This window comes from Vulpes lagopus, chromosome 2 (genome assembly GCF_018345385.1).
Source record: "Vulpes lagopus strain Blue_001 chromosome 2, ASM1834538v1, whole genome shotgun sequence".
In the NCBI taxonomy this organism is placed as follows: Eukaryota; Metazoa; Chordata; class Mammalia; order Carnivora; family Canidae; genus Vulpes; species Vulpes lagopus.
Window position 1 is genome coordinate 102,526,133 of NC_054825.1, and position 144,179 is coordinate 102,670,311.

The window sequence follows — 144,179 nt, forward strand, 5'->3', positions numbered from 1 at the left end:
AAGGCAGCAGGTGGCTTTTAATGAGATCTTCTTGAAACAGAACTGTTTCCTCTATATCCTATCAAAATTTGCACTTTGCTGCATTAGCACTGAACAGAAAACACTGAACTGTTTTTGTCAGTTTTTAGGGAAATGAATCAATGAAGATTGTGATTATTCTAAAAAATTGAAGTTTCTGATTAAACCTGTTTTTATATTTTACAAGATGGGGAAATATTATTTTTTAGAAATGAATAATAGCTGCACTGGCCCCCAAATAAAAAGAAATTCATGCAAATATAGTCCAAGCCTTGTGTGAACAATTAATTCTGAACCACAACTAAGGAGCTCTATTTTTCAATTCTCAAACAGTTTTATTGAAAGAAACCTGAAAATCTGAAAATGCATGTACTTATTCAGTATGAAAGAGACTTCTAGCAAAAGAACTTATAATAGTTTGGCTGAGCAAAAAGCTGCTATTACCTATTACCTGGGTTTAAAACCCTGATAGATGTCAAAATTTTTGTTTTGTTTTGTTTTGTTTTTCTTGCATATAAGTCAGAAAGTTCAGTAACATTTCTCAGAAATTACATTTTCTCAATTTTTGAAAAGCTTGTTGATTTAGGAGAAAATAGAAACCAGGTCCTCTATCAGAGGAGTAAGTACTCATATTTTAAACTATCATTTTCTTAAAGTTCACCCTTAAGACCTCTCTACATATGAGTGGAAGAAACAGATGACCATTTACATAAATGGAGAAGTGCTGCTTATACTGCCAAAATATTAAGTACTTTTGCTTGGTGGATCCCAGATATTTCACTTGTTTTACCTCTTTGCTTATAGATAGAATCAAAAGGTTTATGGAATGAGATAATCTAGATCACTCTGCTGCCAAGGTAGTCCCATAAATTAAGTTTAAACTACTTAACATAAGGGATCTTACCTGTCTACTTCCTTGGCCCCCACAGCACCTAACACTGTTGCTCAATTGCTGATTTAACTTGCTCTATGAAGAAAATGCCATTAGAAAGTGACATGTTGCCCACACTAGGAACTCACATTAATTTAGGTTCTAGAATTTAAGAGAATTGGGGGCACATCAATGAGTACCCAGCTTTCCAGTCCCCAGATCAATGGAAACAGTGTAGTGCCAGATGAGTGACAGAACTGACAGGAGTCAACGAGAATGGTCTTGTGCACAAATTCCTTGATCCAAGAGTTTGTGGCTTTTTCTTGTCTTGTCACAGCATGTGTTTGACCAATTCCCATCCTATAAAAATCCTCAAGGGGAACGCTGACAGGCACCAGGCTCAGGAGTGAATGTTGGGAGCTCTGAAAGTCCTCCAGTGGGCCCTGAGTATGGAGTGAGTGTTGGAGGTGGGGATGGGACCAGCTGACTTGCCTGAGGCATCCAGGTAACTGGGACTTGATGGTAGGGGCACTAGAAATCCACTGATGCATTTAAAACAAGAGGGTGGGATGAGCACTGGGTGATATGCTGTATGTTGGCAAATTGAACTCCAATAAAAATAAATACTTCAACAAATACAGCAGGCAAAGTAAATATGGCAGAAAAATTATAAGTATTAAATCTAGATCATAGATGAAAAGAATAAAACAAGAGTGTGGTGTCGGCAAATTTGCATTTGCAAATGAGGAAATGAGACTATAAAGGAGAGGATGCAGCCATGTAGGGAGAGATGCAGAAGGCATGAATGAAGGAAGAATGGTGGAGAAGAAGAAATGTTTTAAGAATGCAAAAAGTAGCCAAAACAGTAATGGAGTGCTTAGTAGTGGGGACAGAATGGAATCAAGGAGGACTTGAACAGTTGCATGTGACAATGATATCTGATACCTTCATATGGGAACAGAATAAAAATTTTACAGCAGGAATAGAATTTCATTACACTGAAAACGGACCAAAAAAATTCTCATAAGAGGGAGTTGTTTTTTTTTTTTTTTAAGATTTGTTTATTTATTTATTTGAGACCGTGAAAGCCAGAGAAATCACGGAGGGAGAAGAGGAAGCAGACTCCCTGTTAAATGGAGAGCTCCATACAGAGCTCCATCCCAGGACCCCAGAACCCCAGGACCCCAGGATCATGACCTGAGCTGAAGGCAGATGCCTAACCAACCAAGCCACCCTGGCACCCCACAAGATGAAATTCTTAAGGTTAGGAAACCATACCGGACTTCTGTGATGTTCCCTGTGGAGATATGATGTGTGGTCAGTAAAATCCTATATTCATTCCTTTCCCATGGTATTTCTAGCTTTCCTATAACATATTTTAAATTTCTCTCTCTCTCTTTCTTTAGCATTTTAACTTACATCTTGTTTTTCCTGAAGAAGTATTTAGGATAGTAGAAATTCTATTAAATAAGCTGCCACATAAGTATGTCACATATTTAGATGCAAATTTTCTGCCTGATACTGTACATTCCAAATATTTTCATCACACCTTACTAGTTGAGCAGTGATTTCAGCATTGACAGTGCCTTATATGATGTAGGCACCAGTTTTTCCATGATTCTTAAACCTAGGTATTACAACCAATATGAGGAAGAGACTTAAGACATTGCAGCAATGAGGAAATATAAATATTTTAAAAGATGTGTTTTTTCACAAGTATTATTTTATTTTTAAAGATTTATTTATTTGAGAGAGAGAGAGTGAGAGAGAGCAAAACCAGGAAGGGCAGAGGGAGAAGAAGAGAGAGAATCTCCAGCAGAGTGTCAGCTGAGCACGAGCCTGACATAAGGCTCCATCTCATAACCCTGAGATCATGACCTGAGCCAAGACCAAGAGTTGATTGCTTAACTGACTGAGACAGGCTGTTGCCCCCATAAGTATAATTTTAATAACAGCAGTACCAATAAATGCCAGGTTTTATTTTACTATTGTTATTAAACAAAGAAAGAAAAAATATTAGCTTACTTTATGTGAATGTGATGGGAAAACATAGTTCCTAATTTTGTGAGTGACATTAACATTTTCAACAAAAGCTATAGGCCTTCTTTCAAACGTATTTCTATTATGAGTCTGCTTCATTTTTAACATATTCAGGAATCAATGTTATAAACTCACAATTTTCTCTGATTTCATAATGAAAGAAAATTAGAAGAAGGGCTCACATATTAGCTTCACCGAAAACTATGAAAACACCTCTGTGTCCATCATCAGGCATATTTGAATGCCTGTGATCATTATCTGACTTGCTTTTGACCACCCTAGAAGGAAGTAAGAGTTGTTATGTCTCCTTCGCAACTGTTCATCCTTTCACCCTCTCCCTTGTTCATTCATTTAGAAAATACTTATTGAGTATCTACTATGTGTGGACATTCCTAGCCACCTAGTATCCAATCCCCTTTGTAAGAACCCCTTGATTTCCTTTTGGGACATTACCTTCCCTCTGTTGGAAACCTTGTCTGGGTGATAAATAAAAGATTCTGTCCCACCCCAGAAGCCAAACGTTACACAGAGGATCTTCCTTTTCATCACACTGGAGTGTGCAACGTGTCGACATAGGAAATAAAAGTAGCCAGCTGGACTCTCTCTCCCGTAGAGATAAGTTTTGAGGGCAGGAGTATCCTGACCAAAAATTGGTTAGAACTGGTCCCTTCATTCCAACGTTGGAGGCAGGGAGGAAAGAGGGTACAGTCCTTGAGTATGACCTGTCTCTGAAACTTTCCATTGTTTCTTGATTCCTGATTGTTGCAAACCTGCTCTTTCTGCCTTCTATTTTGTCCTCTCTGTAAGTACCTTCTCATTCTCCTACTAACTTCTCTTTTTCCCTTCATTTAGCCAGAGATCATTGCTGATGCTTGCAGTCAAAGAATGCAAGCTAATAAAGACATAAACCTGAATATAAGGGCCTCACAGTCTAGTAAGCAGGTAATAGATCTTGAGATCAGACCACGTTTGAGTGACAGGGATATCATGTGGCTTTCAGCACTCTGTTTTTCAAGTCACCAGCATTTCATACTTGTCAAATACCAGGAGCACACACAGTCCCATTTGTACTACACAGTAGGAACCCAGCGGTGTAAATCTGAGTTGCTCTGTTACTTCAGGGGAGTGGACATATAACCCATAAAACATGAAGCATATATGGTTTTGTCCACATGGTGGTTTTGGCCACCTAGCAATGGCCAGCACTCATATTAAAAATAACTTTCAATCTCCTCTAGCTCTAAGTAATTGATGGCAGATATAATCTGCTACCACAAAGACCAAATCTAACCACTCAACAAGTTAATGGGCAGATCAATTTAATTTTCTTACCAAAAAAGCCCACTCAACATTATTTTTGGCATTTGATTACATTAGAAAAGATCTAAATCAAAGGAAACAAAGCATCCAATATAATTTAATGAGAAATAAATCTATTAAAGTATATAGTTTCATTGCTTTGAAGAGATAAGGAAGAGTGAGTTTGACTTTTTTTTTTTTCTAAATGGATATTACTGGGCCACTTTCTCAGGCAGCCTCTGCACTAGAGTTGAAAGAGATTTTTGCACAAATGCCAGTAATGGTTTTAAACAATATAAATACTTGCTTAAAGATGGATACTAATGCCCTCTTTGGAACTATTGTGGTCTATCAGGTCAATAATATTCATTTAAAAAACTTTCCAAAAGTGTTTTCATACAATAACTCCTGAAGATAATGAAAGGGCCATTATGGTCTCCTGAGTCAATAATCTATATTTTTCATACATACTCCAAAATTCACTTCCTTTTCTATGTCAGTGTCTGTTTAAACTATTTCAATTAATTATTGTTAAGAGGAAGAATTGCAGTGGGTTTGAACTTTATCTTTCACTGCTATTCATCACAGATTTCTCATCACAGTTTCCTTGTCCTCTTATGTTAGTCTAGATTGTCACCCACAGCCCAGAGCTCTGGACCATGGTAAAAATCATGTCTTAGAGAGAAACAAGAGGAAACATTTATGGAAAAAAAAACAAAAAACAAAAGGACCTTCTATACAAACAACTTAGACTTATCAGGCAAAAGCAAGTTTGCGTGCTCAGTCAGCCAGGTTGTTGCAGATATTTCAAATTGTCTGGATTCTTTTTTTTTTAACTTGGTTTGTAAAATAGTAATACTAGTGATGTTAAATCTGGCCAAACAATGCAAGTGTGACCAATGGGCGCCAAATAACCTGTTTTGAGTATAATGTCACATTCGGTTTTCTTGTGATAGTAAGCAGTGCTATAATGTTTAAAATACAGATGGTCCCCGACCTATGATGGTTCCATTTATGATCTTTGGACTTCACAATGGTGCAAAAGCGACATGCATTCAGTAGAAACCACACTTGGGATTTTGAATTTCGATCTTTTCCCTGGCTGGCGACATGTGGTTGGATCTTCTTTCATGATGCTGGGCAGCAGAGGCTCCCTGTCAGCTGGCAACCATGGGAGTAAACAACTGGGCACACTGGTAGCCCTCCTGCACTGGTACCTCTGTTGGGCTTCTCACTCTTAGTACGAGATTCACTAAGTTACATGAGATAGTCAACACTTTATTGTCAACAAAATAGGCTTTCTGTTGGATGATCGTGCTCAAGTGCAGGCTAGTGTAACTGAGCACATTGAAGGCAGGTGGGCTAAGCTGTGATTTTTGGGAGGTTAAGTGTATTAAGTGCATTTTCCACCTAGGATATTTTCCAGTTAGGGTGGGTTTATCAGGATGTAACCCCGTCGTAGGTTGAGGAGGAGCTGTATAGACATTTTAAATATAGTTTATATATTTAGTATCTGAAATCGAGACTAAAATTGCATGTACTTTTATAGAAACTCTGCCAAGGTTTTAAGGACTAAATTGTTAAATTTATTCTGGAGGGAAGCACTGACGATTTGAAATAAGGTTACATTTATTTTTTAAACATCTTGTTTGTATGTATGTATGCATGATTTAAAGTGTTGGTATTCTGTAATTTAACTGTATGATTTTATGCCTACTGCACATTGGATGCTCATGAAAATGAGGTGCCTGTTCTCCTTGCTCCTCTGCTGAACAATATTTCAATAAATATTTTCTTTCCCTTCCTCTCTATTGTGGTTTTATAAAAAAAAAAAAAAAAAAAAAAAAAAACCTTTTAGCTTAATTACTTAACCTTGGTTTATTTTGCTGGGTGGAAAGAGGCTAGCGTTTCTGCCTAGCTCTGTTATTTGAATTTGACAAGGTTCACAATTTCAATTAAGCTGGATTTTCTAATCTGTTGATCTGCCCCTGCAGGCTGCAGTGAGATCCTAGAAATAGGGCAGCGCTCTGGAGATGGGAGAGGTCATAGGACTGTGTACAGAGAAAGGGTAGATGGATCCTGGAGGGACCTGAACTTGTAACATGAGGCAAAATGATGCAGCCACAGGGGGTTCTGGGATTAGTCAAGAGGTACCTGAGCGGAAATGAAGCTGGACCATATATGGGGGTGGTGTGTACTTTGAACAGGAGGAGAGGGTGAGTCCCATCTTAGTAGGAAGATTCGTGTTCTTGGAACTGGGCACAGAAGGCAATGAGTTGTAGCTGGTTCAGGGCCTGTAGTATACAAAGATACACCATATTAGGATAATAAAGGCCATGCAACCTTCAAGCCTAGGGCAAATTCTGACTTCATAATCCCCATGCGCTCCTTGGCACCACTTCATTTATTTTACAAGCTCTGTGTTTGCATTAGCAAGACGAATCGTTGAAATTAGACATAACTCATTCTCTGAGATTTATTGAGGGCTGACCATATACCACACCCTCAAAATTTGGGGAAAATGGTGAGCAAAGACCAGCCCTACCCCCCACCTTTATGGAGCTTCATGAGAGACATATTTATGAGAATGTCTTAGACAGAAATGTAAAATTAGAACCATGGTAAGAGTAGGCAAAAGTTAGGGAGAGCTGACCTGGTGAATGAATGCTGCCCTGGAAAACAAGAATTTAAGTGAAAGATGAAGAGTTGTTAAAAATTAAAAACAGTGACAGTAATAATGCTAATGTTTCTAGTGTAGCAGGTAATATTTACTCAGCTTTTATCACGTTTGGGGCACTATTTTTTTATTTTATTTTATTTTGTTTATTCATGAGAGACACACAGAGGCAGAGACATAGGCAGAGGGAGCCTGATGTGGGACTCAATCCTGGATCCTAGGATCACGACCTGAGCCAAAGGCAGATGCTTAACCATTGAGCTACCCAGGTGCCCCTGGGCACTGTTTAAGTATAACAGTTTACTTAATCCTGTAGCAATTCTGTAAGGTAAGTATTGTAATTGATGTCATTTTACCCAAGGGGAAACTGAGGCATTTTCTCAAAGATATAAGTAACTTCCTTGCCAAGATCACACAGCTCATAAGGGTGAAAGTAGAGTTGGATCAAAACAGTTTAGCTGCAAAGTTTCTTTTCTTTTCTTTTTTAAAGATTTACTTGTGTATTTTAGAGACAGAGAGGGGTGGGGGGGATCAGGGGAAGGGGCAGAGGGAGAGGATATTCAAGGAGACTCCCGCTTGAGTGCAGAACCTGATGCTGGGCTCCATTTCACCAGCCATGACATCAGGGCCAAGAGTTGGACACTTAAAACCAATACTTGGACACTTAACTAACTGAGCCACTCAGGAGCCCCCAGAATTCCCATTCTTAACCATCACATGTGAACCTTCTAAGGAAATAGATTCTGGAATATATGGGTCCTCTGCCACTAGAAATAATTATAATCATGAATACTTACAAAGTATTTTTGATTTGTCAGACACTGTTCTAAAATTGGTTATATTAACTCATTTAATCCTCAAAACAATACTTTAAGATAGGTTCTATTATTACCCTTATTGTTCCGGCAAGGAAATTGCAAACTGCTTCCAGAGTTTTTCTCTGAATCACTTTGCTATTCAGCCTTGTACTAAACAGATAATGGATAGAAGTGCAGGACCCTTCTAACTATGCCATGGGAGGATGTCATCTGTCTGCTTGGGGACAAAGAATGCTGTTGAAAAGTACCTGGAAAGACCCACTAGAGGATAGTTTGTACTGAGAAATTTTTGTTTCAATATTATTAATATTTATAAAATCTCATCATGAATAAAAAGTATCCATAATAAAGAAGAGGCTATGGAACAAGCCATAGATTAAAAATGTAACTCTCTAGACCGCACTATTGAGTAGATGTGTAATAAGTAAACTTATATACAAATTAAATCAACTGGAATCCATGGGCTCCAATAATCTACTATCTCTGAAAGTGGGCAAAGTCTTTTGAAATAATTCTCTGAAAAACCAAATAATTTTTATATATGATATTTTGCATATCTCAAGACATTTACAAACAAATTTAGGTTACAGGTATTGTAGTGTTTTATTAATCAAAAACATTAGTTACAGGCATCATGGTTATTTGGTTTTCAAAAAATTAAATGAGTTATATGTTATCTGCAATTTTAGAATGTAAAACAAAAATGTCCTTTTAGTTAATATTTGTGTTTAAAATCTCATACTGCTGTATACATTTTCAAGATAAGTCACCAGAGACAATATATATAATATCATATTTTCTTCTAACATTAGATTCATATGCTTTTTTAAAACATTTAATATTAAAAAGAAAACACCACTGTCTGTCGTGTTAACGTTTGGATCATTATTTTTGAACTGATATTCATAGAGTACATGATTATCATAAAAGGCCATTCTAGGACACCAATGAGGTCAGCATAAGTGAAAAAAACTGGATTATTACTGAGAGATTACCAGAACTTGTACTGGTCTTCAGATACCTAAGAATAAGAAGTTCTAGTTCTAGTAACTTAAGATTTATTATTCATAACCCATTAGGCTAACTCTTTTAGCAAGAGCTGGTTGTTACCTACTGTCAGGCCAAATGGAGTCATGAAATAGAAAACTGTTTTCTGTAAATCCAAATTTTGGGTTGATATAAATCTATTTATAGGTGCTCCCATCAGGTGGGAAGAAAATTCATCTCTCTCTCTCTTTCGTAATCTGTGACAGAGCTGGGGCAGGGAGCACTCAGGAACTAAGCCACAGATCCACATATATGACTCCAGGAGAACCTATATCCTCAAGCCTCCATGAGGAGTGCGTAAGGTTGTGTTTCCTCTGACTACAAAACTAAAAGACAACCTACAGAATGGGAGAAGATATTTGCAAATGACATATCAGATAAAGGGCTAGTTTCCAAAATCTATAAAGAACTTATTAAACTCAACACCAAAGAAACAAACAATCCAATCATGAAATGGGCAAAATGAAGAGAAATCTCACAGAGGAAGACATGGACATGGCCAACAAGCACATGAGAAAATGCTCTGCATCACTTGCCATCAGGGAAATACAAATCAAAACCACAATGAGATACCACCTCACACCAGTGAGAATGGGGAAAATTAACAAGGCAGGAAACAACAGATGTTGGAGAGGATGCGGAGAAAAGGGAACCCTCTTACACTGTTGGTGGGAATGTGAACTGGTGCAGCCACTCTGGAAAACTGTGTGGAGGTTCCTCAAAGAGTTAAAAATAGACCTGCCCTACGACCCAGCAATTGCACTGTTGGGGATTTACCCCAAAGATTCAGATGCAATGAAACGTCGGGACACCTGCACCCCGATGTTTCTATCAGCAATGGCCACAATAGCCAAACTGTGGAAGGAGCCTCGGTGTCCATCGAAAGATGAATGGATAAAGAAGATGTGGTTTATGTATACAATGGAATATTACTCAGCAATTAGAAATGACAAATACCCACCATTTGCTTCAATGTGGATGGAACTGGAGGGTATTATGCTGAGTGAAATAAGTCAATCGGAGAAGGACAAACAGTGTATGTTCTCATTCATTTGGGGAATATGAATAATAGTGAAAGGGAATATAAAGGAAGGGAAAAGAAATGTTGGGAAATATCAGGAAGGGAGACAGAACATAAAGACTCCTAACTGTGGGAAACGAACTAGGGGTGGTGGAAGGGGAGGAGGGCGGGTGTTGGAGGGGAATGGGTGACGGGCACTGAGGGGGACACTTGACGGGATGAGCACTGGGTGTTTTTCTGTATGTTGGTAAATTGAACACCAATAAAAGTTAATTAAAAAAAAAAAGAGCTTTCAGATTCGAGAATGAGCTTGGGTCTAGAATAGCAAATAACATTAGCTCTCCATTTTAAACCTTTACTTATAGACCTAGAACTTTTACATTTTACAGATGAAGCAAAACCTTGTCACATAAAAGTCAAGTTGCCCATCTATATCAGTCTTAGGGATCAATTTTTCATGTCTTCATGATCAATTAGCCATCTTTTAAAATGTGTATAGATTAAACCATTCTAATTATCACTAAAAAAAAAAAAGATTCAACTCCATCTCTATAAATTCAAATGTAGATTTTCAGTGATGAAAGTTTTTACTAAGATGATTGTTAATTTCTTAGACTTCCACTTTTCAGCTTCTAAAGGGTCCAGATCCCAAATCACAAAGTTAGGAAATTATGAATTACAGATACATGTATATAAGGTCCCAAGAGACAGGTTATGAGCTCTTTAAATATGTATGTCTGGAGATGTGTCACTACACAGTTGATGGACATATTGTTAAAAGACTTTCAATAACTCTAAATGTTTGGGGGAATTTCACTCCCTCTGTTACAAGAAAGTTGTAATCCTAGCTCTGAATCCCATATTTGTTGTCACTTGCTCCTGGTCTCTCACAGATGACAAGGAGCTCTTGGTATACATTTGAGGAAAACTGCGAACATAACTGGACTTGACAGCAGGTAGTTTTCCCATAGAGAAATGAATTTGCACATAGAGTAAAACAATTCATGGTGAAAGATAATTTTTTTTAACATGTATCTTAATAGAAAGCCTCACCAATATTTCCTCTCTAGGGATGCCTGGGTGGCTCAGTAGTTGAGCATCTGCCTTTGGCTCAGGGCATGATCCCAGGATCGGGAATTGAGTCCCACATCAGGCTCCCTCCAGGGAGCCTTCTCCCTCTGCCCTTGTTTCTCCCTCCCTCTCTCTCTCTCTCTCTCTCTGTGTGTGTCCCTCATGAATAAATAGAAGTTATTAAAAATATTTCCTCTCTATATTTATATTTCAATTTGTAAATTGACTTGTTCCATCATTATTAGATTTTTTTCTAGCTTTTTAAAAAGTTACTTAAAAAAATCATATTGAAACCTCCTGCAACAAAGTTGTAAAAGACCTGTCTTCTTTTTATCTTATCGGTGAGAATTTATGAAGTTATCTTCTTCCTCTAAGTAACTGATCTCAGAAATTCACAGACCCTCACTTAAACCATGTGAAAATAAAAATCAGGCACAGTATTTCTATCAAGAGAGAAATCTTTCTTTCTACCTTTTTTTCTTTTTTACTGTATTTGATCATGGACAATGAGATATATAGATGTAGAGAGACATGTACATTTGCTTTTCCATGGATAAGATTCTCCCTAATATTTGTCCATCATTCATCTTGACTATTTTGATTTTCTTCTGCTTGATTTTCCTCCCTTATTTTCTTCTTTCCTGTCTACTCTGAAGATTTCTGCTCAAACTACCAATTCTTTCTTTCATCTTCTTTTTTTAATCAGTTCTGACCAAAGGCTGTGAATTTCTATAGGGCTGGTCTTTTTTGGAAGGGAGTATTTCTTCTTTACTGAGGATAGCCCATCTATATTTTGGTTAGGGAGGGATAATTTTCTTCAATAAAATTGCCTTCTCCATTAAGCAAAGAAAAACAGCTCCTTCCCTTCCTACTCAAATTTTAATATTGAAAAATTTTAACATAGAAGTATTGATAGACAGTTGAATCCACAGTAAGCCATACATTTGCCAAAAGAATTCCTGAGATTTATTGAGTCAGTAATTCTGTTTTACTCAATATTCTGAAAAGTAAGAACTGGAAGAAGAGCATTGAGCTTTGTTTTATAATAATGATACTGGGGTTGTTTATGAGGGTCATATTTGAATTACATATTCTTTTATGCCTATAAATCAGAGGGGAATAGTAGCTACTGTTGACTCATCAACTTTTTTAATTCTGTGAAGCAAATCTCTCTGGAAAAATGAATATTAATAATTAGACAATATCCAATTAAGGGCCATAGGCCAGAGCTAATCCCTCAACTCAAAAATCCACAAAGCACATGTAATAGTAGAAACTTAAGTTAACAAACACTATTAACATAAAATTAATGATAATTGTATAGTGTGAGGGATTTCAGGCCCCTCCAAATAAGAGCCTATTGACATAGTTTTTTTTCTTCTTTCCCTCAGGAATTCATTTCTAGCATAAAACTTTAATACTATCCTTTGAAGCAAATATATAATCTTTTACATCAGTTTAAGAAGTTGTATTTCGATCAATTCTTAGATAGAAGCACTTCTTCTCCAATTGAGAATACATTTTACTCTACATTTTCCTTCATTTGAAGAGAGGAATTTCTGTGTTTTCAACAAACTAAATGAGGAATTGCCCCATTTCTGACTGATGTAGTGGTGCCAAACAGATGTCTCATAATAATTTAATTTTATTAATATATCAACCTCTAAACGCCTGTATGTCCATATCATAGCCATTTTTCTTTTTTTAAAAGATTTATATATTATTTTATCTTATTTTTTAAGAAAGATTTTATTTATTTATTCAGGAAAGGCACATAGAGAGAGGCGCAGACATAGGCAGAGGGAGAAGCAGGCACTCTGCAGGGAGCCGGACACAGGACTTGATTCCAGGACCCCAGGATTATGCCCTGAGCCAAAGGCAGATGCTCAACCACTGAGCCACTCAGGTGCCCCTATATATTTATTTTAGAGAGAGAGAGAGCATGAGTGAGGTGAGGGGAGGGAGAGAAGAGGGAGAGAATATCTTCAGGTAGACTCCCTGCTGTGGGGCTGGATCTCATGACCTTGAAATCAAGGCCTGAGTTGAAGTCAAGAGTCCAATGCTCAACCTACTGAGCCACCCAGATGCTCCAATTGCAGCCATCTTAATTGATTAATTAATTAATTAATTAATTAATTTTTTCACAGCCATCTTTAAATGGTAATTATGAATTCCATTTTACAGAGAAGGAATTGGCTCTGATAGCTTGATACATTAAATGGGATGCATAATGTCACCTGGAGGTGTCATTGGAAGGAATTCTGGGTGACAGAATGAGTCTTGAGCTGACCCGTTTTCTCCTCTGCTCAATTCTGCCCTCTCCCATCACCCAGAAACCTGGGGAGATTGTGGCTTTGATTCTTGGCCCTTGACTCAGCCAAGTGGAAGGAAAATATAAGAGGCAGGAGTGATGGAAATAAAGTCAATTTCCTTCAATCTATGCCAATGTTCTCTTTGGGTCCATTTTAGAGATTTTTCACTCTGATGATAAAATCAGATATTTTTTATATCTCTCTACTTCATCTTGCTGAAACTATGCAGAATATTAGAAACAGATCCATAAAATATTCATGTGTATTTCTTAGGGACACAGAACTGGAAACTATCCTTCCATATTTCAGTTTTTACATATAAATAAAATTGAACAAATATTACTGGGGAGGAAGGTATTCATTCAGCTTCTCAACAATAAAAGAAAAAGGACTCCAAATATATTAAGGCCTAAACTGTACAGTACACACAAGTGGACACAGGCAAGAATAATCTATAAACTATTCCCTTTATGTATAATTCAGTACACAGATGCTTTTTATCTCACGAAATCAGAATTCAATAAGAAGAGTTAAAGCTTCATTATTAACCAAATGCACCTCTCCCCCCAATTAAATGGTGATCCTACTTTTCAGCTCCTCAATTTAGAAATTATTCTCATGGATACATTTTGAGTACACTTGTTTTTTTTTTCTTAAAAGTTTCTTGAAAACAATTTTCTGTGTTATACTTTTAGTCTGGTCCTTTCCTTTTAAAATGAGAATTTCTGTTCATTTAGTTGTCAAAAGTCCTCAGCTCTTCCCAACTAAAGACAAAGAGAGGGAAGAAATAATTGTATCTTTTATTCCTTCCATCTACATGCCCACAAAGTTTCATAAAATGTTTATTTTAACTGATTCAAAAATTTAACCTGAATAGTTTTTAAAATGCAGATTTAAAACAATGAAGAAACACCAGTCTTAGCCCATTGAATTGGCAAAGCTTAAGACAAATGATAATGTTCTGTGTTGGCTAGGGTGTGGAGGAATGGGCATAATTACACACAGCTGGCAGGATTTGAGAATTGGTACAGCATGTCTGTAGAGCAATTGAGAAACATCTGTCAAAATATATCAAAATGCACCTAGCTTTTGACCCAGAAACTCTTCTTCCAGGAATTCCCAAGAAAAGTATCAGAGATGTGTGTAAAGATACTTGTCCAGGGCTTTTTCTTATGCTATTATTTACACTAAGAAAACTTATAAAAATACCCAACAATAGTGGATTATTAAGCAAATTGTGGTACCTCCATGTTATGTAAAAATCATGTCGTACAAGAGTGTTGGATATGAGCACATGTTCACTATTCTTACATTTATTTTTTTTAAGTGAAAGGAGGAGTCCTTAGAACAGTACCTAGTGTTATGCTGTCCAACTCTATTAAGATCTATTTCTGGGGGAAAAAATACTCCAAAATGCATCAGTGGTTTTATCTATGTAGTAGATTTCAAACGGGTTCCTGTCCTTCCTTCCTTCCTTTCCTTCCTTTCTTCCTTCCTTTATTTCTTGTTAATACCTTCTTTCCTCTCTTCTTTTTATTATTTCTTCTTAATTTTTATTATGAGGAAATTTGAAATAAAAAAGATTACAATCCCCAATAGAAATATATAGTTATATAAATTATATATTTATACATATAGTATATATAGTAGAAATAGTATCTCCAATAGAAAACTATTGCATTGTTTAGAGTACCATTTTCCACGTTAATCTGATTTTAGGCTTTCATTGCATTTGAGTTATTTTACAACTCTATAAATTGTAGGTAACTCTGAGCAATGCAAAAACTGTGTTGTCTTTACACATACACATCAATAGTCTATCCAGTGGGGCTTCAGTTGTCACTCCTTCTTCTGTTGGTAAAATCAGTTTGGTGCCCATTTATAAATTCATTTCAATTCCCGTATTTCATATAAATTTGTACTGCTTTAACTTCTCCTCTGAACTGGTTGTAACATCTTTCCTGGTTCTTTCATTTAATTAATAGGTTAAATAAAATATCTGACAAGTATTCATTTTGTATCTGTATGAAAGTTATGATCTTACCTTTTCAGAAAATTACCCTTTAACATAGGTTTCCTACTCTGACAAATTAAGCAGGTATTATTATTTTTTGATTATTAAAATGAAATACCAGCAAACGTGATTTAAAAAGAGTAGACTGTGCTACAGTCCAGCATTACAATATCCACCTAACATTTTTATAAAGCATCTCACATCAAATTTTCTTAACATCTCTACAAATGAGTTTAATAAACACTCATGGAGTGCATAGAGTTTTCCGGTCAGTATGCCAAATTGGAGAGTGTATAAAGATGCATAAGATTATGGCCATAACGTTCAACATCTTGTAATAGCGACTATTTTTATACTAAATATCAAAATTAGCTACTATTTCGTTATTAAATATATCAAAATGTCAACTATTCCAATATCAATGATTTCAACATATACTTACATGAAATGGCTTTGGCCATTTTGGCTTAGTCTCTGCATGACAGAAGAGATGTGATGTTGAGAAGCACAGGAGCTGCTTGGCACAGCAGTTTTGATTTACTGAATAGGCACCAGCAGGTTCTATAGTCTTACAATTTCACAAAGTGCTATTTGCCTTCAGAATTCAGCCATTAACATATAGTCTATAATAGAGTAAAGAGTAAGATAGGGTGGTAATAAAAAAGAATAAGACACATGACTTTGGGCAGAGGAAGTAATTCAACTCTGATTATGTATAAAATATAATACACATTAGGTTAGAGAAAATATTGGCTCTGGCCATCCCAGAATTTGTTTCAATAATAAATGGTCTTTTACGTGTACTAAGTCTTTGTTTTTGTTTTTGTTTTTTTCCCTTGGCCAGAGTAACACAGAATGACAATATGGAGTGAAATGTTTTTGCTGAGTATCTGGGACAACTGCCCCTTCCCTGTTCCATTGGTTTTCATGAGAAGTTTGTCCTATTTTCTTTTTGCTTCTTACTCCCTCCTCTCTCTTCTCTCAGAAATGGGGAAGAGGGCAAGCATGGATTGACCGGGACTATCAAGCGGGTGGCTTTTCCTGTGTGGGAAGGAAGCATCAAAAGAGGATGAAGTGATCTTTTCCTTGGTCCAGATGACTGGCTGGATTCCACAGCAGCAGCTCTGGGAGCTGTGTGGCCTAGAAACTCTGCCTCATAAGAAAGTGCTGCTTCTCTTCCTCAGTCATAGATGCTTGGGTGCAGATTGCTATTATCTGACTTCCAGGCACTGTACTTTCCATCTTCTAAGGGCAAAAGCAAGAATCCAGCAAGGACATCATGGTATACACACAGTTAATAGAATGTACCATCCCTGAACTCTTATGGCATCCTAGGAAGGGAACCAACATTAGGCAAAGGTAGGGTCATAATATTTGTATATTATTAGGTTAGTTAATGTCAACGGCTTCACTCTTTCTAGAGCCCTGAAGTTAACTATCTCTGATTTACTACACAAAATCTGAAAATATATAATTGGCCCAGTGGCATTCACAACACTGTATTTGGATTTCTCAGATGCAATTCCTGATCAGGCTGGTTTGAAGTATAAACTCTACGAAGAAGCTGCCCCTCTATTTGAACCACCTTTGGTTTTAATAGTGTATTTTGTTGTAGATCTTACTCTTTTGTGACATCAGGGACTAATACATTTCTCACAATTTCCAGAAGCAAGCATTTTAACCACAGAGGTCTCCAAAATAAATATATTCCACAGCAGGCAGAAAGCCATCATCAAGATTTCCAAAAACTCCTTTGCAGTGCTTTTTTAACCCCTTGCAATCCTCTGCCATGAGATGTGAATGCGTTTGTTAGCCTTTCATTAAAACTTTTAGTCAACACCTTCTACTTCCTCTTTCTTTTTTGTCAACCAATTAGTCTTTATCTAACATTTCCTATCAAATCAAAATTATGGCATTTTTACTGCTTCCCATTTTTTCTCTGTGTTTTAAAGATTTTTTTCTATAATTTTAAAGTTAATATCCTATTTTATAACAGTAAATTTTAATTGATTTTTAAAATTTAATTTTAATAGTTTTTCTATTTAAAAAGCACTATTTCTAAAGTACAGAAAATCTGAAGGAAAATCCTGACAAGTACTGGGAAAGGGAGAACTACTATTAACATTTTTGCTCATGTTCTTATGAGCTTCCCCCCAAGCTTATAATATTTAAAACAATATTTTCCCTAATAGTGCCTTGAATAGACTTGTTACAAAAATGAAACCAAAATGGTCAAATTTGCTGCTTCTTAACCAGTCCTTCCAATCCTGTGATTATTCCACTTCTTTTCATTAATTCCACCATCCATCCATCCATCAAAAGACCCAAGAGAGAAAGAGACCACTGAAAAAATAGCAAATAACTTTTAACGTTTATGAGTAGTGAGAAAATTTTGTTATGTTTGCTTACTAGTTTTTTTTTTTTTTTTTTTTTTTGGCTCAGGTAGGGGTGTTGCTAGTTGACCATTCCTTTTTTTTTTTTTTTTTTTAGTTGACCATTCCTTTCAATGTTCCAGGAGGTGAAATCAGAACTGAATAGTACCTGGAATTCTATGTGATTTTTTGACAAAAATAATTTTTCTTATTTAATTTATTTATTTATTGGGGTTTTTTTGTTTTCTTTTGTTTTTTTTTAAGAAAGGCAGATTGCCACATGTGGCACATCATTTGGATGTTTCTGGAGTCTTAGAAGCTTGACCATTCCTATGTTCTTCTACAAATGGACCTTGAGAGCTTGTTTGGATGTTCTAGCAAGGAGCGCAGTCACTTGTTACCCTTGACTCAACAACGGGCCCTCCTCTACTGGGAAAGGTCATTCTCTTAGACCTAGTGCACAGCTTCGAGATGGATGCACATGGAGCAGTGAGGGAGGAAGGGAGACACCTGCTTAGCCAGCCAGATCAGCTGAATTAACTCTGGTAATCAATGGGGTGACCGATGTCACAGCCAGATCACCCTCACATCCTTTTTTTCTTATTTTAAAAAGAAATAAATACTATTACCAAAAAATAAAAACACAAAGAAATATATATCTATTTATTTTAAAGAGCAGTAAAACAAACACCAAACATGATATCATCTGTCACCTATTTACACAGAGACAATCAATGTCATTCCTTGTATATGTACTTATTTCATTCCAGAAGAATTTATTAAAATGCTTACTTTATGCTAGACTATCTTCTAGGCATGGTAGAAAATAAGAGAAAAGTTTTTGGTTATGAGGAGCATATATTCTGGTAGAGAAAAAGACTTTAAATTGAAAACAGACTATGAGCAAAATAATTTTGACCTTGAAATTATAGCGTTGTGAAGATAATGATCAGGATGTATAAAAAGGTATCTATCTATAAAAAAGATATCCATCTATCTACCTACCTACCTATATCTGGGAACTTCATATGGTGTCTATTTGTAACTACTTGGAAATTCTTTTTCTCCCATTGAGGGATGTAGAACTATATTTCTTTCTAAGGGGAAAGTAGGCACATTTTCAGAACTACCTTAAAATGGGTGGGTGATATCAATCCAAATCAGTTTTCATCTTACTTGTCTGTTCAGAACGACACAAGGTCATTTTCTCTTAATCTCTGATCCATGGGAAGATTTGAGGAATCTGTGTACCTCCTAAAATAGTGTGCAAACTTTTATTTTCAGTGTCTAAGAGGATGGTCTAGATATCCTTTTACTCCAACCTTCAGTGACATCTTTGCCGCAGGAACATCCTGACAATATCAGGATGCATCAATATTTATGCTCATATCACATCTGGTACATTTGGATCAGTTTAGGTTTGGAGCAGTATTTTAGAGTTTCAAGTAAATTTTGTTTCTAGTTTTCTCTTGAAAATATGCATCTCTTTTCTGTTTGGGGGTCTTCTAATCTCTGCAGATTTTCATTTCTGCTCTTGCAGAGTGGCTTTGCTTGTACAGTTGCTATGCGTATGAATAAAGAATCACATACACACATAGTCTAAGTTTTGATGAATTCAAAAAGCAGAACTAAAAATGGCTACACAATCATATGCTATAGTCTGGAATATAATAATTTTAATTGCTGATCACAAAACAAATAAAGTATGTGTATGTTGAAAGCTATGAAATGAGAAGCAGCTGTCTTAAATCCTTCCTAGAATAGTCAGAGGATGTATAAACAAACAAACAACAAACAAACAAGGATGAAAGTAGCCTTGTCTTCAGGGTAGTGCAGCAGACTCTTTTTGATTCCTTTATGTACACATTTTTCATTCTGAAAAATAAGTGAAACCATCTCCTTGTAACTTATTCTTCCCAATGGAAAATGTAATCAATTGTAACTATATTTATTTATGCAGAATTTTATACCTCATTGACATTCTCAAAATGAGATCTCTAACATCCAGAAGGAAAATTCTCCAATACATGTCAAAGAATTTAAAGTACCTTCCTACTGACATATATCATACACTGAAACCAACACTGTGTTCAAGAGAAAACGTTTGTGTTCCTTCACTGACGTGTCATGCATGCCCACTCATTCGTTTTTCTAATATTGAGTGTTGGCATCAATTCTCCTTTCCTCAAATTAAAAAGAAGAGAGTTCCAGATTTTAGATTAAAAGAAGAAAATGCATAGATTCATGGGTTTAGTGACGAGGAAGAAAAAGCCTAAAAGCTCTCAAGCAGATGGAAACCTGCCGATTAATTACATGTTCTATCCCATTATGGTAGTAACTATTTCTTGCACAGACAGATACAACTCACCTTATAATCTCCGTGCATATCGAATACGTATGTGTTGATTCAGATTTAAAACCTGCTTTAAATCCTCTGTTCAAACTCTTTGAGGGCAAGTATCTGGTCTACTTTTTTCACTGTTGAGTTTCAAGTGTTAGCACAGTGTCTGGCCTCTATGGAGCCTTTTAGAGTAATTATTTGAATGAGTAAGTAAGTGAGTTAATTAATGAAGATACTAGGAAATATTTCGGGTAAGTGTTCCAATGTCTTCTTTAATTTCTGTATTGTATATATGTGTATTTTCTTGATATCAAATTCTCAAAGCTCACTTGTGTACTCTTTTTATTCTTTTATTAGAGAGCCTCCTTTTTCCCTCCTCAGTTTTCCCAGTGGCTCTAGTCAACTAAGGCTTTTGCACAACAGCTCTATAAAAATTCATTTTTTATTTGGACATGGAATGACAAGCTGTTAGCAGCTGAACAGGCTGGGTATCATAGGATGGTGTTGGTCAGCAGTGTGCCATCTGTACATTAATCTGGAAGTTCTTAAATCATGCTACATGATTCAAGGGTGATTGAAAAAGCCAGAATAGGAAGGGACAGAGGTCTGGGAAATGTGGCTGGTTCTGGAGCTGGCCATCAGAAATCAACGGATTAGTCCAAAGGCACAAAGGCACTTAAAGAGCTCAGGCTCCTGTGGCCAGGAATGCAGACCAATGATATAACGTTGGCAGCCCAAGATGCTCAAAATTCAGAGCTACGGCCTAGGTAGGATATTATAAGATGAAGCCTGACCTCATAACAAGACATCAATCTTAGAACCTGATTTTCCACTGGATCAATATGCCACAGGTTAGGGGTAGGCCATGATTTAGAGGAGGAGATACATAGGTATCAAAGAGAAATTCCAGGTCTTCCCTACACCAGCTCAATAATGCTGAGTTTAATTCCGGATGGCATGACTAATTATGTACTTCCCACAGAGGGGCTGAGAGTCTTGATCTGCTTCCAGGTCAATTCTAGGTGGCTCAGGGACCAGCAGATCCTGACCTGTAGGTAAAGGACACCAGCTACTACAGCTGAGGTTTGAGAGAGGCAAGGACTGACAAAGTGAATCCATCAAGAAGTTAACACAACTTGGTTAACCAATCCCCCTTGGTTCTGGGGATTGTCATTTATTCATAAAGAAACTCTAAATATGTGGAAATGCACTAGTTATAAGCCCAAGGCTTCTAAAAACCTTACTTCTATTCAGTTCACTATTCAGGTAGACAGAACTTGTCAAAAAACAAACAACAAACACACCCCCCTCCAAATATGAACATAGCAGGGGGAGACTTTTATTCAAAAGGATTATTATAAGAAAAGGAAAGGAAAGTGACTTAGCAATAGGGAGAGGCAGACTCTCGTGACCAGGTGAATGCCGTGACCTAACGTCTGCAAGTGGCTCATGAGCTGGGCAAAAGGGTTTGCTTTTATAGAAATGAATAGACAAAGCTAGAAGAAAGAACTGAGTGTGGCAAGTGGCACGAGTAATAGGGTGGTGTGACAGGATCATAGAATGTTCTACCCTGAGGCGAGCCTTTCCTTGGGAGGGATATTCTGTGGAATCCAGTTACAGTTGGGTTAAAGTTCAGGCACTGGGATGAGGGAGAAATGGTGGACCCCAAATTCGGCCAAATAGTATTTTGTTTAGAATGATTAACAGTTCAGCTAGTCACTTAAGAGGTAAAGAAAGGGAATTCTGAGGATCTGTCTAGCCTCATAATAGATAAACAAGGGGTCAGGCATCTGAGAGTCTTATCTGTCAAATGGGGAAAGGTGCTTCTTTGCAGTAAGTGGTTTCCAACACAAAAAAAGAGAGTGGAGGGATTCCTTTAACCTTCGCTGATCACAGAGCTCAGGTAAGATTCCACACTGTCGAGCTCAACTCTGGGGCAGGCTTTACTTTGGTAGGGTCTCACTCTATCTCAAAAAGGGCATGGCAGCTGCTACAAATCCTGGCCTCTGCTTCAGGTGGCTCCTTTCATCTCAGGTCCATATCATCCTAGTTGCCCATTGAAAAGAAGGGAGGATACTATTGAAGTTATTGCTGGAAAGTCTTGCTTAGTAGCCCACTCACTGGGTACCCACGTGGACAAATCTCGAGGCATCGAGACCACTGCAAGTAAAGTGTCAAATGTACATGAATTTAGAAAATTCCCTCCCTGCTGCATACATTTTCCAATAGTGAAATCGACTTATCAGTTTAAATATATGGAGGGATTCAGCATTTGGTATCAGGAATACTGAATTTCTGGATAACTGGTTGAATTTTTTCACTTCTTGTCATGGTACTATAAGGGATTGATCTGGCCAAAGTGGTAAAAATTATCCTGATAGTGATCTAATGGTGGAGAAGAGAAAGGATGTGATATTTGTGTGCAAATGAAACCATCAAGAAGTGCAGTAGTATTTTTTTCTTCCTGAATACATTAAAAAATAAAGATCCATATGGTGCCAGGCCATTGGCCTGGGAGGCAAGAAAGGCTAGCTCAAATACAAATATACTGTTTCTGATTAAGAAAACACTTTTTTATTCATATAAAGTATTTATTAGGTATTGGATTTTATAAACTGTTTGGTCCTGGAGTCTTTATTTTAAAAAGGTTATTCTGAATGCATTACCAAGTATCCTGTGGAATATTTCACATAAAAGGAAGCAGAAAATGTATAAATGTAAACAGGCTAATTGTATGCAGATATAAATTATGGATGTTGGTCTTATGAAAAAGCATTGCTGATTTGCAGGGGGCTTACTCAGCAGCGCTGCGTCTTGTCTAAGGGGATATTTAGTATGGCTGTGATGTGCAGAATTTAAAACAAAACTTTAAATTCTGGAGAATAAAATATAGCCCAATTGTGCTAAGACCACACTGTTGGGAGAATGAGGTTTTTAGTTTATTTCATTGCTGTTGAAGTTGACACTCATTAGCTCTGTTATCCTCCGTATGCTCTTGTCTACAGATGCTGTGCAAAAGCAAAGGTTTAGTAAGAGCTGTTTATAGTTATGTGACACTTCCCGATAGTCACTGCAGGTGACACTACCTCCACTACTCCACGTGGTTTTCATTGCTCAACTAGGCATGTTGTGCTCACTATCAAAGGCAGGCTAGGGAGAGGCCTACAGTCTCAGGAGATAGAATTACTGACGCTTCTTTTTTTTTTTTTCCTAATTACGAAACAAATACAAATATGAAACTTATAACACATACCATGAGATGAAAGAGTCAAGTGAGTAGTGCAAATGGAAAGTACTATGATAGGATTGCTCCTTATGGTGGGTAATTTGCCATGCCACCACCAATTTTTATCTATTCATACCGATAAGCTTAACCTTGAGTTAAAAACACTACCCCATCTCATCCCAAAGAACTGAGGATATCTGGAAAATGAACAGCTTCATAAGTGTAAAATAATTGGTCTGATATTTTACCATACATTACACAAAATATTACCGAGATTTATGTGGACAGCATAAATTTTTAGCTGACATGTGATGTCAATGCTTCCTAGTAAATAATTGACAAGCACAGCCATACTTTCCAGCCCTTGTTAGCACAGAGAAGGAGTACAGAATTGAAATATGAGGAAAGGCATTTTTTTTTCTTATTCTAAATCATGAGGAGGGAACTTAGTATTTCAACAAAGCAGAAGTTTCCAGTATACATAACAATAAAATATATTTTAAAATAATTTTTGATACAACTTAAAGAAGGCAGCCCTAGATATTAACTGGAATGAAATATATTGCATGGCAGTTTTCTTATCTGATATAATAAAGCCCACAAGGTTTACAGTTGTCTCAGGACAACTGTGCTTTCCCTTGAATTGTCATGTTTTTAGCCAAGACCCGTATCGAGAGGATATTTTGTGTGGATCACACTATAGACTGGATTATCTGGAAGAAGCTTGGGTTCAGCCTTTCAGTTCTTTTTCAACTTATTTTTTCTCCATATCCCTTCTCTTTACATGTCCCATTTGAAGGGCTACTCATAGCGCATTTCTTTTCTCAGCAACCTCAAGGTTTCTTAGGTAGAATGTGACACCCAGAGCTTGCCCAGCCAATTTAATGGGCTACCTAATTTGGACAAACTAGTTTATGTCCGTGAGTTAATATATTGGCCTGCTTGAGTCGCAATACTCAGGATTCCATTGGGAACTTCAAAAAATGTGCTTGGAAGCATTGCAGATATTCGAGTGCTTACTGTAAGCCAAAATGATACAAGAATATTGTTTAACAAGCCTACAAGGTAGGCATTAACCCAATTTTAAGATAATAGAAATTAGGGTCAAAGATTAAGTACTGCCACTGCATTATGTTGCCCTTCCTTACCATTGTTCTTGGATGTTGCATTTACAAAGCACTCAGTCAAGTAGAGTCTAGCAAATGATCTGGTTAATTTAAGATGCGTGGACAGCCAAATCTCATTTCAGTCTGGGGTCCTGATAGTCAAGTTTAATAATCTAAACTGCCCAAATCATCTAGATAGTCACTAGTGAGGCCCAGCGTTTAGTGCTGTATAGACTTAGCTTTGTTATTCTAGAAGCTTGATACATCCACCCTGGATTTCTCAAAAATGTGTTATATATTAAGTTCACATATATGAAATATTGCTTTGTATGTATTTATTTAGTACTCATCAGTTCAGGTCTGAAAGAGGTTCCTGAAAGTGTTGGAGAATGGTATGACTTTTTGTTTAACATACAGATCTTATTTCCCCTCTCCAACTCCATCCCAGTAGGCCCAGTAAGAGCCTCCTTGATGTAAGCATTTGCTCTGGAATAATGAGGCTGATTAATAAGTGAAGAAATATAGGCCACAACAAAATATCTACTTGGCTAGACAAATTATCTCAGCTCAGAAAAGTGGATTCTTTTACTGTAATCTAAATTTTAAAATATATTTTTATTACTACTAAGATAGCTCTGTAAATATAACAAAAAATCTGTTAATAAAGGTTATTGTATCTAAAAATTATTACCATAATAACTAGAACTCTCAATAAAATTTCCAAGAAACTTGATGGCTTTTTCTCCCTTGATAGAAATTATACTTGTATATAAAAACTTTTTGATGTTGTAAAAATGCTATAATAGGATTCTGGAAGGTACTTTCTGTGGGGCACATAAGAGCTGAATTATTAAAGGGAACCCCAGAAAAGTGGGAGGAATTCATCTGAACTTGTAAAGGCTTAATGAGCTCAACTCTGACCTTTCATCTACCTAAAGTTTGCAAATGAGCTGAAGCTAGAGTCATTTCGGGAAGACCCTGGACCTTAGTGGGTAGCCATAAAGTAGTATGTGACTTTTAATTCAGGAAAAGATAAAGAGCTATTTGTGGCTATTAGAGATGCTAAATGCTTTTAGTAATGTAGACTTTCTCCAGGCAAGCAATAGCCATGAACTCAAGGTTACCTAAGCACCTAAGCTAGATATTGATTTAGACCAGTAAGTGGCAAAGGAAGTTTTTTCAAAGCATTAGCAACCATGTTCTTAATCCTCATGTGACTTAATTCTCAAGTTGAGTTTGGACCATGAATTTAGACTCTGCTTATCATTAAATAAATTAAAAATGGTAATTTGGGTATAAAGTCCATTCCATTTTTTTCAGGTTTACTGCCCTTTTTGGTTCTATCTAGAAATCAGAAGAATTGATTTTCCATAGTTTGATGTCAAAACCACCTGATGCTACCATCCCTAGTTCCTGAGTCAGGTCGCCTTAAAATTTCAGATCCTAAAAATGAATTGTGAGCTCTAGATAAAAACACACAGACATATACAAACCTATCTAGTGATAGATTACAATGAAGAAAATGAGCAATAACAACAGATAATAACAGATACAGCCCAATATAAATTGGGACGTCAAGGAGGTCCTCTTTCTGACCACAGCCTCATGAGGGAGGAGCAGCTAAGATGTTTCGGGACTCCTAACCCATAGAAACTGTGAGATGACACATCTGTCTTGCTTTAAGCCAATAAACTGTGGTAATTTGTTACACAGCCACACAAAACCAATACAGTATCATGATGTTCTTATAATCTGTTAACTATTTTACATAAATGTTTTCTTACGGGCTCTTTTATTTGACTTTCTCTTTAACATTTTTGTTAAAATTTGAGAACATATAAATAAATATTTAAAATATATGTAGAGTATAGAAAGTAAAACAATAATTCAAATACCTCCCAGCTGAAAAAAGTCTTTACCAATCCTCAAACATGTACCTTCCCAATCCCCCCCAAAAGAAGTAAATAATGCCTTGCTTTTTTGTCTATCACTCCTTTGCTTATATTTCTAGATTTGCCACATATATATATAGGTGTCATTCTATTTTACACACCTTTGTACTTTATATAAATGAATGTTCTGAAAATTGCTTTCCTTGTTTGATATCATGTTTTGAGCAACAATATCATGTTGATGTGTGTAGCTTTAGTCTATTATTTTTTCCATTGTAGGATATTTCGCCGTCTTGTATGGAGTCTATGATGTATTGATCCATTCTTTTGTTAATGGACATTTGGGTTGTTTGTTTCAAGGGTTTTTAAAATTATTATTATAAACATTGCAGGAATGTATGTTTTCATCTCTGCCTGCAGGTAGAATAGTTGGATCCCAAGGTATGTATGTTTTCCACTTTCCTAGAAAGTGTCACATTATTTTCTGAAGTGGCAGTATCAACTTAGTTTCATTATGGAAGTTCCCACTGTTCTACATCCTTGCCAAAACATCTCACTATTAAGTGTTTAGTTTTTGACAATCCGAGGGGTATAAAATGAAATCCCTTTGGTTTTATCTGGCATTTCCATAATTCATAATGCTGTTGAGCATCTTTTCATGTGTTTATTGGCCTTGTGGATTTCCTATCATATGAGGAACCTCTTTAAGTTATTGCCTGAATCAGTCAGGGTTCCAGAAAGAAACAGATGGCACTCACCTTGGGCAATTTGAGGAGATTTTGATAAAAGGATGATTTACACATGTGTGAACAGGATCCCATACAAATTACTGGGCTATTCCTAGTTATACTTTTAGACCTAAAGGTTGGGGGGGGATAACTCAGAGTAGGAATGTGACCCTCTGTGGAGGATGCAGTAGGCCTCAGGCAGCCCCATAGAGAAAGAGGTGCATGTGTTTGGGGCAGGGGGAATGAACTCTCCCTCCCTTCATCTCCATCTCATGCTTCCATTAGAACCTGCCCCCCATCTCTACCCTGGGAAGCAACAGGCAGCAGAAAACCTATTTCTGTGGTCATACAGGCCCAGGGCAGGGCGGGGAGAGGTAGAAAATAGATCTGGAGGGGGGGGGGGGCAAAAAAATGGAGCCTTTGGTCAATGCACCATTTCGCTATTAGACTGATTACATTTGTTGTTGTGATTTCATGGTGTTTTACACATATAGATGTTTCTCTTGCCTCTGTCTGGCCTATTTCTGTGTGAGGATCTCCTTGCTTTATAGGTGCCTATTTCATATTTGATGCGAGGTTTCTCTTTATACTGAGTAGGATTTGCCTTCTTGAAACGCCCAGTCCTAGATCTTGTTATGATACCCTTTTGAGGACAGGCCTTCAAAATTCAGAAGATGCTCTCATGTCCTCTTTATTTTGTCAATGTCTCTCTTCTATCCTCTTTCCTTTCTTTTCTTTTCTTTTTTTTTTTTTTGGCACCCATATCAAATCGATGGTACACATAAAATTTGTAGCATACAAATCACTACCATCCACCCTCATTTCACAGGAATTGCTATTAATCCAGGTCTCCTTTATTGTATTCATACACAAATTATTTTTACTTTTTTGATTTAAATTATTTTTCTACACAAATCTAAATTGTCACCATACAGTTATGCCTATTACATTTTTATCTTGATTCAAATCTTGGACATATGTTCCTATTGCAAACTGTGCAAACTTGATTTTGTCATTAAATGTATTAGTCTCTTGAGTCACACATAGTCTTTGGTTCAAATAAACAAATTCAAATTCGGCTTTGCTGCTTACAATGTGACTTTGCACAGATTTCTTATCTTTTCTGAGATTCATCTTTTCATTCACAGAAAGAAGTCCAATCTGTCCTGTAGAGCTATTGTTCATTATTTTCTAAAACGTCAAGCTTAGAGACAAAGGATGAAGATAGCATATGTGAAAACATCTTTACAATAGAAACTCTGCAGTGTAATGGAGACATTGTTTTAAACATAGAATGTGCTTTGCTTTGTATGTTATGGAGTGTGAAACTTTTGCCCTAGCTTACTTCAGCCTCCACCTGCCTAAAGTGACAGAGGGATTTGTTACAGCTGAAAGGCAGAGAGAAAAGCCAATCAAAATCAGATTATGCAGCAAGGCAGCCATTTTCCCAGGCAGGCTGTTGCCTTGAGAAAATGATTTGCTCTCCCACATTCTTTTTTTTTTCTTTTTTCCCCACATTCTTTTTTTCTCCTTCTTTAGCCTATTGGAAGACTCGGCAGATGACATTCCCTTGTAGACCTTGTCTGCCATCAGAGACCATCTGAAATTAGAAGGAAAATATGACAGAAGTAAAGTTTAAACTAATGAAAAGCCTACCTTCTTTCCAGCCCTAGGGTTTATGGGAAGAAGTAAAACCAACACAACATGTTTTTTGATTTCCATTCTTGGAGCTTTGGCTTAAAGGGGAGATGGTTTAAATAAGGTAAGCAAGGAATCTCTCCCTTGTACTCATTTGGAATGCTGGCAAGAAGTAACTTGTACATTGTCCTAGGTCATGCACCTTTGTGTGGTCAGGCAAGTGAAGGTGCTTGTATTTAGTGTTCTCACACTGTCCTTGTTTCTGGCTGTGCAAGGGAATGACATGGAAGTCATGGAGAAAGTCTGCCTGGGAGTTTGTCTATGTGGGTTACCACAACAAAGACATGCACAGTGAATGTCACTTAGGGCTCTGGAATAGACTACTCAAGCTGGGAGTGAATGGGTGGCACATGCTGACCCCAGATGCTCCAACAGTGACTGGGAAGCCCATATGGCTCTGAGCCAACAGGAATGCCACTGAGCACTCACTGATCAGGCCAAGAGTGGCCAACTCAAAAGTCATGTCAGCTTCATATTTCAACTTTAAGTCTCAGTCTTTAAGTCTCAATCTCCTCTGAGGAATCCACACTCTTCTTCTGCCATGAAGGTGCCTAAACCCTCCACACCTTCCAGTCAGAGCTGACTTAGGAAGACAAGGGTAAGGGACTATTTCAAAACACTCCCTTAAGGAGTGTTTCCTTAAAAAGGGACAGCTTATATTATTAACATAATGCACTAAGTTCAAACAGAGTTGGATCTCAAGTTAAATTTTTCCCTATTTATCAGCAGATAGAGGCTCAAAAGGAGAATAGTTACAAATAAGATAAACTATCTTTGCACAACCATGTTGTCATGGATTTTTAAAAATCTCTGTTCAGTAAATGTTAACTTTCCATATTTCCTTCTTTCTCCATAAGTGAATTTAAAAAAATGTTTAACAGCATGGCCTAAATACAGAATACTAGATTTCTATTAAGTGTAGATGACAAGCACAACCTTGATAATTTCCACTTTTATCTCTTATTTTCAATTTGGTTCTTTTTAGTTTGCTTCTTTATTTCAGCTGGAAATGTATTTCAAGCTGGCTTAAGCAAACAGAAACAAAAATGTAATTCTTTTAGTTTAGGGATTTATTTCACACATGATTGGATATAGGCAAATGGTATAAAAATACCTGGTATTTATTCATTCTATCTTTCAGCTATAGTTTGACCCCATGGACCTAGAGCCCAGAATGGATGCCTCCACATGGTAACCTCCAGCAGCTCAAGGTCAATATCCTACCAGCTTCAAAGCCAGTGCAAAAAAAGGGGGATATTTTTATGCCAACAACTCAAAAAATGTCCCAGAATTGAGTTTTTTTGGTATGTCTGATATCTACTTGCCTACCCCTAAAGCAATTGCTCTAGCCAGAGGGGTAGAATGTCCTGCTTGACCAGGTCTGAATCAGGTGTCTACTCCTAGAAGCAAGAAGTCAAGGCAGCTTTATCTGTATCACATGGATTAAAGGTAGAAGGGGATAGTTTCCAGAGGAAAAAAACTTCAAGGTTGCTGTCATCAGAAAAAGGGAACTGGATGCTGAGCAGGAAAACCTTACAAATGTCCACCACTCACTTTCATCACCAGTCTTCTGTCCATATCTCACTCTCTGTGATTCTGAAGTTTCCTGTATAAGATTCCCTTTGAAAAGTTTCCCAAAGAATCTTCCTCACAAAAGGTTACCATTGGAAGTTACCTCAAAAGGTTCCCCATTAGAAGGTTGACCTCAGTAGTTTCCCTTCAAAGATTTCCCAAAAAGATTCCTCTCAGAAGTTTCCCTGCAAATGTTTCCCCTCAAAAGATTTCCCTAGAGGATCCCCTCAGAAGTTTCCCTCAGAAGGATCACCTCAAAAGATTTCCCCATAAATCTTCCTAAAGATTTCCCCAGAAGATTCCCCTAATAAGGTCTGCCCCAGAAGGTTTCCTACAGAAGGCTCTTCATAGAAGGTTACTTGTGTAGGGTTCTCTCATAAGGTTTCCCTTGAAAAGTTTCTCTTGGAAATTTCTCCTCAGAAAGTGGACACCCTCAAAAGGTTCACCTCAGAGGTTGCATGATTGAACTGGTACTTCTTTCAGGAGTGGGCAGCTTAATTTATCCTATCAGGCCTGCAGCCTTGAGTTTCCCATATTCTTGATTGAAGAGTGGTCTTCTTCTCTCTGGAAAAGGCCTCTTTTTCTTAGACTGAACATCCCACTGTGGAAGTGGTAAAATAGAGTGGTGAGGTGCAGGGGAATACCGTTTAGGCCATCCAGTCCAGCAGAATCAATGACAGGTTGCCAACAGGTGGCAGATGCCTGTCAGATCCTCCTTACCTTATACTTTCTGGCTTCTTAATGTGGAGCTAAACTCTGTGGTATACATATTTATTTTACCTTTATTTGGATGAAGAGAATTCTTTTTTTAAAATGATTTTATTCATTTATTTATTTGGGAGGGAGAGTGGGTGAGAGAGATAGAGAAAGCACAGTCAGGGAGAAGGGCAAAGGAAATGGGAGAAGCAGACTCCCCGCTGAGCAGGGAAGCATCCCAGGACTCTGGGATCCTCACCTGAACCAAAGGAAGTAGCTTAACTGACTGAGCCACCCAGGCACCCTGGATGAAGAGAATTCTTGATGAAATAGCAAGCCAACCAATGTTGAACGAATAAAGAAATATTGGCATGAAAGAAAGCAAATTATAAGCTGAATAAATCTGCCTTCTTTTAACTATTAACCTTACCTCAGCAGTGGAAACTTCTAGAGGCAAGCAGTCAAGGCAGCTTTATCTGCACCACATGGATCAAAGGTAGGAGGGGATGATTTCCAAAAAAAATAAATAAATAAATTCAGGATGCTGTTGTCAGAAAAGGAGACTGGATGCTGTGTGGGAGGACCTCACGAATATCCATCATTCCCTTTCATCACCAGTCTTCTGTCCATATCTCAGTCTCTGTAATTCTGAAGCAGCTCTGAAAGACAATTTTTTACCTGATAAAAAGCTCAGCTCATTTTGGGGCGAGGCTTCCTGCAGCTATTAAGGGCTTGAAGGGAGGGCTGTAGAATGAGCACTGACAACATCAGAAGTGATGAGCTCTAAGGACAAGAGTGGAACCTGACCCTAGTCACCACATCTCTCCAAGACCCAGTGTTCTCTATTATCAAACACACAGATTAGACCAGAAGGTCTTGAAGGTCTTACAGCAACGAACTTCCATATTTCTGAGTATATGGCACTCTTACCTTTGAGCTTTTCAGAGAAATCACTGTGAATATGCTCTGGTGAGTTGAATGTCTCTCAATGTTCTCCTCAGAGTATCTCATCAGAATCCCACTTTTTAAGAAGTAAGAAAGAGAGAAGCAGCCCTGACACCTGTCAGCTGGTAGCTGACCTCGAGCTATTAAGCCATGGTGTCCATTATTTAAACAATTCGGAGTTCTTCTCTCAGATCTATATCTATAGATCAATATCAATATTCATATCTATCTATGGAGACAGAGAAGGAGAGGGAGAGATAGAGATAGAGGCAGAGGTACCCCACTCCACTGATGGGATTGAAGACTATTTTTTATGTTTCCACTTCTTGAATTTTAGGCCAGGGCCAGGATCCCTGATCTCAAGGGCGATCTCACTGCTGTGAAACTAACACATTTATCTCTCTTTTCCATCTTTTAACTTTGTGATTGTTTGGGTCAGTCTACCAAAAGCTTTCCTGAAGCATAACTCAAACTTGCTGACATATGTGGAGCTCACACCTTGGCTGCTCAGCTCTGTTCCAGAAGCTGTCTGGCCTGCAGCACCAGTCCAGCCCTGGGCTTCCCATTGTGATGGTGAGCACAGGAAGGGTAACTTTATGCTCCAGTTTGCTGGGGACAGCCTAGTTTATGCCTACTTTCCCAGCATCTGACTAATCACTTCCTTTCATGCTCCAGAGTGTCTTAGTTTGGATGATAAGTTGCAGGCTCACCCTAGCTAAAGGACTAGTTACAATCTGTGTGGACTGTAACCTTAGTTCAACAAAACTTGAGTTGTGACAGAGTGAGTTTTCCATCACTTCTTCCATAACCCAGTTCCCTTATCACTAGGAAATGTTGTCTGTTGCATTTTTTATTAAAAGAAAAAGCTTTGTCTCCATTTTTCTTGTGTTACGTGAATACTTGAGATACTACTTTTTCTTTCTTCTTTTTGGAATAGGTAATCTGTTAAAGAAAAGGAGGAATTTGTTATTAAATAAGGCCTTCCATAGACATAAATTTATTTTTATGAGTTTTTCATATTTTTTTCATGTAGATCCATGTTTCCTGTTCACATTTACATGTCTTTTAAATTTATTTTTATATTTTAAACAAAAATTGTACATATTTGTACAACATGATGATTTGATACATTTAAATAGTGAAATGATTACTACTAATAGTTTTAAGTTTTCAGATCTTACATTAAATTCTTTAATATATTTGGAGTTGATTTTTGTGTGTGGAGTGAAATAGGGTCCAATTTCATTCTTCTGCATATGGAAAATCAATTTTCCTAATATCATTTGTTGAAAAGAATGCTATTTCCTTGTTATGTGTGTTTGACACCTTTGTTGAAGCTCAATTGATCCTAAATGCATGGATTTATCTCTGAGCTCTTTATTCTGTTCCATTGTTCTGTAAGTCTGTTTTTTTTGCCAGTGTCCATACTGTTTTGGGTTTTTATAGCTTTGCAGTAGATTTTGGAGTCAGGAAGTTTGATGCCTCTTACTTTGTTCTTCTTTCTAAAGATTGCTGTGGCTATTTAGGGTCTTTTGTGTTTCCATATGAATTTTAGGATTGTTTGTTCTATTTCTGTGAAAAAAAGCCATTAACCTTTTGGTTGAGATTGAATCAAATGGGTAGATCACTTTGGGTAATATGGATGTTTCAACAATATTAATTCTTCCAGTCTCAGAACATGGAATATTTTTTCACTTATTTGTGTCTTTTTCAATTTCTTTCACCAAAGTTTTCCAGTTTTCAGTGTACAGATATTTGACCTTTGTTGTTAAATTTATTCTTGGTATTTTGTTTTTTTGATGCTATTCCAAATGAGATTGTTTCCTAATGATTTTTGGATAGTTCATTGTTAGCGAACAGAAGCGTAACTGATTTTTGTATCTTAATCTCTTTGTTCTTATTCTTTAAACCATGTTTCATAAAACGGATTCCATTTATCCTAGTTCAATTGCTTTCCTAGAGATCCAAGAATGTTTTGATGACCTAAAAGCAATAATCATTGTTTTAGAAAAGTTTTACATGACATAAAGTGTCATTTACATTTACCTCTGTCCTCCCCACACGTCTCCTGTGCATCTCCAAATCTTGTCTTTACCTAAGGCAGGGATTCAGTTTCTGAACTGTCTTTGGATGACAATGCATCCTATTTTAGTCTCTACTCTCTATTGTATTCTATAGCATTTGTAGTTTGTAGCACATGATTTAATGCATGTATGCTGCCAAGTTTCTCTTGCTGTTTTCTGTTCATTGTATTCTTTTTCCACCTAGATTTTCAGTTTGTTTAGGGCTGGATTAGGTCTTCTTGCTTTCGTGTGTGTCCACTTTGGGAAGCAGTGCAATGCTTGAGACAACCCATGATCAAAGAACAGGGGCACCTCCATGGTTAGTTTTTCTCAAGTCGACAACCATGGCACTACCACTGTTTTCTGTTGTGTGAAACATCTTCAGATCAGCCTCCCATGGCCATTGTCCTTCCACTTCCAATGTTATTCCTTCTGTTTTATAGTACAACATTATCTTCATTGAATATGACTTCTGCTAATATCTCATGTTGTTAAGTACTTATTTCAGCCTCTTACAATTTTTTTTAACAAATTCACTTTCACACCAGCCCTCTTTGAGCTTTATTTATTATTTTAGTTTTTATTTTTATTTATTTATTTTTTTTAAGGGAGAGAGGGAAGGGGAAGAGAGAGGGAGAGAGAGAATCTTAAGCAGGCTCCATACCCAGTGCAGAGCCCAACACTGGGCTTGATCTCATGACCCTTAGATCATTAACTGAGCCAAAATCAAGAGTCCAGCACTTAACTGACTGAACCACCTAGGTGCTGGCTTCAGCTTTTAAACTTAATCTGATTAATTAATTAATTCCATCTAGTCAGTGTGGAACATTTATTTATTTATTTTTTTTATTTTTTTTAGTGTGGAACATTTAGTGATCAATAAATAGCCCACTTCATTTACAAACATTATTATAAATTTTTTGGAGTTTTAAAAAAATTCAAATGAGTAGCATCCTATATGTTCTCATTTTGACTGTCTGATGAATTATTTGTACCACTTTGATGTGGTGATTGGCTTGTATCAGGCAAACTATTTTTAGTTACTAATGTAATTTTCTTGGTCTCTCTATGAATTGCTGGGGTGATTCACTGCTAAATAATCGTGCTACACTGGCAGCCTTTCATTTTATTTTACGGTGTACCCTCCCTCCACATTTGCTTCAGAAGGCCTGTAACATATTCAAAGGATTCATGGATCCCTGAATATTTGGCTACGTTACTTTCTGCCTTACACATTGTTACCCAACATGACAGAATGACAGAGCTTTCCTGAGATAGTAAAAGCAGAGATGCAATATTAGCATTATGAATTAATATTATTATTTACTCAGCATCATCATTTGAAGGTGCCTGAGGTTGACACACTAATCTCAAAAGGCTTAAAAGCATAATGACAGAATCTGTAGTGTTTATTAACAGACAAAGATAAATGATAATTTAGTGGTTGGAAAGCTGGTGTGGAACACAATCAATTTGGATTAGATTCACATTACCAAATTGAATACCTTTTATTTATGCATAATGTTGGATCATGAATCAGATTTTTATTTATAACACTAGACTATAAAGCAATCGAAATTCTGAGTTCACTCTAAATTCCTATTAACAGAAAAATACAACAGGTTTTCATATTTCAAAAAAAACTAAATTACTTAAGGGTAACTATTTAATTATAGTTTTAAGAAATTTGGACAGTTGATGAATATATTTTCATCTGGGGATAATGTTTTACAATGTCAGAAGGAGAACTGTCCTATATCATACTGGAACTATGATGATTCACCTTTTATATACAGATAAAGGAAGACAGAATGAACAAAAAGGAAAGCATAATCGGAATACACATGATTGTAGAAGACAGTTGGTATTAACTGGGTCTAACCTGGAAAGAGAAGGTTTTGAAATATTCAGTGATAATGATATCTGACACAGTCGAGAAAGCAATAAAACTTTCCTCAGGCCTCCCAGGAGGGAAGTTGCCAGTGGGGAGTTGGGGATTTGAGAGGGATTCATGAATGTGTTTAGTGAGTGGGTGTTACATCAGGTGTGAACTGCCAGTTCAGAAGGAAGATCAGCCCATGGAGCTGATGTGTCTGATCTCCAGTGGAAATGGATACTTCAATCAAATATAGTTTCTGCTATAACAAATATTTTAAGATTTTCCTATTGAAAGTAACACTTAAGTCATTATGACATATTTTTTCCTACTATTTCCACTTGATATATCCTATCATACTAATATCTGAGAGTATTTATTAACACTGAACTCCTATTTAAGGCAAATGTATGTGGCACATCAAACAATTACTCACCACCACTATCCCTCTTCCATTACAATTATTGAAAGCATTTGCACATAATGAATTTCAAAGCACAGCTCAAAGGAGTGTAATGACTTCTAGGAATATATTTTTAAAGGAATATCTACAGATGCCAAAAAAAAATTAAGCATATCCATTAAAGGAATTCCACTCTTACACAAATGAAGCAGTTTATATATAACATTGAAAAGACATCTTACTATTGTTTACTACAGAATTTTTTCCTTTAAAATTCTTTTCATTAAAAATAAATGTATGAACCATGAAATAAGTTGAGGCACTCTAAAACATTTAAATTCAAGTTATAATAATTTTTTTCTTTATTATTACTTGACTATTGATAATTTTCATCTTAGAACATTCATTGATTTTTATAATATGAAATTTTAAGTAAGCAAAAATAAAAATATTTCTATCTTAACCAGAACTATACTTTCTATCAAATTTATTTTATTAAAGATCTTCCTGTTTGGTTTAATAACTTGTCTCATGATCTCAAAAAATACTATTTTATGTTTTAGCAATTCCTTAGTGTCTAGGAAATTGTTCCTCTATCTACCCAATTTTTATAAACAAGGCTGTTAATGTCCAACTTCCCTATGTTATAGCAATATCTTAGGGTTTTTGGTATGCAGTAACAGCATTTGGATTGGCCTATTGGTAATTTATCTTCATCCATTATTCAACAATAGTGATTGATCGATTCTCTATTTATTAATGATTGACTCCTTCTTTCTTTCAATGTTCCTCTCCTTCACTCAAAGAATTGTTTTCTTTACCCTGAACTTTCTTATGTTAAGCAAATCCCATATGACTCTGCTACTCCCCAGATTCAAATATATTTTAGAAAATATTCAGTGTCTCTTTGTTTCCTCCTACCTTTCAAACTTCCTACATTATGATTTATTTGGAGCATTCAACCGAATCCTTCCCATCCATTTTATATCATAATCATACATCTCCATCATTAGTATCTTTTCAACTCTCTTTTACATGTGTGTTTTTTCTTTATAAGATATTATACCTACATGCCATGGGTAAAGATAGAGCATAAAATGTCTGCTAAGTGTAAAAGAAGTGAACAAAGTGATGGAAGTAGGGAGAGAGATTTGTTTTTGTTTTTGTCTTTTGGATACCTATAACCATAAATTTGGGAGTCAAATGATTATTCTCATATTATCAACTTTTATAAAAAGGCTCAGAAATTAAAAGAGATTGATAAACTCATACAACTAATAAAAGACAGCATAAGGATATGAAATAAAATCTTCTAAATATGATTCCCATTGTCTTCTCCCTAGATTGTACTACCTTCTTCTGTGGACAAATAGATTTTATGTCTCCTGATTACTGGTGTTTTGTTGCACACAGTATCTCAGTTATACTTAGCTCTGAAGGTTGTGTAACAGGCTGAAGCTAGACTGCCTTTGAGGTAAGATCAGATGCCATTTGAAAGACAAGTTGTAGGCTGGCTGGATATCAGCCACATGTTTGGACCTACTGTACATGGAATTCTGAATTCTGAGATCTTTTGAACAGCCCTTGTGTTCCAGGAGGGGATAAAGTTGGAGCACCATCCTGATGGAAGCTATTCCATTTGTCTCATTCTAATGAAAATGACATAAGTTTGGGGGGTTCATAAGATGACTAGCAGGGAATTTAGGTGGTTTTAATCTTTAAAAGAATACCAAAAATACTGTAGCTCCTCACCCTGCCTTTGCACAAATCACTCTCAGAAATTCCATAATTGCCTTTTCATATATGAATCAAAATTCCAAAATATTGACAAATGTTGCTATTGAAAATAATTAAAATCTGCATATAAGAAATGTCAAAAGACAAATGGTAAGCAGGAAACATACTGCATTTCATATCAAAAACAAAGAATAAAGTCTTTAATATACAAATAGCTCCCCTAAAATGGGCAAGAACATAAATATATAATTTACAGCAAAATGAATACAAATGATGCTTAAACATGTAGAAGGACATTTAACTTCAGTAAGAAAACAGATACCTTACATTCACTAATACCACATTACTTCCTCATTTCCAACCATGCCTTACATTCCACACATTTTTGTTCGCTTTTTAACCTTTTTAAAATTCCATTTCTTTGCTCAAGCCTCTTTGCCACATTTCTCTTTCTGGAAAGATCATTTTTTAACATTAAGGATAAACACTGTCTCTTCTCTGGAGTCTTCACAGATGCTTTCCCTAGTATAATTAGTTGTTCACTCATGTGTCTTTCCTCAGCACATTAAATATACTAGTAGTAGAGTATTAAAACATAATGTATTACTTTGTGTTGTAGTTCATTGGATATGTTTTTGTGTTTTTATCTCCTCTATCAGACTGGAAAGGAATATTGTCTTAGTCATCTTTTATTCCCTGCATTTGGGCATGCTAAATGAGACATAGTAGGAATTCAATTAATTGTTAAATAAATGAATGAATAAGCTAATGAAAATTTGAATGCAAAAAAAGAAAATAAATACAAATGAAAACTACACTGATCTCCTAGTTGGAGTGTTTCAAGAATTTCAATGTGTGAGAGAGTAGGATATGGGATAACAGGAGTCTCTTGGATTTGGCAGTTGGATGTGACTGCTCTTCAGTAGTTTCTGACCTATGATTGATGGAAAAACCCAGAGGATTAAAGGATACATAGGAAATGAAGATGCGGGCAGATTGTTGTAGTCATTTCTTTGTGGAACCTGGCTGTGAAGAGAAGGCAAGCAGTCAAGTAGTTTAGAAGAAGGTACAGAGACAAGGGAGTGTTTTTCACCTTTTACGTTTCAAGTTTAGAGAGATCTGAACATCTTGCACTACAGAGCAAGAGCTAGGGAAAGGAAGTTCAGTTTTCTACAATAGATGTAAGGTAATTTGGATCAACTTTTCTATAAGAATTAGAAAAGTTAAACCAAAATGATCTGTCTAAAGAGCTAATAGAGCAGGAATAATTATAAGGCCAAGTTCTAATAGAAGATGGAAACCCAGAAAGGTGATCATAGTTTTTCCACTTAGGATGTCCACTGATTCTGGGAGAATGAAAGGCTGAGAAACTGTAGCAGATTTTTGCTAGATTCTTACAACTAGGGTGACATAAAATAGAGTTTAGGTACCACCAAAGCCCAGGGTGTCTCGTAACTCCCTAGATATTGGGAGGGAATTAGAAGGACAGCATCTCAAGAATAAGAGATATTCGGTTAGATTGCTCTTTTAGATAGAGGCTGAAGCTCTTATTGGATGAAGTTATCCTGAATTGCTAATACTACAAGCCATCTACCAGAAATAAACCTAAAGTTTCTCTGGAGGAAGGCAGCACCATCCTAGGCCTGAAATTATTTCTATCAATTTTTAAGTGACATATCCAACATTCAGTCAAAATAAGCATACAACCAAGGACAAATCATGAACAAAATCCAAGAGAAACAGACAAGCAAAAAAGATTATGTGAAAATCAGATAATGGAGTAATCAGAAATAGACTTTTAAATAACTAGCTTCAATATTTTCAAGGAGATATCAGATAAGAAGGAGAACTAGGATTGAGAATTATGACAGATAACAAGGAATTAAAAATAGAAATTTCAAAGCTGAAAAATCCAATAATAACAGTTAAGTTCTCAATGAATGGATTGAATTGTACTTTAGGTACAACCAAACAGAAAATGGGTGAATCAGCAGATGGATATAAGAAATTATCTAGAATGAAACATGGAGAATCAAAGGGTATCAAAAGCACACAGAACAAGCAAGAAACAGAGGCTTAGTTTGGTTAAGTATCTGCCTTTGTGACTCAGGTCATGATCCCAGGGTCCCAGGATTGAGCCCCATGTCTGGCTCCCTGCTCAGTGGGGAGCCTGCTTCTCCCTCTTCCTCTGCTCCCCAGCTTGTGTATGTATGCTCTCTCTCTCAAATAAATAAATAAAATCTTAAAAAAGAGGCAAGAAACATCTAAGATACAAATAAGAAAGCTTAATATAAATTTCCTGAAGTCTCAAAGAAAAGAATGGATTAGAACCAATATTTGAGAATTTTCCAAAATTAACATGTTATCAAGCCACATAGTCGAGAGTCCTTACAGATGTCAATTGAGTATACATAAAAAATACAACATGTAGACTCATCCAAGTAAAATTAAATATGAAAAAAAATCTTAAAAAGCAGATAGAGGGGAAAAATCATGTTGTTTTGAAAGGAACAGTTATTCAATTGAAAGTTGCCTCTTAAGAGAAACAAGGAAAGCCAAAACACTGTAGAACAATATTTTCAGAAAGTACCTAAAATTCTACCACCAGTGAAAATATCCTTCAAGAATGAAAGCTAAATGTAAACAGTTTCAGATAAACAAAACAGAGATAAAAGGGTAAATATGTGTCTGAATAAAAGTCATAATTAATGTCCAGAACAACAATAATGTATAAGCTAGAAAGGAAGAAAATGAATACTTTGTCTGGAAAGATGGTAAAAATAAAAAGTAACATTAGAACTTTCTATGTAAAGAATGTTTTTATCTCTAGTTTAATTCCCTAAAAAGTAATAAAAGAATATATAATGACTAAATAAAAATGGAATATTTTTTTAAAAATCCCCCCCAATAAAAAGATAAGAAAGAGGAAACAAGTTTGAATTGACGATACAACTACAAAGCAAATAGTAAGATGGTAGATTTAAATAAATAATATCAGCAATCACATTAAATATAAGTGAAGACTAAACCAATTAAAATATAAGGATTAACAAACTAAAAAAATAAAGTCCTTAATGTTCAAAAAAGACGTATCCAATATATCGGGATACAAATACATTGAAAGTAAGAGAAAAGAATTTAAAAGGATACTCTTGCGCAGTGGTTTGGCGCCTGCCTTTGGCCCAGGGCGCGATCCTGGAGACCCGGGATCGAATCCCACATCGGGCTCCCCGTGCATGGAGCCTGCTTCTCCCTCTGCCTATGTCTCTGTCTCTCTCTCTCTCTCTGATGACTATCATAAATTAAAAAAAAAAAAAAAATTTAAAAGGATACTCTCTGCAAACACTGACCAAAATAGAACCAATGCAGTAATAATAATGGTAATAGTAACTTTATGGAAAAGATCATTAGTAGACATAAAAGAGGATATTTAAAAATAATAACAAGTTTAATTCACCAAGAAAATACAGCAATCCTATGTTCTGGATGTACATACAATACTAATATAATGAAGGCACAAAATACATAAAGCAAAAGTTAACAGAACTAAAGGAGAAGCAAATTCTCAATCACAGTGGGAGAACTTTAACATGTCTTTTTCAGTAAATGATAAAATAAGCACGTTAAAAAAGTACTATCTGACGACTATACTCTTTTCATAGGCCAGAGAGAGGTTGAATAATATGTGAGAGCAGGTGAGAGCCTTCCTATGACAGCCCGTTGCCTCAGTCATGTGGAATTATGCAGCTCTACTAAATAGCCAGCCTTTTACATTTCCACACATCTTACTTTTTGTTCTCTATTACTTCAATGTCCTACTCTTTTTCAACTGATGAACTCTTATTCACTTTTTTAAAAGCCTTGATTCACATATAATTTCCCTGTGATTTTTCTCTTCTGAGCTTTTACAGAACCTGAATTATTATATGTCACATGTTGTTTTGCAATGTAGGATTTATTTAGACCTTGTACTAAGCACTCTTCCAAGGAAGACATTGTGGCTTGCAGGTAGATATATATAGCATAGCTCTTGATATTATTTATTTATTTATTTATTTATTTATTTATTTATTTGAGAGAGAGAGAGAGAGACAGCACAATGGGGGCAAGGGCAAAGGGAGAGGGAGAGAAAAAAACAGATTCAATGCTGTGTGCAGAGCCTGATGTGGGCTCAATCCCAGAACCCAGAGATCATGACCTGAGCTAAAGTCAGACACTTAATTTACGGCCACTCAAGCACCCCAGTTCTTGATTTTTTTTAAAATTCTTTCTGTTTATTGAATTATTTGCCAGGTCACAATCCTTGTCTTCTCTCCCTTTAACAACTTCTTCTTCTTCTTCTTCCTTCTTCTTCTTCTTCTTCTTCTTCTTCTTCTTCTTCTTCTTCCTTTTTTAAGATTGATTGATTTATTTATTTATTTATTTATTTATTTATTTATTTATTTATTTATGATAGACATAGAGAGAGAGAGGTAGAGACACAAGAGGAGGGAGAAGCAGGCTCCATGCCAGGAGCCCGATGCGGGACTCGATCGTGGGACTCCAGGATCGCACTCTGGGCCAAAGACAGGCTCTAAACCGCTGAGCCACCCAGGGATCCCCCTCTCCCTTTAACTTCTATTATAAAGTAAACATCTCTCCTCCAAAATACTCAACTCATAGTCTTGCTTAAAGTATTTTAGACTATTGAAAGTATACCACAGCCAGGGTTACAGAAGCGTTAGAAATATCTAGAAACATGGAGGCACAGGGAATAGCTGGGATGGGTAGGAAATCTCTGGCTGCATTATGAATATCAAGGTTATAGTCAGAACACCAGTCAGTATGGAAAGTGAAGGATGAATAATTAGAAAATTGGTTACCTGTAGCGCTTGAAAATTTCTATGATCAAGACTTAAAATTTAGGAAAGCTTCTTGCTTTTGTCAGAAAACATTAATTCATTAAGATTAGTAGTACTTCAGAAAGTATTTTCAAGGTCTGAAAGGATGGTGTGAAATGTGGCCTGGTTTGTCAGCTTGCCTGTACACAACTTGGTCTTGCAATTTTAGTCCACAGAGAAGAAAATAGCCTTTTCTGGTTAACTCACTCAGGAATATTTTATTTATTTATTCATGAGAGACATTAAAAGAGAGGCAGAGACATAGGCAAAGGGAGAAGCAGGCTCCCCATAGGGAGCCTGATTTGGGACTCCATCCCAGGACCCTGGGATCATGACCTGAGCCAAAGGCAGACAGACAACCAATCACTGAGCCACCCAGGTGCCCTTATGTGTGGTTTTTAAAAATGTTTTTTCCCTATTATATTCTCAGGTCAGTGTGTTAACAGATTCAAAGCTGTGCTTTAAAAAGTTTACCTGAAAGAATAAAAGAGTAAATGGATATCTTACTACATGCTACTATTAAAGATCTTGACTTTAAACCATAAAAATGGAAGGATAAATGTCTTCTATATATATATAATATTATAATGGATTGTGAACTTTTGTTCTTAATTTTACTTTTGAATGTTTTTTATTTCCTCTAGTCCAAATTTTGAACATGACAAGTTTCAAAGCCAAATCTTTACTCACCTCCAAAGTGGCTGGCTTCATTTGTCTGTTACTTTGTTAAAGCTTTCTTTCAGACATACTCTAAGTCTTTCCATAGTCTCTCCTTTCTGTAGAAGTTCTCTCAAACAATTCCTCAGGAGCCTGACACTTCTAATCCAATCACAGTTATCTCCATTAAAATTTTATCTTTCTTTCTGAAGAGCTTGTCTTTCCTTCCTTATTTATTATTAAAGTCTTAAATATCCAAAGGAAAACTGATTAATAATTTCTCAGAACTAAAAATCTGAGACCCAGAAAAAAAACAGACTTCAACTTGTTTATTTTCCTAAGACTTGTGAAGTAGGATCCCAATTGCAAAATGCAACACTTTTTCACAATTTATACTGTCCAGACATCAAGGTATAATCTTTTAGTAATATAAATAGAAAATTCATTTTCCTGATTGATGTGTAAACATTAGGCTACTTTTCTTTTTGTGCTGCAGGAGATAGACCAAGCTTTTTGTCTTTTTCAGCTTTGCAAATGTAAAACATATTAATGTAGGTTACCGTAGTCTATCACAAATTCACCTCACTGTCTATTAACATAACTCAACTCTAACTCAATGACACTTCCACCTGTATTATTCATTTTTCATTATCCCATAATCAGGGCTCTCTGCTGAGACTCCCTAAAACACAACTATTAGGGCCAAACTCAGGGATATCCATCTGTTGGGACATGAATTAGACCATCAAGTTATTTCAGCTGGCTAACCCAACTGCCATTCAATCGTAGTGTGAATCTCCCGCCAGTGCCTACTGTAGCCAGAATCCATGATTAAAAATTTCCGTATTCATTTCAGATTGCCTCTAGCACCCACTTGAATTAACTTGCCAAGGTACTGTGCATTTTTATATTCTCAACCAATGAATTGGCAGCCCAGTTATCTTCCTGTATATTCACATCCAAATGAGGGTTTACAAACTTGAATTTCTCTAAAGGGAGTTCACACTGAGCTGAAGACAAAAATCTCATGTTTTATCAATCTCAGGTCAGAACATCATCTGTCAAAATCAATTGTCTTTCTTCTCACCTTTCTCCTTATTAAGGATTCTAGCAAAATATGTATGAAGTGAAACCACAGAACAAACATGGTACCTAAAATTTTTTAGGGTTTTAAAATCAGCTCAGTGTCAGGGCAGAAAGTAATGGACTATAGGTTTGAGTTACTGGGGTTTATCAGAGCACTTTAAAAAAATATCAATAAACTGGAAAAACCTAACTGTCCAAAAATCAGGGATGAGTTAAATAGATCATAATGCATCCATACACTAGAATGCTATCTGATCATTAAAACTGATGATAAAAGTCTGTTTTTATGGACTTGGAAGACAAGAAAGACAATTAAAGAATATCTTATTCTTTGTGTTTGTATAGAAAGAAACTAAGGGAAATTATTAAGGGTAATTATTTCTAGGTTTGAAAATTTCAAGTAATTTTATTTTTTACTTATTTTTATCCATTATTGTATTTCTTTTTTATTAAAAATGAACACATAAACTTCTGCTCCCAGCATGATGGAGAAGCAGGGGCCAGATTTACAGATTTATCTTAAATAGATGAAAAACAGGATGAAATGTATGCAACAGTGGTTTTCAGACCTTGGACAGTGGGCAGTGCAGGACAGTAATCCTTGAGCGAAGGAAGACAAATGAAGTGAGCCTCACAAAGTCTCCTCCTAGGGTGCATTTCTAGGCTGAGGAATAGGAAAGTGAAACCCAAACTGAGCTTGGCAGTATCCCCGAGTTGAGAATTTGAGGAGTACAAAGCTACTAGAATTATCATGGCAGACTGCCAGAAGGAAGAGAGTGGCACCGAGAGTGAGCTCCCAAGATCAGCTGGCATCTTCAGCACAGTGAAGCACTGACTGAGGAAATTACTTGAAGTCAAGAAAAGAATCATGAGAAAGGAGAAGAGCCACACCAAGATGGAAATTGTTCTTGCTCTCGGTAACCAGAGTGGAAAAATTCACAATGAACAGGTACTGGTTTTAGTACTTGGAAGGATGTGGTTCCAACTGTGGGCCAAACGAATGCTAAAGACTGCTCTTGTCTTGTCTATCAAAGCATAGAAGCAAGATTCAGAAGGATTGATCTGTTTCTAGGTACCTGTTTCTACATCCCAAGTGAAAGTCCAAAAGTATTTAAAAGAATTCGGTATCCAATAAAGTAAATTAATGTCTGTTCAGAAGTTATGAGTCAAGCAAAGAAGCAGGAAAAAAATGTTCTATAATGAGGATAAAACTCAATCACTGAGCAGACACAGAAGTGGAAAACATGATAGTATTAGTAGACAAGGACATTTTGAAAAAATTGTAAATTTATTCCATCTGTTCATAAAGATAGAGGAAAGCATGTCAAAGGGAAATATAAAGATAAATAGAGATCCAAATTGAACTTTTAGAGTTGAAAACACAATGTGTATGATGAAAAATGCATCAGATGAAATTAACAGCTACTAAAGGTTATAATATGGAATTATTAAAAATATTCATTTGGAAGAAGGCAGAAAAAAAGAACAAACAATAGAATAAATGGAAACTATAGCAGGATGATAGATTAATGTTCACACAAATTTATATTTACATTCAAGATATGCTTTTAACACCTCAGTGAAAAGGTAAAGATGATCAGATTGGATTTTAAAAAGTTTGTCTATAAAATACCCATTTTAATTATAAACAGATTAAAAGCAAATAAATAGAAATTGATATACCATACTAGCATTCACCAAAAGAAAGCTGAAGTAACTATAGGAATATCATGCAAAGTAAATGTCAGAGTAAAGAATACTACCAAATATAAAGAAGATCATTTCACGGTGATAAAGGGGTTGGTTCATTAAGATGGCAAGTTTATGCACCTAGAAATACAGCTTCCAGATACTTAAAGCAAAACTGATAGGACCGAGAGAAATAGGTGAGTCTACAATTTTAGCCAAAAGTTTTTCTCTATAGTTGATTATCCAAGTAGACAGAACAACCAAAGATATAGAACTTTAACAAAATAACAAACAACTTGACCTAATTGACATTTATAGAAATTATAGAGTTCTATTTATAGAGTTCTATAAATGTCAATTTATAGCAGAATAGACCAATAGCAGAATACGCATTACTATCAAGTACAAACAGAATGATTCCAAGATACGGTGCATTCTGAGCCATAAACATCTGTCAGTAAGTTGTAAAGCATTGAAATTATAAAAAGAATGTCTTCTGATCAAAATGGAATTAAATTAGAAATCAGTAACAAGAAGATATCTGGAAAGTCTTCAAATGTTTGGAAAACAAAATACTCCTAAATAACCCAAGAACAAAGGAAGTTAGAACATACTTTGAATTGAAAGCAAATTGAAATATTACACCAAAAATATGGGGAATACAGTTACTCAGTGTTTAAAGGAACTTCATTAAATGCTTATATTAGAAATGGAACAATTTAAATCAGTGACCTTTATATCCCATATGAACATAGACATATATTTTCTTAACAAGGTTTTAATGAATAAATTGCAACAATATATAAACAGATAATATATCATGACTAAGTAGAGGTTATCTCAGAAATGCAAGGTTGATTCAATATGTGATTTATCATATTAACAAGCTAACACGCTATAATTCACTGTAGGAAGAGTTGAAGGAAGAAAAATTGCATGATCACAATGATCACAAACGTAAAAAAAGCATTTGACAAAATCCAACATTGATTAATAATAATAATCATAATAATAATAACCTCTCAGCAAACAAGAAAGAGAGGGAAATTTAGGGATCTGATAAAAGGAATCTAGGAAAAACCTAAAGGTACATTACATTTAATGGTGAAAGACTGGATGCTTTCCCTATAAGATTGATAATTACTTCATGAGAGTTCTTACCATTTTCATTCTGTAGTGTACTCCTGGTTCAGTGCAATAAGGCAAGAAAAAGAAATAAAAAGTATTCATATTGCAAAGTAAGAAATAAATTGCATTTCCATTTATTATCCACAAACAAAAACTAAAATTAAAGAAACAATACCATCAAAAATAGAAAATACTCTGGAATAAACCGACAAGAGTTTTGTAAGACATGCACACTTGAAATCTCAAAATTTCATGGTAAAACATAAAAGACCAAAATAAATAGAAAGATATAGCATGTTCATTGGGCAGAAGACTCAATAGTCCTAGGATATCAATTTCACCCAGATTGATCTGCGGGTTTAACACAATTTCTTTCTTTTCTTTCTTTCTTTCTTTCTTTCTTTCTTTCTTTCTTTCTTTCTTTCTTTCTTTCTTCCTTCCTTCCTTTCTTTCTTTCTTTCTTTCTTTCTTTCTTTCTTTCTTTCTTTTTTATTCACGGGAGACACACAGAGAGAGGCAGAGACATAGGCAGAGGGAGAAGCAGGATCCATGCAGGAAGCCCGATGTGGGACTCCATCCCAGAACCCTGGGATCAGGCCCTGAGCCAAAGGCAGAGGCTCAACCACTGAGCCACACAAACGTCCCCATAATTTCAATCAAGATCCAAGCATGCTTTCTGCAGAAATTCACATGCTGATTCTAACATTTACATGTAAATGTAAAGTATTTAGAATAGCCAAACAGTTTTGAAAAAAAGAACAAAGAACTAGTGCTACCTGACTTCAAGATTTATTATAAAGCCACCAGTAATCATGACAATGCTGTATGGGTATTAAGATACTCATGTAAATCAGTGGAACAAAAACCAGTCAGATGTAGATCCATACATACATAGACAATTAATTATTTAAAACAAGTGCCAAGGCAATTCAATAGAAAAAGGATTCTCTCCTCAATAAATGGTGCGAGAACAATTAGCTCTCCACATACAAAATATGAACCTTGCCTCTCTCATTACACACAGAAATTAACTCAAGATAGATCATGGACCTAAAAGTTAGACCTAAAACTATAAAACTTGTGTAAGAAAAAAATAGAAGACGATTAATGACGGTTTTGGCAAAGATTTCTTAAATATGACACAAAACCCCCACAAACCTCATATATCAAGCTTTATCAAAATTAAAACGTTTTACTTAAGACAATACCAAAAAATGGGTAAAGCTTTGAAGAGATATTTCACCAAAGAAGATCGTAAGTGAAAAGATGGTTGATCTCATTCATTGTTAGGGGGATGCAAACCAAATGCCCATGAAATACTGTTACCTTAAGGCTAAAAAATGATGCAGGCATGATTCTAAGATGACCCTCACTGGCCCTTACTCTTGCATATGATGCTCTTTTGTGATCTCCTCCCCTTGCATGAGGGTGGAACCTAGGAATATGATGAAATGTAATACTTTTGGCAAAAGGACTTCTGTGGATGTAATTAAGCCCCAAGTCAGTTGACCTCATGACAGGTAGATAATCTATCTGGGTTGGCCTGATCTGAGCACATGAGCTGTTTAGATCTGGATCTAGAGGTCAGTATGGGAAAAGTTGGAGAGATCAGGAGCTGGAGAGGGATTCTATGCACCAGTGGTAGCTTTGAAGATGGAACGCAGTCACGTGTCAAGAAATGCAGGCAGCTTGTAGGAATCCAGACCAGCTCATGGCTGACAGCCAGCAAGGAAACAGGAACCTCACTCCTACATCACAGAACTGAATTCTGGCACACTCCACAAGCCTAGAAGAGGACTTGAACTCTAGATCAGAATGCAGGCCAGTGACGTCTTGAATATCATAGTACTGTGAGAATCTGAGAAGTGAATTTGGCCACACTGGGCCTGAACTTCTGACCTTCAAGACTGAGCTAATAAATGTATGTTATTCTAAGCAGCTAAGTGTGTGGAAATCTGTGACACTGCAATAGAAAATGGCTATTACACATGTCTGCAGAGATGTAGAGAAACGAATGCTCATGCACTGCTGGTAGGAATATAGAATGCATGACCACTCAGGGGGACAGCCTGGCAGCTTCTTCAAAAGTTAAATGTCCTCCTTTTTTATTTTTTATTGGTGTTCAATTTGCCAACATATAGAATGTAACACCCTGTGCTCATCCCATCAAGTGCCACCCTCAGTGCCCGTCACCCAGTCACCCCCACCCCCTGCCCACCTCCCTTTCTACCACCCTTTGTTCCTTTCCCAGAGTTAGGAGTCTCTCATGTTCTGTCTCCCTTTCTGATATTTCCCACTCATTTTTCTCCTTTCCCCTTTATTCCCTTTCACTATTTTTTATATTCCCCAAATGAATGAGACCATATAATGTTTGTCCTTCTCCGATTGACTTATTTCACTCAGCATAATGTCCTCCTATCATAAGACACAGCTAATCCATTCCTCATATATACCCAAGAGAAATGAAAACATATGTCCCACAAAGACCTGCCCACAAATGTTCACCGCAGGTTTATTCATAATAGGCAAAAGCTGGGAACAACTGAAATATTTATCAACAGGTTAATGAATGAACACAGTGCAATGTGGGAGACCTCTCAGGAATAAAATTGAATGAAATGCAACAACATGGAGGAATCTCAAATAATTTGTAAGACAAAAAAGGATAGTGTACTATCTATAGATGTACTATTCGTTTCCATTTATGTAAAACCTGAGAAAATAAAAATCTATAATAAAAATCTATAATGACGGAAGTTGTTGTCTGTAGGCAATAAGAAAAATAGAAATGGATTACACAGGAGAAGGAAGAAACTTTTGGGAGCGAAGGATAAGTTCATTATTTTGATTATGGTGATTGTTTCGTGGGCATGGATATATACCAAAGCTCATAAAGTTGCACACTTTAAATATTTATGGCTTGTTGTTTGATAATTAAACTTCAATAAAGCTCTAATGAAAAGGAAGACAGATATTAAATAAAATCAAATACAAACAAAAGGGTATAAAGTTCATGGTGTTCTACTCTATTCCTAGCACCATGTCTAACTAGTTGTGTGAGCTTAGGCAAGTGACATTGCAACTGTGGTCTCAATATACTCTTCTGTAAAAAGGGATGGTAGTGGGAGATATTTAAGATCTTTCCTATGAATCTGTAATAACAATAGCTGCCTTTTACTGTATCTTTATAAAATACTACATACTGTACTCACTTTAGGTCATCAGATGTGACTTAGAGATATCACTGACTTCTCCAAGATGGAAAAATAAGGAAGTGTAAGATCCAGGGTCAAACAGTTCTGCCTGAGTTGACAGCCTGCGTTCTCAGCCAATCTGCTCTACGTCTCAGTACAATCGTCTGACCAGGACTCACTCCTTGTGGTTTAACTTTGATATGTTTCACTACCTATCCTTTGACCTTCCAGTCTTCCTCCTATTTGCTGCCTGTTCCCATGCTTTAACATCCAGTGTAGATAACTTGTCAGGTGACTTGTGGAACTTAACAGCACAGCTCTTAATAATGCTAATGTGAGTCACCGAGCAGAACTGTATCCATTGTGCTGAGAATTTATACCAGATACAATTTCATCACTAACATAACAGCTCACAAATTACAAGGGTTCAATATAATTCTGAACCTTACTTTTTTATTTTCTGTCTTTCCCTTTTCACTCAAGAAGAAAAATAGAAGAAAAAATTCATTGTCTATAGGATAATGCATAATATCTTCTCTTATGCAATTTAACTTCACTTGAAAGAAGACATAGTATGAATCCCTAAAGAGACCTCTCACAGGAGAGATCAGTTGTAAGCTTTCTCTGTCTTTTACTTGCATATATTTCTCAAGAGGGCATATACGTATTATATATAATCACATGAAAAATACTGTGCTAATTAATTAATTCATTAATTTAGCTTGTGAAACAGAAGAAAATAGGCTCATCAGAAAATTTCCCTACCACAAATCAGCCTTGGACCCTCTTCCTGTCTTAAGTGGGCATAGCGCTGCTGAATTTGTAATCGCCTGGAGAGTGAGCTGATTAATCTGCTTGGCTTTAGAGCAATACTCGTTCTTTATTCACATCATGGCTTACACTTTTTATGTTGGGTCCAAAATAAGGATGTCAGGAAGAACCTACTGCCAAACAAGTTCCATAGAAACAGCACAGGATGTGGAAACAAACCAGGTCTGACTGTACGGTGTTCTTGCACCAACCTTCCACATTCCTTCTACCTACATTTTTTCTTGTTCTGTTTTGTAGACTCTCTTAGTTCTTCATTTCTTAGAAATGAGACACTAAAGAAATTCAGAGACAGAGGAGGGCAGATGTCATGGCTTTGGTTCCTTCCCTGGTTCCTTGTATTCCAACTTGTTCTCAGAATGTGTCCCAGGTATCTGCTGGAAAAAGACTTCTTCCCCTAGTGTTCTTGCCCAGAGCTACCTCGAATCAGGTAGAGGCAACTGATGCTGGAAAGGATTTGTAAGAAACACATTCAGGTTAATCTTACTGGTTTTTGATGTTGGGAATCATAAATCTTTTTTTTTTTAACTTAAAAAAAAAAGCTTTATCCAAGTACTTTGGAAAGACAATGGAGAACACACATTTAAAGTTAGTATAGTGGGTTTTGACTTATGTATAGGTGATAGAACCATCATCACCATCAAGATAATGAACACTCATGGTCCATGTTTGCTTTTTACACCCTGGCCCCAGCCCACCTTCTCAGTCTCCTCGCCTATGTGATAGAATTCTTACCCTCATCATCTGTGGGTTGGACTTAGCCCACAAATGTATTCTGTTTGATTATTATGCAGCTTTAAAAAATTTTAAAGCAGCTTTCAAAAATTAAAAATTGGTAGATTTCATATAAAATCCAGATTTCTGTGTTTGCTTTTTTTTTTTTTAATTTCAAACTTTGGCAAGCCCAGGGTGGCACTTGAGCTGGCAGCCACGCATTTGTCACAGCTGTGTGGCTGCCAGCCTCTCTAGACAAGGCACATGCTCTGCAGTTTGCTCCAGTCCCCACAGGGCTTGCTTTACTACTGATGTCCGGCTTTTGAATTTACCACTCCTGCCTCTGGGTTTGCCCTCTCCCCGAACATAAGCACCCATCAGTCTCCCAAATGCCATAAACTCTCCTCTCCTGTGTCCTTATTCTTGCAAAGAGCTCTGCTGTTCTCTGTCTACATAGGCAACAGGAGCACTTAAGCACTGCTTGTCTTCCTTTAAATCTCTTTAAGCAGGATGCATTGCTCCTTGCTCTGTGCTCCTGCAGGATTTTTTTCTCGCTGTTATGGAACACATCATATTGTTAGTTGTTTGCACCTCTTGCCCTCCTGGGAGACAGTGAGCTCCTCAAATCCACAACAGACAGCTCTTGTCCTCAGCGTCTAGCCCACTGCCCTACACAAGGCAGAGACCCGCCCTATGATTTTTAAATGTAAAATTAAATTGATTCTTAAAAATTCAATGCATCGATTCTATTTAGGAGACAAAAATCCCATAAACTTAAAGTTAAAAAAACTAAAGATTTATCGTGATTCCAATAAAAATGTATTTGATTTTATATTATATTTATTATTTATTACTATATTGACTTATTTTATAATATTATATATTTCATTAATATATATTAATTCAAACATAGACTTAAATATATATGTATATGTGTATATATACGTGTATATGTGTATGTATATATATATATATCACATTTTTGCTGCCTGTTGGCTGAGTTAGATATACTAGCCATTGGGTCTCACAGGTAGGGATCCTTGAAACAAAGATCATATGGCTCATGGGTGGAAGGTTATATATTTTAATGTTCACATTTTGGAAGGTGCAAGTTCCTACTAACACGTATGATTGTTCCCTTTATCTGTGAGCATATATACACACATATATACATGTACACATATATACATATGTAGATGTATACATATACATATATGTATATATGTATATGTGTGTGTGTATATAGACACATGTATACACAAAAGTTAAGTTATATAGATATAATTTTTCTCTATATATAGTTCTATATATACATAAGTGTATATAGAACTTTTCTAATTGGTAGCTTCTTATTTAGGAAGTTTTCCAAACATAGGCAACATTAAAAAACATTAACATTCTTTTTCTATCTGGTTTCCCCACACTTTGGTGACTCTGTGACTTGAATCCATGCTATTTCTGACCAGAGGACATCATATATCTGTTGGGTCACATTAAAAAAAAACGTGAAGAAAATCTTCACACTATAAATCTTTCATTAGATAAAATGTATTGAAGCTCAATGCCGTTTCTTGGTAGCAAATATGAAAAACAAACAAAAAACAAATTTTAACCCAATTCTTTTTTAAAAAGCACTTTGTGAATGTTTTTCAAAAAGCTCTATAAGCACTGTGGAAAATAAAGAAACTAATAACACCTAGTTCTTCTACTCAAGGGTCTCACAATGTAGTGGGGGCAACTGGAAAAAATATATAAATATTTTGGGTAGTAGGAACAGCTCAAATAAAAGCCGAGAGATTGGGATGTCAGCCAATGTATTCATCTGATAGTCAAATATACTACTTTTGCCTGAAACCCATGCCAGGATCAGGAGAGAATACATGAAGCTAGGGGTTGGGAAATCATATATGACATTGCTAAAAATTTAAACATCAGATCTGAGGATGTTTGGATTTGTATTGTGTGTAGGTAATGTGTGTGTGTGTGTGTGTGTGTGTGTGTGTGTGTGTGTAGGTAATAGGGAACCATTTGATATTATACAGTGAGGGTTCAGATTGGAAATGAATATTTGGACATCTGCTGTGTCAGGTTATCAGTTCAGCATTTATACATAGAATTTTAAGGTTAAGTAAGTTTTGATTTCTCTCTCTCTCTTTCTCAAATATTTACTGAAGATGCCCAGGGTAGTTTTAAATTAGAAGCAGGGTACTGAAGACCCGTGGAAGATGAGCCATCTCTATAACCTGGAAAGTGCAGTCCCCAAGGATAATTTTGTAGCATGTTTGGGATTTATGTGGCCATGTGATTCTGAGTACATTTTATTACTTGAACAAATTTCATTACATTTGTTTTGATCTGGTATAAAAAGCTGCGCCAACCTGGTAACCTCTGGACCACTGAAGATGTAGACCATTATCCTGACTACTCCAATGAATCAGGTTGTATTTAAAAACATGAGTTATGAATCCAGTAGATAGCAAGAGAAAGCAGAGCTAAGACCCACAGGGTGACTGCATTAAGAATCTTTTCCTGTCTTCTTTACTACTCTGATGGATGATAATAATTTCCTGTTTCCCTGCTGATTTTAAATGTATGCTTTCTTCTACCAGTGTGTGAATGTTTTCAGAGTGTTTCTCGCCTTGGCCTTGATAAAATTATCCTTTGGAGGAAGGTGACAGAGCTTTCTGCCTTCATCCCTCAGGGATGGACTTCAGGGACTGGCTTCTGCCCTACTCATAACACAAGGCAAAGAAACAGGTTCGAAACTCTCTTAGCAAACCTGAGTATTGCCCTGCATAAAGCAAAGAACCCAGAGCCATAGTCAGGGACCAAAAGGGTGAGCAGATGACAACATTTCCTGCTGAGGAGGCACTGGGGTGGGTCAGGAATCCAAGGACAGAGCAGCCTGATGGCCCACGTGGGTTTAGACACTCAGCAGCTTGATGTGCCATTCTGCTTCCAGCAGAGAACCATGGCAGAGCAAGGAATCTCCCTGGGTACATTTTTTTCTGAGAGCAGCCAGGCCACCCCTTAAAGTTTGTGTTGTTAACACCTGTCTAGATGGACCTGCACATGCTCATTGTGATGAGGTCAAACCAAAATGTCAGTGTTCTCTGGTTGGAAAGGGATGTATGAAGCTGGGGTTGAGAAGGAGTGGGAAGTCAAAGATAACATTGTAGAAAGTATAAAAATCAGTTCTGAGGAATAGGAATTTTTATTGCACATAGGTAATGGGGAACCATTAAATATTGTAGAATAAGTGTCTCCCACTGCCCAGGTATATATTGTTCCTAATTAAAATTATTTCCTTTTGAATCAAAGGTCATGTTTGTGACATGGTTTTGGATGGACAATTATTGAATATGGGATCTGCTTTAAGCCCTTGGCTGGGTCACATCAGTGTGTGATGATGCCAGCGTGGCAGGACTGGGAGCTATAGAAGCAGGGTAGGAATCAAGGAATTTAAAGAAGTCTTAAAGAGAGCTTTGCCCTCCTGGGAGTTGTCCATCTCCGGTCCTCATAGTTAGCAAGCAGAATGTCGTTGACAGGTGGCAATGGAGAGATTTCTGCCTGGATACACTGATAATCTCACTCTGCACGAAAGAACTTTCAAGAAAACAACTGTTAGAACTCCAAGTTGGAAAAGTTAGAATACTTATGAATATAATTATATAACTGAAGAAACCATGAGCTGAACCTGCTCACAATGATAATTTGAGGTTTAATTAATTAATGACTAAAGTACTTTGGAAACACAAAGGACTATATAAATGCTAAATATTATTAAATGTTAATAGCCATGTTCTCGAATAACACTGATATTAATTTAAATTCCTAAACCTTATTATCAGAATGAAATGCATGCTAATGAGGCTTTCCTAATAAATATTTTGTTTATGATGTATTTGGAGTAGTATTACTTATCTTGCTGGAGCAAGGATAAATTACGGCACATGGCAAAAGGGTTGCTGCCTTTTCTTCATGATAATTAAAATGGAAATGTAGAGAAATATAATGAATACATTAGGTAAGAAAATTTGTGTTGGAACTGCTGAGGTTCACTTTATTATCCAGCCAATGATTCCATTTCTTCTTCAGGTGGTGGTTCCAGTAATGTGTCGACTTTTGCTTCTTGGACTCTCCTAACCATACTCAATAAGCATATTTTAATTTAAGATAAATTGGATTAAAATCCAAATTTTCAAAGAATTGTCCAAAAAAATCTCATGTCATCTTTGAGATCACTGGAGATATCCTGGGGTGCTTTCAATTAAGCTTGAGGATTCCTTTTCCTGCTGGTTCTTGCCTGAGACGAGCAACAAGCCACTATCACTGCTACACAGACAGGAGGCGGGCTCACCTTGTTGTTCATTTCGTGCGTTGACTGAGTAATAATACCAGAGCTTGCTTCTTGGGGCATTGAATCATTTGTGTTTCAATTAGTGAGGGAAATCCTCAGGTAGAATGTATTCAAACATTTATTTATATGTGGTTTTTTTTTTTGTTTTGTTTTCCCAAACTGCATCCACTGCTTATAATTAAAACACAGTTGGCTTTGTCTGACTACCTTGAAGTTTAGAAATCTGAAATTATACATACTCTCTGATATAGAATCATAGGAAACAGAAAAATTTTCTTTTAATTCACTTCTTGCTAGTTGGGTGCTGTACCATAATTACTTTAAAACCCGTGAAAACTCTTGAGGCAGGTAATAATGTCATCCCATTTTTTAAAAACCCAATGGTGCATACTTATTTGGTTCTCTAAAAAGTTTCAACAGCCTGATTTTGAATAAATAATTACATTCTTTAGCTTTGATTTAGAACAATCCACTTAGAATTTAGAATAATATAATTTATTATTGGTTTGTAAAGACACTTTATAAATTAAGGATAGTAAGCCATCTCTGCCATTTTAGGCAAATACTTTTTTCTGCTTATTTTTAAATTGTTCAAATTTAAGTTTTTAAAAAGCATATTGTATGGCATGTTTAGCTATATTTTCCCTTGGGATCTTCTCCATTGTTTCTGAGTTAGAAAGCCTTCCCCCACCCAAAGATTAAAAATCTATTCAAAGATAATTTCAAATAAATAAATCTTCAAAAAAAAGTGGGGAGCACCTGGGTAGCTCAGCAGTTGAGTGTCTGCCTTTGGCTCAGGGCATGATCAGGGTCCTGGGGATCCCAGGGTCCTCCCTGCAGGGAGCCTGCTTCTCCCTCTGCCTATGTCTCTGCTGCCTTTCTCTTTGTGTCTCATGAATAAATGAATAAAATCTTAAAAAAAATAATTTCATTTCCTAGCACTTTAATTCCTTGAAATTGTTTAAAGAAAGATATGTTTCCTCTTTGTTTTTCACATTTGACTCATGAATCTCACTGAAATTTATTATTGTATATAGCATATGACCAGGCTTCAAATAAACCTTTGTCCTTCCAAGGAGTAACCATTATTTCTAGAATTTATATAAGGCATGATTTGAGCTTGGGAAAAAAAAGTCATCCTTATCTATGTAACAATAATTGTGTAAAGTGTCTCTGTGCTGCATTTGGCCAATACATTTTTATAGCAAAGAAAATGTTGTGCTAAAGCAAAATGATGCTCTAAGTGGTTTCCCAGGCTTGGGGTGTTTTGGCTGAAGCCCCATGAAAGGGTAGAATTATGTTCTTAAGTCATTAGCGCCTATTTGAATCCCTTGGGTGTGAACTACATAAATGGCTGCCCCTAAACACCAGTAACCTTGACTTTGTATTGTAGATGCTCCTATTGTTTTTTTCAAGGACAAGACTTAAAGTTACAGACTGATGTAGATAGCTGAGGAAAGCCTCCAGACAATATGCCAGCAATGCATCAACCAGGGATGGGGCTGCAGGATGGATGGTCTTTTATGTCAAATGCCACTTAATGCAGCCAGAATATTGGCTACAATCTAGTCATATAGGAAATGGACTCCTGTTACCTAATTGATTTTTTTTTTTTCCAAACAGTGGCAATTCTAAGGCATCTAAGTAATAGCTTTGCTGTGGAACTAAGAAAGAAATGCTGATTTCTGGAAATCCTACTTAGAGGAAATGAAAAAGAAATTAATGTGCATTGCATCTGGCAACTAGCAATGCTGATAAAGGCTAGCATGTACTGAAGCTCGCTCTGTGTGCACACTGCACATTTAATAAGTATTTTCTCATTCAACCTTCACCATAATCCCACAAAGGGATGACTGTTATCACTGAGAATAATTTGTCCTCATCTACCTAGGACACCTACCTAGGAAGTAGGGAAGTGAGGATTTGAGCTTGATTCCAGTGTCTATATACTTAATCAGTATTTATTGCCTATTGGAATTAGGTACAATGAGTATTTAATAAGATTTCAAATAAATGAATGAATTTCTATTAATACCTATTGAGGAAGTGTATGAAATACATTGTTATAAGTCTTTAAGAGCTACAAAACTATAATTACCGGAAAAGAATTTACTTATTTAACATCATAAAACCTATTTCCTTTTTTTAAAAAAGGTTTTATTTATTTATTTGAGAGAGACAGAGATAGTGAGAGAGAGTACAAGCAGGAAGCAGATGGAGAAGCAGGTTCCTGGCTGAGCAGGGAGCCAGATGTGGTGCTCGATCCCAGGACTTGAGTAGATGACCTGAGTAGAAGGTAGACCCTTAATCAACTAAGCTACCCAGTGCCCCTAAAATCTATTTCAACAACTTTAAAAAGTGAAAAAACTTTAGTAGTTAGTAAAAACTCATCTTTGGGTGATAGAGCAATTGAATAAACACACAGTAACATTTCCCAGAAAAGAACATATACTATCCTCATAGCTTAATAACATCAATTATAAAGAAAATAATTGAATTTAATCTGCCCATTAACAGATTTTTAAAATACAGATTATGGAAAGCTACATGTTGTGAAAAATTCAAACTGCCCTGATGAAATTTAGCTCCTCAAAAGAGCTGATCATTTTTATTGGGTTTTCTCTATTACATTTACATACATGTTAAAAGAAGTAAAGAATGCTTGAGAGAAAAAAAAAAAAAAAAAGAATGCTTGAGAGAAATACAACCCAAAAAGTATTAACAGAAATGGATTACCTAAAACCATTCAAATGTAAATGAGAAAATTAATCAATAAGTAGAAAACTAAAAATCTTAAAGAAATATGTATCATTCTATACATACAATATATATTTTCAGTTTTACTTTACAAAAAATAATATGTAAACAATGATTATGTTAAAAAATAATTAATGAATTCCACAGATAAGTATTGAAGAAGGGTTACCTCTAATTGCATAATCTTAAAAGCCTTTAAAAGAACAGAATATAAAAGTATGATACATCATATGATATCACTACAATCATATAAATTCAAATACTTAGAAAGCATATCAATTTCACACTATAAAAATTATTTGGAAAACTAAAACATGGAAAGGAAACAAGGAGTCATTATTCTACTGCTTATTTGTCTAAGTTTATAAACATCAGAGAAGAGTGGGTTCGTTTGAGGAAATAAAGAACATAAGTGAATCTGCAGAAATATTTAACTGCCCATTATGGTAAGTGACACTGGACAAAGAGATAAAGATACAGGCAAAATCTTAAAGATTGAAAGCATCAACATAAATAATGACAGATAATCCCAACAAGATGATGATCAGTTAGTGACACCAATCATCAGATTACCAAGAAAGTAGAGGTAGAGTAGAGGTCCCAACATTTTGACTGAGGTCTTTAGGTAGGGCAAAAGCAAAGTGCTTTTCTATATTAACATACTTTTCTTCTTTTTCTCAACACAGAGCACACTGAAGCAGTCACAAAACTTTAAAGATGGTACACAGGAAAAAAGATAACATATTTAAGATAGTTGTCATATTATCAAAACCTTGGCCAAATTCTTCTTTATATTTTTTTATATCTCCCCAAATGTATGAAATAGAAATGTGTTTTTGGTAATTATATAAAAGGAAAAGTATGTCTTCTCATATAAATTATTAGTCTTTAATCTCTTTATAAAAAAAATTGCACAGGCAAACTCTAAAATTGAAATTAAAAAAATTCTTAACCCTAGCCCAAGATATTTATATCCCTTTACAGAAAGCTTGCTGACTCTTTCTTTAGACCACAGAGGCATGACATTGTCACCATTTTTCTTAAATGTCAGCTATAGGAAGAGTAAAGAAGACAGCTCTAAGATCTCATCTGTCTCTGTTGATCTTCGTAACCATTAGAAGAATGGAAGTCTGAGGTCTATAAAGTAAGTTCATCAGTTCCAGTATAAACTGGAAAAAAAAAAGCTGGGGGGAAAAATACAAGGTATTTTTTCCAAGATGGATGGTGTCCTCACTAATCAATGTCCCATTACAACACGAATTAAACAGAATCTCATCTTTGGTTTGGAAGCACCCACTCACTTTTGGGCAGCTATGCTTAGAGATGCTGAAACACTGAAGGTGGTGTCAGAAGACCCCAGATATCTGAGGAAATGTTAGAACAAGAGACAAAAAATGCTAAAAACACTCCTGTATACAGAAATCCAGGAATTAAAAAAAAATCAAGATGTGAAATTGACAAAAGACATGGAACACTGCTGGAAGTCAGCCCAAGACATTAGAAGATTGAAAATGGTTGCTCAATAGAGAAGCCTGAACCAGGCTACCTGCCAAATGCTATGGAAGCTCCCACGCTCATCTTCACCGTGGCCCCAGGATTTCCGGGGATGCATTTTGACATTTAGGTATCTGAATGGTATGGGTACAATTAGGAGAATCTAAGAGTTTTGCACTTCTATGATGGAATATCAAAAATTTCTGTTTAAAATATCAATGTCTAAAAAGATTTGAAGTAATACATGTGAATTTAAGAGAAACTATATAATCTGTCTTCTGGGAAAGGCCCAAGAAAATTAAAGGGAACCCAGTGAGCTTGTCTTGAACTTTGTTCTTTTGAGAATCTTTACATAATCACATCTATCAGACTGTAGAGGAGTAAGTAGACGGCTTCTTACCACCTCTTCCAGACAAGGCCAGCTACGGAATTTTCAAGTCTGTGCGAAATGAAAATTGGGGTCCCTTGTTCAGAAAACTAGAAAAAAGTGCTATAAAGGATACTAATATATGCAGCTTTTTCTTTTCTTCGTGATCTTTCTCACAACTTGTCATGGTGTTTTTATTTGTTATTTAATGTTTTTCTAAGTGATGAAAAATTAGAATTTTAAATCATTACCATGTCTTTATGTTGTGTGTTGCCAGTTTTAAATGCAAACATTAGAGCATTTAACTGGTATGTGGAATCACCGAAATTACAAAAATTGTACATGCATATGTATTTGGTTCTTACCAGAGCGGCAGTAATTCTTCACAGAACTAAATCAGTTGCTTTTACTTAACTTTTTGATATGTGCACATTCGAATAACACTCTACCTTCACCTCACTGATGAGGGAGGAAGGACTGAAGGGGAGGGGAATAGGGTTTGGCCTACCTTTCCTTGTCCTATGTCATCATGCCTGATTGGCTAATAGATGGGGTAAACATGTGTAAGGAAGAATATAATACAGATCCTCGGTCATTCGTGTTTCTTAGAAACCACTATCACCTTCTTTCTTCATTGTAGTAAGCTGTTTCCAAGTGAGAAAAGTGGTTCTCATGAGAGCCAGCAACAACCCTGTGTTCTTAGTCATGGACACAGCAGGCTGACTTTGCACTCATAGTGAGACTCACTCAACTCCAACCATTGTGGGTCCACTGCAATTCTGGACTCATAGGATCCTTCAAATGCTCCACAGCAGATATGCATATTGCCCCCTGTCTCCTCTGCCTGTGGGCCTGCTGCCTTGTCCCATCAAACTTCACTTACAAACACCGGATCAAAGATAAAATTATTAAGGATTTTGGAACAGCAACAGCAGAGCATTAAATCATGTGGGGCTCTTCTAAGTGAAGGCCCTGTGCCACCATACAGGCCGCTTGTCCCATGAAGCCAGCTGTGCTTCCAGGTTTTGGAGAGAAGCCTTTGCATAGCAGCCAGTGCTCTGTCGTCTCCAGGAGCAGCTGGCAGCAGTGAGCAACTCATCAGACAGTGACGTCAGATCCATTCTAAGCCCCTCCTTGCTAGTTGCTAGGTTCTGGCTTTTTCACATCCTGCTACAGTCACGACACTACACCGCCTCCCACAGCCTCACTGTTGGCCCTCTGCTCAGTCCTAATGGCTCCTAAGTGTCACCTAACTGACCTTCCTAAATGTGATTTCGTTCTTGCTCAACTGGCTCAGTTGAGGATGAGACTGGGTATTATGAACATCTAGCTGTCAGAACCAACTAGATTTCTTTGTCCTTATGCATTTGGTTCTTCCAAAAAGGCACACAGCCCCAGGCTTGCCCCTGCCACCAACCATGCCAAGATTTTGTCATTCCTGTCTCAGATGGCCTCATCCTATGGGATCGTGGTGCTGCTTTTTGAACAGACATGTTCTCAGGCACACACGAGAATCCAGAACTCAGATGACAAGGCTTGTGAAGGTGGATACTCCCCAGCCAGGCTCATGGTCCCATTGCCCTGTAGTAAAATGGTCAGAACATGTAGCCTTGTCTTTGAGTGCCCCCTAAGCAGCCACGTCTGATCCATTTATAATATATACAATCACAGGCCTCCAAACCCATCTGAATCTCTCATGACATTCTCTCCTGGACTCCCAGAACCTAGGATTTATCCACACTGTGACTTCTCTCTTACAGGGGACCAGAATAGGTCATCCCCAAATATGACACTTTGGCAGAAGGATCATTTTGAGCTGGAGGCAAATGAGAATTGGTAGATAAAGACAACTTCCCTGACCTTCTCTTAGCTGACTAAAAGCAGAAACCTCTGAAAAATGGGGACTATCATAAATATCCTCTCCTGGGGAAGTTTTTGGGCTGCGGGGCTAAAGGGGGGTGGTGGGCATCAAGACAGACCTACATGGCAAAACTTGCTCCGTTAGTTTTTTTTTACCTATATATTTACCTTTCCATAGTTTGCCACCCTTGGAAGCATAAAACTTCTCTTTTGTCTAGTCACTTCTCTACAAATTTATTGTTCCTTGTGAAAGAGCTATACAATCTTAAGTTCTAACTGTGCCTTTGAGTTAGATACCATGAAGTTTCTCCCACATGACATGGGCCATACATGTTAGTAAACTTTTGGTTTTCTGGTATTAATCTGTTCTTCATGAGTCTAATTTTAAGGGCCCTAACTAGAGAACCTAGCAGGATGGAAGAAAAAGTAATCTCTCCTCACTACTCAATCTCCCAAATCACCTAAACTAGTATCCTTTAAAACTCCCATGTGCAAGTGTGAGCCAGTGCCAGGGCCCAAAATGAGCAAGAGCGTCTGCCCTCTGAAATATTTGTTGAATTATCCAGCGATGTCCTGATGTTCATAAATCTGTCTTCGAGTCTCTTACCTTAGTTCTTCTTTACTCATCTACTCTGTGATTCACATCTGTCCTCCTGAAGTCTTATTGAGGGGTCAGATCTGAGGACAACACTGGAAGCAGTGCCCCCCTGGTGAAATTACTTTGAAGGCTCAAGTTTTAATCTTAAAAATTCATGTAAATTTTGCATTTTATCCATAAATCATCCAATTTTGTTTTAATATAGATCTATTTTAATTAACCTTGCTAAATTACTTAACTTTCCTTTCAAACTTTTCAGGAAATGTGATCCTCAGGGAAGATAATTATTCTGTGGCTTTCCATAGTATGCCCATCTAATCTGTCCAATATAGACACACTTTGTACAATTTTTAATTTTTTCAACAAATATTCATTGAACACTGACTATATTGAGGCAATGTGCTGAGCCCTGGGGATACAAGAGTAAGCAAATGCAGACCTTGTTCCCAGACTCCCAAAGCTTATAGTATAGCATTGTCCAGGATGAAGGACCAAAGTAAGACTAGTGGTATCTCACTAGAATCACAAAACACAATATCATTTTTTAAAATTTTCAATAATCAAAGCTCATAAGAAAAGGAAAATATTCTGGCTTTCAGTATCCTTAAAACTGAGTGCTTGTTCCAATCTCTAATATTGAGGATCTCACTTCTATCATCAAAAATGTTCATGTGGGTGTGGTTGGCGGGTGGGGAGTGGGATAGGAAGACAAGAAAAAAACAGAAAGTTTATTGCTCTAGCCAGAGTTTCAATGTGGATTCATTAGTACAAATGAACTCCCTTCTTGGTCAACTGAACTGAGTTTAATCGCTATGAAATAATTCAGTGCTGACAGACAGGATGAGCCAAATGACCTTGTTCCTTGTATTCCATTTCTGGATTTTTATGAGACTTTTCCACCTCACTGGAAAGTCGTCTTAGTCTATCAATTTTACGTATTTGGTTTGGATCGCTTTCCTTAGGTAGATTAAGATCCAAGTGTGCTTTTGTGTTTTTAACTATATTAATTGCTTGATCAACTCCCATTTCAGAGAAGCTCTGCAAAATGCTTCCTGCTTGCATCTCTGCTTCTCTGAAAGCTGCTTCTCTGTGTTTTTCTCTTTCCATCTATTAACCCTGAACTTGCCATACAAATTATACAAATTTTGCACTTCTGGCACTAGTAAATCACATTGATATTTGAATTTCATTAGAAGCTTTCATGCATGATTGAGCTTGTTTATGTTCTTCCTTTCTGATCAAATGAGTTAGATCTGAAATCTGTCCCTTCCTTGGTGGTATGGCAAACAAGTTCTATCCTTGCAAAATAACATCTAACTGTTTCCAAATGAGAAAAGTGGAGGAAAAAAGTATCTAAAAAAGCAGACATTTTCATTTTAGGAGCAAATGAAATCCTTGAATTGATAAAGGTTTAGTTAGGCATTTTTAAATAATTGCTAATAACCCCATAAGAAAATAATATATACAAAAGCATTTGTATATTTCCAATTCTTGTAATGAAGATAACAAAGTTGACCCCTTAAAAATCTATCTTTGTAATGGCAAAGAAAAACAGTAAGATAATTCCAAATGGATTTGGATATTCAAGAGGTCCATGCAATCAATAAGAATTGACCTTAATCTTGCCATGAATAAAATACTGTTCCCTAATATTTATGTAGACCTTTCGAAGTAGATAACAAAGCATGATATTAAGTGAAAATGGACAAATTCTTTCCAGAGAATTATACATAATGAGATTGCTTGAATAAACAATCCATCTTTCATTTTGGTATAATATTTCTAGGTATGTTAAATATATTTTTAATAGTCTAAAATAGCACACAATCAAGAATTAATTGATTTACTACAGCATTTAAAATTTTTATCTTCCCTTACCAAAGAAGTATAAATTACTTTGGAGATCTCTCCCTACAGTAATGACTGTTCACTTGAGAAGGAAAACAAAGAACATTAAAAACATAATTGGCCTCGGATGATAATTTGAGATTTCTCTAAGCTCCAGTTAAGTAGGGCTAAGTTTTTATTTATTATTTCTCATGTCCTGCCTCTAATTTCTCAAATTTTTAATAAACGAACACACTATTACATATTAAAAACTACCCACTGTCTTTTGTTTTGTCGCATTCAGCTGTCCTAATCTACTACACTCTAGCCCACGTGGACTAGGTGTTTGTTCCCAACATCTCTATACTCTTAAGTTTATGCTCATCTGTTTCACTGTCTAAGATAGATTTCCCAGGATCTCTGCTTACCATCATTCAGCTTACCCTTCCGTTCTCAACACAAATACCAGCTTTTCTGTGAAATTGTCCTGGAAAGTGATCTCTCCCATATTTGAAACACTGTGTCTGGAATATTTTGAAATGTAGCATTAATGAAACATAGAAACATGAGCTTTGGAGTCAGATTTTACTTGTGGCTGAGCACTGGCTATCTGTGGACAATCTAACCACTCAGACTCTGTTTTTTCATCTATAAGATGGGAACGACAGTAGTCCCTCCGCTGTAGTGCAGACCAAATGAGATAACTTATGTAAGATTCTTATGTCCAGTGTCAGTCCAATAGAAAGGGCTTGAGGTTAGTAGCTCTTATGCTGTTATAACTACTCTTCACATTTGATCTATGACATTGTTTTGGTTGGAAGAGGACAAGACTACTTCCTTAACCAGATGGTTAGAGTAAGTAAATGTCCTATGTTTCTTTGCTTTTATTCCATCACAATGTCTAATACAATGTCAAGACATGTCATAGAAATTTCTTAATTGATAGTTTCTTCTATGAGTAGCATAAGTGGCTATTTACAAAGAGGAAAGATAGAGAAAGAAGAAAAGAAAAAGAAAAAAATTCAACGATTTTCCTTTCTTACCCATGTGCATGTGCATGTGCGTTTGTGTGTGTGTGTGTGTGTGTGTGAACTTCTGGAATAGTCAGCTAACTTTGTATTCCCATAGCAAAAATACGAATGCTTCTAAAGATTGGCCATTCTCACCAACAGACAAGATGTTTTTGAGGGTGCCAATACTTTCAGAGTATTATCAGCTAGAAAATAATGCAAAACAAGTTTTCCTAATAATAAATTCTTAACAATTTAATCTAGTCAACGATATTTAGTTCAGTATCAAGTTTTCAAGCTTTTTTTAGCTTTAGAAAATTATAATTTCTGAGTAACGAAAACTTGAGAAATAAAAGACATCTTGCTAGCATAATTTGTAAAGCATTCAGTGGTTAAAATAAGAAAAAATTAGCCTTTGAGTGAAACTTAAAACACGTTTGTCAAAAGCTAGCAGCCAAAACACAGGAAAGCAATTTATCCAAAATTAGATTGCTTTGAAATCCTAAGGTTAATGGAATCACGGGAGGGAAAAGGTGGTGAGATAATTTGGCATCGTTAAAACCTTCAACTTAGATGGGAGATAATGTAAGTTAACTATGTGAACATTAACTCACGTCTTAAAATGCTCCAAACAATTGGGAGCTGTTAGGAAAAATATTCCAAGAAAAGAAGAGCAGAGAGTGATTTTTGTATCTATCTTTTAGAAGGATAATGTGAAGCTCATTGAAATCCCTTTCTGGTGAAGTTGCTTTTAACTTACAAATAGCTTGACTAAAAATCCAAGTCTACCAAGAAAAAAAGAGTTAATATGTAAAGTATATACATATAAAAATATGTAGAAAAAAAAAGGAGTAATATGAGTGTAGGTTCAACTTGTAGACTAATGAGAAAAAGTAAGTTTTTTACTTGAGTCACTAAAATCTAATTGTGGGTATTTCGAGGGGCTTTTGGGGTGGTAGAGGGAAATGACACAGAAATAAAACTAGGGAGTTCGGCCATAAGACTGTCTAATAGGGGGCAGCCTGGGTGGCTCAGCAGTTTAGCACCGACTTCAGCCCAGGGCCTGATCCTGGAGACCTGGGATCGAGTCCCATGTCAGGCTCCCTGCATGGAGCCTGCTTCTCTCTCTGCCTGTGTCTCTGCCTCTCTCTCTATCTCTGTGTCTCTCATGAATAAATAAATAAAATCTAAAAAAAAAAGACTATCTAATAGGACTGGCATCATTGACTTGTATTAATTTCCTTCATCATTTTATTTATTCTTCCACTCATTTATATTCACGTTTAAATGCGTCCTAAGAAGTATGACCATTGCAAAAACAACAAGATGGAATCATGAGTTCTCCCTAACAGAAATGAGTAATAGCCATGTTTATTACAATAGGTGTCCTTGAATTGTATTTAGCATTTAATATTTTTTTAAGTCCAATAATTCTGTTGAAGTGCCTTTTTCTCCCTTTGGACCCATAAGCAACCAGGAAAGTATAAATGAAAATGTACCAGTATCCAGAGATATAGCATTTATATTTTTTGAAAAGAGTAATATTATTTGTTAGAGATCTTGTTCAGTCATTTATAAATAGTCACCTTTGTAAAGCAAGAAATAACCTTGTTTAAAGAACCACTGACATTGTTGTTCTATTGTCACCTGCTGGTAATTGAAAATGTGTTTCTGTCAGTTCTACCTGAGACGGAATGTAATTCCTTCTAAGATCTTGATCTTAAATTGGTAGCAAGAAAGCCAAAGAGGAAAAGCAAGAAGTCTTTACTTGTTCTTTGCACGAGTAATTTTGTACTGCCCTTTCTGATAATGTGAGTTATTATTCTTACTGACTCTTGGAAGGCAGCGATAGGCTTCTATTTTTTTACAGCTCTCAGCTCTGTTTTACTCAATTGATATGGAAGTGGGTTTCTGCCTGGCTTTGGAGCACACATTTGTAATGTTTATTTTAAAATAAAATCCAGATTGCTTTGTTAGAACAAGCATCTACACACAGTAAATAGCTAAATCCTTGCCACAATCTCCTCAGCTTGGTTTTTTTCTGTGAACCTGCAAACTTGTTCTAGAACACGTGTAACCTTATAGCCTGAAGTATAACAATGATTACAGAAAATTAGTTTTAGCCTCAAAATCGAGGATCCAGAATAACTCAGACTGTTACCAGCCTCGATTGGATAACTACCCAAATCTGATGTTTCAGAACGATCACACTCTGAGATGCTTATCTATATTTCAAGGAATGCAAACAGAATTTTAATTACACTTGTAACACTGCCTGAGGTAATCATATCACAGAAAATACTGAAGAGCTCTCTTCTGAAATTCTTTTTTTCTATTTGAGAGAATACACAAGACAGCAGGAAATAAGAGTAAAATTCTTCCTTAACCATCAGAGAATTTGAAGAATAAACAAGCTGATTTGGAAGAGATTATACCTTCTCATCAAGTACGAGGAATCAGTCTTGAAATTGGAATGAATTTATGAGGTCACATAAGCAAATCTTTGCACTAGAGCAATGATTCTACGTTATTCTTGGTAGAGGTCATCCTGACTCTGTTCAAACACTTCTAGAAACTGAGAGTTTCTTACTTAGCAAAGCAAATCTGGCTCAACCCATTTACAAAGTCTTCTAAGTGTTCAAGGGTTCCCAGTATTGAGGCACAAAATGAGCCTCTCCTAGAACTTCTTTTTATTGTTCTTTGTGCTGTCCTGTGGAGTTAACAGAGTAAATCTAATTAACTCCTGTTTCACATGACAGTCTTTCAAATATTTGAAGATACCTACCATGACCAGTGTTTGTGGTACTGTGGTTCAATGGTGTTCATTTTATTTCTTTTGATTTCCTCTACACTGCAGGGATCTGGGGATGGGGTTAGCTCTCTCCTCCTTTTTCTTCGTAACCGTAATAGAGATGTCTTCTAAAAAGGCTCCTCTTCCCTGGTCTTTGTATAAGCCCTTTGCTAACTTAGGTATCATGGCCACATTAGCACTTCATTATATATGATATTTTATATCTAAGTATATATGTGCGCACTTTGATGTTTGAAATTTGTCATCATTAGGCATATAAACATTTGGACTTTTTAACAAAAGACCATCTTGATGATACCAAGAATGAAATAAGTACACTTCTAGTGTAAATTAAAAACAAGAATCTTAAATGCCATAGTTTGTTGACATTAAAAAATTGTTTCTTGTGACATACAGGTGTTGGAAATATAAATCTGAAGCTGAACCATCACATGTTCAGCTACTTCAAGGTAATATGATAAATAAGATGCAGCATTTACCTGCATACTCATTTGTCTAGCTGTTAGTATAGGGAGGTCAGTAGATACACACGTAGGTGAGTGCCAGACCCGTGGGATGTCTATTTCAAAAATGCAAATAAACTTACAGGGCATGTTTGGGAAGTTTTCTTGGTAAATACACTTGCTGAGACATTCTGACATCAACATGCTATTGAAGATGGATATATGAATGATCTCAGCCTGCAGAGGCACTTCTGGAAGCTGAAACTTCTTTGTACTATGTACCCCAGAGACATAAGGATGGAGAGAGAGCCCAGTGGTGGAAAGAACTGGTAAAGAAAGAAACTTTCTAAAATGAAATTGTGATAGCTGGATGGACATTCATCAAACTAATTTGATCAATGCATTTCACTATATAAACCAGACTTCAACTGGAAAATTTAAAAAAATCAAATAAATTTTAAAGGAAACTTTCTGAGACCACATTACAATATTCAAACATGGCTATGTTTCTTTGCAAGTGAATCATTGCAATGTGGTTTTCCAAATGTTATTATCTGAAGACTGAAATCCTTAAGACTGTAGGAGCAGGGGAAGGAGGAAACTTTAATTTATTAGGGACCTTCCACACATTCAGAGGATGAAACTTGATTTTGTGGCTGCAGTGGTGCATAAATCCCATAAAGCTAGTCAGCCATTGGCTAATGTTCTAAAATCCCTAAAGCATCAGTTAGAGCCCGAGAAAGAAGTCCCATTTAACTGGGCATCTAAGATGCTTTACTGATAAAGCAGGACCAACAGCTCTGTCTGAGGCATTGCGGCATAGAGTTCCCCCGAAACTAATGGGATCACCATACTTTTATTAGCCTTTCTTACAAAGCATCCGTTTAATGAAGCTTTGGGTAGGAATTAACTTTTTCTTTTTTTTCCCTTTGATGTCCAAAGAACTTCCATCTAGTTAAGGTCACTCTACTTTAAAAGCATTTCCCTCACTACTCCTCAAATGCACCAACAAAACAGAGGTCTCAATTTCTTGCCTCAATAGAATGGTGCAATCCCAAATGGGAAAGCCTGATAAACAATGCATGAAGAGCACAGAAAATATGCAGAACCTAGGGTTTTCTGGGCCACCTGTAAATATAGTGTTGTAAAGATTAATGCTTATAGAAATGTTTAGTCAGATAAGGCAGGAAGGGCAAGGACAACAATTCTCTTCTACAAAAAATTGTCAAAATAATCCTGAATGGTACTATAATTTTCTCTTTCTTAAGTGTTATTTAAAATACAGAATCAAAAACATTATAACATTTAACATTTTTCAAAAAGGTTACCTTAATCAGAATTTTGGAGAGCAGAATGTTAATATTAATTTAGAATCATTACCAGAATATGGTTTGCAGTTAAATGTTTTCTATGGTATACACTTAGAATTTTGAGCCAAAAGTTTAGGAAATTAAGAAATACTAATTATCAATCATCAAAGTATGTATTTCATTGTGAAAAACAGAAAAGAAATCTATGATAAGATCCTTACTGCAAAGATGCTATAATCTGGTTCAGAGAATAAAAGTAACAGGCATTGCCAGCACTGAAATGCTAAGGAAATAGGTAAAAGTGCTAACTAGTTTGGAATAAAATGTAAATGCTAAGAGACACAAATTCTTAGAGGAGGTGTCAGCATGACCTACAGCTGTTGTGGACAGTATCACAGAGGACTAAGGCTTGGAAGTTGTCTGAAAGGAAGGCAAGATGGGAATTGGCAAGGATAAGGAGTAAGAACATTTATCTGGGTAGCATTCTGAGGTGGTAGTGAAGGGGTGAGGCTTACCAATGCTGGAGCACAGTGGGAGATGTAAATATTCTGAGAAGAAATGTAATAAAGGCCTTCAATGCCAAGGATCCAATTTGATGTGAGAACTCATAGACTCCTTAGGAAGATTTTTGAGTTGCATAGAAATAGGATGGCAGTTGGTGGCAGAGCAAAGCAGAACACTGGGACAAGTCGTGGATTTATAACCCCCAAATCTGGGTAGAACTTGATGCTTGCATCTCATGACTAGCATTGCACAGAATGAACTGCCTAACACTCCAGCACTGAGCAACATGAATAAAGGATGTAGAAGTTTCGGTGAACTACCAAGCACTGCGAACATACAATGTAGTGATGCTTCACTATTACTCTGGGAATAAAGGTTGGCAGACAGTTGTTAAGAGAATTCGTGTGTAGGAGACAAGGACCTGGTCACTTTTATTAATGATTCAAGATGGAACCAAAGACTTCAATGTAGGAACTGGAATGATTTAATCCTGCACATTCTAACTGCAGGCTTCCATCTATGGAGGTAAGTTTCTCTCCTGCTTTGTAAATCTCAAAATATACTTCAGGTCATAAACTTGTAACTCTGTATTAGCTGATATTTTATGTAAAAATGCCATTTGTCATAGCTTGTTCAATTTTTGCCTCCCAAAACACCATGCAAGGAACATTCAACAAAATGTTAATTGATGATAGCCATGATTATGTCTAACAAAATACTTATTCTAGCAAGCTTCTTATATTTAAAATTAGCTAAAATGCCCACAATAGCAATGCATTAATCATGTTCTAGCTTTGTGGTTTTCATTTGAGGGAGGAAAGTAAAAGAATTTCCAAATCTAGGTTGCTCATCAGGCATAGCATGGGATGAGATGAGGTACATTTTAAGGTTCTTCTACCTTACAAGCCAAGAGAATGAAGATTATTATGATAAGACCTTATAAACAGAAAGAACGTTTTATCCTAAAAGAAAATCTAGTGAAGACTACTTAAAAAAAATTCCATTAGGAAAAGGAGATAAACAAAGTCTTGTTTCAAATCCACATAAATTGCAGGGAGGCTGATAGTTGGGAGTATAATTTGATGGTCTCTGTTATATTTGCACACATACTGTTAGTAGCAACAATAAAAAACTCAGGTGTGTACATTCTCCCTTTTTTTTCCGAGAATCCTATGAGTTTAAGCTGGCACAGTCTATAACAGAAGCTTGTGATAGCAATAAGAGATAAGAACACAGTAAAGGAAGGCCATCCTGTAAAAAGTGCCTTAGAAATTTCTCATCACACAAAACTGATAAAAACTCAACATGCGGAGCACACCAAGAATGCCAAGGGCTGAAATGAGATTGCTCACCAAACAGAATGATATCTGGGAGAGCCAGTTTGTAACAAAGGATGGGGAAGGGGGAGTGAGCAGGATAATGGGGAAGGGCCTTAGTGAAAGAAAGACACACAGACTACACAAAGATCCCAGAGCTTTCAGCAGTAGTGTCTGCTCAGCAGCTGTGTGGAGGTGCAAACTGGTGGGAGGGGCCCTCTGCCGAGACCCAACTTTCCTCTTCAAGAATCTTCCAGTTGTCTGTTCTACACTTCTTGGTACTTATTCCTCTGCCAACTGTGTGGTTGAATTGTGTCCCTCAAAAATATATGGTGAAGTCCTCCCCCATGGCATCTGTGAATGTGGCCTTATCAGAAATAGATTCCTTATAAGAAGAGGACAAGTGACATGGAAATGGGCTTACTCAGAGTCACAGGGAAAGCTCCACACGGCATTGGAGGCGGAGATTGGAAGAGTGAGTCTATACATCACAGAACAGCAACAATTGCTGGAAACACCAGAAGCTAAGAGAAAGGCATGGAGTAGATTTTTTCTCTAGAATGTTTAGAGACCATGGCTTTATGTATACCTCCATTCTGGATTTCTGGCCTCAGAAAGTGAGAGAATACATTTTTATGATTTTAAGCCACCTACTTTACGGTGCTTTGTTATAGGAACCCTCAGAAACTAATATAACAACCATCTTTCATTCTTCAATGTTTTGTGTTAATGTCCTGTTTTTCTTGATAAGATGACAACCTCCATGAAGGCAGGTCCTCATATTATACTCTTCGCATCTGCTCCCCACTCCCAAGCACCTAGCTCACTGGTACAACAGAAACCAAACCCTTCATTGTAACCAATAATGCCATGCAATGTTCCAGAGTACAAAGTTAAGACTACTGAACAGGTGGCAAATGGGTGCTAAAACCTGCTGGATGCTAATTGCCAAATGGAGGAAGCCTCTGGAGTGTATTTGTCCTAAAGCAAATTGCTGTATATTTTACTTCATAATTGTTTTCTAATGATTTCTATGTTGCCTGCTTCCATAAAATATTTTGCTTGAGTGACACAACTAACAAGCAGAGAACAGGACAATTAAAATGGAAAACGTTGGAGAAAAAAGGGTAAGGAAAGATCTAGTTTCGGCAATGAATTAATTATTACAATTGAGTGCTAAATAGATCTTCGAGCTTACTGGCAGCCAAGGAAAAAAAGATTTTATGGATGGTGCTGGAGAAAAGGGAAAACATTTAACTTCACCTGGAGAGTGGAATTTTTTTTGTAGGTAAAACCTATAGGAATTTTTACATGACTTCTTCATGTGACTTTCCATGTGAACTTAACATCTATTCAAGAAATGAAGTTGTTAATTTCTCTGATCACTGTTTTGCAAAAGACATTGATATGTTTTGTAAGTGGACATTTCTTAAGTAGCTCCTGAAAGCACATCAAGGGTATTTATGGGTTTAGTCATTCATTCATTCCATAAGAATTTTTTAAGCGCCTAAAATGTGTCGAGCTGAGTGCGTGCAAGGTATTGAGATTTAGCTGCAGTCCCTGTCTTTAAAGAAGTCTCTGATTAGTAGTAGACTATTCCTAAGATAGATACTATAATAAAATGTGGTAGGTACAATAATTTAAAAAATGGATAGAGCACTGAGAAACGTGGAGCCTAGCCCAGCACATAACGCTAAGATGGAATTAGAGATAAGATGTAATGGGAGCTGAAGTTATATAGTCGGGCTGGAATTCTCTCTGGTAAGCCGGTACCGTTAGAGTAAATCTAGAGAACAAAGCAGAGGTTGAAAATTAACGGTCTATGGGCCTCATGACCAGCAGAGGTTTTGTTTTGTTTACACAATGATTTAACATTGAAAAATTACTTAAAAATGGGGTTTCTGGCTTCTCTGAAAATAGGAAAACCTTGAACATTCAGCAACAACACTGCAGATATTGGTTGTCTAGGTTTGGAAAACCACTGCCTTGTTTGACTCCCACAACAATCAAGGTCTTCCAGTCAACCTGTGGTGTTTGTGGAGCAGATTCATATAATGGGTAAATGCTCTGATGAGCTCCAAACATTGACACTTTTGTTTTTCAAAAGCAACTCATTTGTAGATCAGAGACATGCACATTGCACAGTTGTCTTTCTGTTGTAAAAATTTAAGACTATGCTTTTATTGTTACTTGAGTGGAATGTCAAGCTGTCAACCAAAATGAGGTGCAGGGATACCTACAAAATACGCATACATTAATTTTCACTCAAAAGGAGAGGTTCGATCTGTTCCAATCTGTTCCAACAACAGAACGAACAGTGCTCCAAACTCCAGAGTCATGCAGCACTTAACATGGCAAGTGGATGTGAGATCACAAAGAATAGTAATGACAAAAGCCATCATTTCTGCTGAGCATTAGTAATGTGTCAGGCATTGTGTTTCCAGCTTTAGCTACCTTTTCTCATTCCCTCTTCACAACAAACCGATGTGGTTGAAATATCTTTATACGACCAGCAAGGGGCCTGAGGTTGAGACAGAGACTGAGCAACTTGCCTGGAGTCATGGAACTGGTAAATGGCAAAGCCAGAATTCAAAGCCAGGTCTGTCTGACATCAAAACCTGAGCTGTCAAATATTGAAATATACCATCTCTAAAATCAAAGGTCTACCACAAAACTGCAATGTCCCAAAATAAACTATATGTGTGTGTATACAATATATGCACATGTAGCAGATACTATGTGTGCTCAATATTTTAACAAGTATGACAGACACATCCTGTCTGAAATTTTTTTCGGAATTACGAGTCCAATTGTGAAGTACGTGGATTTATTAGATTCCAGTTTCAAAGAGCTCAGTAATCTATAGGCCCATAAACCAATGGAGAAAGGTGAAATTACTTAGAAAACAGTATTGGGAAAACTGGTTGATCATATTGAAAATAACAAAAATACCTGCAATTAAATGCAGATTAAAATTACGATGATGCCACACTTAACACCTATTATATTGGCAAAAGTAACTTGAAAAGCTGAGTGTTGGGGTGGGTGTGGAACAAAAAGCAGTGATTCTCAAACTTATGTGCATATTGGAAACACCTGGGAAGTTTTATTTTTTATTTATTTATTTTTTAAGATTTTATTTATTTATTCATGAGAGACACACAGAGAGAGAGAGAGAGAGGCAGAGATACAGGCAGAGAGAGAGAAGCAGGCTCCATGCAAAGAGCCCGATGTGGGACTCCATCCCTGGACCCCAGGACCACTCCCTGGGCTGAAGGCAGGCACTAAACCACTGAGCCATCCAGGGATCCCCACCTGGGAAGTTTTCAATACTACTTCTTCCTCAGTTCCACTTCCAGAAATTCCAATTTAATTAATTCAAGTCATAGCCTAGGTGGCTGGGCACCACCAGGATTAAAAAAATAAATAAATAAAAAAGACACCACAAAACAAAACAACAACAACAAAAAACTGTCACAGTTTTTTCACAGGGTACTGGTGCCCATCTAGACATTCTGGAGAATCATTGATACTACTTAAATTATACTTACCCAAACCACATGATCCAGCAATCTGGCTCCTGAATCATATTCCAGAGTAGCTCTCACAAGGGCTTGAAGGACACATTCACAATGATGTTCATCCCAGTGCGGCAGTAATAGGACTGGAGGCAATCTGCTCATAAGTTGCAGGGGCGAGTGAATCCCCAAGTGGACACATTAAACAATAGGTTGGATTCAAGTGTCTAGAATGCAGGGGAGTTGTCTGAGTATGACATAGAGAGTCATCACTAAATAGATGGCATTTAAAGCCACAGGGTCGGGTGGCTCAGTGGTTTAGCACCTGCCTTCGTCCCAGGGCTTGATCCTGGAGACCCGGAATCGAGTCCCACATCAGGCTCCTCGCATGGAGCCTGCTTCTACCTCTGGCTGTATTTCTGCCTCTCTCTCTGTGTTTCTCTCATGAATAAATAAAATCTTTAAAAAAATAAAGCCACAGAGTCTTACTGAGATCCCTCAAAGCTAGAATATAGATTTACAGGCAAGAGAGGCAAAGGCCACACGGTAGATACTCCCACATTTAGGGAAATAGTATAGAAAAAGGAGCCAACAAAGAAGGATTAAATGGAGTGGCTGAAGAGGAAGAAGGGGAAATGTGGTGTCAGGAAAGCCTAGAGAAGCTGGAATTGGTCAGCCGTGTCACTTGCTGCCAAACAGTCCAGTCCAGTGTTTGGACTCTGGCAAGATGCTGGTTATCTGTTATTTTTTTTTAAGATTTTATTTATTTATTTATGAGAGAGAGAGAGAGAGAGAGAGAGAGAGAGGCAGAGACACAGGCAGAGGGAGAAGCAGGCTCCATGCAGGGAGCCCAACGTGGGACTCGATCCCAGGTCTCCAGGATCATGCCCTGGGCTGAAGGCAGCACTAAACCGTTGAGCTAAAAAAAAAAAAAAATAAAAATAAACCGTTGAGCTACAGGGGCTGCCCCAGTTATCTGTGATCTTGATAAGAGCTGTTTCCTTTCTGTGGTGAAGACAAAATGGATGCAGAGTAGACTGGGAGGCAAGGAAGAGAAGGCAGTGAGTTAGATAATCCTTTTGAGGAATTTTGCTAGGAAAGTAAAAATAAGATGATGATCTCTAACGGTCTGAAGGGAGAAGTGGAACAAGGGGGATCTTGTGCTAAAAGATAGTTATTATTAACCCATGATTAATGGTCCGGGAGAAGGACCTAGTAAAGATGACTCGATTGATGTTGCAGGAGAGGAAGGGTGAGGGGATGGAGGGCAAGGTGCTTGAGAAGCTGTGAGGGGATGGATTCCAATAGGCATGTTTGGGGGAGCTGTGTGGTTGCTGCTGCAAGTCAATTAATGGAATTGGGCATACGTATTTCTCTTTTTTCTGTGAATATGAAAAATGATCATCATCTAAAAGTGAGAGGTACAGGAAATGTTAGAGATTGGAGAAGAGAGAACTTACTAGAGAATTATTACTTTTGGCTGGATTGTTCCTGCTGAGACAAGGGTTGCAGTTTACACCCCATTTTCCTAAGAAATCTTTTTTTAGCTGCTTTAATACTCAGAAGTTCCCCTGTCATAGCCCTTACTACATTACATTGCCATCAGGTTTATTTGCCCATGTTCCCTTTTACCAATTCCCGAGTCAAAGTCTAGGTTCAGAGTTAGAACTCCAGTGCTTAGCTCAGTATTTGCCACAGTATCAGTATCAGCCAGTGCCTGGCTCAGTATTTGCCACAAATATTTGTTGAATGAATTGGTGTGTGTGTGTGCGTGTGTGTGTGTGTGTGTGTGTGTGTGTAAAGGCTTTCTGTCAACAGAACTGAAACGGACTTTAAGCAGAGTGTAAGGAATAAACGATTGTTTTCAACCAAGTGCCCTCTCAAGGATGGAAATAAATAAAAGCTAATTATTAAGTAATCAATAACACTGTCATCTTGATTAGAGATTTAAGCATAATTCCTCCTAGAACAATCCCACAAGTTGTTCTTAAATAATGGTGGCAATAATTGCATATAAACAGTGGCCTTTAAAACTCAAAGAGCTAGTAATGGGGAAATGTCTCAGAAGGATGCAATCTTCTTAGTCCAGACTTTGTAGGGATAAAATCTTAGCAAAACCAGTTCCTCTTAATATTTAAGTCAATGAAATCAGAAAAGACCCCGAATAGCCAGGGGAATTTTAAAAAAGAAAACCATAGCTGGGGGCATCACAATGCCAGATTTCAGGTTGTACTACAAAGCTGTGGTCATCAAGACAGTGTGGTGCTGGCACAAAAACAGACACATAGATCAGTGGAACAGAATAGAGAATCCAGAAGTGGACCCTGAACTTTATGGTCAACTAATATTCGACAAAGGAGGAAAGACTATCCACTGGAAGAAAGTCTCTTCAATAAATGGTTCTGGGAAAATTGAACATCCACATGCAGAAGAATGAAACTAGACCACTCTCTTGCACCATACACAAAGATAAACTCAAAATGGATGAAAGATCTAAATGTGAGACAACACAGGCAACACCCTTTTTGAACTCGGCCACAGTAACTTCTTGCAAGATACATCCATGAAGGCAAAAGAAACAAAAGCATTGGGACGTCACCAAGATAAGAAGCTTTTGCACAGCAAAGGATACAGTCAACAAACTAAAAGACAACCTACAGAATGGGAGAAGATATTTGCAAATGACATATCAGATAAAGGGCTAGTTTCCAAGATCTATAAAGAACTTCTTAAACTCAACACCAAAGAAACAAACAATCCAATCATGAAATGGGCAAAAGACATGAAGAGAAATCTCACAGAGGAAGACATGGACATGGCCAACAAGCACATGAGAAAATGCTCTGCATCACTTGCCATCAGGGAAATACAAATCTCAAACCACAATGAAATACCACCTCACACCAGTGAGAATGGGGAAAATTAACAAGGCAGGAAACCACAAATGTTGGAGAGGATGCGGAGAAAAGGGAACCCTCCTGCACTGTTGGTGGGAATGTGAACTGGTGCAGCCACTCTGGAAAACTGTGTGGAGGTTCCTCAAAGAGTTAAAAATAGACCTGCCCTACGACCCAGCAATTGCACTGCTGGGGATTTACCCAAAAGATACAGATGCAATGAAACGCCGGGACACCTGCACCCCGATGTTTATAGCAGCAATGGCCACAATAGCCAAACTGTGGAAGGAGCCTCGGTGTCCATCGAAAGATGAATGGATAAAGAAGATGTGGTTTATGTATACAATGGAATATTCCTCAGCCATTAGAAACGACAAATACCCACCATTTGCTTCGACATGGATGGAACTGGAGGGTATTATGATGAGTGAAATAAGTCAGTCGGAGAAGGACAAACATTATATGGTCTCATTCATTTGGGGAATATAAAAAATAGTGAAAGGGAATAAAGAGGAAAGGAGAAAAAATAAGTGGGAAATATCAGAAAGGAAGACAGAACATGGAAGACTCCGAACTCTGGGAAACGAATTGGGGGGATGGAGGGGGAGGAGGGCGGGTGGTGGGAGTGCCTGGGTGGCGGGCACTGAGGTGGGCACTTGACGGGATGAGCACTGGGTGTTATTCTGTACTTTGGTAAAATGAACACCAATAAAAATAAATTTATTAATAAAAAATATTTAAGTCAATGAGATGATATTTAAAGTGAAATCAGTTCAGACATGCATTACCCTGTTCTAGACTTCTCTGGGTTCCACCATACTCTTGATAGACTGTAATTGTTTTGTTTTCCAAGAAGCTGTATTCAGACTTGGAGGAATAAATTCTTATATGTTCTAGCTAATCCTTTCATAATGGGAATCAGTATGGGTAGCTGACACTTAGATGCCCTCAAAATTATTTTGCTAAAAAATGTTGGCTGTGAAACTGTGTAGCTACTATATACTTGAGATATGCATACCAAACCATCTATTTAAAAAGCTGGATCTATTATGATGATTTTCTTTGGTCTTACCTTTTTCCCTCCAGGGAGAATGTTTTTAGCTATTAAAAAATATGACCCGAGTCCATTTCTAGATTAGGAAGAAAAATATATGTGCTGTCAAAGCGAGCACTAGATTAGGAAGAAAAAATAAATAAAACATTTGTCTGTGGGGGCTTGGGATTATATGATTATAGTTTAAAAAGCCTGAATTATCTGAGTTTAAACATAAATTTCTTTTTTCTTTCCTCCCTTCCTTCTTCCCCTGCTCCCTCTCTCCATCCCTTTCTTCCCACTTTCCCTCCTTCCTTGTTCCTTTAAACATTCATCAAAAGCCTACTATGCACCAGAATGTGAGGACTAAAAATGAAATACATCAAAGGCACATTCTAGGGGGATGGAAAAATACATCAGTGAATAAGACACAGAGTAATATGTGCCAAAAAGGAGATAAAGTTATTTAAGAGAATAGCAGTTGAAGGAATTCATATTTTTTAGAATAAGGGCCAAAAGCTGGAGGTGTGTCAGACAAATCTTCAGGAAGAGGGTGACATTTGAATTGAACCGATTGACGGATGAGTAGAAAACTAGATTAAGATAATTGGTAAGTCAATTTAAAGAATCTCAAGGAAAATTTTGATGGGTGCAGTTGGTAATTTAAAATGTGCTATTTTCCAAATATGTTATTTTTTTCGAAGATGTTTCATTGTTACTGATTTCTAATACAATTCCGTTACTGTTAGAGCTTTTAAAATGTATTAAAACTTGCAAAAATATTTTTAAAAATAAAAAAAATAAAGTGAATTAAAACTTGCTTAATAGCCCAGCATTTGGTGAGAAAGTACATGCTCATTTACAAGTGAAATGTAGTATGAAGTGGTTGCATGTATTGCTCTATGTGGAATTTTATTTTTATTTTTTTTAAAGATTTTATTTGTTTATTAGAGAGAGAGAAAGAGAGACAGAGAGAGGGAGAGCAGGGGCAGAGCAAGGGGAGAGGGAGAAGCAGACTTCCTCTAAGCAGGGATCCTGACACGGGCTCTATCCCAGCACCCTGGGATCATGACCTGAGCCAAAAGCCAACACTTACCTGACTGGCACCCCCTATGTGAAATTTGAAAATGCTTAACACATAGAAGCAGAGAGTGTAGTGGTGGTTATCAGAGGGAAGAAGGGAGATACTAGCCAAAGGGCACAACGTTGCAATGATAAAGAATGAATAAGTCTAGAGGACAAATGTATAGCATGATGGCTATAAATAATATTGTACTTTGAATAACTGGAAATTTGCTAAGCAGATTTCAGGTGCTCTCATCACACATACAGACAAAGATGATAACTATGTGAGGAGATATGTTAATTAGCTTGGCAGCAGTAATCATTTTGCTATGTACATGTATATCAAACCATGCTGTATACTTTGATATATACAATTTTTATTAAAAATAAAATTAAAAAGTCTCAGAAAAAAGGTCAATTAAATCATTGTGGCTGACAGTGGCTTTTGGATTGTTTATGTTGTTCCTGATATTTTTTGCTCAGGTGTCAATTGCTTAAGGAGATGGGTTTAAAATCTTCATACATGATCATTGATATATCTATTTTTCCCTCAAATACTGTCACGTTTACTTTACTTCAACTTTACTTTTAAATTTTGTTATTAAATACATACTCTTGGAATTATTACAATTGTTATACTTTTCCTGACAAATAGACTCTTATCATTTTAAAATATCTCCCTTACTTTTGATAATACTCTTCATTTTACAGTGTACTTCATGTCATTTCAGTATGTCCATGACATATTACTCCCACTCAGAATGTACAAGTGTATGTTTTCCACCCTTTTGCTATTAGTCTATTTGTGTCTTTGGTGTGTCAGTTGTAGGCAGCCCAGAGTGGAGGACTGCTATTCCATTCTGTTAGTCTTTGCCGTTTAATTAGATTGCTTACTCAAATAACATTTAATATAGTGACTGGTATGTTTGGATTTAGAGTTATCCTTTTACTGTTGTTTTTCTTTCCTTATATACTTTTTTGTTTTCTTTTCTTCCTTTCTTTGAGATTAAATGATTTTTGGTTTTTTTTTTTTTTAGCTTTTTATAGCTTTAAAAAAAGCTATACCTTTTTGCATTTATTTTTAGAATTATGGTAGAGATTAATACAAATATTTTAACTCTTCACAGTTTTGTAGAGTCCATATCATACTACTCTATGCCAAATGCAAGAGCCTTGAAACTATATAGCCCATTTATCCCCATCATCATCCTTTTTGCTGTTTGTCATACTTATTATACAAATGTATATTCTAAGTACCATGATCAAATATTATGTTTATGTTAAATCATATATTTTAAAGGTATTTAGAGGAAAAATTGTTTCTAATATTTATTCATATGCTTATCATTTCTATTGCTCTTTGTCCTTTCTGAAAATGCAACGTTCCTTCATTTCACTTTAACTGCTTTTTATAATCATTTGTAGCTCCGATCTCCTGGTGATGAATTCTCTTAGCATTAGTGTATCTACAAATATCCATATGATTCCTTTATTATTGAAGGATATTTCTGCTGTGCATAGATTTTGGGGATTTACTTTGTCTTTTACTCCCTCCAGCATCTTGAAGAGATCATTTCATTGTGTCTGGCCTTTGTTCTAATGAGAAGACCGACTATTCCTGTTTTTTGCCTATATGTAAACTGTCTTTTATCCCGGACCATTCTCAACTTTTTCTCTTTACCTTTGGCTTTCAGCACTTTGACCATGATGTATCTAGGATGTGATGTGGCTTTGTCTGTATTTATGCATCTCATCTGCTTGGGATACACTCAGCTTCTTGAATCTGAAAATTTATGTCTTTTGTCACAGTTTACAAAATTATGGCTATTTTTAAAAAAATATTTTCCCCCATTTTTCTCTCCTCTAGTTCTAGGGCTCCAAGTCTGCCTTTTGATATTATCCTACAGGTTACTGAGGCTCTTTTCATTTTTCTCTTTTTCCTTTTTTATTATTTAGTTAGATACTTCCTATTGATCTATCTCCATGCTCACTGACTCTTTACCATCACCAATACATCATTTTCTATTATATTTTCACTTCTAGAACTTACATTCAGTCCTTCTTCAAACTTCAAATAACTTCATTGAAATAAATTTTACAAATAATAAAATCCATTCATTTTAACTATATAAGGTAACAATTTTTCATAAGCTTATAGAGTTGTGCTTACCACCATAAACTAATTTTAGAACATTTTCATCATCCCCCCAAAAACGCTGGTGCGCATTTGCAGTCACTCCATTGTACCATTCCCATCCCCAGGTAAACACTGATCTTCCTGTCTTTATTTTTGTATTCTGGACATTTTTAATAATGGAATCATATAGTGTGTGGTCTTTTGTGTCTGGCTTCTTCGGCTTATATAATGTTTTCAAGGCTCATTCATATACATATGTATCAGTACTTCATTTCCTTTGATTGCTGAATAGAACTCAATCTTCTGAATATACCACCTTTTATTTATCCATTGTCAAGCTGATGGACATTTGAGTTGTTTTGACTTTTGAGGCTAGTATGAATAGTTATACTATGGTCATTCATGTGCACTTTTGTGGGTATGTCTTTATTTCTCTTGAGTAGATACTTAGGAGTAGAATTGCTGAGCCATATGGTAAATTTATCTTTAACATTTTAAGAAATCATCAAACTGTTTTCCAAAGTAATTATATACCATTTTATATTCACAATGTACATTCACAATGTACAAAAGTTATAGTTTCTCTACATCCTCCCAAACACTTGTTGTTAACTTTTTAAAATTATTATTATTATAACCACTCTTGTGGATGTAGAATGGTATTTCATTGTGGTTTCAATTCGCATTTCCCTAATAACCACTGATACTGAGCATCTTTTCATGTGCTTATTGGCCATTCATGTATCTTTTTTGGGTAAAATAACTATTCAATCTTTTGTGCATTTTAAAATTGTTTTATTTATCTTTTTATTATTGAGGCGTGAGAGATCTTGATATCATTTGGGTACAAGTCTGTTATCAGATACGTAATTTGCAAATATTCTCCACCTGCCCCTGTAGCTTATCTTTTCTTTCTTAATAGTATCTTTTAAAGTATAAAAGTTTTCATTTTGATTATGTCTAACTTAATTTTTTTCTCTTATTGCTTGATATTTTGGTATCATAGCTAAGACATTTTGCCTAACTCTAGGTTATGAATATTTACTCCTATTTTTCTTCTAAGAGTTTGAGCTCTTACATTTAGTTATATGATGCATATTGAATTAATTTGTGAGGTAAGATTCTTTTTTTTTTTTTTTTTGCATATAGATATCCAGTTGTCTCAGCATGATTTGTTGAAAAGACTGTTTTTAAATCATTCAATTGCCTTGGCATGTTTGTTGAAAATCAATTGACCATAAAAATAGGGGTTTAATTCTGGACTCGCAATTTTGTTCCATTTATCTAGATGTCTATTCATATGCCAGTATCCTACTCTCTTGATTGTAGCAAGTTCTGAAATTGGGAATTGTTACTCCTCCAAATTTGATCTCTTTTTTGGTTCTTTTTCATAGTTTTTAAAAATAGTTTTGATTTCTCTGCTGATATTTTCCATTTGTCTATCATGAGTATATTTTCTACATGTTCTTGAACATAACTATATTAGCTCTTCTACAACTTTTATTTGTTAATTCCAGGGTCTCAGGGTTGATCTCCATGATTTCCTTTCTTTTGAATATGGGTCACATTTTTTTGTTTCCTTCTATATCAATGAATTTTGAACTGTGGTCTGGACATTGTTCATGCTACAATGTAGAGACCCTGGATTCTGTTACATTCTTCAATTTTGTCATTTAATAAATGTAGAAATAACAATAAAATGAAATCACTCTTTGCAACTCCCTGATTCAGGCACCAGTCATCAATGAATAATACATCTTTTGGAGTAGAATAGTTGCATAGAATCTATACATAGCCCCACAGATTACTTGCTAGTTATGAAGTGAGAAATGAACTTTAAATGAAATGATCAAGGATGCCTGGAAGGCCTAGTGGTTGAGCGCCTGCCTTCAGCCAAGGGTGTGATCCTGGAATCCAGGGATCGAGTCCCATATTGGGCTCCCTGCTTGGAGCCTGTTTCTCTCTCTGCCTGTGTCTCTGCCTCTCTCTCCTTGTGTCTCTCATGAATAAATAAATAAATACTTAAAAAAATAAATAAATGAAATTATCATAATGTCTAACTTGTGATCAAACTAGTGTCATTAGCAGTAAGGGACCATGCTACTTTGTATGTTTTCTAATATGATATGAAGTACATAGCTTCTCATCTGAAGTATTCTGTAAAACACATTTAATCTGAATCTAATCAAATCTTTAGCCAGCTAATAGAAAACATAATGGAGAGAAACAAGTTAACACATCAGGGAGAAACAATAGGACAAATTCAAAAAGTGGAACATTCCATAAGACAATTGGTCAGGACTCATAAGGAAATTAATTTCATCCAGTTAAAAAAATGCAGAGGCTTTTTCTAGATCAAAATAGACCAGAGAGATATCACTAAATGCAGTGTAAGAGCTTTGGATGTTGATTCCAAAAGGTCATCTTTAAAAGATAATTTTAAAGCAAAACAAGCGATGAAATTTGTATAGGGAAGAAGACTATATGATATTAGGGTTTTCTTTGTGTTTGTTAATTTTATCAAGCAAAATAATGGTCATTTGTTTGGATAAGAAGGTGCTCTTTTTTTCTCCTTCAGATGCAAATTGAAGAATTTAGAGCTCAACTGTGATAATGCCTGTAACCCAAGTGGCCCAAAAAGACAGAGGTATTGTATATCTAACCAAATAAATCACATGTGATGACATTAAACAATTAAACAATTGCTGAATCTAGGTGATGGGTATGAGTACTCATTATATTATTCTCTGAACTTTAGTATATGTTTGAAAATTTCCATAATAAAATATCAAAGAGAAAGCATACTTTCATCACTTTCCCATCCAACAGCTCTCAGACTTCTGAGTAAGAACTGATCCCGACACTTTTGTTGATCTGCCCTGCCCCATGGCTTTCTCAATTTTTTCCCCTTTGGAAAGAATGCAAAACAATTTTCATGCCGGTATCTGCCTTTATCTTACATATATTGGAATTCTTTCTTTATCCAGATATAACATTAGACCCAGTGAAAAAAAACTTGAGCCAAGGGGATAGAAGCTTCTGTTGTCTCTGGGGCCTTCCATTATGATGGATGATGAAGAACTGACTAACTATATCTCCCAGATTTAGATGTAAACATCCAAACTTCTTGTCTGCTGCATCCTTGACCTGATGGTGCACAGCACAAACAGATGCTGGCCCAGAATGTGATGGCTTGATTTCACCTCAGCAGTTTGAAGAGAACTTCTTTGAGGACATTCTGTCAGACTTTCCATCCTTCCACTGCCAAAGGAGATCCTTCGCACGCCACCTCCACCCCTTCATTCCTGAAATAAAAGCTGTTGAATAGTTCAATCAGCTTCATTAGGTGGCTAGTGTCAAGTGCTATTACACTCTCTGCTATGATTTGATGGTATTCCATCACTTTGTTATTTTTCTGCTCCTAATTGCACCCTATACTTTTGACATCTCTATTGGACTGATGTTAATGTCAAGTTGTCCTGATTCATGTGTTCTATTGAAATCTGGTACTGAGGCAGCTGAAATATGAATCGGCTGAGGAGTTTTTGAAGTTCTCTGCCTACAAGCCTTTCTTTTTGACTTCTGTAGCACCTAGAAGTAGCTTTATTTTTGAGAGAAGAATAAAGGCTTATGAGTTTGAAATTTTACATGATGTTAAAAGTGCACCAACTAATGTTCAGATAAGAAAGGGAAAAAGATTGAGAAGTAGTATAAGAATACTTAATAGTGTATAAGTTTCTGGACAAATGAAAATAGAATATTTTATAAAAGCAATACATGCTCATGGCCAGAAAACAGAAATACACACAGACACACACACATATTCTGAGAATACAGAGGCTCAAGGGAAAAAAATAAAAGTCAGCCATAAACAACTTCCCCCATTTGTTATCTTTTAGTGGTACAACTTTAGAGATTTTTTTTTTTGCATACAAATATCTACTTCCTCATTTTTGAATGAAGAAAATACAATGAGGCATTGTGAATTTATTTTATAACCTGTTTTATATACATCATATGCCACTGATTTCATGCTGTTAAATATAGATGTTTATAATTTTTATGGTTTTACTGTATTCCATAAGTTAGTAATTAATTTAATAATTTTCTACTTCTGAACATTTATATTATTTGAAAGTTTTCCTAATGGCAATGCCTAAAAACCCACTATTCCACCTAAACCAACCACTCCAACAGTCATTTCTGTGGTTCTGTTTTGTAAAATTCCAGACTGTTGCCTCCAAGATGAATTCTATGATAGACATGTATCTTTGACATGTAAGTCTGAGAAACATGAATACCAAAGGAAAGTAACCTTTTTACTCATGAGTTCTTGAGGTCCTAATATGGCCATCATTCTTGGGAATCTACAGCAGAGGGATGTGGTAATCATCCTTTCCCAACTTCATTTCCTCACAAAGCATTTCGAGGACTTAGTGTTCCATGGAAAACATTTTAAGAAACAATGTTCTAATTCCATGGAATCACGATCTTTCATTCATTTCTATTTGAATATTCTGATACTAATTGAAGATAAAACATTTTTTCCCAATAGATTTATCATTTTTATAATTGAGTATAATTATTAATTTATGAAAAAAATGAAATTCACTATAGTTAAGGAGACAAATACTGTGTATCTACTATGTGCCAGGTATTATGTAAAGTCATAGGTATAAACATACCATAGGAATCAAGTCCATGAGCTCCTTTATCATCAAACCCAATGAATACTTAACAATTTTAGTGGACATACAGTGTTTGCCGTCCAAGATCTGGCCAATCTGGCAAAATCATAATCTCCTAGTCGCAGAGACTCAGAGCCAATCTGGTATAGTCTGAAGCTGTTGTGACTGCTGAAAAAGAAGTAGCAACTCCTTCCTCTGGATTTGGACTTGGGAGGAGTTGGTTATGGGGGTGCTGGCAGCCATTTTTGTCACAACTCAGAGTCTGAGGATCAAACCAAATGGATAAGAGCTAAGCCAATAGGTAGAGGACAGGCCCCGATGGACTGAATCCAACTGTCCTTGAGCCATGTGGAATTTAGTGGCATGAGCCTATTTGGGTTGGGTATCCTGTGACATATATCCAAAAGGATCCTCACTAATACAACAGTGTATTTCTTCTCTTGTGGAAAATGATTTAAAATAGGTTAGGAAACTTTATTGGCTGAGAATGAATATAATTTGGTATAAAATGAAATCCTTTTTGATGATTTAGAAAAATGCAACCATGAACTCTAAAAGTTGTTTTTAAGTACATCTTGATTTCAGCTTGTTTTCTTAAGATTGACTTATTTTTTTTCCTAAAAGTGGAAGCACAATGAATTGTGATTACTTGAAGGTTTCATTTAGGTTTGGTTTTAGTTGATAAAGGTCTTATTCTATATAACCATCCCAGTAGATGGTCAGATAGCCCAGATAAGTTTAAGCAATACTTACTTATTTCTCTGAAATTGAGGGAATTATTGTGACATGATCCTACATGACCTATGTTTCACTGAAGCCTGAAGGAGACCATTTAAAAAATCGATGACGCCAGAGAAGTCTCTGATTCTGAGCTTCCCCTATATTCTAGATTAAACTAGAGTACCCCCTGAAATCCTATCTTAACAGCATTTTTATTGGCTACCTATTCTACTCACCCCATCCTGATGATCCTTCTGAGGACTCTCCCCTCCCCCCACACACTCCCAGGTAGACTCTGCCAAATTTCCCTCTCAGTAATTGATCTTATTTTTAATCTCGTCTATAAAGTGAGTTTTTCTAAATCTCTCTGCTCAAAGCTTAGATCCCTGAGCTGTTTCTCTCCCAGGTTTAAAGCCAGTATCTCTAGCAACAGCAAGACATTTGTCCATTAAGGCTTAGCTTGGTCTTTTGCAGACAGATTGGTCTAGAAGGTTTACAAAAGTTCACAATAATAAAAAAGTCAGCTCAGATGAAACAGATCTGCAAGTTTTAATGATATTATTCAAACGGCTGTTATAAATATATAATTATATTATATAAATCTGTAATACTAGTGGGATAGGTCAAATTATGGCATCTTTTTAAATATGACAGACAACAGCTGGAATATGCCTCCTTATGATGAAGTACTCTCTTCTAGAATGTGCCAGAAAAATGCAAAGCATCTTTGCCATTCATTTAATTTAGGGTATAAGATTTGCCTTTAAGAGATGTAGATTTATAGTAAAACAATTGAATTCCTCTCATTCCATGTCCTTTTATTTTTCCTACTTCATGGGGAAAACTTCCTGAATTTTTTACACAAGGACAAACTGTCTCTGAGTCTTTAGGTCCATGGGCCACCTTGATTCAATTTCTCAGAATGGAAAATCATGCTTTAATTTTTTTATCTCATTCACCAATTTGTAGAGAATATTATCTAGGTTTCTGGTCTGAATTTGACTGTTTTCACAGATACATGTATTCATGTGTTCAGTGGTTCTGTGAAATCTGCATGGCAAAACTGGCAATAATGTGGTCAATGGTCTCTCTGGAACAATATGGAAAGAAAAAATGGTGTCTTGATGGCTTATTCCTCTAAGATGAAATTTCCCAAAGTATACTCTATGGAATATGAGCTCTTGGTTGGATTAAGAGTCAAAGAGAACAACAATACATTTAAGATAGAGGACAACATATAACTTGCAATAAAATTATGACAGCATAGCAAATGGGATATAAGAATATAAAAGGAGACGCTCAGGAGCCACTCAGGATATTTTAACATCATCTTTTTTTTTTCCTTTAGATATTTGACAGCACACTAATTGAGCCCGGTGAGAAGTCATGGCCTTATTGTTTCATTAAAGTTATATTTGAGGAAAGAGTCAGACACGGTATAATTTCATAAGGTTGTAGAAACTGTCCTCATTAACATCAAGAGGCTAATTTTTCCAACGTTTTTCCTATTTCCATTTTATTAACATAAAAGTTGTACCTTGTATAAATAAGCAGGTTGAAAATCTTAGGAAAAAAAGGAGTATAAATATGTTTGGAGGGTAGCCCTGATGGCCCAGCGGTTTGGCACTACCTTCGGCCCAGGGCATGATCCTGGAGACCTTAGATCGGGTCCCACGTCGGCTCCCTGCGTGGAGCTTGCTTCTCCCTCTCCCTGTGTCTCTGCCTCTCTCTCTCTCTCTCTGTGTCTGTCATGAATAAATGAATAAAATCTTTAAAAAAATATGTTTGGAAATGTGATATTGTCTGTTTAAAGCAGATAGTGAAGTAATATTACATATTTATGTCATCACCAATTAACACTTTAATTTGCTTTAATTTGCTTATTTGCAATGTCTGAGGCACTATTCGCTAAATTAACAGGCTGACAAAGAGCAGAACTAATACACAATAGGTCTAGCCACTAACAATTCTGAATGAATACTGATCAATTCAATCAATACACAAGAACCTGAAATTAAATTAAATTGAATTAGTAACTGTCTCCTTGGAGTGGTTTATATAAGTAGGTAGGTTTATTTGGAATTCATGGATGTCTTGTTTTTTATGCAAATCATTAACTTATCTTCAGTGTCTGTCCGTAGGCCACTTAAGAGATGGAAGCGACCAAATGCATCATGAAGCACCCGTGGAAGGTATGCGTGGGTAAGCAATTAGAAGAAACTGCGTCCTCATTTCAAAGGGAAACCCTTCAGATACTCTTCATGCTTCATGAGCCATTGCACCCAGAATGATGTTGAGTTGGAGTTCTACTGGAATAATGTCAGGCACATGTCTGATTGGCTCTAATTCCTGAGTCTGCTCAGCCATTCAGTGTGCTTGACCATAGACAGATAATTTCTAGTGTTGGGGAAGGTGTGGACATGGCAGTAGCTCCAAAAATAAGTAAGGTGCACTGAAGCTTTTCTTGAAATTTGATTTTATACCACTTCCCTCAAAACATGAACCAGATCTTGGGCAGCCAGGATGGTTCAGTGTTTTAGCGCCACCTTCAGCCCAGGGCCTGATCTTGGAGACCTGGGATCGAGTCCCACATCAGGCTCCCTGCATGGAGCCTGCTTCTCCCTCTGCCTCTCTCTCTCTCTCTCTCTGTTTGTGTCTCTCATGAATAAATAAATAAAATCTTTTTAAAAAAGCCCCATGAACCAGATCTTTTTTGCCTTTGTGTTTAAAAACCTCCTTCTTCTGGATATGGATAAAACATATTTCCATTAGGAAGGCTTCTAGCTTCTGATTAGTTACTGAGAAAATTAGTGTTTCAGTAGAAAAAAGCATGGGTTTTGTGGTTGTAAAGAGTGAACAGATTAACTTTTCAACTTGGGCGAGTCACTTGAGTTCAGGTTTCTTGTGGCTAGTTTAAAGCTAATCATAATAGCCTTCCAGGTTTTTTACAGATCAAATTAAGTCATGCACTTGAAATTTCTTTGTAAACTGGGCAATGTTATGAATTTTTGTTGTCAGTGAAAGCACTTTACTTGCTTATCACTCATATGCATTGACATATTGCATATTTCAAGATAAAACAACTTGCTGAAAATCAACTAATGTAATACTAAAATTGTATTTAAATTTAGCCCCCAAGGTCTCTAATATCTGAAATATATAATTGAATTATATTCTCTAGAAGCAAGAGAAAGAATGAGCTTACTGATGAAAGGTGAGGTGGCTAGAATTCCCTTCTTTTCTTAATAACAAAATAGTTGCAAAATCCAAGAAGGCCAAATTAAGAGGAGTTTTCCGACTGTGAACACATTTTTGGAAAAGGCACGGAGAGCTCAGTATTTATAGTTTTTTGTTTTTTTTTAAATATTTTTTTAATTTATTATTATTTTTTTTATTTATGATAGTCACAGAGAGAGAGAGAGGCAGAGACATAGGCAGAGGGAGAAGCAGGCTCCATGCACGGGGAGCCCGATGTGGGATTCGATCCCGGGTCTCCAGGATCGCGCCCTGGGCCAAAGGCAGGCGCCAAACCGCTGCGCCACCCAGGGATCCCTCAGTATTTATAGTTTTATAAAAGCATAATTATTTAAAACTTTGCTGTAGTTAAAAAAACTGCCATATTTATAGGCTACTTCAGTGGCATTAAACCTGTTTCTTTTTTTTTTCCTCCCCCTGCAAACGAAGATATTTAGTGGTTTTTAAGAGGTTCCCCTGGTTGAAATCTTCTGTACAATACTTGCTTAATGAGCTGATTAACAACTGTTACTGAGAATTAATGAATCAAATCACAGTGGTAATCACCATATTGCAAATCACTGTGTTGTATTAGGTTATGATGGAGCCATACATTTACAGTGACGACTCTTTTGTATAATGAAGGTATCTGAACAGATTGTATCCCAGGTCTCATTGAAGAAGCTTCAATAATGTTTTGGATACAAGAAAGTCTTTTGGAATTCCCTAAACAGTAAGCAACAAAAGACTCTATTAGTAGAATATTATTCCATTAAGCACAAAAAGCATTTTTATTTTAAATCATTATTCAGAGTGCTTTTGAAACCTATTTTAGTCTTTACATACTTAAAATCCAAACACATAGAAATCTTGCCATCTGATAAGGCATCTGCTTTAACATGATTTGCAGTGGAATGGGTACTGCAAACGTAAATGGCTACTGCAAAAGGATTTTAGTTTTGATAATTTGCTGCCTTGCCAGAGAGTTCTTATTTCAGAATATTTAATAAAATCATCGTTTGCATTTAAGATAGTTTTCAAAATCTTAGTCCTGAGTTTTGAATTCCATTAGAGAATGCTTTCATAATGAATAGTTATCTCATAAAGATGTTACAAAAATAGATGCCTAGGACTCTGTTACCTAAGCAGCAACTAGTGTGTTGTCATGGGCTAATATTGAAATGAGAGGTAGAACTAATTGAGTTTGTGTCGTTGGTTTTCTAAATATTTAGTTAAAAACTAGAATTATGTGTTAGCCTTACATAAGTTACACTTTCCCCTTGCTGCATAGCTTCATGGGTCAAGCATCTTAAAAAGTCACTAAACATGACTTTCTGCTACCATGTTGCCAAAAACGACTGATTGGATTAAAGTATCTTTCCTTAATAATTACTCAATCTATGTACACAGGTTGAATAGACTATCCTTCCTTCGGGTGACCTTGACAGTGTTGAGAAGTACTGGGAAGACTTTTTTGTATGATGTATCTGAATTTGGATTTGTCTGTTTTTCTCATGATTAGGCTAGGGTTTAGGGGGAAGGAAGTTCTAAGAAGTAAAGTGGTATTTTCATCATACTTGATCAAAAGTACATTCTACAAACATGACTTATGGGGCACCTGGGTGGCTCAGTCAGTTAAGGATCCAATTCTTGGTGTTGGCACAGGTTGCGATATCAGGGTCAAGAGATAGAGCCCCGTTTGGGGCTCAGTGTGGAATCTACTTGAAACTCTCCCTCTTCCTCTGCCACTGTTGCTCTCTCTATCTCTCTTTCTCATAAATAAATAAATAAATAATAAATAAATAAATAAATAAAATCTTTTTAAAAAATTAAAAAATAAAAACATGACTTATCATTACAGAGGCCAATGTATTTGCTTACCTGGCTGATGTGCTGATTCTGGTGGACAGCAAGGGCCTGCAATGTGCAGTCTCTTCTGTTTCCCAAGCAGTCCTGAGCCTTTTCCTCTTACTCTCTCTGTTAGTCCAATCCATCTTTCCAAAGCTAGTTCAAAGTCTTCAAATTCTCAGAGATTTCTGTCAGCTGTAGGCAGGTCCATGGGGGTGTGCCCCATGCAGGCACATAGAGCTCCTGTCTTAGAAGGGCCCCATACTTGGTCAAGTGCACCACTGTCACTGTCTTGGAATAAGGGGCCAGCAGATTACATGGGTGGCCCTAACTGCCACAGACCAGCAGTGTTTCCCATCTTTGACCTCCTAGGCAATTCATTTGTTCTTATCACATGTTTCTTTGTACCCTTCCCCTTAATCCTAGGTCTCTACTATCTCTTCTAAATGAATTACAAAAATCTTTAATATCTGTGTTCTTGTTCATTGTTGCATCCTCTCAGTTTTTGGTCAGAAGATCAAACATAGTTCGTGCTTGATAAATGTCTGTTGACTATGGTAAGGTTGTGTTAATATTTAATTCAGTTAAAACACTGCCATGAGGTCATCCACAGTAAATACCCTGTAAATTACAATATAAAAAAAATAGATAATTCTGACGAAACATTAAAAAACTTGGAATTTCATACAGAGAGATTAACACAAAAAGGTAACAATTGTGCAGTCGAATCAGGGGACACACAAAAAAGTAAATTACCGCATAACTTGCATAGGAGAATTTTAAACCTGTTCATTGTGTAAATAACTGGATAAGTGGTCCCTTCCCTCAGACACTTTCCACTTGTCACTGTAGAGGAAGAATAGAGCTTGTCACGGCACCATCTCTGCCCACCTCCCCTACCCCTGCTAGAGTTTTCTCCAAGCAGTAGGGGGGAAGCAGGCAGGGGATGGGCCTCATCTACTTTATGTATAAGCATCTTAGCAGCACCTGTATCCTGATTGGGACTTCTTATAAGTACAGGATTAAGAGTCAACACATTTCAGAGGAAGACAGGGGGTCTACACGTTAGCAAGTGGTTCACTAATTCTCATAAACAGGAAAGTTGGGAAAATATCATCCTAACAAGAAGATTTAGTAAGTAAACTGTCTTGCTAGAACAAAATACACCAGCTTACTTTCTGAAAGGTCACAAGATAGGAGATGGGCTTCTCAGACCTCCAATTCTTTCTATACTTTGCTGCCACAATCCCTGGCCACAGCTTTTCTAGTTGTTCATGGGCATATAATTGGCCTGATGCCATCCATACTGCTACCCTCTTCTCATCTGCTGGCATGTTCATGGTAATTCATGTTGCTTCTCCCTTTTCTTCAGATACAGTGAAATACTGCATTCTGTCAATATCATTAGACTTTCCTCCAGAGCCTCCATTGGGCTGTAGGTCTAGGGTTTGAGAGTTTTGCCTGGGCCTTCCTATCCTCTTTCCTCTGGCTGTCATTAATAGGGTTAGAGGTGTGGAGCCCAAAATTTATCACATGTAGCTTGAAATGCAATACACTTTTATCAACATCAGTATATATATTTTTTCATTGCAGATGTTTTATTTCAGTCCTACCCCCTGGGCTTTTTATAGGCTGACCAGAGGATTTAACCAATGTTTCTTATTTTCTTTCTAAAGAAAAAAAAAAGTGTGTTGAGATCCTAGTGGATTTACAAATAACTTTGAAACAGGCTCTTTTTAAACTAGGAACTCTCTGTATTTACCAATCCAAAATTGTGCAGAGAAGAAAGAACATGAGGTGCATGCAGGGCTCAACAATCAATAAATGAGAAAGCATATGACTGGCCAACCCAGGTCTCCTCTAGGAGTCTACTCATGGGAGCACTGGGGCTGAGCATGGAGCAGGGAACAGAGTCCCTCAAGGTCATCTGGAGGCAGTCTGGGGAAGTATGGCACAGTTGTCATTAACTGGGGGGTGACAGAACTGATAGGAGGTGCTGGCACCCAGCAATCAGCCATAGGGTGACTTGGTTTCCACACAAAACTCACGCTGCTCATGCAGCAGGAAGGGTAAATCCTGAGTGGCTGGGAGTGGCAACAGTCCTGAACCAACGGGCTTTAATGCACAAATCAGTGTGAGGGGCGCCGGGTCACCAAGCATCATTTCAGAAACCATTCCTTACATAGGAAGAAATAACATCAGCCACTCACTGGCTTCTCAGTGTAGGAGATGACTTTATGCACTGTGATTTAAAAAAAAAAAAAGAAAAGAAAAAAAGATAATTTAGGATCCACTGCCCCTTTTGTAGCTATGCAAGTTATAAATTACAGTGTTAAAAATGTAACCGTTTTAGTTCCCAGTGGGTCTGGTTCTTTGTGTGTATATTTATCCAATTGTCTGATTCACTTAAGTTTGTAACTACAGGGTCTTGCTCTGGGTTTTAGAAATGAATAGCTCTAAAAAGTCAAAGCAACAATCATTTCTTTAAAACCCAGATTTGCCCTGCTTGGAGTCATATAAGGATAGCTATGTGATTATCCAAAACAGCATTGACCTAGAGACAAAAGAGCTTGGTTACTCCCCATGGCAACGAGAGTGGTGACTTTTCTCGTTGCTTTGTATGGGGCTCTTTCAGCAGAGACCTGCTCCAGGTGACATTGATCTTGGCCTTGTTCTAAAAGTGAGATGGCTGGGGTCTATTTTGGATGATAAGTAGATAAGGACTATGAATTCACTTTGAGAATAAATAAAAATAGCTCATCTGACCTTTTATTTATTTCTCTAACAATAAGAGGAAGTTAACCTACTTAATGTGAAGGAATCATCTTGCCTGCCCAGGCATTATGATGGCTTACAAACCTCAAAACCTGCTTTTTATCGGATTTTAATAATTTTTAAGCCACTAGAATGAATCACAGCTCTTATTTTTGTCTTTCTCTAGAATCTGCCTCAGCCTATGCTAAGAATCATTACTGCCAGCTTCTGAAAGAAAAGACAGGATAAGCTTTGTAACTGGGACCCAACTGGTTATTTGCAATATGGCACCCTGTACTGTCTACATTCCTAAGGACCTACTATGGCTTTCATTTGTGAATTGCAAGCAGCTAATAAAACTAAATCTAACTTTTACAGACAGCACGTAAAGAATGCCTATAAATACGGGCTGCTATAAAGCAAGAATATAAAAAAGTAATATGATTTTGATCATCCTCTGGCCACACAAAGTAGCCAGCTAGCTGGATTACTTGCCTCCTCTGGCTGCATTTGTTTATTAAGCATCTGTTATGTGACAGACACTGGCAGGGTCTTGAATTATCTAAGAAAAGAACAGACATGCTCCCTCTTGTCTTATGGGTCTTCAAGCTACCAAAGACAAGAGGGAAGCAGGGTGTTGCAATGCGACCTGTCACAGGCTTTGAACCCCTGAATTCAGGATGTTCTAAAGCACAAAGAAAGGGCACAACTATGTGCCAATCAGGGAAGGCCTCCCAAGCTGGATGTGCTGTGAGAACTAGAATCTGGACCACTCAACAGGAAGGACAACCACTCCCACCGCTACTGACTTAAAAAAAAATCCTATTAAAAAGCAAATAAGGTGAAGATTACAGTGAGACCTTTCTGTCCTATTTTTGCAAGTTCTTATGAATCTATAATTACTTCAAAATAAAAAGTTAAAAAAAGCCCAAATAACACTGAAAATGTAACACATTAGGAATCTTCTTGAAACAGCCTAGTGTCCAGGTACAACTCTGTGGGTGTGTGACCTCTGTCATCACACAGGGTCCCTGATCAGAAGGGTCTGTGGCACAAAGAACTCAGCAAAGAGGGACCAAGGTACCTAAAAGCGCACAGTTATTTCTGCCTATTTCAGATATGTATAGGACTGTTTCAACACAGAAATATTTGTAAGAGAGATGAGGAGAAACTTCATATGATTCCTAGTGATACCTGTGGCTTGTTTTTATAATATGTGTTTCAGTATTTTAAGCACATGAAATGTTGTATAAGAATCGGATTGCTAATTAGCTTAGTCACTGTATTCTAATGTCCTGGCCGTGCCACTTAACTTTTTGAGTGTTTTGTATGTTATGAGATGTTTACTGAAGACAGAAATTTCCTCTGAGAGAAGAAAAGGATTTTTATTTGAAGAAGGGTGGGAAGTGCGAAAAGAAGGGATGAGGGAGAAAGAGACAGGAAGAGACAGAGAGGTAGACAGAGTGGGAGACAAGGTGGTTTAGAGATAGCTTCTCAGTGGAGGTGACATTTAAGCAGAGACCTGAATGAGGTGAACAAGCAATTCTAAGCCCCTGACACTGGAATAGCAGAAGCCAGAGTGTCTGAAGCACAGTGGAGCGGAGGGAGGGTGGTGAGGAATGAGGTTGGTAGGGTGTCAGGAGGGACCTATTGGACTCTGGCTTTATTCTCATTTGAGAGTTAAGACATGAGGTTATAGATGTGTGCTTTTGAATTATCAGCTATAGTAAGCTGAGAATGCCCCCAAGGATGTCAGGTGCTAATCCCTGGCACCAGTAAGTATTACCTCATAATAACATCTGCAGAGACCCTTTTCTCTTAAGGATCTTGAGATGGAAGGACTACCTTGGATTTTTTAGGTCCCTAAAAGCCACCACAAATGTTCTCATAAGAGAAGCAGCAGGAGATTTCCCACGGGAGGCAGTGTGACCAGGGAGGCATGGGCTGGAGTGATGTGTCCACAAGCTAAAGAATGCCAGTGGCCCCTGAAACTGGAAGAGGCAAAGGATGTATTTCCCCCTTCCCATAGCTTCCAGAGGGAGCATAGCCCTGTCACCTCCTGGATGTCAGCTCAGTGACACTAATTTTGAACTTCTGGCTTTGGAAACTGTGAGAGAATAGGTTTCTGTTGTTTTAAGCTACTTTGTTTGTGGTAATTTGTTACAGCAGCCCTAGAATGCTAATACAGCAGCAGATGGATATTTAAGGACATGTACTGGAAGATATCACAAAAAAAAATGAGTGTAGCTAGAGAAGATGTTGGAAGGTGAGCACTGAGACTGGCAACATTTAGAAATAGGAGAGAAAGAACTGTAATGAATTGACAAATGACTTCCATATGTGTGTGACACCATGTGCGTGGAGTGGAAAAGTGGTCATACAGAACTAAATAACCTAAACAGTCGTGATCGTAAAATCCTAACTATTCTGGGAATTTGCAGAGTTCTTAAGAAATGCATAGACTTTTCCCAAATTTAGTAAGATGAATTTAATCAATTTCATGTATAACCTAGAGGGCAGGTTATTCTAGCTAACATCTGAATGTCACAAGTGGGGTGATCATTTTATTTCTTTTTGGAATGTATGCATGTAGGTACATGTATAAATGTATTTAACACAGAACATTTATATCAAGTTTGGAAAAAAGCATATGTAAAATGATTCATTATGATTTGTCTGATTGGAGCCTATAGAAAGTATTTTAAAATATTGGATTTAAGTCATAGCTTAAAATGGGAATTAGCATGGTATTATTGATCTGACAGCCTTGTGCCTGTCATCATCTGATTTATGGTCGAATAGACAGTAATCTCTGACAAATTTAATCTTCACCACGAAAATACAGGTCCCTTTGCCTGAGTCAGTGGAGACTTCCTTACACTTGGGTGAGGCATCATGTCATTTTCAATAATTTGGATGGATATTTTCTTTGTGTGAAGTAAAATTAGATGATGAAATATGCAGTCCTTATATGAAAGAATGTGGTTAGAACAAAATACCATGAATAAAAATTGAATAAGTGAAAATCTCCTTGATAAGAGCCAAATTATTTCAACTGAGGTAAAAGTGATGGAGTGTTGGGGATGCTGGGTGTGTCCAGATGAGCAAAATCCAATGTCTTGTTTAATACATTCAGTACCTTATGACGGAGGAGACCCATACAGATCCATGGTGCCAAAAAGTCTCATTGAAACAGAAATGATGGGCAATGGCTGGCTGGATCTGCAGAATAATTTTGAATTATTATTTTTTCCTTTTGCTTCCTTTCCTCCATCTCACTCCTTCCCGGTTTCTTTCTCCAAAAAGATCCTGTTAGCACAGACAAATGAGGCAAGTCAATAACATCCACCCAAACAGACAGGATATATTGAGCCAATTCAAAGCTGGGTGAACAGCAGCTGTGGTCTTGCCTGTGAAATTAGTTTAGAGGTGGCTTCTGCACAGTGAAGCATCAGAGCTCTTTCATTTATGCTTTCCTATAAGCACTGAAAAATGTGCACTTAGGTAAAAAACTATTTGCTGAGGTTTTGCCATCTAAGTGTGTGTGTTGATGTGTGCAAAGAGAGGAAGAGGAGAAGAAAAAGGACAGAAGACACTTTTCAGTCTATTCTAAAGATTTTTAAAGCAGGCAGCAACGAAACAGATTGACCTTTTATTACTTCTGAATTGAGGACAGCTTCCTCCCTTTAAAGCTTCAATTATATTGCAGGTTTTTATGATTTTGGAAGGTACCATGGTAACTTAGGCAATGAACCCAGACCAGGCTGTTTGATGTATTGAACCATGTATCATAAACCTCTGCAGTTTCACCAATCTGGAATCAAAAATTATCCAATTATAATGTTTTTAGCCTAATTTTCCAAAAGCAACTAGAATGCATGGCTTAGAGGATGATGAGAAGAAAAAATAAATAAAACAGGGTATATGTGGATTATAGATTAATTCACTTGAAATTATGACTTTTAAATTTTGAAAGAAAAACTTCAGTTTTATCAGATATGGAATCATTTATAATTCCATTGGTGGTGTTTGCATTTCAGGAAGGATTTAGCAGTCTACAATTATGCTATGTTGTTGGTTGTGAAAAATTATTTAATGACATGGAAAAGTGTTCGTAATAAAGTTGGAGTGGAAAATAAGGTTATAAAAACAGTAGATATTACATGAATCCAGTTTTATGTATATGTACTTGTACAGTATATTAATATTAATTAATTAACATAATTAATATATTAACAGCTTAATATACTGTACAAGTATATATAACATTTACATGCACATACACTAAAAAGGTCAATGATTTTCTTTTTTATGCTCTTCTCTTTGTTTTCCCAAATTTTGTAATGTGAAAATTTTATCTGGTAATCCAATGAACATGCACACACACTCCAACTCATTGTAAAAGAAAATAGCTTCAAGTTACAACTATATTAGAAAAATAGACATATGACTAATTTACCTACTATTAAAAATCTGTAAAATTGGACAACATGTACGAAACTATTATTTTTAGGCAAAGCAAGGTTATGATCTTTGACAGAATGGAAACGCAGGAGGTGTGCTCAACATTAACTTCAGCTTTCTGTCTAGGACCTCTTTGCAAACCTAGCATTGGGGGTTGAACCCAAATGGAGAACCATCATCTCTCTGGGTAGAGCAAACAGAGACTGGTCCTAGGTAGATGAGATAGCTGTTGCGGAACTGGGCAGCAAGTTCTCAGAGAGAAAGTTGTATAGAGAGGAGCTCCAGAAAACCGCATGGGACCTCTTGAATCTTTGTCCAAATATTAAGCTGACCATGTGTGAAATGATAAGATCTGGTAGACAATAGCTACTTGGAGGCTAAAAACAACAACAACAACAGCAACAACAACAACAACAAACAAGAAAAGCAAAACCAAAAACCAAACAGAAAATATAGCTTTTGGCAATACTGGGAGATAGCCAGAGTGGAGGTTGAGGTCTCAAAAAGGCTCTCCCTTTATGAGGAGGCCAATGATAGGCCTAGACACAAAATATCAAAGCTTAAAAACAAATGTCAACAGGTTAAAGCACACTAGAACAAAAGACAACATTCTTCTTAAAGAACGATAATGGAATGCAGAGATTTAAATATGTGGTACCAATAGTATTTACCATATAAGTCAAAAATTTTAGACATACATAAAGAAGCAAAGAATACTCCTATTTGAGTATACAAATAGGAAATCCCAACCAAGAAATAAAAATGACAGAAATGGAAATTTTAGCATTGCAAAATACACTGTATGAAATGAATATTGTGCTGGATGGACTCAACAACAAATTGAACACCAGCGAACAAAGACCAATACAATTTGAAAACAGGGATATTTGTCTGGGTCTAGGAAAGAGAACACAGTGATTTAAACAGGGGAAGATAAATATAAAGATTGAAGTTATGTCAGAAGACTATAAGATGTAAAATCATTCTAAAGTTGGGGCTGAGAGGGGGTAGAAAAGGAAGTAGAAATTTAGAAGGCAGTCCCCCTCCTCAAGGCTGAGGTTGAGACCTTGTTGGAAAAGGTATGATTGTAGCCTGCTAGATGGCAGAGGAGTTTTCTGGCTTTTTCAGGCCAAAGCTTGTCCAGTCAACAAGCAATCAGGAAGCAACTGTCTGGGGTTCAAATAAGCCACAGTTGGCGAGCAGGTGCTCAGAGCGAATCTGGCATTTGCAATGAAGGCTGTTGGAGAAGCACCTGTAGGGAATAAGTGAGTTGCAGCCAGTGAGCTGGCACATAGGGAGAATTGGGATGCTGGTAAAGGTGCGTGGTCTTGAGTGTGCAGTACCTGCACTGGGAGGTCCAAGGAAAATGAGCCTCTAGCATGGTGGGGTAGCAGGGCAGGCACACAGAAGGAGCCAGGCTGCTGCTGAATTTGGAAATATTAGAACATTTTGGGAGGGTTATGAAACGGTGGCCACCGGGTGGGACCAGGGTTGCAAGGTCACTGAGAGATTGCATATTCAGGGCATATAGCTAGGGCAGAGCACCACCAAATGTTCACATATCTGTACCAGTGACCAACTATGCAGCAATCTGACCACCTAGAGGAGCCCTGTCCCTCCTGAGTGTCCCTTCAGTGCTATATCTACTGAGAAGCTTAATATTATCCTCTGCGTAAATGAGAAATGCTATAGGAATTTTCACCATTATTGTAATGCAGGTATTGAAATGTGAATTTGGAGCTGGAAGCAGTACATTGATAACTGTCACAATAGGGCAACAGAACTTATACAAACCGAAGTGCAGAGAGAAGAGAGACTTGAAATAACAAACAGAGACTTAGCAACCTGTAGGATATTATAAAGTGGTCTAAATCGTGTGAAACTGGAGTTCTGGAAAGAACAATTAGAATGACAAAACATATGGAGAAGTAACAGCCAAACATTTCCAAATTCAAGAAAACCTAGAAAAGTTCTATAATCCAAGAGGCTCAGTGAAACCTAAATAAGAAATACACAAAGAAAATCATACTGAAGTACATCAAAATCAAATTTTTGAAACCTAAGATAAAGAGAAAAACTTAAAAGCAGAGAAACCACAATGTGCATACAACAAGAATAATGTATAATTTCACATCAGAAACAATAAAATCCAGAAGACAATGTTTACAAAATAGGAAAAAAAGTACTATCAATGAGAATTCCACAGGCAGCAAAAATATTTTTCAAAAACTGGAAATGCAATAAAGATACTTTAAAATAGACAAAAGTTGACTGAATTAATCACAAATGGAACTGCTAATGAGAAATGGAAACAAAAAAATTTTCGGATTGGAAGAAAATGATACTAAATGGAAGCCCAGAACTACCGAAATAAATAAATAACACCAACGAATAGTAAATATCAAATAAGCTTAGTTATTTTTACATTTTTGAAAGACTATTGATTGACAAAGTAGAAACAATAACAGTGTACTATAGGGATTATAATATATATGAAACAAAAGCACACCAGATGGCAGGGGCATTCAATAAAATCACATAGTTATAAAGCCCTTACACAGGAATGAAGGAAATATCTTGCATAATTCAGGAAGGAATATGATATTATTTGAAAATAGAGCATGCAAGTTAAAGATGTATATTGTGATTGCTAGAGGAATCTTTAAAATAATTTTAAAAAACACAGAGAAAAAGTTAGAGCTAAAAGCTAACAGAGAAGATTAAATGTAATAATAAAAATAAAGGAATCATGCCAAAGAAGATAAGAATGGAGAAACAAACAAACAAAAAGACCAGATGGGATACGTGAAAAACAACAATATGGAATATTTAAACATAAACATGTCAATAATTATATTAAATGTAAATGTAATTAGCATGCCGATATAAGGGCACCAATAATAAGACTGGATAAAAATAAGCAAAACTTAACTGTAAGTTGTTTATAAAAAGAATATTTTAATATTAAGATGAGTTGAAGTAAATGGATTGAAAAGTAACACAAATCATAAAAATATTAGTTTTTTTGTTGATACCAGACAAATTAAATGGCAAAAATATCATAGAAATATTTCATAGATGGCAGAGATAAAAATAGAAACATATTCTATAAATGTCAGAAATGAGAAATACTTTGTAATGATACAAGGATCAAGTCATCATAAAGACATAATAATCTTAAAAATGTATATGTACTTCATAACAGAGCTTTAAAACATTCTTTTCCTCCATGGGAGGAAAGAATGAGTTAAGAAAGGTAAGTGTAGGGGCACCTGGGTGGCTCAGTGGTTGAGCATCTGCCTTTTTCTCAGGTCATGCTCTAGGGTCCTGGGATTGAATCTTAAATGAGGCTCCACAAGGAGCCTGCTTCTACCTCTGCCTAGGTCTCTGCCTCTCATGAATAAATAAATAAATAATCTAAAAAAAAGAAAAAGAAGAAAGGTAAGGGTAGACAAATCTACAGTTATAGCAAAATAATTTTATATTCCATGCTCAGTTAATGATAGAACAAATGAACACAATTTTGAAAGAATATAAAAGACCCGAACAGCATTATAACCAGTTAAGACAATTGACAAATATAGAACACCACACCCCAAAATGGCAGAATGTGCATTCTTTCCAAATGCAAAATCACTGTGCTATACCAAATTATAATCCATACATTTCCCAATAAATTCCAAAGGATTGCAATGCTACTAAGTGTGTTTTCTGATCAGACTGAAATTAAATAGAAATTAATAAAAATACCAGGAAAATCACACATGATTTGAAATTAAAAATCATGTTTTATAATAACCCATGGGATTAAGAATAAATCATAACAGAATTTAGAAAATATTTGGAACTGAAATATAATGTAAACACAGCATATAAAAATTTGTAGGATATAGTTAAAATAATGATTGGGCAGGCTTTGATAGCTTTAAAAGCTTATATTCCAAAAGCATAAAGTTTTAAAGTCAATAATCTAAGTTATCAAAGTCATAAAATAGAAAAAGAAAAAAAATCAAAGGAAGCACAGCAAGGATATGATTAAGATAAGAGCAAAAATCAGTGAAATAGAAAACAAACAATAGAGAACATTAGCCAAAAAAACTTGGTTCTTGGAAAAGACTTTTCAAAATGATAAGCCCATACCAAGACTGATCAAGAGAGTGGGGAAAGAAATAGATGGGGGAGGGGACAGAGATAGAACCATGTATTACAGTATCAGGAAGGAAAGAAGGTATATCTCTGTAGAGCGTACAGATATTAAAATGATATCTAGAGGAGTATGAACAACTTTGCACCAGTAAATTGCACAGCAATTGAAATTGGCAAATGCCTTGGCAGTCAAAAATTACCAAAACTGACACAAGAAGAAAGAAAATTTGAACATGCATCTATTTGTTAAAATGTTGAATTAAGACCCTTTTTATGTAGAAAATTCCAGGTCAAACATTTAAAATAGAAATAATCACAATCTTACACAAACTCTTTTGGAAAAAAAGAATATGAAAAGTGAGGTAAGTAGTAAGCAGATAATAAAAGTAGCTCAAATATTATAGGACAACAAAAATCCCAAACCCATCATAAGCATGAGTATGAAAACTCTTTAAAAATGTGAATAAATCAAATCCAGTCACATGAAAAAGACAATATATCATGATCAATTGATATCCCACAAAAGCAAGATCGGTCTAATTTTCAAAAATCAATTGATAATAATTTACCACATCAACAGAATAAAAAATAGACTTAATAATATCTTGGATGATAAAGAAGCATTTGATAATAATAGGCACTCATTTGTGATTTTAAGAAAAGCTCTTAGCAAACTTTAATAGACGAGAACTTAAACTAATTTTAAAAATCTGTGAAAAACCTGCAACTGACACCATACATAATGGGAAAACATTGAATGCTTTCTCCAAGATTGGGAATAATGCAAGAATGTACAATCTCATCAATTCTATCCAGTGTTGAATTGGTGGTTCTAAATAGTGCAATGAAGGAGAAATAACAATTAAAGGGGCTCTTTATTAGAAAAGAAGAAGCAATACTCTCTTTGCAATCTCAGTATGCGAGGATAAAATCATAAGAAATGTGCAAAACATTTATTAGAACTAGCAAGTGAATTTAACAAGGTCACAACATAAAGCCTAAATTCTCATATATATCTATAGAACAGTTGATAAAAACCTGGAAAATGAAATAAAGAATACCAATTGTAATAGCATGAAAAGCATAAAATGAACAGATACATTCAATGTAAAGTGTGCACTATCTCTACACTAAAATTCACAAAATAATGCTGAAATTTTAAGAGATGTGAACATGTGAAAATCTATTCCATGTTCGTGGATAAGAACACTCAATGCTAATGCAATATCAATCGACTTGTAGATTCAACGCAATTCCATCTACCATTTTACAAGATTTTTTTTGGTAAAAATTGAAAAGCTAATTCTAAAATTAATCTAGAAATGCAATCAAGAAAAGTCAAATTATGTTGAAAAAGATTAGCAAGATTCTACAGTTTATACTATTTAATTTCAAAACTTGCTATAAAATTACAGTAATCTAGAGAGTGTGATTGTGGTGTGTGGTAGACAAATTGATTTCCTAGTCAGAATAGGGTCCAAAAGTAGACAGAAAGGACCATTTACTTTTTGCTCCTGAGGGAGAATTAATTTTTGATCAAGGTGCAAAGGTAATTTAACAGAGAAAATTTGGTCTTTTCAACAAATGGTGCTGGACAAGCTAGATACCGATATGCAAATAAACTTCAACTAATACTTCATTACATATGCAAAAATTAATTCTAGATGAAATTCAATAATGTAGGTGCTTCTAAAGTAAAACATTAGAGAATTTGTTTTTTTTTTTGTTTTTTTTTTTTTTTTTTTTGAGAATTTGTTTGTAAGCTAGGAATAGGCAATACATTTATAGAAAGAACAGAAAAAATCCACAAACGAAAAAATAATAAATGAGAGTTAATTACAATTAAAAACCTTGCTTATCATAAGACACTGTAAGGCAAATGAATAGACAAGACCACAGATGAGCATTTGATGGTTACTAAATTTGCAAAACATATATCTTTAAATCGACCTATATCTAGAAAATGTAAAACACTTTAACAGCTCAATATTAAAAAGACAAAAACATTAAAAATGGGCAAAAGACTTAAACAGGCATTTTAAGATATACAAATGTTCAGTAATCATATAAAAATGTGATCAAAATTATTAGTTTTCAGAGAATTGCTAATTAAAACCACAACCAGGGATCCCTGGGTGGCGCAGCGGTTTGGCGCCTGCCTTTGGCCCAGGGCGCGATCCTGGGGACTCGGGATCGAATCCCACGTCAGGCTCCCGGTGCATGGAGCCTGCTTCTCCCTCTGCCTATGTCTCTGCCTCTTTCTCTCTCTCACTGTGTGCCTATCATAAATAAATAAAATTAAATTAAAAAAAAAAAACCACAACCATACCACTGGAAACTAATTAGAATAGCTAAAATTAAATTATTACATATTGACAAGGATGTATAGTTGTAACTCTGCGACCCTGATGGTAGGAAAGTGCAATGGTGCATCTATTTTGGAAAACATTTTGACAGTTTCCCACAAAGAGAGAAATGCATGTACACTGTGACCCAGCAATTCTACTCAAAGGTATTTTCTCAAAAGAAATAAAAAATTCATGTCCATAAAAATTCTTATAAAAGAATGTTCATAGATCCTTTTTTCATAAGGTGATAATTGCAAAGACTATCAACAGAAGGATGGATAAAGAATTTGTGTTTACTTATAGACAGGGCTGCTAATTATTAATAAAAAGTAACAAACTGCTGATACAATAACATAGGTGATTCTCGAAAATACCATGCTGAGCAAAAGAAGGCAGACACAAAAGAAGTACATACTGTGTGACTCCATCTATATTAATTCAAACCTGCAAAATCAATACATAGTGGACAAAAAGAAAAAAAAAAAAGATCTGAGTGAGAAGGTTGGTTAGGAAGGGGCATGAGTTAATTTTGTGAAGATATGGATATTTTCTGTATTATTTACACAGGTATATGCATATAGGAAGACCAATGAATTATGCTCCACAGATTTGTGCATTTCACTGTATGCATATCTCTATATTGCCTTTAAAAAGAACTGTAAAAAAGAATTCTTGTTAATAGGTGCATTTTTTTGGTATCATTTGTTGTGTTGTGGGCTAGCAATTTCAACTACTTTTTGTATTTTCTAGACTTGAAAAAATGAATGCATATATTAAAAATAATAAGAGTATTTTCAGTATTGAAATACAAAGTTAGAAATAAGAAAATATAGAGTGTATCCAGTGATTTTGACTTGGAATTGGAGGTATCAGTATGAACCTTGATTTTTTTTTTTTTTTTAATTTATGATAGTCATACAGAGAGAGAGAGAGAGAGGCAGAGACACAGGCAGAGGGAGAAGCAGGCTCCATGCACCGGGAGCCCGACGTGGGATTCGATCCCGGGTCTCCAGGATCGCGCCCTGGGCCAAAGGCAGGCGTCAAACCGCTGCGCCACCCAGGGATCCCCTGATCTTTTTTTTTTTTTAAGATTTTATTTATTCATGAAAGACACACAGGGAGAGGCAGAGACATAGGCAGAGGGAGAGCAGGCTTCTTGTGGGGAGCCCAGTGTGAGACTGGATCTCAGGACCCCAGGATCACACCCTGAGCCGAAAGCAGATGCTCAACCACTGAGCCACCCAGGCATCCCGAACCCATGATCTTAAAGAGGTATATAGAAGTAAGTGTGTGTATGGATGTGTAAATTTCCTAAATTCCTAAATCTTTCTAATGAGACAACCTGGAAACAAAGGGGCATCTGTGACAATGAGCATACCTAATGCCAAGGTCTTGGTTTCTAAATACCATTCTCTTCTAAAAGGTACAAGGGCTCCTTGAATGAAAGGCTAAACTATACTCTAAAACTATTAAGTGAAGTTTCTATGAGGAATAGGATATTTACATAGTTTCAAGGTATCCCTCTACAAATTATTTATTATTTACCAGAGGAAAATAGTACCTTTGGGTAGAAACCTGTCAGTTACCTCTTTAACCAAACAATTTAAGTAACTGTCACTAATATTAGGATAAATTGACATCACATGTCTTCTGATGTTATTCACTAAGAAGAGGATGAGACTTCATTGGTATTCCTGACCAAAAAAAAAAAAAAAAAAAAAACAAAAAACCAAGCAAACAACAAAACAAAAGAAAAACCATAGTCAAATCCAATAATGAGGAAATACCAGACAAACTTGAATTGAGTTATGTTCTATATAATATCTGGATGGTAGTGTTCAAAGTATCAAAGTCAAGATAGAGGCTGAAGAAGTGTTTGTATTAAGGAGACTTTAGGCACATGGTAACTAAACACAGTGCATGCTCATCAATTAGATCCTGATCTGGGAAATGTGTATATATAATATGTAACATATACACACATGTTACATGTTACGCACACACACTTATATACGCATATATAAACATATGTAGATCCATAAAAGGCATTGCAGGAATGACTAACAAGTTTAAATATTCATTTGCATTCTAGGTTAGAAAATGTCTCAGCATTAAATTAACTGTCTTGATTTTGATAATTATATATTTGTTACGTAAGAGACTATCCTTCCCCTTAAGAAGTCAAGGTCAAAGTACGGGGTCAAGGGCATTCTGATATTTCCAACTTCAAATAGAGAGGGAATGAAAAGGGGAAGGAAAGAGGGGGAGGAAAATGAGACAACACATACAGGACTGTTGAATCTGGGTAAAGGTTATATATGAAGTTTTGTGTGCAATCCTCACTTTTTTATACATTTGAAATTATAAAAAAAATTTAAAATCAAAGAAAAATTAGGAAGAGACTCAGATATTTCATGAAGGAAGACATATGGACATGCAAGTTGGTTTCTCAGAGGACTCCTGGGGTGTTTAGGAGGATTTGTGGCACAGCAGCCAGACACGGATGCCCCAAGGTGGCTCTGTGGTGACTTCAGGGACATGGAGGCCTGTGGACTGTCCCAGCATTACGTTCAGCATCTCCTGGACAAACTATACAAGGTTGTGATTGCATGTCCTAAAATCAAGAGTCCTAGTCCTCATATCTGAGCATTTTCTTGGGAAATGATAACATCAGGAGCAATTACTGGAAATTGTATCGATCTCTTTCTTTTTTGGAGCAGAAAGTTTTACTCCGTTAAAACCAATTATATAGAGAAAGTGGAAAAAAAAGAGCTTGCTATACAACTTAGACTAATTGGAAGGAAATACATTGTTTCTTAAAAGCTTAACCATGTTACAAGAGATATGATATTCTAGAATCATCTTTAGAAAAGGCCAGATTTTTGTAAAGAGTCAGCAAGAACAGCAAGACTGAGACCACTGATGAAAACCTAAACAGGTACAACTGTGTTATTCACAAGGAATAGATTTTAGAGGGAAAAAAAAAACAATTGAAAAGAGAAACCTAAATATCAGAACTAGATGAACTAATTTCTCACATTTCAAGAAGCATAAAGTCCCAAGGACAAAACTGAATATTCATAGAATTACCAGTGGCTTTTCCAAATAGAAGAATAGGGCAGAGTGATCTCCTTAAGAAGCTTGTCCTAAGGGCTGCCTTTTGCCTCAAAGGAGAACTTTCTCTCCTATCTACTCAGATTGCTTCACTTCTTCCTCCAATTCAAGGTCCTCTGTTTCTGGTGGAACCATGGGGACATCTCTTGAGATGAGGACTTTTTTCCCTCTGACCCCTACAGAAAACAGGTATGGATCATCTTAAAAGTACTTTCTGCCAAGGATAGTTGTGACCTACCACAATATTTGGTAGTAATAAAAAATTCCCATATTCTAAGGAGTGTTCCTGACTTTCCCCTTTTTCCATACACTGGCCTTACCCCCAAACCTGACAAAATGTAATTAGTAGTGAGTGGCCTGTGGGATTGATCCAGTTTCAAATGAACCTATTCTTGAAGCAAAAAACTTGAGACTTTTATCGCTCTTCAAAAGTCATTTTTAGATTTTCTCTCATTTTTAGATTAGGAAAATGCCATTTTGTGAAAGATTATGCTTTTTCCTAATGGATGCTTTACAGATTTATGACTCTTAGAATAGTGTTTTATACATTTTATAGATAAAACATATACAGATATTTTTTAAAAGAAAATAATGACATCACGTGGAAGAGTCGGTAAGGTCTGGTACCATTTTACTTGCATGGGATTTTTACAGGAGTTTTTAAAGCCAACATGCAAACAATACTCCAGCCAAGCCCTCTGTCTCCATGTAAATGGGGAAGAGCTGACTGTGGTTGGGTGTTACCTGTGAGTGAGTGGTGTTTTGGTATAGTTGGGAAGAGTGCCTTTTGTTGCACATAATTGCTGTAGTGGAACTAGAGCTCCTGCTTGCTTGGTGTGCTGATTCCACATATATGCTGCATTTGTGATTCATTTACAAACACTTGTCAACAGAGATTTGAGTCCTGTGGTGCTGGATCTAAGAAATAAAAAAGGACAAACTAGCAAAGCTGACTCACTCCTGTGAAGGAGTCGGTTAACCTATTTATTTGTAAGAGAGAAGACAGTTGTCTTTCAAATGATGTCACTAGAGTAGGCTTTCTGTGTGTATGTGTGACAGAAAATCATATTATGATTTAGTTTTCCTTTGTAATTTGGTTTCCCCCCAAAAGTTTGTAATAAATTCAAATGGACTATCAAGCCATATGTAAAATTTGGGAGGAGAGTTGGGTGAATTATATAAGTTGTTCATTTAGTTAATTTTAGTTGAATGATTTAATATGCTTACAATATAAGATCTAGCACTTAATAAATATGAAGCCAATTTAAATAACTTAGGGCCTCTCCAAGAAAAAGAAGTGCTCCAGGAGTACAATTGTTTTATTTCTTGTGATTGTTAAAATTTTGTGGGAAGGACAACTTTGAATAAGAAAAAGCTTAGAAAAGATGCTAAAATATGTGCATAAAAAGAACCTTTGGAGAAGAGAAGCAGATGGTAGAGAAGACAATGGTTAAGATAGTTTTGTGTGCCATCCTTCAGGTGGCGCTACAGTCCCTCCAGAGCGAAGTTCCTGTCCGGCTGGTGGTAAGTGAGCGGGAGGAGAGGGAGAGGAAGAAAGGAACAGGTGTGGGGAGGGGAGGGATAGGTAGGAAGCAGGAAGCGTTCATCTGGGAAGAGGTATTAATAAATTGTATGTCTGCAACTTGAGGGAGTGTCTGTAAACAGAAAGAGGAAGCGTGTACATCCAAGGAGGGAGAAGGGTTCTATAAATTGTATTGCTAAAATAGTCTTTCTGATTAAAGCAAAGTGGGTTGAGTTTTTGGAAAGAAAATTCTGGTGTTGTTTTTCTGATGTTTCACATGTTTGATCTGGCAGATAGAGCTCTGTGAGCAAAATAATGTACAATGAATTTATATGCTGACACATTTAAGTAACACTGGCTAGCACATCTCTCTCTGGCCTTCCATGCAAGCCAATATTACAAACAAATTAATGTATAACTGCATAAACAGGCTCTTATTTCTCTATTGTCTTGATGCCCATTTGCCTGTCCTGAAAGGAAGGATGGATCAGCCATTTTTAAAATCCATTTCAGGAGAGATTATAACCATTACCTATCCAGTCAGTCTGTGTCATTAAGTATAAATGAGTCTGTGATGAGAAAAGTCAAAGCTCCATTTTATTAGTCTTAATTTTAGTTTTTATTTTTAGATACCTAATTTGCTTTCACATTTGATACCTTAGACAAAAGCAAAGTCAATTGCTGATCCCTTGGTTTTCCCTGCAGTGAGCGTAATTGGACACTCTTTAAGCAGTGGGGCAACTGTTCGCATAGATACCACAAAACAGTGAAGACAGATAGATTAAAAAGAAATCTTTTAATATATTTGTGATTAACTGGAAACTATTATAAGAAATTGCAGGGAAATAGAAATAAACAGAGAAGGTTAACAAGGTAGGACACAGGGGTGATTATCTGCATGGGAGGAAGAAAGGCAAAACACCACCCAAGCTTTCTCTCTGACATCAACCTGTTTGATAAATAAGTAATGGGGAAAAAGAATTTCCGCCTTCAGATTTACACATTTTGTACTCTTTAGCTCTGACCTTTGTGCACGGCCACAAATCTGATGCTAAAGAGCAAGTCTATGAATTATGGAAGACGAGAGATGATTCGGAGGATTTGTGTTAGAAATATGTAGCTCCATTCTCTTTACCTTTTTTGAGGACACAGAATTCTTCCATAGAGTCTTTTTTTCCCCCATAGAGTTCTGGGGATATATATTTAAATTTTTTCACAACTTCACTTACTTACTTATCATCTGAAAGATTGCCCAAAAGATTGTCCAAAAAAATAGTAATTCTGACTGAAGGATAGCAAAGCTAATTTTTAGGATAAAACTTTATTGGTATTGATATCTACCAAGTTAAATCATAAACTAACCTATAGATTTGTATCTTTGAGGAAAAATACTGGATAGATGGTAGTCTAAAATAACAATATGGTGGCTCATATTCAAAGGTGACTCTCTAAAGAGTGGGCAGCTGGGAGATGCCATTCTTGACCAGGCATTTAATTATCAGAAAGTGATTAGTGATTGGTCACAGATCTATAATCTGGGTGATGACCACAAAATGATTTCTTATAGTTGACTTCAATTCTGCTAAAAGAAAAGGTAGTGAGATGGAGCCACATTTAGCAAAGGGATAATAACAGACATTAAATATAAGAAAATTAGTAAAGACTCACAACATAGATATTAATCCTGTGACATTCAAGTCCTCAAAGCAACTGCACAACCCACCTAAAAGAAGCTGAGTACTCCTACTTTTGAGCAGAGAAAATATCTCAAGAAAATGAATCTTCTTAAGCTTAACTCTGTTTCTTTAGTTACAATGAAATTGCCCCCACTTTTTTTTTTTTTTTTTGGAGCATTTAACAGGCAAGTGCTACATTTTATATACATCATCTTTTTAAAAAGTCAATTAATTTTTCAACTTTATTGAGTTATAATTAACAAATAAAATTATAAGGTATTTAAAGTATATAACATAATGATTTGATATATGTACACATACAAGGATTCTCCCATTGAGTTAAATGGCATATTCATTAACTCACATATTTTTTACTGAGAGCAGATTTTTATTTTAGGTTCCACATATAAATATTACTATGCGGTATTTGTCTTTCTATTTCACTTAGCAAAATGCCCTCTAGACCATTCATCTTGTTGCAAATGACAGGATTTCCTTCTTTTTAAAGGCTGAATAATATTCCATTGACATATGTGCCACATTTTCTTTGTCCATTTATCCATCAGTGAACACTCAAGTTGTTTCCATACCTTGGTATTGTGAAAAATGCTGCTAGGAGCAGAGGAGTATAGGTATCTCTTCAAGGTAATGATTTCATTTCCTTTGGATATATACCCAGAAGTGGAATTGCTATGTCATATATGATTCTATTTTTAATTTCTTGAGAAAACTTCATACTATTTTCCATAGTGGTTATACCAGTTTACATTCCCACCAGCAGTGTGCAAGTGTTCCCTTTTCTTCACATTCTTGACAGCAATCGTTATCTCTTGTCTTTTTGATAGTACACATTTTAACAGGTGTGAGGTGATATCTCATTGTGATATACACATGATCTTACATACTCTGATTACCTTGTCAGGTAATTACAGATCATGAAACTGAACCACAAGGAACTGAATCAAGTTCCTCAAAGCCAGTTAGATAGAATTCACATCCAGGCCAAAACCAGAACTCATAACCAATGTTCCCCCATCATCTTCATACATTGTGTGCTACACGATAGCTTAGTGTCACAGTATGGGTTCGAACACCTGCTTTTCCATCATATAGTCAACCATGTCACAATTTAGAAAGAATGGCTTTTTAGGGTCTCAGGACTGTTTTATTTACAGAATAATCCTAATAAGCATTTTTTTTTCCTGTTACTGCAAAGTAGTTACTGTTCTTTCTCTTTCTTTGGGTTCTTCACCTGAGACACTTGTTATCAACATATTTACTCTGGACTAACTGGAATTCAAATTCTTTCTGCATCAGGCTTTTATTATGTCTGAGACACGTCGTTGCTTCAGGCCCTCACCAGATAGAAAATATGTTCTTGCCTGCAAAGATACATGGATTTACACTCATTAACTCCATGGCACTTTAAATGACCTGCCCATTTCTGTGGCCTTTGAAACATGGCTCCATTAGATCTGTGTAGGGCCAAGCTTTGATTAGTACCTTGAAAAAGTCAAAATCTATAATTAGACTGAGATAAAACCCGGGGGTTTCTAAGTCTCTATGGAGAAAACCACAAATCTATTCACTTGTTCCACTTAGTTTTGACTCAGCAGTAATATTTATAGAGAGGTCATTATGCTCACAAAGCTGTCTACCAGGAGCCTGAATCATGAGTCCTAATAAAAATGGGTTTCAAACTCCCTAAGACCTATGAGAACAATCAGGTGATTTCGAAACATTAAGAGCCATTTATTACAACAACAAAATGTTTGGGGGATATTGAGAATTTCTTTCCAATATATTAACATCAAGCTTTCATAGCGTAGTCCAAAAAAATCAATGTGCATTGTATTATATTGAACTTTCTTCTCTGTTTGTATAATTATGAATTACCTGGCAAGACATAAATCATAAATTCCCCACTTGGATACTGGCCGTGAATCTGCAGAACTCATAGATTCAATAATGGTCCCCAGGTCTTGGTTTTAAAGCTGTGACCGGTGGTCTTTTGGTCCAGCTTGGTTTCAGTGTCACTACTTTAATCCTGAATGGAGTGCTTCAAGTTGGTGTCTTATAAACAAAAGATCGAGAACTAAGATAATACTACAGGAAAAAATATTTTTAAGTTTTCCATCTAATAAATGACCTTAGGCAACCACTGCATTATGTATATTTTGGTGCGATTCAATTTGGTCACTCACACCACTCCACCAAAGGATTGGTAAATGTGCGTAATCACAATGTCCAGGAGCCAAATTCTGCTCTTGTCTTTGTCATCCTCCCCTTGCATGAAATGACCAAATTGGTCATCTTCTGTGTGTAAGGATTCCAAAATGAACAGCATAAATTATTTAATGAGCCTTAACTTCTCAATTAGGTTAATAACTATCGTTAGTTAATGATTAGAATTAAAACTATTGAGTTATGTTATGTTATGTCTGTTACGTTATGTTCTGTTCTGACAAACTGATGCTCAAAGGAGTAAAAAGACTTGCTGACAGAAACAAAGATACTACATATTTGTATTAGCTTTAAAACCTCAGTCTGTATCTCTCTGAAACCTATGGTGGGTCCTCCACTATATCAAAAGCTTCAAGATAGTCCCATGTAATTCTTAAAAATTATTTTACAATGTCTGTGTCCATTGGTGGGTTTTGAGGTTTTAAAAAATAGTCCCACACAGTATGGAAACTTAAGAAATTTGCTTTATTTCATTCAATATTATGTTTACAAGATTCACAGAGGTTGTTGCACCTAGATATCACTCACTGATTTTTCACTCCTGTTTAATATTCCATTGTATGCGTATTTTACAATTAAATATTCTCATTTTCTTGCTGATAATTGCACCCCAATTTTTGCTATGAAGACCAATGCTTTTAGAACATTCTTATAAATATCATTTGAGTCACATGTGCAAGTATTTTTCTAGGTTATGTACCTAGAAATGAAATTGCTGGGTGAAAGGGAATGCATCTCTGTAACTTTAAAAGATAAACCAAATTGCTTTCCAAATGGGGGCACATAACATGTATGGGATGTACGATCATACCAGCTGAGGGTAAACAATCTAACTGCTCTATATCCTTTGACCCTTGGTATTTTTAAAACTTCTTAATTTCATTTTCTATTGTAAAAGGTGATTTTTTTTTCTGTGAAATGTCTATTCATATAATTTGCCTGTTTTTCTATTGGGTTATCTTTTATTAGTGCTTTTTTAAAAGACCTCTTTATATATTTGGGTCACAAATCCTTAACAATTGGAGCTGGGGACTATCTTCTCCTAGTGTGTGGCTGGTTTCACATGCTTGTTCTCACGTGTGTTAAGTTGTCCTATGTTTGTTGCAATTTCTTGGGATTATCTCTTATTTTTTTCTTCATTTTTATGTCTCAAGGACATATTTTTTTATTAGTTACTTGGTCAGCAGAGGATGAGTAGTCTCAGCTTGCCTTCTCTCCTACAAATTCTACCACTACCTTAATATCAATTCATTTGATGGGATTCTGGTCACATCTTCCTTTTGGTCCTCTTCACCTGATGAGCTACATGTTATGGCCTCAGATAGCACAGCCACTTTCTCTGATTTGCCCCAGCTCTCAAGAACCAACGACAAAGTTGTCTGGCACTTTCAGAGAAGGTAAACTGCCACTTATAATTTTTATGATAATTATCCCCTGGAATACTATCCTCCAAGAACAGACTATACTATTTTTTTCTGATGACTCAGAAAAATACAAAGCCATCCTTTTCTCAAGAAACAGAATGGTTGAACTCAATAAGCAAAAACTGCCTCAAACATAAAACTGCTGCCTTTCTGGACAAAATGTCCTTTTCAGCACTTTTACATCATTTAGCTCCTTCCTGCCTCATTGCATGCCAGTTACATTTGTGCTTGAGATCATTTGCCCTTGTTTCTGTACATACTTACTCTGCTGTTTGAATGTCCTTTGAGTCAGTTTGTTTCAACATTTTCTATTTTTGAGTACCCGAATTCTATCAGTTTGACTTCCTTCACACATCAGACCGGAGAAAGCACCACAGGTAGTTAAGCACTTAGTAAATGTTTCTTCATAGTGGTGAAAATGCACTAAAATATTTATCAACGTTAAGTTTTCAGAGGTTCCAAAATTTCTTTATGCACTATGAATGAAATAACATCAATAATTAGGTCTAAATAAATAGCAGCTTTTTATAGGACTGTGGTAAAACTAACAAATCTGCATGTTTTTCACCAATCTATAATTTTCTATTACCTAACAGGTCCTTTGTCTTTTTGGCTACAAAAGAAGTCTGTGTTAATTGCAGGTTTCATACCTATGAGCTGAGGTCTTTGGGATTCTGCTGCCTTCCAGAACATCATGCTGTAGTCTTTGGCTGACACTTGACCATAGAGATGAAGAGCCACTCTTCCTATACATCACTGACCATCTCCCACCTGCTCTGGCTTCTCCCATTTGAGGTGGCACTGATTGGGGTGGAAGGGCTGGGTGGCTAAGGAAGCAGAAGGAGCTCCTGAGTGAGAAGAGGCATGAGTGGGAAAGGCAGGCAGAGAGGCTCCTCCACATCTTGAGAAAGGAATAGTTGAGTTTCTAACGTCCAATGTCTGTCCCACTCTCCTGATCTTACCCTTGTCATAATTTGGATGTGTACTTTGAGGTAACAGCAAAATTCTGGCCAAGGGAATAGTCATCAAAGTAGGTTTTGTCAAGGTGCTGGGATGACTGGGTCTAATGACATGTTCTACTTCAAAAAGAGAGGGGAGGAGGGAGGCATGGTGGGGGGGGGGCATGTGGAGAGGAGAAGGAAGAGAAAAAGGAAGGGAGGAAGGAAGGGGGGAAGGAGAAAGGGAGGCAGGAGACAAAGAAACAAAGAAACTGCCAAGTCTTTTATCATGAAAGTAAGTGGATGCCTGGAATTGCAATTAGTGCTTAATCCCCTTACTCTGAGATCCTGACTTGTGTAAGAATGAAAATGTCACATGCAGATTGGGTGAATAACTCTTACTTTGTTCTCACATCTTTTAGACTTTGATATGACAGTGGAATCAGAAAGATTTGAGAAGAGATGAGGAAGGAGCTGGAGGCACTGGGCAGCCCAAAGCTGAGCAGAGGAGAAAAAGAATGAAATGGACAAGCAGAGACCCCCAAAGATTCCCCGGAATCTGTTGGCTCAGTGTTATCTCAAGGCTGGATTTACACCTGCTCTTTCCCCAGGACTGCTCATGCCACAGCAGCAGCCACATCTGCAGCATTTTAGAATGTGGCCAGCTTGCTTTTCTTTGTTCTTAATCTCTCCTTTCCCTGCACATTTCTCACACCAATAGATTCCCTAGGACCATTCTAGGGATGGGCATAGGATGGTGGTGGCCTTTGGAGACTGATGGACCTAGATCTGAGTCAGAGTTTGCCAAGTACTAGTTATTAAGGCTTCTATTATTTATGTATTCCAAGCCCTGGTTTGCCCATCTGTTTAACAGATGATGCTCGGTCCAACCTCCCAGGGGAAGTTTCAGAAATTTAGGCCTACAGAGTGCTTAGCACAATGCTTGGAATGTAGAAAGCCCCCGGTAGGGCACCTGGGTGGCTCAGTGGTTAAGTATCTACCTTTGGCTCAGGTCATGATACCAGGGTCCTGGGATCAAGTTCCACATTGGGCTTCCCATTCAGCTTTTCCCTCTGACCTTCTTCCCTCTGGTGCTCTCTCTCTCTAATAAATAAATAAAATCTTAAAAGAAAAGAAAAGAAAGAAACCCCCTGGTACATGTTAGCTATTATTTGTATAATGCAGAATCAAAAAGTGAAATAAATATAGTGAATTAAAGAGGATTTTGTTTTCAGTTTTCTAAACTAGATATTGCCCTGGACTCTGGGATCATTCTTGGTCACTAGTCTGTTGTGAATCTGGGCAAGTGTTTTCTTTTTGTGGGCCTCCTCTAGTTCTTTATGTATAAAATGATGGGATTTACTGCAGAGATCCGGTCCACCTCTGAGATCTGGTCCACCTCTGATATTCTATCACCCTGTTAGCCCTTTGCCCTAAAAACACACATCTGCTTCTAAATGACAAATCAAGGATGAAAAAATATGATGAACTGGTCAATATCCTTTCCACATTAAGCTTCTTGGAATATAGACTCACGCTGGCATGTAAGCTACAGGAGGGCAGGGATTTCTGTCTGTCTGCCTGTCTTTTGGTTTGTTAACATATCCTCAACACCTAGGATAGTTGTGGCATATAGGCAATACTCAGAATATACATATTGAATGAAAAAAATTAATACCCTGTGTAAAAATAGGCATTTCATGAAGAAGGAAGGTGACTGCCAAATAACCATCTTTAAAGACCTTTTTCTTTTTAGTAATCGAAGAAATCCAGTTAAAACAATGGCATATGATTTGTCACCTGTTACATTGGCAGATGTTAAAATACAACAATACTCACATCATTGGTAAATGATAGAGAAATTACCAGTATTATCCGCTTATAATACAATATTTCTGGAATTCAGTGTGGCACTCTTTATAAAAAGGCTCAAATATGTGCTTATGCTTGGACCCAGCAATTCCACATCCAGAAATGTATCTTAAGAAAAATAATTAAGTGTATGCAAAGATTTAGCCACGAGAGTGCTATTTACACTATCCAAATTTGGAAATAACCAAAACGTTAACTATAGGCAATTTGTTAAATAAAAGATGATGCAGTCTTTTAATGAAATACTAATCAGCCATTAAACACAGGTGACTGAGTATTTATTAACAAAAATACTCATAATAAATGTGAAGGGAAAGTTTATAAGATAACACATACAGTATAATTCCAAATAAAAATCTACATAGATCCATAGTAGAGGTTTACATCAACAAAATGAACCTTGGTTATATATTTGGGTAGTTGAGTTATATGTTTCTGTAGTTTTCTCCTTTTTGCTAATTTTCTCATTTGTTCTACAATGACCATAAATTGCTTTTATAATGAAATAATAAATTATATTAATTAAAATTTTCACCTTTTAGCTTTAATAAATGTAGACTTTCAGGGAGTCTTCTTTCTTTTCTTTCTCCTATCATCATCTCCTCCTCTTCCTCTTCTTCCTTCTTCTTCCTTCTTCCTCCTTCTTCTTCCTTCTTCTTCCTTCTTCCTTCTTCTTCTTCCTTCTTCTTTCTTCTTCTTCTTCTTCTTCTTCTTCTTCTTCTTCTTCTTCTTCTTCTTCTTCTTCTTCTTCTTCTTCCTCCTCTCCTTTTTCTCCTTCTTCTTCTTCGTATCTGAATTGTGTCCTTTACTCATCCAGACTTTCTTCTACTATCATTAGCATGGCTAAATTAATCAGATTTTATGCTCCTTAAAGGCAAGGTTTGCATCTTTTTTTCTTCTTTAAAGTATCTTGTATCCCATCTGCCCCTTAATAAAAATTCACTATTCTGAGTTGAGTCAAGTGTAATTTCTTTTTTTAAAATAAAGATTTTATTTCTTTATTAATGAGAGACACACAGAGAGAGGCAGAGACATAGGCAGAGGGAGAAGCAGGCTCCCTGTGGGGAGCCCAATGGAGGACTCAATCCCAGAACCCCAAGATCACTACCTGAGCCAAAGGCAGACACTCAACCACTGAGCCACCCAGGTGCCTCATGTCAAGTGCAATTTCATTCCTGGTCTCATTAAAGGTCCCCTGTAAATCAATTTCAAGAGTTCTAGTAATAAGAGTATCCCCCAAGTTTTCCTTTTTATTGTAAGCCAGTTTCTCACAATCACTGACACTTAGGGACAAAGCCTCATACACTTGGACACATGGGGAGGAGCAGGAAGATATTTATTTTGTGTTGCTCCAGGATGGCTGAACTAAGTAGCAAGAAGGTGGATTCAGCTCATCAAAAGATGAACTTTCTAACAAATTAAAGATGGACATCAATAGGAAATAGCTGCATAATGTTTATGAACTCCCTCTTGCTAGAGATACCCAAGCTGAGGAGAGAAAAAGTTTCGCATGTGGGCCACCATTGAGCTAGAGAGTGGATGAGGTCACCTTTGACAGTTTTTTTCCAATCTAAATGTACCTTACTTTTCTTAGGACTCATCTGCTGCAAAGAAATCGAGGGCCAGGGTAAGACAAATGGTTGGCTTGGCTGAGTGCTCCACATGGCTTACATTGGATCCCAGGCCCAGAAACACATTTCCCAAAGCACCATGCCATCTCTCCAGCTATTTTATTTTATTTTATTTTATTTTATTTTATTTTATTTTATTTTATTTTATGATTTTATTTCTTTATTAATGAGAGACACGCAGAGAGAGGCAGAGACCTAGGTAGAGGGAGAAGCAGGCTCCCTGTGGGAAGTCTCATGATGGACTTGATTCCAGGATCCCAAGATCATGACCCAAGCCGAAGGCAGACACTCAACCACGGAGCCACCCAGGTGCCCCTCCCCAGGTCTTTCACAGATGTCTGCTCACCTCATGGTGTGCCTGTGAAGAGTACCTTCCCTTGTTTCCTCCAGCATCTGTGGGTGAATATGAGCTACCACTTATGGATTTTTAAAGAATTATTCTGTTTTGGCTGAGCATTTTGGTGAGCAGGTAAGCATGTGATGTGAATTACTTCACTTGATATTCCCAAAAGGACCCAAACAGGTAGGATTGTACAGATCAGGAGACCGGGGCTGATGAAGGTTAAATAATTCATTGAAGGTCAAACCATATTGAAAGCAAAGGCAGAATTTAAACCCAGTTTGGTCTGATTCAAATTAATGTACATAGTAATATCCACTGTGGTCAATGAAACACTGTCAAGGTTTTCAGGAGATGAAAAACTTGGAAGCCCTCTTCTTCCTGCATCTCTGCTCCATGCAGAGCCCTTTTCTTGGCCAGTGCTGATTCTTCTTCACTCTAAGACTGTCACAAGTTGCTCCAATTCCCAGGGGACCCCAAGCATGTCTATCTAACGTGTTTCTTCTAAGTCCCAGCCACCAGAACCAACCACAGTGTCTCTCTGAAGATCTGGAAGCCCAGATTCATGGCCAGTGACTGGGCACTTGGTGCTGTGTCACTGTCCCTTCTCTCAAAACAGCCTCTCTATTGTACAAGTTCCAACAAACTTCCAGACAAAATCAGTCTTCCACAGACCCTTGCTGCTGGACCTTGGAGTCATCTCCGTGTTCCCTGAGGCCTGAGCCTCTCCCCACTAAGACTCTCTGAGATTCACTTCCTTTTGAGGCCTTGGGCAGTTGTGAATAGAATTTTGTTTGGGTCCACATGGTTCTCTTGTGTCTCTTTCCCAGTCAAACATATTTTAGCATCCCTTCTTTCTTCTCATTTCCACTACTGCATGTTGCATTGCTGCCTGGAGAGTCCCTCAGTTTTCTGTTGTGTGGGTGCCGTGCATTCATCTTGATCACATTCTCTTCAGTGGTACTGACCAGCTGAACTTCTGCCCTTTCTTTTACTCTGTATTCATTTCCAGAATCCTAGGCCACAGCACAGAAAGATATGCTGGTTTATCTACTCACAGCCAGAGGAGCCTGAGGGATACTTATTTCATAGCTAATGTTGGGTGGATAAACTTGTTTATAAATATTGATGGATACCCGCGTCTTGTTACTAAGCATTCTGAAAGAGACTGCATAACTTCCCTCTAGGGGTTTGTTTATTTGTTTTTTCCACAGTGATGTCATGAAATTAATGCAACAAAATTTTCTTTAATACCACCTATACTTATATAGTAAATTATAGGGTAAAGTCCAAAGAACACCTTTAAAAAGCATGAAGCCAAAACGTAACTTGAGGAATTCTAATTCAGTTTGGCTATCCCTCTACCGTATATAATGGACAACCCTTCCTACTGTTATTTCCTTAGTTGATTCACATTTTCAGTGTTGTTTCTTTATGTTCCTTATGGTTGTCCACATTTGTAATGGTCTCTGAGGTCAGGCAAGTCATACCCAATGATTTCTAGCACAATTTCATGTTCAAAAATATGGGCAAGATTTTTTTTTGTAATCTCAGTTGATTAGCTGATATCTCCTTGTTTTTGTGGCAGAGTCATTAATATGTATGTCTTTTTACTAAATATCAGTACCTTATATTGCATAATACATCCAGATGCTCATTTGTGTATCATTTTTTCTTCCCTACTCGCATTGGTATGTAACTCTGTTAGAACGAAGTTGCTTACTGCCTTATTCACCACTATAAACTTACTACCCAGGAGAGTAGAGTATCATGAACAGGTCATGTTTATCACAATAGCATAACGTTGTTCCACACTGGATCTATTGATGTAATTTACCACATTAATAAATACAAGAGAAAACCTGTATAATTATCACTTTAAATGCACAAAGAATGTTAGGAAAAATTTAAGATCCATTCATGATAAAAGACTTTAGAAAAGCAGTATAGAAAGGAAGCTTCTAAACTTGACAGAGGGTATCTAAAAGAAAAAAAAACAGCTAACTTTATAAAACTTTATTTAGAAATAAGACATAAGGAAATGGAGATAATCTTTGTTCATATATTGAGGAATTCAGAATCATTAAGTTGTCAATTGCCCTCAATTGATATCTATATTCAATGATGTAATTGCAGTCAAAATCCCAATGAGAGTTTCATGCTTCTAAAGCAGATCTAAAATTTTATAGAGAGGAACAAAAGAATCAATAATAGCAAAAGCATTCTATATGAAGAAAAAGGTAATCAGATATCAGAACTATATATAAGATTTTGGTAATTAAAATAATGAGATGTTTCTGCAGGAAGAACAGAACCACATACATAAGGAAGCTCAGCATATGGTACAGAAGTGGAATTACAGATGCGTGGGAAAGGATAGATCCTTTCATAAATGGTGCTGGGGAAATTAAATATTCATATGAAGACAAATACAACTTGATTCTTCTTTACAGCGTGCATAGAGTTAGATTCCAAGAAGATTAAATATCTGTATATAAAAAACAAAATATATAAAAGTTTAAAATACAATATAGTAATGTATCTTTGTATTTTTGAAGAAAGGGGTTTCTTTAACCAAATATAAAAAACAGTACCCGTGAGAAAAAAACGTTTGTAAATTCAATTTTATTAAAGTTAAGAACTTCTTTACACCTATATAACTGTCAAGGTTAGTAACCAAAATAAAGAATTTCTACAAGCTAGCTAGAGAGAGAGAGAGAGAAAGAAATGATAGATACATAATAGATATGTTTAGAACAGATGAAGGTCATACAAAGCAATTTGGAGAGAGAAAATATAAACATTTAATTAGTTTATATAAGAATGCTCTATTTTATTAGCAATCAAAGAAACATAATCTTTTTAAAAATACTGTGTGATACCCACTAGATTGGCAAAAGTTTAAAACTCTGGCAGTGTAATGAGATGTTGGGCAAAGGAAACCTTAACCCTCTGTTGATAGGATTTATACTGGTACAACTGCTTTATCGTTGTTACACAAAGTTAAACTTGTATATACATAATGTAGTCCAGATTATCAGGGCCCTTCCTTTACCAACATAGTCAACCCTGGAGGCGAGCAGTGGCTCAGGTACAGGTTCCAGACATGCTAATGGCTTTTAAAGCATCTGCCAGGAGTTTGCTCAGCCTATGCTTGGATCAAGCTGGAAGTGCCAAGGTGTTCATTGCCCGCCAGACCAATCCTGAGCAATGAGGGGCAGAAAGTGTTGGATAATCAACCTAGCTTTCTTACCCCTTGAAAGGACACTTCTGAGGTAAGTTTGACAGCCCCTTGAAGGTTCCCCATGGGAATTGTGTTCCAGTTGCCCACAGTAGTGACCACTCATGAATACACCACTTAGGGACATTCCTTCTTTCTCTGCCTCATTTCCCTATTGCTTTCCCACGCTTCCTGGAATAACAACTCAAATAAACTCATGCATCCAAATTCTCATCTCAAGATCTGGATTTGGTGGAATTCAAACTAAAGCACTCTATGATGTAGCAGATCCACTCCTAGATAAATACTCTAGAAAAATGCTTGCATGCCTGCATCCATATATAATTATAATACTCTTTATAGCAGCATGGTTTGTGATAAGAAAAAAATGTAGTAACTAAATGTTCATTAATGGAAGGATAGAAAGAAATATCATACATGAGTAAAAACAAGGGAACTATAGCCATATTAATTGACCTCAATAAATTATAGAAACATAAAGTTGAGAGGAAAAAGATGCTAAGAATACATACTGTATTTTTGTTAAATTCAAAAACAAACTGAACAATATACTGACAAGGGTTTATAAATACATGTAGTAAAATTTTAAAACAAAGCAGAAAAAAGACAATAAATCAAAATCCAGTCAGCAGCTACCTCTAAGAAGGAGGCCAGGGAGTGAGTGGAGAAGGACCCCATGAAGGCCACTAAGCATTGGGAGGTCATATTTCTTAGGTCAGGTAGTAGGTTCATGTGTGCTTGTTTTAATATCATGCTTCATGGCTCATTCATTTATTAATACATTTTTAAACTGTGACACATATCTCAGATACAATAAGAACACTTATTAAATCTCATGTTTTATTTTGTGGAAAGTATGTGATACAATATAGTAAAATACATCAATTAGTTGATAGATATGATTATTACACTCAAAGGCTTTATATATTTTCATGGGTTTTCTGGTTCATGTTTTTTATTCTGCAATGTCCGTAAGATATATGAAGACTCTTTTTTTTTTTTTAATATATTTTTTTATTATTTATTTTTGATAGTCATACAGAGAGAGAGAGAGAGAGGCAGAGACACAGGCAGAGGGAGAAGCAGGCTCCATGCAGCGGGAGCCTGACGTGGGATTCGATCCCGGGTCTCCAGGATCGCGCCCTGGGCCAAAGGCAGGCGCCAAACCGCTGCGCCACCCAGGGATCCCTGAAGACTCTTTAATAGAGAAAATTTTCTTCAAACATTTCTACTCTTTATCTAGGCTTCTTTGAGTAGAATTTTAATATGACAACTTAGATTTCTCAAATCAACAGCTGACACACCTCATAGATGTTCTAATTGGCAACAATATGTCAAAATTGGTGATAATACATTTTTTATTTCTTATAGATTTTAGTTCTGTATATCCTAACTTACCTTTGCTATACCTAAAATTTATGTGACATTAACAAATTATGTTACTAAAATGACACAGAGTAAAATAACTTGCACATAAAAGGTGCACCTTGGCAGGGACTTTTCTTTTCTTTCCTTTCCTTGTCTTTTCCTTTTTCTTTTTTTGACTTAAAAGTATATGTTGTTAGAATAAGTATGTATTTTATATAGATAAAATTTCTGTTTGTGATGGCTATATATTAGCGAGCCATATTTAATGAAAAAATATCTGGTCTAGCTTTCTAAATTTAAATACATTTAAAAAATCTGTGATTTTACACAGTGAGAATGAAGCATAGTCCTGTGCCTAAAAGCAAGTGGCTGAAGTTACAATAGGGCCTTATGTGGAAAGAGGAGGTCCTATGTAAAGGAAAGGCTACGTGCATTATCTTCTTCCAACATGCTATTACCATTTATATAAAGCCATTCGATGAGACTGTGTAATAAATTAAAATATATTTTGAAAGTCTGTGTTTTACAATGATAAGATAAAAATGTCAAAAATAAAGCGATGTACCAGCTAGGAAACCGACCTCAATACTTCCTTATTTCTCTAACTAGATCTACAAATAATTTGTTAAAAATTATTCAGCAAAGGATTAATATGGATCATAAACCCTGGATTTGTGATTTTAATAGTGATGAAAAAGCCAAGAAAATTACCTGGAAAGCACAGATACCCTGCATTGATTTAGTATAAGGTATCCATAGCAGACTTGTGCTGATTCTTGTGAGGATGGAAAATGAAAACATGACCAGTATTTGCAAACATAGAAGTACCTGTCCACTTTGAGAAGCGTACACATGGAGCCAAAGATACCACTGGATGGATCATCGCACCTTTTCAATTATTTTTCTCTGTATTTCAGATGCATACATCTTGAATTTTGTCTAAGGAGAGAGGGGAGATTTAGATTTGGTGCTTCTTTTCTACCATATTTATGACCCTTCAAAAGGATATTTTTGATGTTAGAAAAGAAAGACAAAACAAAGAAAGAAAAATTGCTTTGATGTAGGAAAATCCTTTGTTTGACATGCCATGTCTTTGCTAATAAGTGCCAAAAAGTTTGGGAAATGGTGAGAAAGATGACTTTTATTGTGTACTTATAATATGCCAAGAATTGTAAGAAACTAAATTTTTCTTTCTAAAACTTTTTTTTTGTAAAAAATCTGAATCCTGAAGCAACACAGTATAATAAAAAACGGCTTGTATTCACATATAGCTTTTATAATTTATTAAGCACTTTTTCTTACCTGGGGAGAAGGAAACCAACATTTATTGTATGCTGACTATGTGCAGTTCGGAAGGATGAAGTTTTATAGATAAAAAATTAATTCCTTATGATATACTTAAGAGACAAGTATTATTTATCCTATATTTCATATAAGCACACAGATATTAGAAAATGTGAATGGTTTGTCCAAAGTCAGAGTCAGAAAATGTTGAAGCTGCATTTCCAACTCAGAACTTCTGCTGGAGAGCCTCTATTTTGCGTGGGTTGTCTCTAAATCAGGCAGCAGCTATTAAGATACCAAACACCTGCAACTTACGAAAAGGCAAAACTGCCTTGGACTTGTTGTCCAAGTCTCTGTGTTTGGCATCAGAGCGCCCAAGAACCTTGATCCATTCTATTCCATGCTCATGTTTAGCAAAGGAGTTCATAAAAATTAAACCGTGAATTTTAAGAAGAAGGAGATACCCTTCATTTTCATTGTTTTGCAGATGAGATTCCTATCTCTTTAGGGAATGACACTGATTTATAATGAAGTTATTCCAACCAGTTAAAAGCCCACATTGGTGGAAACAATCAGAGACTAGACCCAAAAGAGAAAATCCCATAAAAAGGAAAAATAAACAAGCCAGAGTCTATTACTGAAAATATTGAGAAATTTGAGACAAAGAGAACTTGCAGAGTTCCTACTAAGCAACAACTGAAAATGAATGAGTCTGGAAAAATAAAGTACAAGGCTTTCTTTGGTATTTCAGGAATTTTGCTGCCACCTTGATGGGGAATTCTTTTACAAACTCATACTGTAGCTCTTGGACTCTCACATATTAATTAGAATGGCTTTGAGAAGACTCTACTGTTTGTCAAACCAGTATCCATACTGTACTTAATTTGGCATAATTCAAAGACTATTTCCTGTACGCAAATAGAAAACAGAAAAAAAAAATCTCTTTTCATAAGACTCTACTACTGAAATGACATTGAGACATCCTACCCCAGACAATGCCCATTTGTTCCTGTTTAGTTTTCCCAGTTAGTAAGATTGATTCCTTTATCTTTAGTCATTTGGTTTTTCCTAATGTGGAAGAGTCTGGGAAGTAAACTGTGATTCTAAAAATATTTCCTTTCACATTTCCTTGAATTTCACCTCGGGGTACACAGGACTGCACCATAAAACTCAAGTTCACATACATACTCCAGTGTTATCTGCTCTGCCAAGTACATACAACATTTTGAAAGAAACAAATGGTACATTTTTTTCATTGCTCATATGTTTGATGAACCATACTTCAACTAGAGAAGATGGAGTGGGATGAAATGATGAAAGACAGGAACCACAGAGGCTGAAAAGTGACCTAGAAATCTTAATTTTAGCAATCATAGCTGTGGCCGAATTCAAGTTTACAGCAGCAGGGGTGAAATTATAGTACAAATTACCATGCTAGGCTAGAGAAATTATTCTCTGCTGCATGGTTATTAAGTGATAGATAAATAAATAACACTGTGGGACTGATTGACAAAATATAAGTGACCTAAAAGCTAAAAGGGGCACCATGCAAATAGTACTGTGCAATCACTAGGCATTTTCAAACTGAAATGAAATTTGTCACAGTACAGAAATCTTCAAATGGTATCGCAAGCCATTGCTAAAGTTGCTCACAGGAGTAATCCCAAGGAATTTGTGACTGAAAAAAACCAACATGTTTTGGTGTTTATTTTTATTTTTGAAGAAGGCCAGTGATGATGCATGATGATTAGAGCCATGTGCCAGAATTGTTTTTCAAATACTGGAGTTCAGCAATTTTAGAGGCTTTTCTTTCCGCATTCTGACTTCTCCAATATCTGAAATATATAAACGTATCAGATCAACATGTCGTATACTTTAAATTTACACAATGTTGAATATCCAGTAATTTCTTAGATTTTATGAATTATGGTAGTAATGGCATTGTGCATAATTCCTCTCTTTTGCTCTTAAAAGTATGGGAAACTTATTAGCATAAAAGGTACAATTTACTGCCACTGAACACGAGTGCCCAGGTGTTGCACATGGCATTCAACCCCCACAGGCTTTGTTAGCTGACAGAGCTCCTTGGTCCCAGATAATCTTGGAGTGCAATGAAATGACAAACTACAGTAGGAAATGGAACTGATGGTCACTTTTTAAAGTGCCATTCCACTGGGGTATAAGGATAACTACTTGAGAAAGTACCTAGTTGATGCTGTTGAGCAATTTATGTTTCCTTTTTAAATTTGCCAAGTCTCAGTACTGTCCAATAATACTAAATCTTCTTTGTAGATGATATAGAATCTGAATTTAACCAATGTATCTTTGATTTAGCTTATTGCTAAACAAGTGTTTGAGAACTCAAAAGGTGTAATATCTCCTACTATCTCTGTTGTCCCAAAGCTAAAGTCGGATAGGGACACAAGAGAGATCCATATGTGTTCGAAATTGTACAACATTTGCAAAATTACAAAAAGGAGCAATGGGTCAAGGATTTGTCCACTGGGCTCTAGAATGGGTACATTTAATGAAACAAACCTTCTGTAAAGGCTTTCTTTGTGAGCTAAAATCTTCACTTCTGGTGGAAATATTCACTCCATAATCAGAAACAGTGTAAATATGTCATTAATTTGTCAAAAGGTGGAGGTTCCAAAAAGTCAAAGTTACTAATTGTACCAACCATAATAAAATATTAATTTTGGATTTAGAAAAACACAAGCATCTGAAGGACAAGGCGTGGAATGAAATTATACTGGTTGAATCTTTTTCATTAACTAAAGAGTACAGATTATATTCCACAGTCCAGCCATTTTTCTTTTTCTGCCACCAGAGGACAAACACATCTTCCAGCTAAGGATGTGCATGTTCGTACCAAGGGACATGCCCATGGTTACAGAGAGGTGGCTTCCCAGAGAGCAGGGTAAAGAAGATGGCAGGGCTCTGACTCCAGGTCCAGGACTTTTGATTATGATATTAAACTTTGGTATTGGTATCTGGAAATGCATACCAGTTGTTGTTGTTGTTGTTTTGCATACCAGTTTTGTCCACATGCAAAAATATAGACTATCTGAACAACTTGAACATTTTAGCTGGTTTTGTGCTGCTTCTCATAGAATCAAAAATAGATTTTTTTTTAATTTTTTTAAATTTTTTATTTATTTATGATAGTCACAGAGAGAGAGAGAGAGAGAGAGAGAGAGAGAGACAGGCGGAGGGAGAAGCAGGCTCCATGCACCGGGAGCCTGATGTGGGATTTGACCCCGGGTCTCCAGGATCGCGCCCTGGGCCAAAGGCAGGCGCCAAACCGCTGCGCCACCCAGGGATCCCCAAAAATAGATTTTTAATAATTTATAACTTTTGGCCTCACTTTATATCTCTTGTATTCTTTTCTATTATTTACTCACAAACTATTTTCTCAAAAAAATGTTTAAATGCATTTTTCTGAGAAATTACAGCTCATTATTAATGTCAACTTCTCCCTCTCTCAAGGAAAATGTTCAATTTGCTACTGGGAATGACACAATTTACTGCAATTCAGGAAACCCATAATGATGGATAATGCTTCAGAGGTTGACCCTGGAGCAGTATCTTGCCCCTCATGGTGTTTGTATCTGATATTTGACACACATGCTGGGCTGGGCATATTTTTGGGTTCGCAACATTATACTTACCTTGCTTATTTAATATGATTAGAATAGAATTAGTTATAAAAAATTAGTTTTGAATCAGCTGCTGAGAGCAAGACTTAGTAGAGATCAGAATCTGGTTGAACGTTGTCTTTGGTTCTACCTGCTTCTACAGGTTTTTGAGTTCCCTCACTTCTTGCTTTGTAGTAACCACATTCTTCTCAAATGCCCAATGCCTTCATTCTTTCTGTGATTCATCCAATCTCCTATTTACCTGGCCAGGGTTTCTCCCAGTCCCCAAATCAATGTTTAGAAATCTTTTGCCCTGTTATCTCAGAGTTCTGACTTCCTACTAGCTAATTGAACAAATCCATCAGTTATGATAGTATAACATCTGTTAACACATCTTCTTTATAGTACAGTTAACCAGAGTCTACAGTCATATTTTTGCGTTTGAGTCCACAGAGCCAATACTTACAGGATTAGTTCTTGGTTCATGTCAGGTGCAAATTGCTTCCCTGAAGATGGCACACTAGAACCAGAGCATTTGCTTTAATGTAGAATTGCCATAATATTTATAAGTCTGTAAGCATGATAGTGGGCTATAGAACATTCTGGAATCCTTCATCCTAGTATGTAAGCAGATGAATAACCACCAGATTGGGAAATAAGACAAAGGAAGGCTGTTCTTATAGAAGAACCACAAAGATTCCAATTGCACCAGACTCAGCTCGTGGGTTCCAGTAATAACTCTATTTCCTGTACTTCCCAAATATTTTCCTTTCAAATATTTTGTTTCACAATATCTATAAACACATAAATATCCCATAAATTAGAACACTTTTTGCATACATCTACCAGTCCCAGGCTGGACCTTACTTCTGGAAATTTGTTTATTTACTTGTCTACATGTATATGAAAGCAACACATGCTTATAGTGTAAAAAAAAAGACAGAGGGAACATAGTACTAAATCCTTTTTTATTATTTTTTTCTAAATCCTTTTTTAAAAGATTTTATTTATTTATTAAAGAGAGAGACACAGGGATCCCTGGGTGGCGCAGTGGTTTGGCGCCTGCCTTTGGCCCAGGGCGCGATCCTGGAGACCCGGGATCGAATCCCACGTCGGGCTCCCTGCATGGAGCCTGCTTCTCCCTCTGCCTGTGTCTCTGCCTCTCTCTCTCTCCCTCTCTCTGCGTGACTATCATAAATAAAGAAAAATTAAAAATATATATATATATATAAAAAAGAGAGACACACAGAGAGAAGCAGAGACACAGGCAGAGGGAGAATCAGACTCCTCAAGGCGGGGCCCAACGTAGGACTCGATCCTAGGACTTGGGAATCATGCCCTGAGCCAATGACAGACGCGCAACCACTGAGCCACCAGCCATCCCAGTATTAGAATCTTTGATTAGATGTTGAATAAGCTCTGTCTGAACCTCCCCAATCTTAAATCCACTTACTAAAATCAGGTTTCTGCTACTGTTTCTGTTTCATAATTATTTCATAATTATTACTTACAGACTTCTTGTTTTACAAAAAAAATGAGAAAAAAATTCTCTCTCCAGTTACCTATATACTTCATCTGAAAAGTTACATCTCCATTTTTGGTAGAAACATTGTTAAAGATTTAGCTTGTTTTGACTTTGAAACATTTTTCCATTGAGCCAAGTAGCATATTGCTTCTGTTATTGTGTAGTTACCACTACTTGTTCTCTTCTCCTGATCTTTTTCACTCTCTATTTTGACACACTTTCTTCTCATCTTCCTTTTTCTAACTTTGCTGGGGTTAGAAATTACTTTTTAAAAATTTTCCTAGTTTTCCATATACCCATAAAGATTATTTCCCAGTATATCTGTTAGATGACTATTAATTTTTCTCTGAACATTTTTATCAGGTTTTTTTCAATTAATTTTGTCTTCTTTCTACTTCAATATTAGTGAGTATATTTGAAATTTTCTTCTACTCCTTGGAATGTCTCTGTTTCTTGAGTCCCTTTTATAGTGTTTTCTTATTTTGGTCTCTGTATTTCAGGTTGGAGCCTTTCCTATAATCTAAGATGATTTTGGCTGCCATTTATATTAAAGAATAGGCCATAATAAGGTACCTGAAGCCCATGCTAACATCATCCTCAAGGAAGAAGAAACTGAGAGCTTTTCCTCTAAGATCAAGAACAAGACAAGAATATTCACTCTTACCACCTGTATTCAATATAGTATTCAAAGTCCTAGCCACAGCAATTATGCAAGAAAAAGAAATAAAAGTCATCCAGAAGGTAGGGAAGAAGTAAAACTTTCACTATTTGCAGGTGACATGATTCTATATACAGAAAACCTTAAAGATTTCACCAAAAGAACTACTAGAATGGATAAATGAATTCATAAAGTCACAGGATACAAAATTGATATACAGAAATTGAATTTCTGTACACTAATAATGAAGCAGCAGGAAGAGAAATTAGGAAAGCAATTCCATTTACAATTGCACCAAAAAGAATGAAATACCTGGGGGGGGGGGGGGGAGAAAATTGGAAAAGTCTATTTATAAGGACAGAGCTTGTTATCAGTGAGCTGTGTTCTAGAATGATAAAAACATAAACTGGCAGTTTCATGGAGGCATAGAAATGTCTACTTTTGTGGGTCTACTCTGGGACAACTCAGTTTTTCCAAAGAAGAATCCTTGTTATCACTATGAAAACTTTAACCACCACTGGACTGATGTTCTCCAATCCAGGATCTCACTAGATCAATTTTTCCATAACACAAAGTTAAAGCCTCTTGCAGTATTTAGGGCATGTTTGTAAATGCTTGCGTGGAGGAGGAGAGGCATCTGCATATCTAACCATTCTTTATACTGATGTCCAGTCAGTCCCTCTAGATTCAACCTTGAGATTCCTGCCTCTTTCCAATTCACCCAGCTCTTTCTACACCAGAGCCTTTTCGTGACTCTGTGGAGTGGATCACCCTGATTTTTTCTGTGCAGAAATGTTGAGTTTCACATATTTCCTTCTTCTATGTCAGTTACTAACCGTTAGTATCTTCTTAAAATTTGGTGATATCTTTTAATAGCTCTTGTCTCTTCATCTATGCTTTTTGTCCTTAAGAGTTTATTCTTTAAAAAAAAATTCTCTACTTATTACTTTAGTAAAATTCAATGAAAGAGTAATATGAATACATGTGCTCGAACTGACCATTTTCTTTTTTACTAGCTGTTCCAACACGTATTTTTAATTGCCAAGAGAGGCTTGGTGGTATCTATAGCATGATCTTACAGTAACTTGATCATGATAAAACTATGGTATAAAATACATTTTACATTTTATAAAATGTAGTATGATAGTCAGAAACTGATAACTTACTATTTCATGAAAATATCTAATTATTATGATTATAAACTACTGAAAGTTTGAGATATTGTCTGTCTGATTTGTATGTTTATAATACAGACTAAAATAGCAATTAGAGATTTTTAGTGATTCAACTTTGAAGTGAAGTCTTTAAATTGTTCATATTTTAGATTTTGTTTTATTTTTTTTATTTATTCATAAGAGACAGAAAGAGAGAAGAGGAGAGAGAGAGGGAGAGAGAGAGAGAGAGAGAGAGGCAGAGGGAGAAGCAGGCTCCATGCAGGGAGCCCAACGTGGGACTGGATCCTGGGTCTCCAGGACCAGGCCCTGGGCTGAAGGCAGCGCTAAACCATTGAGCCACCCTGGCTGCCCCATATTTTAGATTTTTGAATCATTTTAGTTTAAGGATACTCTGAAATCACAAGGCAGTCTCTTTAAAAGTAAAAAAATGTTAAGCAGTTACAACTAACTGATATGAATAAAAATTATTTTGAGTACAGTGAAACAAAAAAATGATACAGAAATAAACAGAAAGTAGGATAAAAATAAAATTTATTAAAAAAAATAATAATAATAAAATTTATTCATAAATAATGGAATCAAAGGAGGATTTTGTGGAAAATATAGGATGACTACTGATTTTAATAACCAATTTCAAAGTTTGGAGTTGTCAGTCTCATTGTTCTCATATTGATTTTACAAATAGAAAATGTTATAAATTTGAACTTAAAAATACATAAAAGAGCACTTTAATCTTTTTTATAAGATGAGTTTCTACATGAATAGTGTGATTAGGAAAAAAATATTTCTTGGCCAATAAAAAAAAGAGAAAAAGGGAAAAAATTGAGAACTACATAATGATCTATAAATTCTATTCTAACCCTACTCGTCTCTTCAATTACTCTGTTTCACCTCATCCATAAAATTGTAATAATAATACCTGCTCTTACAGAATTATGAGTATCAAATTAGGTGCTGTATGAGGAACTATAAATTCCTTTAGATATGTAATTTATTATTACTAATCAAATCTGTGGAAATGTTAAGAAAAGTAAAAAGTCCATGACATTATCACATACCTTGCAATTTTCTCCTTCTACTACCAACATTCCTATACAGTCTTCCCTATGTGTCTTCCTATAATTTTTAATACCAGCCCAAATAGTAGTGTAACTCTAGTCACGTGGTCAAATCACATTTGCTGCCAAAAGCTGCCTCCCATAGAAGAAGCTCATGAGATATAATTATGCAATTACTAAACTTCTTACAGTGGTGCCATTCCTTTGCCAGGAGATTTCAGAGGAAACTGAACCCAGAAGGTGGAAGTCTTCTGTTGTTTCAATGGAGCTCCTTAATATTATCTATGTAGGAGGGAAATGCTAGGAATATAGATATGCAATTCTGTTCAAAATATTTGTGAAATACTACTTCTAGTTTCACTCCAATCTACTTTTTCAGCTTTGCAATCTCAAAACTCCCCTTTTAAAGAGAATGAAGATCAGAGATATTCATCCAGTGAGATGTGTTGGGTTTTTAAATTTTTTCTCAGTGGTCTTTAATAAATCTTCCAGATTTTCTGAACATATATGAATTCATTTCATATTTTCTTTGTGTGTCAGAGAGACAGGCAGAGGGAGAAACAGGTTCCATGCAGGGAGCCCAATGTGGGACTTGATCCCTGGACTAGGATCACACCCTGAGCCAAAGGCAGGCGCCCAGCTGCTGAGCTACCCAGGCATCCCAGAACTCCTTTTGGTCCACTTGAGTCTAAAGATCATTTGCTAGAGGAAGAAAAATCTGTGGAGATAATCTTATCTACACTTCATGAAGTCTATTAAAATCTCATACACATATTTGTGAGTTCTTGTTTTTCCATTATAAATACAAGAATATATAATAACAACAAAAATAACCATGGCCAGTGTCAAAAGAGTCCAAAATCTGCTGTATGGTTTTGAGACAGTGTCCCATATAGTGTCTGTATTACTGGTAGTGGATGCTCAAATTAAGGAGCAGCTCTGCCATGGTAAGGTATTACCTGGATCTGATTCTAGCCAAGTATTACTTTGTTCTTCCTTCCTGCCCTGGCTTTTGAAGTATATTTACTCTGTGATGTCTAATGACAGGCAGATTGGATCTCTCCTTAATCGTTGGTGATTTGTCAAGTGCAAGATATGAGTGAGTAAGCTTCACTGAACTGTACCCATTGGAAGCCCATGAAACTATATTTATAATGGAAATGTATAAAATGGACACAATAACTGTGATTCGCATTGTTTTAAAGACAACAAAATTTTTGATTCCTGTGATCTGTTTTCTTTTCAGAAAACTAGGTAGGAGAAATCCCAGCAAGTGACATGTATCACTGGATAAGAATACTTTATTCCATGAGTAGGCTCTTAATGTCTCTTTCACATGACAAGTATGTATTGACTTCAGAAGCCCAATAGTAAATTTTAAAGACATTGCTGAAAAGGCTTTCACCATTGAGCCCAGAAAAGAGGAGATTCTGATAAGCAGTTTAATATTTATTTTTAAAAAAGCGTTTGTTCTTCATACACAAAATGAAATCATCAATGATCATGAAGAGGCCTAAATTCTGACATGTAATTCTATAAACCATATTTTATTTAACATAGTAGTTGAAGAAGGCCACTTAGGTTAATATCAAGTTACTGTTTCACCATTTTTAAAAATATTTCTTATTTACTTTTGAGAGAGAGCAGAGGTATCAAGAGAGAACACGAGTGAGGGGGAGAGGCAGAGTGAGAGAGACTCCTCACCAAGCAGGGAGCCTCATGCAGGGCTTGATCCCAGAAATCATGACCTGAGCAGAAGTCAGAAGCTCAACTGACAGAGCCACCCCAGCGCCCTTTACCAATTTTTAATTAAATAGATTATTAAAAGGTGCTTGAAACCACACCAGATATTTTATGTTGAGGTTTGTTTTTTGGTTTTGTGTTTCAAAACTTACATTGGGTTCTTTCTGTGCTTAAAATAGGCATCATTATGATGTATAAAAGTGTGTGAAGGTACCCACCATAAGGATCAGATCAACTTAATTCTAGAAAATTAAATGACATTTATATATACTATTTCCCTCCATAGGGAAATCATTAGAAAAAAAGTGTCCATTTAATATCCCTTTAAGTTCTTTAATGTGAGTCATAGCCTTAATGGATGGACAAGAGGACACACACTCTCTACCCAGAGTTTGAACTTCATTTAAAACTCATCTGAAAATTGGCCACATGGCCTCTGTTGTAGTATGGATACCCTGTTAACTCTCAACACACTAGAAGTCAATAATAAGAAGATAACTTTCTACTTAACCTATGGATTATTTGGAGGTCTGTTTTTAATTTACAAGTGCTTAGAGATTTCCTGTTATCTTTTTGCTATTGACTTCTAGGTTACTTTCATTAAGATCTAATAACCCACTTTTATGATTTTGATTATTTCACATGTTAAAATAGTTTTCCCTCCTAGGATATGGTCTATCTTGATCAGTGTTCCAAGTGCATTTGAGAAAAATGTATATTCTTTTTTGTTAGGTTAAATATTCTATAGATGTAACTCCTATGTGGAATTTAAGAAACAAAACAAAGAAGCAAAATTTTAAAAAGAGAGAGAAGCCATTAGCAGACTTTAGACTATTGAGAACAAACAGATGCTTAACAGAGGTGAGGTGGGTAGAAGGTTTGGTGAAATAGGTTATGGGGATTAAAGAGTGCACTTGTCATGATGAGTACTAGATGGTGTATGGAATTGCACAACTATGTTGTATACCTGGCACTAATATAACACTATATGTTAACTATACTGGAATTAAGATTTTCAAAAGGTAAAAAACCCCAAAAACAACAAAAAAAGAAAATATTTTATATGTTAATTTGTGGTTGAAAGATCTGCTTTCCACTCATTCATGTGGTTGTTGGCAGGACTTGGTTCATTATGGGTTATTGAAGAGAGGTCTATTTGTCCATCAATTAAGGCAGAGACTCACTTTCAAGACAGTATGTTAAAATTTATGTGATGGGGCTAAAAAGCAGTGCTTAGAGGGAAATTCATGGTATTAAATGCTTATGTTAGAAAAGAAAAAGTCTTAAGTCAATAGAAATTACCATTTTAAAAAAGTAGAAAAATAAAAGCAAATAAACCCAAAGCAAATTGGGAGAAAGAAACAATAAAGATTAGAACAGAAATGAATGAAATGGAAACCCAAAACCAATAGGGAAAAATCAATAAAAAGTAAGAATTTGTTCTTTGAAAAGATCAATAAAATTTATAAAATTTAGCAATACTGACAAAGAAAGAAAGAGAGAAGAAACAAATTTTCAAAATCAGGAATAAAAGAAAGGATACCATTACATTCTGAAGCCATTAAAATGACAGTAAGAGAGTACCACAAAGAAATATGTGTACTTGAGTCACAAATTTAGGTAAAATTGACCAAACCTTTAAAATCACTAACTACCAAAACTCACTTAAGTTGAAAGAGATAACTTGAGTGGCATAAATATTAAAGAAATTGAATTCATAGTTTAAAAAATTTCCAAAAAAGGAATTACCAGAGATAGATGATTTTCTGGTTAACCTTATCAAACATTTAGCAAGTAAATAAAACCAATTTTGCATAATTTTTTTCAAGAAACTAGAAAAGGAGGAAATATTTAGTAATTCATTTCATGAAGGCAGAATTACCCTGATAACAAATCAGGCAAACACATCACAAAAAAAAAAAAAAAATTCAGACCAATATCCTCATGGACATAGATGCAAAAATTATTAACAAAAGTTTAGCTGAGTTCAGCATTATATAAAAAAATTATACATCATGAGTAATGGGGGTGCATTACAGGGATTCAGGAGTGGTTTGATGTTCGAAAAATCAAAATGTTACCCACCATATGCAGTAGCCTAAAGAAGCAAAATCTATGAGCATATCAATTGATATGAAAAAAAAAAAAACACTTGACAAAAGTCAAACATCCATTCATGATATAAAAACAAATATTCAAGCAAAGCAGGAATGGAAAGGAACTTCCTCAACCTGAATATGGGCATTTGCCAAAACCCACAGGTTAACGTCCTACTTACTGGTGAAAAACTGAATTGTTTCCCCCTAAAGTTGGGAGTCAGACAAGAATGTTCACCCTCACAACTTTTGGTTAAAGTTGTAACTGAAGCCCAAGCTAGTGCAATAAAGTAAGAACAAGAAATAAAGGAGGGCACTCATACTGAAGAGCAGTAAATAAAATATTCCTATTTGCAGGCATCATGATTGTAGATGTAAGTAGTTAAGTAAGAACATAGATTACAAGGTCAACACAAAAATCAATGACATATCTACATAGTAGCAATGGACAACTGGAAATTAATATTTTAAAAAGCATTTACCATAATTCCCAAACAAATGCATGATTTTAGGATATAAACCCAAGAAAACTTGCATACGATCTGTAGACTGAAAGCATACTTCCTATGAAAGCAATCAGAAAAAAACCTAAATAAAGGAAGAGAAAGAACTTTTTTATGGACTGCAAAACTCAACATAGTAAAGATCTTCATTCTTTCCAGATTAATCTACAGATGTGATGTAATTCCCAGCAGGGTTTTTTTTTTTTTTTTTTTTTTGTAATGTTGAAAAGTTGCTTCTAAAATTTATGTATAAAGTGAAAGAACTAAAATAGCTAAAACAATGTTGAAAAAGGAAAATAAAGTTGGAAGAATCAGATTACTCAAGACTTACAATAAAGCTAAACAAATAATACAGTGGAATATTGGCAAAGGCATAGACTCATAGATCAATGGAACAGAATGGATAGTCTAGATATAGACCCACACCAACATGGCTAATTGATTTTTGACAAAACTGCAAAGGTTATTCAACAGAGAAGGACAGTCTTCTGTCCAAATTAAATTGGAAAGTTGGACATCAAAATTGGTAGGCAAATTGGTATGAAAAACAATGAACCTCCACTTAAACCTCATACTTTTTGCAAAAATTAACTTAAGTGTAGATCATAGATCAACAGAGAAAGCCTAATACTCTAAAGTGTTGAGAAGAAAACATAGGAGAAAATCCTCATGATCTAAAGTTAGGCGTGACACAAAAAAACACAAACCGTAATATAATTGTTAAGTTGGGCTGCATCAAAATTAAATATGCTCACTGTGTGGAAGTAACTACCAAGAAAACAACAACAACAACAAAAAACAATCTACAAACTGGAAGAAAATATTTACAAATTATATATCTGGCAAAGGACTTGTATCCAGAATATATAAAGGACTCTCAAAACTCAATAAAAAACAAACAACCCAATTTAAAAATGGGCAAAAATATTTGCAACAACAGGGGTGGAGCTAGAGATTGTTGTGCTATGTGAAATAGTCATACCATATGGTTTCACTCATAAGTAGAATTTAAGAAAAAAAAAACAGATGAACATGGAAGAAAAAAGAGAGAGGGGTAAACCATAAAACAGATTCTTAACTATAGAGAACAAACTGAGGTTGCTGGAGGGGAGATGAGCAGGGGGTAGGCGAATTGAGTGATGCGGATGAAGGAGGGCACTTGTGATGAGCACTGGGTATTGTATGTAAGTGATCAATCACTAAATTGTACACCTGAAACTAATATTACACAGTATCTTAGCAACTAGAATTAAAAAAAAAACTTGAAACTACAAAAAATAAATAAAATAAACATGGTATAAGAAGAAAATAAAAATAAATTTAAAAAATTAAAATTAGTAAAAAACTTGACCACATTATACCAAGAAGACATAGGAAGATATAAGCTGTGGGTGTCAGTAATGCCCACTATCAAGCCTACAAAAACATGGTCAACATTATTAGCTGTTAGGAAAATATAAAGTTAAATCATAATAAAATACCACTGCACACCTATAAGAATGACTAAAATTTTTAAAAAAATAATAAAAATGACAACACCAAGTGCTGACTCAGCAATCCCATTCCTAGGCACTTACCCTACATAAATAAAAAAATAATATTCATGCAAAAACCTATACACGAGTGTTTACGGCAGCCCCATTAATAATTTCCCAAACTGAAAACAAAAATGTCCTTGAATGGATGAATGGATAAACAAACTGTGGCATATCAATATAGTGAAATATTACTAGGCAATAAAAAGAAACAAACTATTGATGCTAGAAACATCTTGAATATCAAAATCATCTACTGAGAGAAAGAAGCCAGGCTCACAATATTGCATACAGTATGCTTCTATTATATGATGTACTTGAAAACACTGTGGGAATGAAGGTCAGTGATTGCCCAGGTTTTGGGCAGGGAGACGGTATGATGAGAAGAAAGCAGTAAGGGGACTCAGAAATGGATATTGAGGCTGATGGAACCATTCTGTAACCTTACTGTGTGGTAAATCTATAGCTATGTTAATAATACGCAAAACTATACGCTTAATTTTTTTTTTTGCTATAATTTAGTTTTTAAAATACAGTAAGGAAAAAGCTCTTATAAAGAGTGAAATAACATATATATTAAAAAGGAAAGAGTATCAGCCATGGTGTCAAATTATAAAGTGTAACAATACCCAAAACATTTAAAATAAATCTTCGTTGGAAATTTGGAAATTTGAGGCATTTGAGACTTTTTTGTGAGTAAACATTATTGAATCCCAATTCTTATTTCAGGACTTACCTGACGCTGTGGACGTTCTCAACGTCTCTCCCTGGGGCAAGAGGGTGGTGACAGGCTGACAGAATGGAATGGAGTCTGAAGCAAAGCCATGCGTGTATCTGACAGGGCAGCCTCAGGTGGAGGAATCAGCCTGCTGCCCAGATAACTACCTCTGCAGGGCACCAGTGACTACAGCTGAGGCATGATGCTCTCAGCAGAACTGGTCAAAATCACCAACTTGTGGGCATTCTTTTTAAAATTAGGAAGCACTTGTGGAAAATGTCCCCCTTGCCTAATCTATTGGAGAAAGTGTGGGAAGAGATCTAAGAACAGCCTAAAGCTTTTATGATGGGTGCATGTGTTTTTAAAATAGATAATGAAATGAGAGCAAGTCTAGACTGTGTTATGAAGTGAAAAAAAAAAAAAGTTCCAAACAGCATGGTTAGCATGATCTCATTTAGTATAAAACAAATAAATGCAAGAAAAATATTTTTAGATAAAGTATATTACTTGGATGAACTCCTTTGTTTATAAAATATATGTAGCCATTTAAACAAATGAGATAGCTCTTTAGGTACTAACATGATTTTGTGCATGAGTTTCATGTTGCCTGAAGAGCATGTTGTTCTGAATGCACCACTTTCTATTAAAGAATAACTTTGTGTAAATTTATATATAACAAACATGCTAATACAGAGATATGGATGATATAGATCTAGAGGCATATTGTGTGTGTGTGTGTGTGTGTGTGTATGTGTGTGTGTAAGCATAAGAAAAATGAGAACTGTTAATAGGGTTTTCTCAAAGGTAGACATCCTTGTAGAGGATAAAGGGGAAAGAGAGTCCTTTTGCTTTTTATAATTTAAGAAAATACTTCCCATCTCTAATCTAAATATGCACACTTATTTCTTTTAACATGAAGGAAAAGACAAAAGTAGTACAATAAGTGTTAACATTGGTTCTCCTAGTCTGATAAAATGAGATATAAACTTTATCTGCTTTTTTGTGCTTTTCTGTATTACCAATATTTTTACAGTAAATAAGTATAGCTTTTTTAGTTAAAACATTATTGAAATTACCATTGATTAGAACAAACCATATTTGAGTCACAAAACCCTTAATTATATATATAGTACCTTCATTATTATTAAGAATTAAATACATCATGCACATTCTACCCCATGCATATTCTTAACCCAAACTTTTAAAAACTAGATAAGCCTAATCTTCTAAGATATCAAAAAAGGCTTACAGAAATGTAAGAGATGTGTTCCAAAGTTGAAACAGGGTAGAAATATCTTCCTAACATTAAAAATATCACGTTTACCTTTCCATTCCCCACGGATACAT